This window comes from Ixodes scapularis, unplaced genomic scaffold (assembly GCF_016920785.2).
Source record: "Ixodes scapularis isolate PalLabHiFi unplaced genomic scaffold, ASM1692078v2 PGA_scaffold3__209_contigs__length_174095766, whole genome shotgun sequence".
NCBI lineage: Eukaryota > Metazoa > Arthropoda > Arachnida > Ixodida > Ixodidae > Ixodes > Ixodes scapularis.
Genome location: NW_024609868.1, coordinates 44668599 through 44812777, shown reverse-complemented (window position 1 = coordinate 44812777; position 144179 = coordinate 44668599). Strand labels below are relative to the sequence as shown.

The window sequence follows — 144179 nt, the reverse complement described above, 5'->3', positions numbered from 1 at the left end:
ATTGAGGGTCGTGAGTGCGCATGCGCAGAACGCAATAAAAAGGCTAGCGTATTGCGTACGCACGCAACGCTGGGGATTTTGCGTTGCTGGCTAGCGGGCCTTGTGGGACGCTCTCGAGAGATCTCGGAACCAACGAAAGCGCCAGTTTCAAGATGGCGGTTGCCTCGACTGGCGCAGCAAGGGCGACGTGGTGTTTTCGAAGTTCTGTGTTACGTGAAATTGCGTGGTGTTTAACTCGGCGGTTCGTTCTGGGACCTACCGCGGTCGAATCAGATCGCCTGTGCAGCTGAAGGAGTGCACAGTGAAAATGTTCGCCTCTCGAATTGTGCGTCGACGCTGCGATTCTGCTCAACGCTAAGCCTATTCTCACAGTTCATCGCCGACGGACGAACGACTCTAAAAGAAATCGCCAAAGTTCTCGCTATACACTGGACATCAGGGTCATGAATTTCATTCCGCGATAGCATTGATAAATCCACGGCACGAGTGACGGAGGCTCCGTGATCGAATTTGGCTACGCACTCGTACTCGTAGCCTCTGTACCCCGCAGAAAAGCGCGCTCGACAAGGCAGCTGTGGCTTGGTTTAATTTGAAATAAAATGATTGGACACGTTTTCATTTTCAATATTTCTTTCCAGGAGCATGGTTGCGCTATAAGCACGTGAAATTCTACGGCTCTAGCAAATTGACCTAAGATCATGCGCGGTGTTCACTGGAAAACGTAACGAACAACTAAATTCGGTCCAAGCAGGTCATTTTTTAGCGTACGCTATACTATTGCGTATTGCGTACGTAAGGTCCAGCAACGCCATACTAAAACTGTCTAATATCTTATCATTCTCAGACTTATGAATGTACAGTTCACGTACATTTCTATTCATATTTATTTTTTCTCCCTCGATGGAAGTTGAAAATAGAACACTCGGATTGAAAAACCGCATCTCCACGGGGTGAATGATGTTGACTGGGGCGAAGCTCTGGCGGTGCTTGTCTGCGTAGACGCTGAGCCGCAGCATGCCGAGCCTTTCGTTCTTTTTCATCCATGTCACGCTGCGGTCAAACGCTCAAATGCGTATATAACCACGTTCCATACCACACATTCTCTTTCTGACATGGATGAATACGAAGGAAAGGCTCGGCATGCTGCGGCTCACCGCCTACGCAGACAAGCACCACCAGAGCTTCGCCCCAATCAACATCATTCACCCCGTGCAGATGCGGCTTCTTTTTTTGCCCTACACGAGCACGGGAGCACTTGCTCACGTGCTCGTGAGCACGTGAGCGCGTGAGCTCACGAGCAGGAGCACGTGCACCCGACGGCGGACGGACATACAGACATGGCTAGCCCGTAAGGAGCTTCGCCCCTAAAAGAGACAGTATACTTCTGCAACATAAATATACATCTTTGTACAACGGTGATGCTTTTGTGTGTTTTAGAAAAAAAATTACTCTGCCATTACGGAAATATATATATATTATTAGCGTTAGGCTTTGTAAATGAAGGCAAAATAAAGCGTCAGTGTCTGTTCTAGCGTTAGCATTGCAGATTTAATAGGCCCTTTCCGGAATTCAGTCTGGCCACTTTGGTCACTATCATCATCTGAAAAATGGCATATGTGCTGTACTAATGGCGGCCTTCTGTTTACTGAAGAATGAAGAAGTTGAAAGTGCCCCTAAGCAGAAGATTGCTTGCGATGCCTATACATTCTAGACGTTAGCGCGACGTGAAGAGGGAATCGGATGCAAGAGCTACATGAGTGTTCATTTCCAACTCGGGCCCAGTCAATCTGTTAGTAGCACATACTCGGCTTCAAAGCACCTTGATGTATAGAATTTTATCAAAGCGTCTATGTGGGCTTGTGGGCTGGCGCTTCGTTCTGACTGGTGGCCACTTTTTCGCCATCGAGACTGAAAGAGATTGAAAAAGAAGTGTACAGTGAAGCGCGCATTCCCGTGTAGTGTTAACTTGTTAAAGTTACGGTGCTCCATAAAATGCTCCAGACTACAGGTTCATTGCCGCCATTAGTACGGTAAAAGTTAAGCTGCCGTTTGAGTCACCAGATGGCACTGAATTCCGGAAAGGGTCTATTCAGTTAAAAAATAAATGAACAGTGTGAAAACCAATCGAGAATATGCTATAAGAGAGCCAAGTGGTAACGAAAAAACACTACCGCTGACCCTTTCACTTTTCTATTTTGGCTTTCTTTGTTGGCTTTTTCTTTTGCTTCCTTTATACTTTGCTGCCTCTTTTTGGCTTCGTCGCGAAGCCTATGGGAAACGCTAACATGTTAGCGTCTCCCAAAGAAGGACGTGTGTGGCGATTCCCAAAGGCCGTGCTAACGCACTTCCTCAGAATCCACCTTTGAATCTTTTAATATTTTTTGTCGCCCTCCTGGACCAGCGCTGGTACTTGGTTCACACTCTATTTTGTAGCACAGCCCAAGGCAAACGCGCTTCGCACACTTGCAAGTTCAGACTCGCCCCAGCATCCGCGCGCGCATTGGCTTCCGCCCTGTGACGTCGCCTCCTTCTCGCCTTTGTACTTCCCTGCTCTCCTCTCTACGCGACGCGCTTCCCTTTCCACTGTTTTGTCCACACACTGACGCCGTCAGATTTTTCGTGTCATGTGGGTACTAATGCCAATCTATCAATAAATAAGTTTTCTTGGATTCTTGGGTTTCTCGGAACTTGTTTTGAGCTGCTGCTGTCCGCAGCACCACTGATGACAGACGCCGTCAACAGGGCTGTCTGATGATATGCGTTGCTCGCTTGAAGCAGCGAGCGCATATCATAAACCGTAGCCAGATTCCAATCTTTTCAACCTTCGCTTAATTTGTTTCTTCCTTCGTTTGCCGGAACTTCCCTCACATCGCAATTTGACGTTTCTAATTTCTTCTCGCCCGTAAAAATTGTTTGCAATACAGATGTGCGCAAATTAAATTTTACCTTCGCATCTAGCTGTCTTTCATGGTGCACTGTTCGTCTTTTTTGTAGCTGACTAGAATTTGTCCACTAACCAGGGGAAAAACAGTAAACTAATGTGTGTTTTTCTGCTAGAAAGATATGTCTGAGAGTAGCTTCTTTCAACCCACAGCCGCAAAGTGAAACAGGCTTTCTTCAGAGACTTGTTGTTTTGTCCGTTTTTTTTTTTGTTTTTTCTTTAATTTTGCCGTGTCTCCTGTTTACGATGGAAGTTCTTCATCAGGTCGCCTGTGCTTTTACCCTTTCTTCGTTTCTTCAGAGCTTGCTAACCTCGACTTCCTAGAAAAGTATTGTCAGCGCACGGTCACTCCTCTCTAATGCGTCATATAGATAACTAACTCATCCATATCATTTGCATTCACAAATTTTGATTACTAGTCATTATTTAAACTTGCCCTTACCTAGTTATATCCTACTGATACTTTTGTACCTTGCTTTAAGCTACTGCACACTTACCAAGCTGTTCAATTGGTGTTTCTTTTCTGGCTGTGCTAGAAGTGCTCGAGTGTTGCCATGGCCTCTGTATACATGGCTTGCGTTTAAGGTCACAGTCATGTCTCGTTAATATCGACGCCTACCTTCCGCCCCCCCCCCCCCCCCCAAAAAAAAAAAAGAAAAAAAAAAGATCATCTATAATGAGAGTTTTTACTATTAATGGATCAAAGTAAAAACAAACATTTTTTTTTAACAACGGTAGCCGTACAAGTGCTTCACATTAACTTCTTGGGATATAAAGATTATAGTTTCAGAAGCAGGGGTACTCTATTACCTTGACGAGGTCTGTAGGCAGGTTGAAGATAGTGGGTATCGCACCTTTCCTTAGGCGTACAATTTTCCCCGTCCTATAGAAGCATTTTGCTTCAAAGTGATCCGAGCAGACCACGCTCGTCTCTGAAGGTTCCTGGTTCAACCTGCCGGCGTGTTCCACCCACAGCTGAAGGGTCGTGGGGCGACTTCGTAGAAACCTTGGGAACAAATAAATATTTTTTTACAGAACGTTCCTCTGCGCGCCAGGATAGCCACAAAAGACTCAATACTTACCAATGGTAAGTTCTTGTCTTTTCGCGATCGGGGCGATTTGAGCAGCGCGCCGCACAACAGGACGGCATAATCGGCCTTCCTCTGTCGCATCTAAATCGGAGGGCGATTCTCGCGTTTTCATTTGTACGATGACAGCTGGTTGCACAGGACACCAGCCGATACACTGCTCGGAAGTTCCCGCGTTTTACAATGCGCAATTACGATTGCTCAACACCTGATCAGTTGGTGTCGTGTTTCACACGACACCGGCTGACACACAGCTGATTTTGCACGACACTGACGAAGCCCTGTGTGCGCTCTCTCGGTCGAGCGGAGGACGCTCTGGGCCTCTGGCTTTGACCAGTACGATTGGGAAAAGACATCAATTCACTTGGTTTATATGCATTTTATTTAGAACGTAACAGGCGAATATATGGTACAAAAATATATATCAATAACTCACGGGCACATCGACACACAAGTCTGTGGAGAGACCCCGGTGCATATATACACCCGCGAGAATTCCCCAAATGATCGCGAGCACATCCACATCGTCTCTTGATCCGTATCCAAGCGTTCTGGAGCACAGGAAATCACCACCAACGAAATCGCACCACCACCTGTCAACAACGTCGAACAGCGGAGGGGCCCAATGCCGGTGCGGGGTCTGCTTTCGATACGAGCTGCACTGCTTTGCCCCGGTGCTGCGCTTTTGTAAAACTTTCGCCGGGTCCTCAAGGATGGGGCTACCGTTCACATAGGGTTTGAAGAATCTGCTTCGTCGAACAACTTCAATCAAGCACGAAATAGAACCCACGGTACAGTGTACTAAAACAAAACATACGGCTTTTCTTATATAGACCCACGGCCATTTTTATGGCAGCCTGCCGCCACAGCACTGTCCGCCATATTACTCTTATGGCTAAAGATAATATAACTATACCAAAAAGATGTCCGACCGTGGCCGCATTCCCGTCCATAGGCGGAGCCGGTGAAACGCGATCCAGCAAATAGACATAGAGGTCAGTGATTCTCCCCTACTAAGTTGGAAGCTGATTCAGTCGTCTTTGCTCCTTTTAATGCTTGCTATTGTTTTTTGGAGCTGGTAAGGCGCAGCAGGAACATTTGTGAAACTAATACAAGCTTGGGGCAGAAGGAAATGTATCACACTCAGAGCTTTCTAATGGTATACATTGCAGCTGCCGTTGACTCTGTTACTTAGGAAGTATTCACTGGACGCCATATTTGTGGGTGCTGTTTAAAGCGCATGCTCAGAACGAGCTCACGTCAATAGGCCGCTAAGGCCGTCACTCTTGATGGTGCGGAATGCACGTTGCAAAAGAACTGTGGAAGCTCGCCATCAGCACGCGCTCAGAATTTGCGCACACAGCTATGGCCGCCAGTGAATACTCCCTACAGGGGGTATTCACTAGACGCCATATTTGAGGGCGATGCTCAGAGCGCATGCTCAGAACGAGCTCACATTATTAGGCTGCTAAGACCGGCAATCTTAATGGTGTGTAATGTGCGCTGCAAAATGATTATGCAAGCTCGCCATCAGCACGCTCTGAGCAGTCGCGTACACGGCTATGACCGCCAGTGAACACTTTCTATAGACCTTACGCTAAATTACCCAAGGATCAAAGATAATGCCGGGAACATAGGTACACGCGCTGCACGCACTCGCCTTCCCTATAAAAAAGATTCGAAGTAAATAACCAAAAAGAAGCGCTTGTGGAACGCGCGTGCGAAGGGCCATTCGTTTTAGATGTTTGCTTTCGAACAGTTCCATCTGCAGACGCCAGCACGCGCAGCGCGTTTACCGACGTTCCCAGCATTCTTTTTTACGCTTGGGTGGTTCGGCAAAGGCTCTATTCAAGCTGTGAAGGGGTTGTCTGGACCCAACTTTGGCTGGAACCACATGAGAGAAAGGTAAAGACGACTACAAGCAAACTTCCCCTTACTATAATGAAGGACTACAGCGAAAACCATATGCGATAGCACGAGAAGCTTCGGCAGCGTGGACAACCTGAACACTGAATGCACACCCGCCAAAACCACCCGATGACGCTTGAATGCAGTCCCTGTCTGCTTAAAAGACCCTTTTCAAAAGTTCATCAAGCAACATTGTCGGTCGCCACTGCTTGGACTTTTTATACTTAGGCTAGGCGGCGGAAGTTACCGCCCGTTACAAAGAGTATAGCCATCAACAACCATCCATCCATCCATCCATTGGCCGCGAAGCACGTGATTGGATCAGAGCACTGCTCTCTGTTATAGTAGGCTGGATCGCGGACCGCGGCCTCGGCCAACGTTATTAGAACCAACTAAGTTCTGGAACTCCGCTCCGGAAGGGGGTCCCTTTGCGTGGCGCCTGTTAGAGGGCGCGCGCTCCGCATTAAAGGGATACTACAACGAAATTTTGGCGCTCATTTTTTGGTCTATATGTGTTCAAAAGAGCAGTATCACATGGAACATACCAATATCTTGTTGAAAAAGTCTCGAAAAGGAATTTTAAAACGAATTAAACGATTAGCAGAGAGCACCTGGTGGATGTCGCTAACGCCTCGTTTGTAATGCTCGTCTAGGAACCTTGACAGCTAGTGACGGAGGTTGTCTCGTCTCCGGCCACGACGAGAGAAGGGAGGAAGGAGGAACTCCCCTCGTCCCGAGAATCCCTTTTGTGTGTCGCAGAAGTCGCTATTGTCCCCCTAGAAGACTATAGAAGATTAACCCGTCACTCAAAATTCGTACAAAAGCAGCCGCTTCGGTGGCTGGAACGACTAGGCCATCCTCTCTACGTCAGCCTCGCCGTAGCTTTGCTCGTCTTGAGACGACCTACGTCACGATTGCGTTGGATGTCACGTGCTCTCAGCTGGGCCTTCTCCGAGCGCTTGCCAGAGTGGGCCGTTTATAACGAAAAATACAGCCACCAGGATCAAAATACAAACGTGCGATTGTCATTTGCGGATATTGTGGATCATATTCAACCTATTTTTGAACACGACGGGAATATTTCCAATTTCGTTGAAGTATCTCTTTAAGGCACCAATCCCTATTTGGATATGTCGCTCGCGTCTTCGCTTCATGTCAGCTGACATTATTTGTTGTTACTACTTTGTTGCCCAGAAAGACAGGACTATATGTATAGCTGGAAGAGCTATACATACTGTCCTACTGAGCTTACGGATGTTCGTGGCGTTTTTTCTGACAGTAGCAGACGACTTTCAGATTGTTTCTACTGCAGTTGATAGTCATCGGCACATCTACTATTACAGTATGTACAAACTTGCCCTGAGTGTAGCCACCGGATTGTGGCACCGACGGATTTGGGTTGTTCGAAACGCTTCGCGCTGTCAGCACAGCTAAGGCAGCAGCATTTTACAATAATGCAAAGCGTATGCCAAAACGGTCATAGCGCTTTTCATGCTCAAATTGTAATTTTTACTGGCGAGAGGGCAAAAATTAACCAAAAACCATGCTGAACTTCGAGAGGAGTCGGGACTCGCAAGCAGCCGCGGAGCAGGAGCAGACGAAAACGCGTGGAATAATGCGCCGGCAGCGCCACCTAGCTGCATAAAATCAGACATGGTTTCGGACCCCCTCCAATGTACAGTAGGGTGCCTCAATGTCCTTCTGTTTAGGGTGATGCCACCCTTTGTAGTACCCGATGCGGACAGCACGCGCTCACGGGTAAAATACAAAGAAATTGACGAAAACAAAGTGTCGCCATAGCACAGTCAGCGCAACAAACGCGCGCAGGGGCACGCTCTGTCACGCGCTTCTGAACAAAAGAGAAAAATAAAAGTGTGGGACAAAATGGCCAGATGTCTCCACCCTAAGCAAAGCGCACATGAAGGCACCCTAATGTACAGCGTCTATGGGAAGTTCCATAACTGAGTTGATCCAGTAACGGTGGCCTCGGCAGCTGGGGCCGAGTGTCGCCACCGGCGGCCATTGATTGACACCAGCCAATGCATGAGACTCTATGGGAAGAACGAGAAAAACTGCCGTTTCCTCCGTTTCTAAGCCGTTGTCGGCTCTGAAACTTTTTGGATGCTTTTCGATAAGCTTGTCAAATCGCTTGCGTATACAAACATTAAAACTGACAACCCTCGCAGTTCTTATAAATAAATATTTTGTGGTCGACAGTGACTCCGCTGTAATGCAGCTCAATGAGGCGAGAGTTACCTACAGTTACCGCGGAGTCGGTGGCGGTTTCGTTGAGTTGGGTTTAGCAGACGACAAGCTCGAAGGCTTTGCTACGCGAAATTCGATCGCTCCCGGAAAGCCGCTGTCGAGATGGAACTTCTTTGTGATTCATCAACTTCTGGGCTTCTCCGAGGACGGTCTACTTGACGGCAAGTTGCTTTGTTTACTCCACCACGAGAGCAAGCTTGCCAGTTCAGCCGTAGGTGCTCCGGTACGTTTGATTTTTTTAATCGGCGGTTGAACGTTTGACGAATGCCGGTTCGATCTCCAAACACCCGACACAAGGCTCGCAGCACACTATAAAATGCTGGTCTCCGAGCACAGCGAAAGTGCTTTAATATTCCTACTTTTGTGCATTTCTCCCATAGACTTGCGTGTATTGCCTGGTGTCAAGCAATGGCCGCCGGTGGCGACACCGACGGGCTCCCGATCCGCGATCCAGCCTACTACATTAGAGAGCAGTGGATCAGAGGCCTTGCCCGACGCTGAAGTGCCCAGGTGTCACTCAAAGTGTACGTGATCAAGCAATGGAGGACAGGCGTCGGCGCAGGCTTTTGAAAAGGCTCTATTAAGAAACGCGGTACTTTGCCGATAAAAACGGCGGTGAACGAAGCACGAAGCAAGAGGTTGAAGATATTAAGCCCCGCTCCGTGTTCCTTCATCTATCGGTGACCATAGCCTCTGCTTGAGTTCACCTCAATGTGATGCGGAGTATAGTCTGATAACAACTATTTTCATCGTAATCTAAATTCCTCACTGCATTTTTTTTTCTTTTTTTTTTTTTTTTTTGTTCTCGCGTCTTGCTTGACTCGATTGTATGAATGTGTATGTACTAATGGCATAAACACACTTAATAAAAAAAAAACCACCATAAAAAAGGTGATCTCATAGATAGAACGACGCGAAAGTCAAGAGCACACACGCGCGGAGAAGAGAAGCCGCACATGTTCGCATCTTGAGAGCCGGGATTCCCAATCGGATTTGGGAAGATGTTCTTTCGTCCCGGGATTCAAACCCCGCGACATAAACACGGGACACAAAAAAAAAAAGAAAAAAAAAAAAGACCTTGTATGCCTTTTCATGTCCGCGCCGGCGAGAAAAGGCGATGACTTATGCGCAAGCTTGTTCGTGCGTTTTGCTCAATGAAGGTCGCCGAACTCTGAACTTTCGTGACGGTCGCATCATGGAGATAAAGTCACGCGCGCGCGTAGAGAGCGGAAGAGCATCAGAAGGAAAGACAAAATATGGCGTTTAGGAGTCAACGGCTCGAGCCCTCAAGACATATGGCGATGTCGCCGTCAACCCGGCAGCTTTTTCGAGTTGTCGACGTGTCGGTCGTTAGCGGCCGTACGCTGAAAACGGGAATAGTTTTGACCTTCGTACTTCGCGAAATGCTTTCACTCGTATTCTTGTTGTTTTGGAACAGTTATTTTACTTTTTTTATACTCCGGCAAGAGTAGAGCAGAGATGACGAAAGGGGAGTTTGTAGATTCGCATCGTAAAACACCGCTCCGCGAAAATTTTCGATACACTGGTTGTAGAAAGAAGTATTCAGGCTTTCACATCCCAGAACACGCAAAATAAAAAAAAAAAAAAAAAATATTATAGAGGCTTGATGGACGTCAAATATTTTCCTTGTTTTATTGTTTTTATTCTTTATTCTATTTTTTATTTAACAATTTATTTTTGTAAGTTCTTGCGTTTAACTTCGATTTTTATTCCGTCATTTTTAAGTGTTTTCTCCGCGTATCTAGCATTCTTGTGTCTAGCCTCGATTGTTCTTGTAAACTAATACAACTTTTTTTGTCGACACTTTACTCTTTTTTGTGTGTGAACTTTTTAGCCCTTACATTGGATTTTTATTTTTATCATCCCACGGCTGCTGTGTGTGCGCACCCTACTATTGCCTATATATCAACGGAAGCATTTGTAAACCTTCGCCACTTTCATATATATATATATATATATATATATATATATATATATGTATCGCCACCTTTATTTGTTATCGTGGCAAAAAGCAATGGTGACACAAAATGTAAAATGGAATGCAGCGTCGACCTAGATGCGATCGCAACGCCGCCGTTTTTGGAGCCGCGGCATCTCCGGCACCCTAACCCCGAGATTGAGACATATGGATGCTTTACGCACGTTCCAAATTAAATCCGCCATTGCCTGACCTTCTTTTCTTTTACCAAGATGCCGAGCCACTGAAGCGGGCGTTGACGAGCTTCCACAAAGGCCCGTGGTAGGGAGGACACAGTAGAATGGAAAAGGCCAATGGCCTGTCCTGCCGTGGTTATGATGAATTGAGGTGAACCGAACAAAAGGAAACAAAAAAACGCCAGCTGTAGCAAGGTCGGGTAATGCCGGTGGAATGGTACCGTCACGTACCTGAGGACGGAGATGCGACGTGGTTAATTCTCATAGCCGTCGTCGTTGGCGCTGTGGATGCCACTGATGACCACCACCAGTGCTCGGTGACCCTTGGAGTAAGTGGGTAAGCGCGGTGGACGTTTCTAATACCATTCACCATTACGCGTAGCAACTGGATGCTGCCAAAGTGTGATTTCGTATAACAAGAGAAATGTTTAGAAACAACTGTTTTAAGCAGACGAGAGGAAGATTCTCCCTTTGTCGCGCCATTCTTAGCGGGACGCAAGGGCTGCCCTCTTCGCCCTCTTCGCGCGGCACGGCCGACGGGAAGCCCCGACTTCCGTCTCCTCGCGCCAAGAGGGGAGAAAATGGTTTTGTTTTGTTTTTAATAGAGGCGACGAAAGCTTGCGAACTCGAAATCTCTGCAAATTGTCGCCCGAAAAGCTATTGCTTTAAAACTGAAGGATGACAGCGCCCATACACAGCAAAGCTTAACGGAGAGGATAAAATGCTTCCGCCGCGGTGCGGCTTTAAGGTAAGTTGCGCTATCCAAAATGTGCGCTAAAATAAAATAAAGCAGAAGAAATGTAATGTATATCACGCAGTTGGCAAATGTTTGGAGCAGTCTATACTGAACTTCACCTCAAGAGCTGCAGAAAAAAAAATAGTCCGGCTCCTCGGAGCATTACTACTTTCCTTCTTTATGTGGACAATTAGGATATATGTAGGTGCAGTTTGGATTAGACATGTGTTATATTATCAATATGTACACGTTTCAAATGCCAAAAGCATCGCTTCTTCCTCCTACAACAAAATATTGTAGGAACTTCTCCGCGCGGCGTATGAACAATGTGCAAAACTTGCTTTTTTCTTTTTCTTGAGGTGAAAACGAGTATACTATACATGATAGACAGGTAGAGCGCGTCACTGGTCTCGTTCTATGTTTACCTCCGCGGGAGGAACTCGGATCTGCTCAACCAAGACGTCCGGCTGGCATTCGTCTCCAATCAGAGGAGACGCAAGTGCGGCGTCAGCGTTCGGCTGGCGCTCGTTTTCCTCCTTCCGTCACTAAAGTGATTACTGGAAACGATTGGGTGCCAGACATATATATATATATATATATATATATATATATATATATATATATATATATATATATATATATATATATATATATATATATATATATATATATATATATACAATCTGCGTTACAACAGAATCTCTAAAATAGTTCGCTGGGTTAAAAAAAATACAAATGAAATCGACATAAAATAGACAGAGTCCCGGCCCTTTCAAAAACTACACAACATTTAGCCGGATATCAGCTTCCTTCGGATGACTTGTGTGCGAAAGCTGTATGAACAACCGATTGACTCCCGCCGCCATTATTCGGTCTAAGATATTTAAAGCGTTTGCTTTCCCGCAAGGCACTTCGGAGCGCCAATCGCTCCAATCTACGGAGTACATTGAATGGGCTGGTAACATGTTTAGAGCCGTCAAGAAAACGGTCTGCGCTGTGACACCGAGCATGGTGAATTGTCATGCTCAAATCAGGAGCAGAGAGATTTCTCTTCTCCTTTTTTTTTAAATATTTAGACGTATTATTAGCCCCGTCATCCGCCGAGAACCTTCCGTAGCTTGTAGCGATTGGCTTTTTCTAGTGCTTTGAGGGACAGCAGATTCTCTAGAACAAAGATCAAAGAGCATGTTGGTTAAAATACAAGAGTCAAAGAAAGAATAAAAACACTTAGGGACAAGGACAGACAGCACAGTTTTTTCATGAAAAAACTGTGCTGCCTGTCCTTGTCCCTAAGAGTTTTTATTCTTTCTTTGACTCTTGTGTCTCCAGAAGAAGCAGTAGTGCCACTCAGGCACTGATCCGATTCGCTCAAAGCGTTGTGCCATATAGACTGTAATATTAGAGAGTTTTAGTCGACCTTTACGCGGTGGAAAGCGCGCCCCGCGGGCACGTGCTCAATCCATGCTCCGAAGTGGAGGCACAAACCTCAAGAGTACGGTCTACTAAAAGTCCCTATTGACTTGACCCTTTACGTAGAGCACGAAACATGAGTTCCCATAAATAGGAAGGGTGCTATATAGATTTCGATAAAAACCCAATAAAATTTCCACTTTTAGGAACGTTCACTTTTTGTTTTAAGTGTAATAGGTACAGTTCGCGAGTCTATGCCTTACATTAAATACGACGATCATCCTCCTCCAATGGGAGACATTTAACTCAAACATCAGATGGTCGGGGTGGTGAATAACGCTGCAGTTAAAGAATGTAGTTAGCAGCTTATCATCCTTCATCTCGCCTGTGGCTCAACTACCACTTTTAATGCAAATTTCCATCGCAAGAAATTTTACGTTTGCGTATAGCTTTTAGGTTGCTGTCCTTAAGAATGACGACGTCAGCCTCAGGTTGGCTTACGCACCAGAGGACAACTATTCAACAAGAAAGGCGTGTCAATGTCGCTTTCTGAATCGGCACTATTATCTACCATTCAGCTGGAAACCCCTCTGTGGATTTAAACCAGAACTGCAGGAACAGGTTTACTCGAAAGAGTGAATTGTTTTTGAATGTTTGGTCAAAGTATTGGGTCTGGCTGTCTGGCACATGGATATGTTAGATCATACAAATAAATTCCGTAAAGTAATGCTTTACAACATCAAATGAAATGAGAGCAGTTTATTATTATTTTGGTATTCACACGTTGTTGTGATTAACAATTTAGAGTTCAATTCCTTTCCTCAGTAATTTATCAATTTGACGAAAGAAAAGCCTAAATCAAAGGTTTGCTAAAGTGCTTGTGTCTGTATGCGTGTTTGTCGCCGGTGGCAAGTACTTCCCTAGTATCAGCAGAAATCAAACAAGTGCGAATGACAACCTTACAAAAGCGCCACCTATCGAGTCATTGCCGGCAGTTATAGAGCGAGTGATTCTTTCTAAGAGTAGAAAAAGCGAACTATTCAAGTTTATACTGTTTCCCGTTAGTTTTGTTTGTTACTTCACAAAGGAACTAGCGGCTAGAAATGTAGGATTGCTTCTGCAACTTCCATCTCCTTTCAGGTACTGTCTGCTCATCTCAACACGTCCCGGGTACAAGTTATATCGCACTACTCTTGTTCTTTTTTTTTTTTTTTTTTTTGTGCACTCATGTCTGCTTTCATCCATACATTCTCCCAAACTGACTCGCGAAGTAAGGAAACAAAAACTTGGAATAAAAAAAAAAATGTTCCAAGTATCCCAAATTCGGTCCCATTTTCAAAAGTTTCAACATGCAGACACCTCACGATATAAAAAGTGGATTGTGCCACGAAACGCTTCGTGATTTCCGCATGAGTGTATGCATAGCGTTTCGCTTCGTTGGAGCTTAATGCGAGGAGGCTGTTTGCCCGAGAGAAGATGCCAAACTTTATAGCGCCCATAAAGCGTGCAGGCCCCGCGCGTTTTCCGAAAGTCTATTTGGAAGAGACCGCGACGTGTTTTGGATCATTCCAGAGGCATATCACTAATACCAAAGCTACGATATAGATGCGGCGCACGTGTGCCTAACTTGGCATTTAGAAAAGTTCAGTAAACATAAACGTGCGTGCGTGCGTGCGTGCGTGCGTGCGTGCGTGCGTGCGTGCGTGCGTGCGTGCGTGCGTGCGTGTGTGCGTGCGTGCTTGCGTGTGTGTGTGTGTGTGTGTGTGTGTGTTCCTAGATTGTTAAAGGCAGAATTCTGTTGGTGATATGGTAAATTAAGAAACAGAAGAGAGTTTTAGGGAACCGTTTTTGAACATCCCATACGGTACAATATGCCCTCCGGTACGCACTGCGCATGCGCTACAGGAAGACTCCCAGATGCGCAGTTCGTACCAGAGGGCCCAACCTACCGTATGGGATGTGCAAAAACGGTTCCCGAAAACTCTCTATTCTGAGTAACTGCGCAACCGTTACACATCATGCCGAAGGTTCCGCATTTTCGGTGTTGCTACTTTCAAAATCGGCGGGTGGTTTTCGACATTTCTTCCTTTATTTTTATTCGTATATTTTGCATTTTTTTGAGCGACATACTTTGCTGAAAATATGTATCATTCTGTCGATTTTTCGGCACCTACAGAACAAGCGCGTCGCTGAATAAAATATAAATAAAAAGAAAACACTTAAACGATTTTCATTACGTACGTCACTCAAGTTTGATCTACTATCACGCAAATTTGGAACCTAAAAAAAAGAAGATAAATTGTCACTTTCACGATCGCAGGGAGTGATTTATTGTTGTTCACGCCTCTTGCTTCCTGATTGGTTTTTTGGCGTTCTTATCGGCTAAAGCCGCCATCGCATTGGCAGCAAAGAATAAGAAGATGGCGGGACTTGCCAGGCCCTGCCTTTCTTAAAACTATAAAAAAAAAAAAAAACGCGTTGGGTCTCTCCACATTGTCGTAAGAGGATGCATTGCCGGGTATGCTTTCTATCATTTTCGCCCCTCAACTGATTTGCGCTTCTTTTTGGTATAAATGAAACAACTCGGCAGCGCTCTTCTACTTTTCTTTTTTTTTTTTTTTTTCAAGAAATGTATTTAGGCCGTTGTCACGTTGCTGATCACGATGCTACTAGTGTAACTGTCACGGCCCCTATAGTAGCTACAAATGTTGGGTCTAGGAGGACTCGTCACAAGCCAACTCGTCACAGCCAACTCGTCATAGGTAAACTCGTCAAATAGGGCAAGTCTTCATAGGGAATCTCGTACACGGGGAAGTCGTAGCAGAGGGCAACTGGGCACTTCTCCATTTTGTCACAATTTATCTCTTTCTCCGATCTTGCGTTTGCGATTCGGCTTCGATAACTGATGACAAATAGTAATTTACAACTAAAAAATAAAAGCACAACATGGTCTTGTATAGATTTTTCTCAAAAAAAGCTTCTGCTGCCATCTCGAAGAGTTTGTGCGTATGGCGCGTGCTTTGCTCGCTTTCCGAAGCGACAAACACGCACGTTCTGGGCTGTAAATATCGCACGCTGGACCGTACCTGAGAATAATATATTGTCGGGGACAAGTAAAGAGCGCGCACGTTAGCTTCCGCGTGCTTTGGTTGGGCGTGAGCGCTCGTGCTATCAAGGGAAGCAAACTCATTAGCCCATGACCGACTGTAACAGCCACTCTGAAACATGAAAATATTGGGTCTAGGAGAACTGATCACAAGCCAACTCATCATAAGTAAACTCATCAAGTAGGGCAAATCGTCATGGTGCATCTGAGGGTAATGGCTTTGGCCTTTGCAATGCTTTATATCTCTACAGACCCAGTACACAGCGTCGGGGTCTTTCCGGCTAAGCGTATAAGAATACCCTTCGCACAGCATGGGAGCGTCACGCTGGGTTTTAATTCGGTCCATCATACGAAATGCGGCCGTGCTCTTTGAAGGTCCGCCCATTTCGCCCTTATATATATACGTATTCGAAGCCACTTCGAATGAAAAACCTTTTTGGGGCAGATATAGAGAAAAGAGAAGACGCCCCTAAAGACGAAACCTAACTGCTACACTTCCTAGCATCCAAGTGCGGAGGTCTGCATACCGCACCCCTATTTTGTCATTCCACAATACGTTCCAACCTAGTAAAACTTCCGAAAAGGGTTTAATAATAAAGGGACGTCGTAAGTAAAGATAACACCGAAAAGCCGACCACAGCCGCCCATTGCAAACAAGCAAAAGGAGAGGCCAAGTTTGAAACTGCGACAAGTTCGATGCGACCCCTTTCCAAAATAAAGCCCCCCGTCCCCGCCACTTCGCCTCCCGTCTCTAAAAAAAAGAATTCTGTGACGAACTTTCCAAGAACGAGAAGGTCACTGCGACCGCTTTCCCTACTACGAGTTCACCTAGAACGAGATGCCCTCTTTGACCAGTTCACCTATGACCAGTTTCCCTATGACGACTTGGCTGTGACGAGTGGGCCTGTTCCCACAAATGTTCTACCTCTCTTTTGAACTGTAGAACCCTGCACAGCTCGAGTTGTCTCCACCCGCGTACCCAATTTGTGTTTATCTTGCACAGTGAGAACTATAAAGTTGGTAGCCTACGTGCCTCCCATTCGAGCGTTTCTTTTTGGCATTCGCAGGAAACGAAGGAAGGAAGAACGTCGAACGACCCTCTACGCGATTTTGCGAAAACAATGAAAACAGTTCTTCCCTGAGATAATCCCGGAGAGCGAGTTTTCACACAAAATAGATCATCTGCTTAAGGTGGGAAATATCACAGTCGCGTCCGTTAATTTACTTTGGAGCTGGTGCTGTGACAAAAAAAAAAAAATTAAGCTAGCCCTAAAGCGTGCTCCAAGACGACGTCCTTTTCTGCACCATCCGATCGTCGTGATCTGACTGTCCTCGACACTGTTGGCTGGATGTGACGAGCTATTTGAGATACTTCTCAAATAAAACATTTTTGGAGAACGTGGTACCGCGTGGTACGTGCAGTATATTGTTCAAATGTTGACGCAACCTGATCTTCGTGTGCAAATCATGTTGCATACATCGGTAATCACGTTATAAATGCGCGGGGAATATGCATGCACTTCGGCTATCTTATTCTGTACACTATTTTCGACAGCTAAGCGCTTTGTGAATTGACACGACTGAGGGGGTGGTGCGTTGTAAAATGAAAAAAAAAAAAGCTTTCTAATCGGGTTTGTTCTGTAACGCGCGTACTGAACAAAAATACCTTAAAGTTGTTTGTTTCTAATTCCAAATGTGGTGCAGTGTTTTCTCGGTGGTATCAGAAAATACGCCGTGAAACGCAAAAAGTACTAGAAACTATAAACGTTTACCCGCCAGCAGTGACGGAAATCGTGCCTACGCAGGCTACGCTTATCCAAATCAACAGTCCACTCGGTCAGGGTTAGAAGCATGGAGAATAGAAGGGTAGGAGAGGGCATGACGTCAACCGCGTAGTCTCCACAAGCCATGCTCCCTTGACGCCTCGCCTCTTTCGCATTTCCCTCCTTACCATCACCACATCACGTGACCGTAGCTAGCCTTCGTCTAGCTATGGTGTACTAGAATGCACCACAGCCTAGCCTTCGATCTGATAAAACCTACCGGACGGAGAGCGCGCAAGCCTGCAAGAAATCCTCCTACAATCAACCATCCATCTCGCACGTGCCATATCACGCGCACCAATCGCCAGACAGATCTGCGGTCACGCTGGGCACAAAATCGTTTAAACTTTTTATGACTAGGCTTCACCAATTTTGCAACGTGCCCCCTCCTAGTACTTCTAACCTCCTTGGTTAGAAGGGACGCCAGTGCGAGAGCAGCCTCTAACTCAGTGAGTGTGGTTCAAAAAAGGTTCTCTTGCCCTTGGGTCCGAGGTTTTTTTGGAAATGCGCAGTTGAACAGGTGATACTATTCTTGAAGGCCATTACGTTGACTATCTATTTTAGTAGAGCATATGCTGAACAAAGTGAATCTAAACGACAAAAGCGTTACAATGACGCACTAAAAAAAAGAAAGGAGACAAGGAAGACAATTTTGAACGCGTTGAAATCCCGCGAAATCTCGAGGTTTGAGGTCGGGTTCTTATAGTGCGGGCCCGAAATAATAAAAGAAAAAGAAAAAGATCGAATTTATTTTAAAGTGCGCCTTTAACGTCAAGTTTTCAGGTGGAGAACCATTTTTAAAACGACCTTTTTCTTTTCCCGAGAAAAACAAACAAATTGCTATATCACGTTGTGACTGATCTGTTCAAGATTCTGCTGTCTTCAAAAAAAAAAAGAGACAAGTGAAATTTGAAGAAGAAAAAAAAGGAAGTAAAGCAAGGGGAGGAAGCGGAGGAATACCTTTATTGCGGCTGGGGGTGACTGCTTGAGGCTTGCTGCTTGCAACCCCCATCGATCGCTTTCTCGGCGACCCTCTTATTTCCCTTTCCGTCCCTATGCTCCGTTCACCCCTAAGCAGACAGTGCGGTGGAAGCTAGGAGCTCGTTGTACCCAATCATACGCCTATCTTTCATCATGTGATCCCACTCCCAACCTTTGTCCACGCCAATGGATCGTGTAGCTTCAGGGGATTGAGGCGGGTTGACTGGTCCGGCTAGCACGTAGCCACCCTACCGCGCCGTCAGCTTCGGGATGAACGGAACATGGCTCTCCTTCTTCCCTGAGGGGCCACCGTCCACCCTCTTTTTCGCGGGCGCAGCATCGGCCGAGATCGATGTGTTTCTCTCTCCCGGCTTTGTGTACTCGTCTCCCTGCTCGTTAGCCGGCCGCGAGGTGCGGAGATGGACCTCCCTAAGGGAGAAAGCAAAATAAGAAGAGGGAAAAATAAGAGGGAAGAGGGAAGCAATGAAACCGGGGACCAACGACGCCTCGTCGCACGTCCGTCCAGACTCCAGAGAGCAAAGTCTGGGCCGACGACGAGATGGCCACTCCATCGCTCTTTCCCGTCGGCGCTGATCTTTCGCCGGCGGGGTTTCCTTCCGAAACAGCTCCTCGACGGTTATCACACACGGTCCCTCTTGATTTTGCTCGTTCGTTTTGGTTCTCTTTTGAATCTGGGTGGCTCCTTCGTCTCGTAAAAAAAGAAAAAAAATTTTCGCGCTTGTATTTTTTTGTTGATTAAATATTCCAGGGGGATTTGGCACCGGTTCTTCTTTTTCTTTCGCAGCGCGTCGGAATTTAACCCGAAATTACGTTTTAAATTTCGAGTCGTTCATCACATCGTCTTTCGTGTTAGCTTAAACGCTTTCGAAAAAGACAGCCTCTCGGTACCGGTTTTGCCACCGGGCTGACTCCCATCGTCGTAGATCATTCCTCGGCTTTCACTGAGGTGAGGGCGGTAGTAGCGTCTTCGATCCAAGTTATCTTTGTTCTCTCAACCGAAACATGAGCTACCGATTTCTACGGACATTTAATGTTGGAGCCGCTATCTTCCCTCGCCGGCCACCAAAATGTGTATACTTGACCGAACTACCTTTTTTTTTTCGTTCCGAACAAAAGCGGTTTTAAGCCAAATCGATTGTTTCTCAAAGCTGCCGATCAGGGCTTGTTTGTTGGTAGCTCACGAGTTTTCTATGCATACTTGAGCCTACTCGTTTATCAGACTTTTTACAACAAAGGCACCCCAAGGCTATGGTCACTGAGAGGTTTACAAACGCGGGGCCCGTCTTCATATTTTCACCCTGGCATGTACATGGAGGTTGATAAAAAGAAACCGCTCCAACTGCAAATTTTTAGGGAAAATGATGCACCTGAGCAAACATTAACGGTTGATATAAATATAAGTGTTGTGTGCGTGTGTGTGTGTGTGTGCGTATGCGCGTGTGCGTGTGCGTGTGTCTGTGTGTATGTGTGTGTTTCCCCTTTTAGTACGAGTGAGAGCGCGTGTGAGGAGGACGTTCGGAACTTATCATTCCCTATTGGCAGTAAGCGGCACCAAAAAAAGGGTCATTCCGTTCCGACTTGGTATATAGCTGCTGATTGGCAATGCTACCCACGACAGCGTCCGCGTAGTGTCGCATAACGAAGCGTTGAAAGCTCAGGTCTCTTTTAATCCGGCCACGGCGTCTTGGCCGCCAAGCCATCGTTTTTCTCGATCTAACTCTGAAATAAATGTTTCGCACCTTGACTTTCGTAAACCGAACCGCTTTCACCGCCTCTCTGTGTGTGCTCTCACGTCATTCGGCACGCGGGAGTCGCTCGGAGTTCGGGTTCAATCAGTGGCGCCCGCAGTTGTAAGAAACAACGACGGCAACACGCCGCCATATTTTATTTTATTCTTTTATCTGCGACAGTGCACTCCTCAACAAAGAGCTCGCGTGTTCGGTGGTTCAGAAATTTCTACGGGACAACATTAGACAGTGCTAGTAATGGATCAAATCTACGTGACAAGTATATTTTGCTCCTCTTAATATCAAATTGCTCTTCGCTCGCAGCTGGATTGAGAGACGTACTGAGATTGAGATGATCGAACGTGTTTTCGACAGTGTACGGAGTGAATCTGAGTGCTCCATTTCAAGATCTTGCATTAAAAAAAAGAAGAAGAAAAAAAAGTTAGCTTGCACTGTGTCTCCAAACGCTTTGTAAAGCGCTGTGCTCAGGTGAGCCGACATAGATAAGAAACCAAGGTCGGTTGCTACACACAATGTTTCTGCGAAATTCTTCTGCTAGAAGCCGCAATGGGGCGCCACTATATCCTGTTGCACGCTTCCAATAAGACCAACGCAGGTTTCTATGCAACCTTTCGTTGAACGACTAATTTGACTGCTGCATATGGAGCGATGCTCAGCGCACGTGCCAGTATTGGCCACGTGCGCGATCGAAAGCGTCGCTGGGGTCGGCTTGCCACGATTGGCCGAATGCTGACTATGACGTCTGCAAAGGATTTCTTATCAGCGGAAATAAGAGGAATACGAGAACTTTAATTTTGAAACTGTTGGCAGCGCTGCTTCGACAGCGCAATGATTTCAAGCTTCCACCATGCAAGTTACAAACACCATCGAGCTTTTCTTTTTTTTTTGCAAGGTAATGACGTTACGAGAGGGAACCATAAGAGGGCGCCACCAAAACACCTCGCCGCTAATAGCAACCGCGGAGGCGCTTGCTAAGGCCGCCTTGCATTCAAAACAACAACACTGCTACCTTGCACGTCTGTTCGATTTCTCTTTATCATGAAAAAACCATAGTGCAGCGGCGCTCTAGAAGACACAGCGCGGCTTATTCAGATCTAATGCGCTCAACCAGCGTGAGCCGGTTCACCATCACGCGAAACTACATATTTATATCCGCCTTTACGCTCGGAAACGCTGCATCACTACAACGATGTAGCGGATCCTAAATCCTAAACCGCGACAGCGACGCAACCTTTTTTTTTCTACACGCGCATCTTCACACTTTTCCGCGGACCTCTAGGCCAACACCTGCTAGGTAGGAAGGACATGGCGCTAGATTTTCAACGTCATCAAGTGGAGGCCACCGCGCAGATTGTATACACCACGAGTGCTGCGTCAGTGTTCGGTATAGAACTCGTATTCTCACTCACTGAACACAAGTCCCTGCCAAAGGCCTACGCAGCCCTTGTCTCCAATCTGCATACAGCGATGGCCTCTGTTTGATGACGTGAAAAATCTATCGTTATGGCCTTACTAGGTGGTGTCTGGTGTCGGTCACAACGCTTCTGGCACGCTTCTATTGCTACTCTGGTTGTCTTCTAATACACTTCTAGTCCACTCCTAATACACTTCTTGAACTTGTACCTTCATAAAAATAATTATCCCACTGTAATTGTTTTTTTTTTTCGCTTTTCCTTTTCTTTGTTTGGGAGTTACAGTAGCGTTTCTAATAATCAGAAAAGCTTTGGCACTTTTTTATCGTTAGTGTCGTAACTGGGGAATTCGAAAATACATATACACAAATATCCGCGCTCCTTTGATCAAAAAATTATCCCCCCCCCCTTTCCCTCACTTCTGCATGCCAGGCAGACATTGCGGGAGTATGGAATTGAATCAATCAACGCCCAGTTGTCCCATACTCGGCTCTTCTGGACCAATTCTAGTGGAGGGCGGCATTCAGAGAGTTCCGTCGCGTCTTTCGAAAGACAGTCACGAACAAAGAAAAAAACGTCTGGTGAATACTAATCACCTGCTTCTTTTCTTTCTTTTCGGTGGTCTTATTTTCTTTGGTGTTATTTATACGCGACAGTCTTTCGAAACAGCAATTGCGAATAAGGAGGGAACTTGTGGAACTTTTTTAATATATACGCCGGATCCTCCAGGCGAAACTTAATGAAAATAAGTTTATATCTCTCTTCAAAAGCAGACTCGTGCGTTCGCTAAATTTCATTATGTGCACGTCATCGGTGTTTTTATGTATTTCCAATATGCAAGATGGGGTCCGTCAATAAGTAAAAGTGTTCGATGGGTACCAAAGAAATGTTTTTTATTAAACATATATATATATACATATACACGCGCGTTTTCACGATTGTATGCGTGTCAGCTGTAAGTGGCTGGTAAGTTTCCTTTCTTTCTTTCAGTTTCCCAAGTTAGACCAGGGACTACATTATTTATGGCGCAGAGTGCGAGGAACACTAAGAGAAAAAAAGACCTACACAAACTTTCTCATGCTGACGAAGACTGGTAAGCACATAATGTGTGATAGGCCTCCATGGGAAGAAGGGAAAAACGTCTGAACGGCACAGCCTACCAAAGATTCGGTACCATTTCTGACACACGCCGTGAGACGACGCAGCATGACAGGAAAAGCCGCGAAGCGCTCTATCGCACCTTCGCGCAAATAGGTTCGCTTTTATGTGGTAGCAGACACCGACCCGGCATAGCTCAGTCGGCAAAGCGCCTGACTCACAATTTCGAGGTGGTGAGTTCAAATCCTGCGGGTTATGTATGTAACGCCATTCCGTGTCGTTACAACGGGATACACGATAATTCATATTCAGATATCTTGCAATTTTGTTTAACTAAAAAAAATTAAATTTTTTTGGTTGTCTCGTTTTATTTTTAATGTAATCATGAGCCCCTTAATTCGAATGTTGTTTTCGTGTAATTCACTTTCCGTTCTCGCGGCCCCGTTGAGTGCGCTTCTTTCCGAGCACTGGTGCACTGCAGCGAAGCTTGCTTTTGCGGGTCCTGCTTCTCCGCAGTTCACAGGTGCTCGGTGAGAAGCGCACTCGGCGGGGCTCAATCAGGGCGCTATGCGCTATGAAAACGAGCACCACGCGGAAATTTCCATAGCAGGTTGCGCGGACGCTGTGACGTGGCGACACAGCAGAGGTCCACGTCACAGCGTCCGTGCAAGCTGCTCTGGAAACTGTCGCGCGGTGCCCGTTTTCGTCGGTGATGTTCACATTGGACAATGTCTTGGCCCGATGATCAAACTTTATTTTGTTTTGAGTTGTCCTCTGCAGTCTACACATTTCATGATAAACAACATTTTTGAGAGATAAATAAAATTATGTCACACATTGCACAAATGTTTCTTGTGTGGCATACCTGCTTATGATCAATATCGGCCTATGTAGAGGAAATCATCAAACATCTTTTTATGTGTAGCCATTCGTATGCTAAATCATAATTGTATCTTGCATCATATTTGGATAAATGTCTGACAATCCAAACTTCAGTTAATTTGAACAAAATTTGCGACTTCCTGGAGTTTGAATTAGTGGGTCTACATCATTTCCTGAAAATAACTGGCCGGAAGAATCGGTGGCTGTCTTCCAAAGTCACCAGGTCGACACGAAACGTGTGAAGAACCCTGAGGTCGAAATCTGTAAAATCTAGAAAGTCGGTGACACTTCAGCGTCCCAAGAAATGAGGTATACACCTGCTATGAATGACTACCATTCGTATGTTTAATTTTGCGGTCGGGTAAAATTGGGTAAAACAAACTAATCTCCTGAATTTGGAGGGGGCAAAACCGACAATTTAGGAAGTTATGAAAATTTCTGCTTTCTTTTCGAGCAGAAGTCGCGATGGGACAAATTTATTTGCCGCGTGTTCGATGCGGGAGGATCTAAGCGTCGTGCTGCTTACGAGGAAAGTGTCGTCTGCGACTCTCGAGTCACACTTGCATAGAAGTTAGCGTCGGTATTGGCAAGCTCAATGTAGCTAAAACAAGTGTTGGGCGCTTTTGAGCAAAACTGTACACGCGTACACAGCTAAGATGACAGCGCGTCATCTGCTCTGGTAAATGAGGAATCTTTTCCTAAAGGAGAGGCCCCTGTAGGAAAAGTTTTGTAATCCCAAAAGTAAATGATAAAAAAAAACGTTTACAAATCTCTGTAATGCAAAACTAGAGCGCAGATCTTGAGGAGGAGGGGAGGGGAGGGTACGGAGGGAGGGTATTTTCCTCCTCCTCCTCCCGTCTTTCTCCTCCCCTTCCCCTCCTCTCCCCTCCTCCTTCTCCTCCTTCCTCCTGCTTTCCTCCTGCCGCTAAATTTGGTCATGGGTGACGTGACACGAAGCCGTGACATCATTTTCCCCGCTAAATTTAGCGGGGAAACTGAATTGGTGTTGAGGTCACTTGACGTCAATGTCCCCACTACATTTAGCGGGGAAACTTAATCCGCTAAAGTTAGCGGGTAGGTTTTCCCGCTAACTTTATTGCATTTTGTATTCAATATTTCTAAATGTTATAAATCAAAGAAAAAAAAGAGAATATACAACTATGGCAGAGCTGACTTGAATGTAATTAATAATTAAATGTGTCCTTTTTTAAATGAATCCATGCGAGGCTCTTGTGAACACTCTGTTAAAAAAACTGGTGCCTATTTAAAACAAATGTTGCGTCACTTATGAGTAACGATGTGCCCCTTCATACAATATCATCCTGATCTCATTCGGCTTGGCATAGCGTTACTTTAAAAGAAAAAAGCTAAATTAATTATATATATATGTGTGTGTGTGTGTGTGTGTGTGTGTGTGTGTGTGTGTGTGTGTGTGTGTGTGTGTGTGTGTGTGTGTGTGTGTGTGTGTGTGTGTGTGTGTGTGTGTGTGTGTGTGTGTGTGTGTGTGTGTGTGTGTGTGCGCGCGTGTGCGTGTGTGTGTGTGTTTCGTGCTGGTAAACGGTCGGACGGCAATTAGCGCTGGGCAGCATTTAATCTTGCTGCCGACCTCTATAAGAAAGCAGACAAAGAAGCGGAAGCTACTTTTTCAATTATGCATTACCATCAATGCTAATAACTAATGTCGTCAATTTTGAAAAGTTATTAGTCCCACTACTCGTGCCGATGTAACGCTCTTGGATAGTGATAGAGTGGATGCACCAGATGACGTGCGCCCTTCTATATTCAATTATGTGTTTGTTATTAGTCAACGCCCCTTAGCTCGAGTTATTCAGTCCTTTTAAAGTTTTATGATATTCTGCAAATGTTTCCAGTTATTGAGATGACCGAGTGGGCCAGCGCACACCAGCTCGGAGCACGTGGAGCGAAAGCTCGCGCTGCAAATCCCAGGAACCCTGGGCTCAATCCCCACCTTTGCCCGTTTCGATCTGGATGAGCACCGTACCACCGTGCGGTAGTGTATCCCTACTGCGTAATGCGCGTTAAAGAGCCCAGGCTAGCTGTTGTACTGTTGTGGTTAAATTTCTTATCTACAGCTGAGAGACAAGTCGCCCGTTGAGACAGGCTAATAGGTTCAGGCTGCATAAACATAAACATGCCCCTATTTCAAGTTATTGTGAACTACAAAGGTGTTTGGAACATTGTTTGAAACCTTAAAGCATCAACTGCCGCAGGCGTCGATAACATTAAGGCGAGGTTTCTGAAGAATGCTAAAATGTATTCTAGCATCATCTTGTCGAGGCTATTTACCCCAGTCACTTCAAAAACATATGCTACCAATAGACTGGAAGATGGTGAAGGTGTATCCGCTGCCCAAAGGCGATGATAAACATAATCTTTTAGATATTCGTTTAATATCATTGACTAGCACTCCATGCAAAATCTTTGAGCATTTAATTTATTCTAATCTTGTTGACTTTTTGGATAAAAACTTTTTTTTTTCACCTCTGCACAGCACGGCTTCCGTAAATTGTATTTATGTGAAACCCAATTTCCAATTTTCACTCATGACCTTCACGCCACTCTGAACCGGGGTTCCAGGACTGACTGCATTATTCTAGACTTTTCAAAAGCTTTGGACAAGGTTCCTCACGTGCTTCTGCTTCATAAACTTTGTAACATAAATATGGATTATGATGTACTCGCTCGGACAAAATCTCGTGTAACAAACCACACCCAATTTCTTCAGGCTAACGGAACCGGTTCATCATTCTCGCTCGCCAGCTCCGGTGTTCCACAAGGTTCCGTACTCGTATATAAGGTTGAGAGCTGGGCTAATTGTTAGTGGTGAAACGCAAATGAATGCAACAGCGCAAAAAGGTAAAAAAAGGTGCAAAAAGGTAAACATGATTCAATAAAACAGCGCTCTCTCCTGTCCGGTTTGTCGCTTGCTTGTGTGCCTTTTTGCGCTATTTTATTTCATTATGTTCTGTACTCGGTCCACTATTATTTCTTAGTTATATTAACGACTTTCCTACGCGAGTATCCTCTTTCGTAAGCGTGTATGCTGACCATTGTGTTATTTATAAAGAAATTCTTAACGATTCTGACATCTCTATCCTTCGAACTGATATTATTAATGTCACTCATTGGTGTGCATATAGGCTACCTCAACAGAAACTCTTTGCTAACTCCTGTGTCTTTAAACCTTTTTCTTATATATAAAAAACTTTAGCTATCTCTAATCTAGAATATGCAGCCTCTATCTAGGCCCTCACATCGGCTGCTGAAGCCATTCAGAATAGTTCCAAATTCTTTCAAACTATCGTCTCATAGCCAACGTCACCTCTATGAAAGCATCTCTATCCTTACGTAACGTCTCTCTTCGTAGGAAATTATCACGTTTGTCTTCTTCACAAGATTTATCGCTCAAATCCCACACTTTGTGAAACATTATTTATAGAACCATCTTGCATATCCTCCCGAACGAATCACTAGTTGAGGGGGTAGGCATCCCCCATTGCAACGCCTCCTCCTTTAATGTATCTCGTCTTCCCCAAACCTCAATAGATTGGAATCACCTTCTCACGGGCATACGCTCAATAAGTGATGCTGCTGATTTAAAAATGACGATTACAACTTTTTTTGTTGTTCCTTAACCATTATTCCTATTTTTGCCTTGTTTGTTGTTATATTCATATCTGTTTTGTGTTAAAGGCCGATATACAGATCATCTTCTGCCGGGCGGACCCACTCCCATTACAAATATTTAAATTACCATTACGGAATACGAGAGCTGCAACAAATAATCTGTTTAATTTGCTATCTTGTCGAAATGTTTATGGAGAAAGGCTTATTGAATTCAACGGTGCCCTGGTATGGAATGATATCCCTACCGACATCAAATGTAAACCCAATATATTGCCATCCTTAAAAAAGTATTTAATTAAATTGCGAGCCAATGAATAAGTTCAATATCATGCCCTATACATTTTTTTCAATTAGTATGTATGTTGTTTTGTGAATACTTTGATGTGTGCGTACATTTGTTTTGTCTGCCTGCCGCATTGTAAAGGTTATTTCTAATGTTGGACCCGCGACTAGCCTCCACGGCTATGGGTCCAAGCAACGATTGTGTATTTAAAAAAAGAATAACAAAGGAATAATACAGGAAAGAAGGAAAGAAACCCGGTTTCCAGTTTCCTTCTCTCCCCTCTTCCTCGCACTCTTCTCTCCCTCTCTCCCCACAGGAGCGCGTCTCTGAGCTACTTCCCGCAGAAAGGAGGAGCGTGTATACCTCTTTCTCCCATGGAAAGGAGGAATTTAGAAAGACTATCCTCCTTTCTGCTGGTTCGTCAGCCTTAAAACACGCTCCTCTTTGTAGTAACTTCGGGCCCTGAAAGAAAATAAATTAAATTAAATTAAAGCATCGTTCAGGTGATGAACCAGTGCATCGTGAATAAGTATCTTCTCCAAAACCAACACACTTGAGTGTCTTACTGCCTCAGAGGTGAACTATCCTGCTGCGTAGGTCAGAGAATGAGTCTCGGGCGAACAGAGCTGCTAAACCATAGTCAGTGATGTCAAATGAAAAAGCTAGAACACAAAGCAAAATAGTCTGCGCAGGTGACTCGCTTGCTAAAACCAACAAAATATTTCGAAACACATCGGAAGTGGTAACTCATTCTAAAGATACCTACAATGCCACCGGCAGACTACAGAAAATAAAGGAGTTGTTTTGCTTTAATATCATCCTTCCGAACATAATGACATTTCTTAAGTGCAAGAGTACAAGGATGAAAAAAAATCTTCCAAATCGAAACACCTTGAAGAGTTCGAAGTTAAACTTTTTTCTCCTGAATTGCCTTAATTCTTCGGATAGGCCGTTGCTCGTCGGTAGGGAAGGAGAATATGTGGACCTTCAGTCCTCCGGCATAATTCTCCTAACACCACGGCACACTACACTTATAAGGCGTTGATCCTTACCTGTGCACACAAGAAAACAATGGAGATTCTGGTCGCTGACGACAGCAGTGAATACACAGGCGTCTTGTTTCCGTATTTCGAATGGTTTTCTACGTTGCCAGATTGGGCACCTAATATCTTGCTTTGCATCGCTTGCCAGACGCATGCAGTCTTATAAATTGGCGTCGTCACGTCGCGTAATCTTCTTTTTTTATTTCCTATTATATTTAGTCGGTACAGCCTAAAACACACTTCCGCCTTTCGCGGCCAGACGTAACGCATCGGGAATGACGACGCATAAAAACAAGAAAAACAAATATTTTTTTCTGGATCATCCGGAGTGCTTCGTCAGCATCGTCGCAGATATTTGGCGGTGAAAACTCTCCACTGGCCCTCCTCGCTTGGTCTAAGATCTGTGACGTAGCTGACATAACAAAACGAAGCGCGCAGGCTTTAGTTTTCAGAGGATGTTAGCTAGAGGCACTAAATGAGCTACGCTTAGAGCAGAATCGTGTATAGAGAGAGTTTGGTCAATGGGAGGAACGGGCAGAGACAGGGCGTGCACCAGACGCAGAAAGAGGGCTTGACATGGTCTTTTGGCCAACCCGAAGCCGAAAAGAATCCCCTAGCAATGTTAGAGAGACGCACAATTAATCATATATATGTGGTTTTAATAAGCGCGTAAGAGTTAAATGTAGTAACCCTTCATGAGTGAAAATAGGGTGCACGCGAGTTTTTGATTATGATCATGCAGAAAGATGCAAGAAACGAATGTGCAACTCAAACTCTGTTCTGCTCGAACAGAGTGACCGCTCGGACGGCAGTCCCGGCAGCCGGCGCGTGGCGTACGGATTATGTCGATCGTTCCGCTAGCCGCGCTCTTCCACCATGATTTTGGATGACCGTGATTGAAACGTCAGGTGCCCCATATCTTCAGCCACCGAGAGTTACTCCGACGCACTTAATAATTTCGTTTCTCGCGACCACCGCCAGGGTATTACTTCCGGCTTCTGGTTGGCTACGTTCGAATTTGTGAAGGTGCCCTTGAACACACCCAGCACGCTTTTGGCCAATGACATCTTCTCATTTGACTCCTGTACTTTCAAATGAATGGCCAAACTCGCTCTGTATACGGCTCTGGCTTAGAGTATCGGCACTCCGTTCCCAGATCTGCTAGGGTCGCCGCCATCTTGGTGCTTAGTGCAGAGCAGACGCAAGTGTCAATTGTAACAATTAAAGGTGCGACTTCCTCAACTTTAGACATGGTGTTGGGAAGCTCATGTGATATTGTTTTGCTCTGTCGTGAACTGTTTTTAACATTTCTGGAGGACGAAAAACGTTTCATGCGATTTCAGATAAAGGTTCAAATAACTGGCAACCATGATTTCAAGCACCAAGATGGCCAAAGTGTCGTTACTCTGAGGCTTAGCTTTTTTTCAGTGTCTAGTGTTTTAAGAATCGCACTGGACCATAACGCGAGAGTGCGCGGCTTTCTCCTGTGAGCGATCGAGTGGTAACATTCGCGGCAACTAATCTAGTCTAGTGGTGCAACATGGAATAACCCGCACGAGAGGTGTCCTGCCCGCTCTATCGGGAGCGTCGAACAGGAATTATATCACACTCTTCATAAACGTCGTAAAACGCTATCTATAAAAAAAAATGAAAAATGAAAGCCGTTTACAACTCCCTGTAGCACCGAATTAGAGCGCAGCTCTTGAGGAGGAGGAGGGAAGGGTACTGAGGGGAGCGTATACCCCTCCTCCCTCCTCCTCATTCTGCCTGCTACTCCTCCCTCCGAGCGGCGTCGGCGTCGTCCTCGCCGTCGGTGTAACCCTGAAATCACGTGAACCTTGTGACGTCACGTGACCTCACAGGGGTCACGCGACCTCACGGTTACGCCGACGGCGACGGGGACGGCGACGCCGCTCAAGCCGGAAACGGGTGCCTACGAGCTGCGCTCTAAAAAAAATAAACTAGAGCGAGCAGTTGATATGCGGATTAAAGCAGGCGCGAAACGTGACTGCAGCCTCCCGCGTTTGGTGGCCCCCGATGGGGGACACCCATCGAGCGGGTTGCTCCATGTTGTCCCACGTGACTAGATTAGTTGCGGCGAATGCCACTAGGGGGGAACTGGCCGGAGAAAGCCGTGCGCACCAGCGTTATGGGCAACTGTGCTTTGCACTATGCATACTTACTCTATATAGATTCTAAATTCTCTGCCACATAAAATTAAAGTAGCACTTCTAAAGAGGCTACGCCTCCCCCGTTTGGTTATAAGAAAAGTTTTATATTTATCTTTTCTGTTGAACTTATGTGAAGGGGCCTTTCTTTATGCGTATAATATGGTCGCGGTTGCACCGCAGTACCCAGACTGTTTTTCTGCTAAAAGCACTGACTCCGGAGTACTTACTACAATTTCAAGGACTTGTTCTTTTGCTTGTTAGCCACGTAGAGTGTAACTTTGGTTAACAGGCTTGAGGTAACAGTCGTAGAAACCAACTCAGATTATCCAAACACAGCTAAACCAAAGGCACGGCAAAGCCGCGGTATAGAGAACCTCCCAATTCGCAACACAAATACTTCACCGTCTTCCCAAGCGCACAGGGAAGGACAAGCATCGAATAACTGTTGTTTAGCAGCGGTGTGGAAATATAACCAAAGCAACATAATCCCCGCTCCACACCCCAGGCGTAAAAGCTCCGCGATCTTTACTCGGCTTATCAGTGCCCTTGGGCTGTTAGCATAAACTCTATTTTATAGAGTGTTTGTGCTCCAGTCTCCGTAATTCTTCCTAAAACACAAAGCAAAACACGCAAAAAAAAAAGTAAGCTGGCGCTTAAAGAGTTTTGTGAGCGCGAAAGCGGAGAACGATATTCAAATTCGTTTTTTGGCATTTGCTTCTGGAGTCTCCTCCCTTTCTTCTTTTTTCTTTACCATTTTCTCGTGCTTTGTGTATCGTTGTAAGTTTGCGCTCGTTCTCCTTTTTCTTTGAGGCTTCTGAACCGTGGAGCCTAAACAAGCGTAATCGCATTATTTCTGGAGCTCTGGGGGGCCATACAAGAGGATATGTGCGGGCACGAAAACGCCGGGAGCGCCCGTCCAATATCCTTTCCCTGTAATCTTCTCCCGCGGGAGCGTAAGCAGCACCGCTATGCTATCCCACTCGTACCTCGGTGTCGGGACTCCTAGAGCAACGGCTTTGGTGGCTTACACCTTTCGACGACGCTGCGCCATGCCGATAAATAGCGGACTGGCTCATTGTTCGAAGGCTAGCCGTCGCGGTCTGCATCGTGTGTTCGCATTTCGCGCGGGCGTTTAAGCGCCGTTCACACACTTGCAACCGAGTAGGACCGAGAGAGACAAGGCCGGTTTTCGAGCCTCTTGCGACGGTGTAGGACCTGCTCCGCAGCAGCGCATCCGGTCCTCCGCCGTCGCAAGATGCTTAAAACCGGTCTTGTCTATCTCGGTCCTACTTGGTTGCAAGTATGTGAACGGCGCTTTAAGTCCCGTTCACACACTTGTAACCGAGTACGACCGAGGGAGACAGGACCGGTTTTTAAGTCTCTTGCGACGGCATAAGACCAGATGCGCTGCTGCGGATCAGGTCCTATTAAGCCGTCCCAAAAGGCTTGAAAGCCGGTCTCGTCTCAACCGGTCTACTCGGTTGCAAGGGTGTGAACGAGCCTTAATTCGTCGCGTGTCCCGCAAATTACCGACAGTAAAAGCGGTAAGCTCGACCTTCTCACAATAACTTCCGCAGAGGGGAGGGGGGGGGGGGGGGGGGTTAGGGAACCAAAGATTTGTTAATTAAAGCTTCCTCGCGCGGTGGTGTACACAAAAACAACCAAGTGCGTCTAGTTTCTCGCAAAGCACTTGAGAGAGCCAATCACTGTATTTCATAGAGTGCATAGGGACCGTGCGACATCTGAAGGGGGCGCGCCGATACGCGTTGGCTGATGGTGCCTGGAAAGCATCTCCCACTGGTGTGTTTACCGCGTCAAAAAAAGGGTCCCTCGATTTCCGCCTGGTGAGGTCATGGAAGTGTTACGTTGTCGTCGGTCGCGATCCTGGCGGTGCCCCAGCAGCATTGGTGGATATGGCAGACGCCTGTTCTGCTGCAGGTCGATCTTCATTGTGGCAATCCAAGGAAGCTTCGGCGGCCAGAAGTTGGGACGCCGCGACGACAGCGACACTCGCGTTCGCTGATGCTCTTCGCTAGCATTTCTACGACCAACCACCAGGATCGCGACATCCAACAGCAAGAGACGCCGGTTTCTGTAACGTCATATGTTGCCACTTCGGGACCACTTTTGATGTATGGGGGAAATGAAACTATAAACAAAAAAACGTCGAAGACACACTTCAGGCACACAATAGCGAACGCGGCGTAGCGCAGAACGTGCGCCTTTCATTGGCCGGTGAGCAGCAACTTGATATCTGCGACCAATCAGTGCCTGTGTGCGCTGCCGTATACGCCACGTTTGCAACAATCAACGTCGAAGTGTAACACTGCCTTTATCAAGCTATGGACAGCGTCCGCGGTACGTCGCGTGAGCGCTGCCCGCTCAGAATGTACCCGCAGCGCTTCAGACGCGTCTGCGTATTGACATTCGAAAACGTAACCACGCCCAAAGTTGTTGCGTGTCTGTATTCTCACACCACTCGACCCGCAGAAGTTGCTCGGAGCTAAAATTCAACCGTGTCCCTCCGCATTTGTTAGCGGCAACGACGGCCACACACCTCCACGTTTTATCGTTTTTCTGCATTGGACTATACCTCTACGGAGAGTTTGTGTGTTCGACGGTCCGGAAATCACTACGGGACGACATTCACCAGTGCCTCTAAGCGATTAAATCTCCGTGAGAAGTAATCTTCGCTCCTTTTATTATCAGATTTCCCTTTGCTCGCTGGCGTGGATCAAATTGACGTACCGGGATTCGGATGACTGTGGCTGTTTTCACCAGCTCGTGGAGGGAATCTCTTTTTAATTTCCGGGTCTTGCGTAAAATACAAAAAAAGAATTGATAGTGGGGACTGCGGCTCCAAGCGTTTTGCATAGCCCTGCGCTCAGGCAAGCTGACATTGATTAGAAACTATAAGGTCGGCTGCTACACGCGATGTCTATGCGAAATGCTTCTGCTAGGAGTCGCACCGTGACGCTACTGTCTCGTTGCACGCTTCCAAAAATGACAAAAATTAAACAGCGAAAATAAAAAAAAACTTTCTGGTAAAGAGGGCGCTGTTCAATCTTCCTAACCATGTTAGGAAGACTGACCATGCCTTCGAGCCCTGAGAGACATAATAAATGAAATGAAACCATGTTCAACCAACACGACCAACTTTCCACCGTAACGCAGTGTATAATCACCGAGAGCTTAAGAAACGATGAGCGAGGCTTAGTGATAGATCTTACGACATTTTTATCAGCGAATGCCGCAACCTCATTGGCTGCCGAGCGATAATATAATGCAGTTAACTCGCCACGAACTTTGTGTCTTAAAACTCTCAGCGACTATAAAAACTAAAGTAAAAATATATATATATTTTGTGCGTGCACTATACTTTGCCCAAGAAAAAAAAAATCATCTGCTCAAGGCCCGTTGCGCCGATGCACATTGGGCCTGAGGGTCAGTCTTCTTTGTGTTGTTGCGAGTCAAGAAAAAAGGGGCTCTAACGGATACTGAACATTTTTCGTGACGTCACCAAATGGTGCGTTCTTTATTAGTGGCATAGCGACGCCAGTACATTCCACTCTGAAAGAGAAGAGGCGGAGCCTCCTTCGAAGTTCCCATGTTAGAACGGACGATAGATGTTTCAATTATGGCACAATGCGAGGGAGTGTGTCGGCAAATATTCGGATATTCGTGCTTCTTTGTTCAGATGCTCAGTTCAGTATTGAGCATACTGCGCATGTGCTTTTTCCAACAAAACATTTTTGCGAGACACCTACTTGTTAGAAACCTATAAGTCGAACAGTCGATGTACATCTTTAGAAATGATTATAGTCAGAAGTCGGTCAGCTTTAAACTATTTTTTTTTTCTATTTCCCTCTTTATTACAAAGAACGGCTGACACTGAGACTCCCCCTTTTCCCTCGGCCTGGTTTTGATAAAGTCGATATTGTCCTATCCAGGAAGACGTATTACTTATACTCCGTGAATATGTAGGGTGTTCTTATAGCAAATGCTTTTGACAAATTCATTCTGAGTAACTTCTCCCCTACAAGTGTAAAATACGAGGTTAAGTTTCCTGTACCGGGAAATATGTTTTTATACGTATTTACTTAGCGTAAATATTTAGGTGGTAATTTCAAAGATTTGCTGTCTGGCTCATGTACTGATTGTTTTTCTGCGTGCACGTGGCCTCTTTACATATCCAGTCTTTCCATAAGATGCATTCCAATATTTCTGGCATTAAAACACACACACACACGTTTTGTGATTATGACGAGATGGCACTTGTATCCCTTTATTTATTTGTGCCTTCCCTTCCACATAATAACTGTGTGCACTGACCAAAAACTACCTTTTATTTCCTCACTGCAGGCACTTGCAGAACCGGGTCCAGTGCTGGCCAACAATGCCAACATCTCCCGAATCGGTTCCCGCATGCCTCAGCTGATCGCCTCTGCCCAGTGAGGAACATCTAACCGGCACCCTGTGGCCCAAGCTTCTCGTCAAGCTCGCAAGCCCCCAGAATGACGTGTGCTCCTGCGGAGACCACCTAGTGGCCGTTGCGCATCGCGCCATGGCCGCCGTGAGGCAGATGTCCATTCCACAACCAGCCACGACTGGCACCGAACCGGGAGACCGAGCGCGTTCTCCCTCCAGGGACGAGCGCCGTGGCTCCTCTAGTCCGCGGAGATCTGCAACAACCGTTGAGACCACGGTCGTCGTCGCCGAGCCCTTGAGCAAGAGTGCTTCGCACCCATCAAGCTTCAAAGTCAAGCTGACACGACGGGACACCTCCAACAAGCTAGTTCCTGAACCTACCTCCACCAAAGCATCCGGCAGCTCTTCCGACGGCGAAAAGTCAAAGGGGAAAGCCCACAAGGCGGCCGGTTGGAAAACTTCCAAGTTCTTCAGCAAGACCATGTCTTCCACAGAGTTACTAAAAGGACTGAAGAAGCTCTCGGTAACCGCTACTTCGTCAGGCAGCCCCGATGATCCGGATGGAAAATCGTCTTCTGGCGGTGGCGGTGGAAAAGTTAAATTCACGATCAAGAAACGCAACTCGTCCAGCGACTCGGCCGTAAACAAAGATCGCTCGCCAGAAGGAATGCGCAGCGGGGAAGGGTCGAGGAAGTCTTCACGGGAGTCTTCGGACGGATCCCCGAACGTGTCTCCACGGACAAGCATCGATGAGGGGATCGTCTGCAAGAAAGAAGACATCCTTTCTCTGATCCACCACAACACCAAAAAGAAGTCATCCTCGACGTCCTCGTCTGTGACATCGACGACAGTCGGCGTAACGTCACCCAAGAAAATTGCCCTCCGCACCACACGGTCAGCCACAATTGACCCGTCAGGAATGGCGACGGATACGTACGAACCAGCGGCAGAAAATATCCCCAGGATCGTGTCAACACCACCTGCACCACGGCGCGGCTCCACCACGCTAGAGCGAAGTACGAGCGAAGAGGTAAAACCAAGCAAGTCGAAAAGAAACAGCCTCTCGGGCAAGACACCGCCCCAGCAGAAATCTCAAGAGGAACCGCCAGCAGTCGAGGAGCTCATCACCAAAAAACCCAAGCGAAAACACTCGGGGGATGCTACTCGTGAAGTCAAGAAAGAAGCTCCTGCAGAAGAGATTCCAAAGGAAGGCAAACCTAAAGACGAGTCTCAGGTGAAGTGGGACGAAGGTAACGTTGTGGATGCTATGCTGTTGGGTGATGCCATCGAAGCCTTCCTCCGGGGTTCCATGGGCGGACCCGCTCCAGCCATGCCATCTACGCCAAAGAGAGTGTCCTTCAAGAAAACGTGAGGTTATAGAGATCACATCCACGCCCATGGTGACAGTGACTGAGATTTTCATTCCGGCAGCAACGGATGTGTTAAGTGTTATGAGCATGGCGACGGCAGAGAGTGTGATGGTGAAGTGGCCAAACACGTTATTTGTTTTGTGTCTTATTCTGGAAGAAGAGAATGGTGCGAGTTGCATGTTGCGTGTAGCGGAACTCTGAGGAAAGTGAAAGACGTATGTTGTGGTGTTTTTGTCAAAGTGTTGAAAACGAAACGTCTCAGACATGCATCCACACTCACCAAAGTCAGCGTTAATGGCCAAATGAAAGACCGGAGGAAGATTTTGCTCACCGCATTTAAAATTACATTATTTTTTGTTTCGTCGTTGTGAAGATGTGCATGCTTCGCGCGTCAAAGTTCCGAATTGGGGGCACGACTCCAAAATCTTGACGCCACACGTCTGCGATTACACAAATGCGAGAGTGGGAAATTAAACTAAGAGAGGACAGGTGAAGTTGGCAGGAATGCAAGCAAAACAAAGTTCAGAATATTTGTTCTTACTGAAGGTTCGGCTCTATTTCATATTTCAAAATCAGTGTAAACTTAACCCGCCTAATCCAAGTTACAAAAATATTTCTTTGTTTGTTCCTTACCAAGTTGCATTGTGATACAATGTGAACCCTTCTACCAGACAAGGCCGGAAATGTAAAACACGGTATACTACATTTCCAGCGGAACAGGAGACTTTTGTGTTCGTACGCGTTATAGCTCTAGACCTCACACGTTGTAACAAGCATTTTTGTGTGTCAAAGTGCCGCCTCGCATGACTGCAAACAATCTGAATTGTTGTCCCAAATATCTGTAAAACTGGACATCCGGTTTTACAAATATTTGTATCTTTCTCTGTGGATAGTTTTGAGTGCTTTTTCGCAATTGACACAAGAATGACTGTCTTTTGGGACACTGCTCAGATACAAGCTTTTACTTTTTCTTCGTGCCTCTTTCATTCAACTGCCTGTTGACTATTACGTCTATAAGGGAGAACTTTTTTTATATATACCACTAAGAAACTGTACATATACGTTTTTTTAGGTTCATATGCGACATCACCGATGGGTTTTTTTTTTTTTTTTTCCCGTGTGTTTCAGCGGAAAAACTTAAACAATTTCCTAGGTTCCGGCAACTGCCTTGTAAAATACAAGTGTTCAGGGAAAGACAGTGACGTTACAAAATAAATGTTTCTGCAGAGTTTCATGAAATAATTGTCACATTCAATTGTTTTATTTATTTATTTATTTAGGTTGTGCTGCAGCGCCCAAAGGGCCTTACCGCGGGAGAGTAATAAAATCATATGTTCACTTGGTAGAATATACATTTTGCAGATATACGAAAATACGTATACAAGCATTATGCCCCAAATCCAAACCAACGTCGTGCAGCATTACGCTCTGTAGCCTGCACACAATATACTTTGAGACCCGTGCTTGCGGTTACCTTTACAGAACGCCACCAGCCCACCTATATTTGTTCTACTTGACAAAATAACAGATATATTGTGATATACATGTCATATATTCACTATTTATTGAATAAGCATGCAGAACTGTCCACGTTTATGATAGTCAATGTACTACAAAAACAGTATTAGCCGAAAAGCTGAAAATTGCTGTACACTAACTTATGCCGAGAGCAAGTTGTCTGCTTCTTGCGTAGGAGTTGCAGTGACGTCGAAACAACGCCGAGCTTTAATGGGCTCTGATTAAGTGGATAGTGGTTAGCCCCCAATGCTACGTGCCTTAAGGTCTACCCACTATTTTTTTTTAATCAACCAATAAGAGGTCGGCCTTGTGACATCATGACAACCCCTGTGCAAAAAGCAGACGAGCTTGCGCTCCGCACAAACCCTATTCCCTGCTTAAGTGGCGAGGTTTCTCCCAGTAAATCTTTAGACATAAAAACAAGATCCGTCGCCTGTTTCGCTTACAATCTTTCGTAACATGTATAAATGCGACAAAAATATCGCCGTGGGGTGTGTGCAAACCTAACATTTGGAAAAGCGTGCACCGAAACAACTGCCTCTTAAATTTAATTATACTCACAATTGTCTACCTTAAAAATGTAATACATTTACTGTTCGAATTAATACCGCAGAGTAATCGCGAAATAGGCTTTGAAGAATGTCGAATTACCACGATTATACTGGCCGACAACGTTATATTTCCCATAACATTATATTTAAGTATAAAGATTAGGCAAAGAGGATAACTTAAATTATACTAGTCATCCAATATTCTTCTTTTATGTGTTCACGTGACTTTTGCACTTTATTTTTCTAGTCACCAAACTATAACAACAACGCTTTCCCCGTCTCAGAGGTACAAAACGGGGAACAAAATATCTATAAATGATATCGATCTGAAACATTACACTTCATGAGGATGCTTCCTCTCCTAGTGAAAAACAACGGAGTTCACTGACGAAGCTAAGCTTTTGTTGCGAGCCAACAATATGTTTCTCTACAGCTATACACGGCAGATCATTTTCAGTTTCATTGCCGTCTTCCTTGGACCAATTTGTACACACAGTCGCATGCTTTCGAGACATTTATTAGTTCAATCAGATCATACCCAAGATCGTCTGGAGGTCTATCTGTAACTACAGTCAATAACAACGTAAGAAATCCATGGATCGTCTTATTACGTTAAATGTTTTTATTTCTTTGCTTTGTGTTGTTGTTGCTTTCTTCGTGTGGGACCCTTATTGGCTAACGACTCAATCTCATTGGCTGTGGGACGATAATAAGATGACTCGCCACGTTTTGCGTTGTTTAAGTGGTCGATGACTGTAATGTGCTTGTACTAATGGTTAATTTACGTAGATCAGAAACAAAACAGTACTAAAACTAAACAGCACTCTGTTCAGTCTGTCTACCTGCCCAACGTTGTTTAGCGCTGTTTTGAGTTGAAGCCTGAAGGCATCACATACAGAATCCCGTACGTTTCCCTATTTGTCTTCATAATTTACAATATAAAAAAAATGATCGATTAAAGTTTGGAGACTTGTGAGCAGAATATGAACAATATTCGTGCGAATGAAAAGTTGTGGTAATAGACACGAGCGGTTGATTTGCAAGTACTAATATGAATTTAAGTTCAAGTTTTATTAGCTGAAAAACTCGCTCGTATTCTGCGTTTCACCTTACGTTTAGAGCCAGTCCAGTAACGCGCGAGCGTCACGTGACATGGATGGTCACGTGTTACATAGACACGTGTTACTTTCGCGGCGACCGATTGTCTGGTGTGGATCGTAGCGTCTCCTGTGGTTCGTAGTAAAGTGAAACGGGCTATTGCGTCTTTTCACTCTGTTCTTTTTTTTTTTTTTTTTTCGGAGTCGAATATGGCACATTAGAGACAGGCCTTTTCGCACAGGGTTCAAGCACCTATATGGAGCACTTTACACTCGCACACCACGTACTTATTACGTTTTGTTTTGTTTTTTTTTCGTTTTTGTTGTTGTCAGGTTTGGCACTTTTTCTTTTTTTTTTTTGCATTAGGTCGAAAGAGGCACCGACTCACCTATTCAATCTACGCTCGATAGTCCCCTGAAATTAGGTACCTCTGCTTTTCCGCAAGTCACATGTGAAGGCAGTCTACGGAGGGAGCTTGGCGAATTACAGAAATCATGCTTAAATGTAAACATGATGATTACGTAATGGCCAGTGTCACAGCGCAGGCTGTCTTTTGTAGGTCTAAGCATATTCCAGCCTCGTCACTCACTGAGCATACTGTTCGTCGATAGCAGCAATTGGTTCTTCCAACTGTTTTAGGGTAAAGTACAGCCGCACTACATTTTCCTCCTTTTTTTTAAGATTGCATTCTAAGAAATGCTTGCGCGTCTACTTACCCGTAAAACACTCAAAGAGATAATCTCTGCGATCTACGAAATCAGCTCAGCGAATGATGAGGCAGAACATCCGTTTAGACCTAAAAGGAAGTCTGCGCTGTGGCATTACGCAATGTAAAGCGTCATGCTTGCATTGCGTAATGCCACAGCGAAGACTTAGTTTTGAGCTCGAAACAGATGTTTCGCCTGATCAATCGCTGAGCTCATTTCGTAGAACGCAGAGATTGGCTCTTTGAGTGATTTGCGGGTAAGCAGACGCGCGGGCATTCCTTAGAGTGTGTATATGTCCGGTGAAACCGCCCTACACCGTGCTTCCTCTCACGTCAACCGGATCACTGCAAATCCCTTCGAGTGGGCACCACTCCAGCTGAAACATGTATTTGGTGGTCGGCTGGAGGTTTTGGTAGGTGTACGACAACTGCTCGGTGTACTGAAACGCCGTGGTGTTCCCGACTGCGACGATGCGTATCCTGTACGACGATATCGAAGGACAGCTGGGCTTGGGGCCCCACAGGACGATGATGGACGTTTGGCTCAGCGGAAGGGCGACTGGGCCTGGAGGGGCTGCAGGCAAGTGGAGAGATGTTCAGATGGAGGAGGAGAGTTAAGAAGACACTCAGTCTTCAGGGACAGTTTAAAAAAAACAAAAAAACATTGGGCGTGGATGATTATGTCCAGGCTTGTTTTTGTTTCGTGATTTTAAGCTCTCAATAGGCTCTCAGTAAGCACTCAGCAAAAAAAAAAAAGAAATACTGAGTTTTTGACACCGACGTACACAATTTGGTATTTTTTGTTTTTTTTTCTTCTTAGTGCAAAAAGAGCTTTTTTTGTACTTTAGGTGCTTTATAAATCTCTAGCTTGTTTTTGTTTTTTGTTTTTCTTTTTCAATGTCCAGCGATCTAGATTATACTGACAAAAACAGTGAAAAATTCGTATCCGGGGGATAATTCTGTAATCCCAGTAAAGGTCTCGAGTTTGATGATCAATTACTTGATGTTGATGAGTCAGCACATTTGTTTTTCGACGTGTTTATTAATTGCAAATTTAGAGGGGTCTTCTGGGACCCAAGCAGGAGAATATTTCTAGTACAAAATGCATGTGGGCACAGCGCATGGGTGCTCAGCCTCCGCCAACATGAAAGATTTATTCGGAGCGGGTGGCCGAGACGGCTCCTGGTGGACGGCTGCCCGCGCTTCGGGTCATTATTCCATGTCGCTCTCAGAGAAGAGTAGGCGAGTCGATTCAGTTTGACTCTGTTATCAAGTTCGCTTATTCCGGAGCGATGTAGAAGTTGCGCCACGCCCCCACAAACCACCGCCCTGGGCCACGTGCTTCAGTGGGTTTTTCGCATTGGTAGAGACTGTACGATTGTACGAGATTGTGTCACACGACGGTCCGCAAATTTGGTCACGTGGGTACTTTTAAAGTAGGTTTGGACTCCTTCAGAGCCAATCGAGCAGAGTCAAAAGTGCATTGCCATGGCGCTCATGTGCGGATCGCAAGTTCGTCTGCTACTTTTGCTGGCGTTGTGGTGCCGTCAAAACTCCGAGCTCTGATTGGTTATGATTGAAGGATAGTGGGTAGACCTCAAGGCAGCCTTCTCTGAGGTCTACCCCCTATCCTTCAATCAAGGCCAATCATAGCTCAGCGTTCTAACGTCGCCACAACCCCAGTAAAAGAAGCAGACGAACTTGCTCTCCACGTAGCCTTCGTGCGTTTGCCATAAAAACTAAAGCAGTCACGCGCAGTGAACGCACCGCCATCTTGCGCTTTTGTGTGATAGGCTTAGCCGGTAATGGAAAACGCAAAAAGATAGCAAGCACCATGACGGGGCACCCTTTGACCTCGCCTGTTTGGCCGCTTCAGATTCGTGAGTCGGCAACGGTTAGACCTAAAGTAAAACGGAGTGTAGGATATTTGCTGAAGCAACAGTCTACGTTACCGAAATTTCTCGCATGTTGAAGCAATTAACAAGGGAAAGATGTAGGACTGCGGAGGCACCAACGAGAAACGTGAGTTTAGATATCCAATGTCTAGCCATCTTCATTTTCTCGAGACAATTCATCTCGATTAAAGGGATGCTCAACCAAACATTCCAGTTTCCATAATAAATGGCGTAACATCTTTGCACGAGCCAGCAGTTGCCGGTGTGCGCGAGCACACGCAACGAGAATGATATCATAGTCTCCGGTTCAGGCTTAAGATGACAGTGAAATGTTTGGGCTACGGGGAAGAGAAGAATAAAGACAGGTTTTTCATGTCCACAGTTTGGACTGGCGGAAAAGATAGGCGATAAATTGGTATAGCAAGCACGTAGCTTTCACTCGTGGGGATGAAAAGCTTGTTTTTATCCTCCTTTTTCTCCGGATACAATACATTTCACTGTCATCTTAAGCGCTCGTCGTGCGCAATATCGTCGAATATATATGACCGAAAGTGTTGTTCTTGTATCTCACATTCCATGATTCCCTTTTGTAGTCTTTCTTCCTCTATACCGGGTGTTTCCTTTTTATTCTTGCAGGTTTGTTTTAAAGAAAGCCATGGAAAGCTACACGTATGCAGTTTGTGCGAGTGAGTTATACGGCCAGGGGTACATGATGTGGGTGGCTAATCTTTGCGGTAAGTCGGCTTATTAATTAAAATTCACCAATTAACTTCCTAATTAGTGAAAATAGTCATATGGTTCCAATTAGAAACTTGCTGAGCCTCGTCCAAAATTTCTAAATCAGTCATTTTCAGAAAGTCTTTAAGCGCGTGAGAAGCGTAGTAATGCATTAAAGTTACCACACGTGGAGCAGGTACAAGGCTAGCGGTTTCGGTAAGGCGTAAGGCGCCCACGCAATTTTTCCGTCTCTTATCTAGCCCCAGCCTTGTACCTGCTCCACGAGTGGTAACTTCAGCGCACTACTGTGCTTCTCACGCGCTCAAAGTCTTTCTAAAAATTACTGATTGAGGAGTTCTGGACGACGCTCAGCAAGTTTCTAATTGGAATCACGTCTATTTTCACTAATTAAAAAGTTAATTCGTGAATTTTAATTAATTAGCCGACTAATCGCAAAGATTAGCCACCCACATAATGTCCCCCTGGGCGTATAACTCACTCGCACAAACCGCATAGGTGTAGATTTCATGACTTTTTTAAAACCAAATCTGTAAGAGTAAAAAAAAAAAAAACTCCCGGTATATAACCTCTCGCTACAATATACTTGCAGTCATCTGGGGATGCTTCTTGATCGGAGTCGAACAACACTCGATTATGACCGGAGCCCCTTCGGTGAGCCAAGATAGGACGCAGAAACGACAGACCGTCTTTCCGAGTCTACCTGCGACCCTCCCAGTGCAAACAAGCAATTACGCTCCTGACCCGCATCTAAAATGTACAGAAGCTCGATCATGCTGACAGAGACCGGGAAGCGCAAAGTGTGTAGAGTGCAAACCATACATTATTTGAGATGTTTGCGTGCTCCGTTCACACAAGCCTCACCCGAAAACTGTGCATTAAGTGTGTAGTTTTCCTTAGACACATTCTGTGCCGTTTGTCAGCTTGCATACATTTTTTCGTGGCATATGACGCAACGCTCGCTCTCCCAGACAGTTACGCTCTGCGCAGCTGTTCCTCGTGCCCTTTCCGCAGTCGCTCTCAATCCACCTGCGCCGCTAAGCTCAGAAAGCAAGATGGCGGTGCGGCATGCATGCAGATGTCGGTGTCCGCACCGTCCGAGAATATACTTGTAAGCCAGCGTCCGAAATCCTAACCCGTAGCGATAAAAATGGGAAATAATAATCTCAAACGCAGGCTCTCATGAAGAGGGAGCTGCGCATGAAATAAGATTTTTCCTTTTTACAGCACTCTGGGCATCGCTGTAGTTGTTGGAGCAACGTGACTATGCATTTCAGACGTTCTTGCACTACGATATGTGCGAATGATTCTAAAAAAAACACTGAGTTTTGCAAAAAGCGCGGCCCCCATACTGTGTCGTGGCGTCAGCATAAACAAACATGGCGGCGCCCATAGAACTGAGCAGGCGCTGTTCTAGAGTGTGAAGCGCCTCGGGGAATGCTATATAAAGATTAACAGTGACATAGAGTGGTTGCCAGTTCTATAGACCCCATCCATTATGGCTCTCAGCCAAAAGACAAGCTGGTCGTCTTTAAGCCTTATGGCTGCTTGTCGGTGCTGAGTCACCATGTTTGCCTTTTGCTGCTCTTTTATTTTTCTTTCTTTTGTACATATCAAAGTCTGCATTTTTTCCATGTAAATGACCGGCGACTTTAAAAAAAAATATGCGCCGCTTCTTAGTTGCTAGGACATCTGAATTACAAGCACTTTGCTGCGAGTCCGATTCCCATTAGTGTTGTTCTTAATAGGCACTTAATAGTGTCAGGCTTTAAAGGTTGTGTACTAACCGAACGTTTCAGTAACGCCAGAATCTTGCAGTCTTTTTAGTGATATTCAACTGCTAAAACACATTCGCTGTTAAATATATATGCGTATTATTTTGCGTTAAAATATTTTCAAGTGACACTCGTATGTTGCGTGTGTTTGCCTAAAACCAAGAAGGTATACGTAACGAAAGGGACTCAAACAAAAGTGGCTTACGTGCCGGCCGTGTCCTGACTGTGACGTTGACGCAGGGCCCCACGAAAGTCTTGTACTGCTGGTCCTGGTAGGTGCACACGAAGATGGTGTAATTGGTGAAGTCCTGCAGGTACTGGATCACCTTGAACGTTTGTGCCGTGATGTCGTTTAGCTTCGCGGGGCACGAAGTGGTGACGCACCATGACACTTGGAAGCCATCGACGCCATCAGTGTCTTCGAGGATCCAACTGACGTTGACTGATGATGTCGTGATCGAAGACAGTGTCACATTTGTCACCGCAGGGAGTACTGTAAGGGCAAAATTACACTTCGCGTGAGACAATAAACCGAAAACTTCCCAAATAAAAAATAAAAAAAATCATTTTTTTTTTATAAAGGAAAAAAAAAAAGCCGTGAAAGCTATACAAATGCGGTCTGCGCGAGTGAGCAATAAGCTACGTTAGCGGCCGCGACAAGTTGCTTTGATTTGCTGTCTAATATAACAAAAAAAAATTTTTTTTGTGAGTGTGTTTTTTTTATTCGATTTGATAAGGCAAGTACTGCGTGAGTCGCGGCCGCTAAAGTGGCTAATCGCTTTAGTTCCCTAGCCACAGAACACCCACTGCAATCAGCTCCGCGGCGCGCTGTGACGCAAAAGTGACAAATTTCGTCATTAGCTCTGGCATCAAACGCGCTATGCCTGCCGGAAGGACGACCCGTCCTTCCGGCAGGCATAGCGCGTTTGGTTTCGGTATCGGCAGATTTCCAGAACGAAATTTGGCAATGAATAATTCCAACTGCGTACAGGATCCAGGATTTAAAAAGAAAAGAAAAAAAAAAGCTGGGCTGACCGTCAGCATTGATTGTTTTCATTTCTTTAATATAAACATGTGTCCTGAAGCGACTGATTAAAAATAATTGGTGCATATTCGTTAATTAGTTCTCTTTTAGATGCATTCTTTTTTAAACATAACGCCCGCCCGGCCGTATAAATGACGTTAGCAGACCTCATCTGTGGAGCTTTCATGGCTTTTTTTTGTATTTTAATCTGTATTAAATTTAAAAAAAATATATAGTAATCCGTACAGATGGCAGCTTTACATTACAAGGGTGCGAACGTAAGGAAAGAGCATAGCAAGTGTAGAATAGAAATCGACAAAAAAACATGGCGCTGTAAAATGTGTAAGTACATACTTGATAAACACTTCGATGCGCGCGAGAAATGCATTGATTTTTTTAAGAAGTAAAATATAAAAGTGGTGAGTGTTTTGCGTTGTTTGACTTTCCTGAAGAATGCAATATCGCTTCACGCTTTACAATATAAAAAAAAAGTGTTTCATGGCACTCTACCCCAAGAGATATATATAACTTACGCTGCGAAATTTTCGTCCTAAACTACCAATAAGATAAAAATATGTAAAGTTTATTGACTAAAAAAAAGTCTTGGTGCACTTTTTTTTAGACCTTTAAAAAGGAGCTTTCAGCACCTTTTTTGCGGTATTTGAGTGTCGTAGGTGACGCAGATTGATCGATGACGCGAATGGAAACTCGTTTTTATTACATACTTAACGACATCGTTTAAAGTACTAAAACACATTCTAAAAAAGTGAATGAAAGAAGCCAAGTTTATACTGGAACGGCTAAGGACTCACCAAGACGTGACACCAGAACAACTCACGTGATTTCTGCTACGCATGCGGGCCGGCATAACTTATAGCTTATCTTTCTTTCTTTCTTTTTTTTTTTATATCGGTAGATTTATCGGCGTTTCGACTTTCATAATCTCGAGGTTTCGGAGAAATATTTTCCTACTTTTCTTGTAATTTGTTAGTACTGCTTTCAGTTCATGTACCAACAGTCTTTGTACTTTAATGGACGATCAAAGTCTGATTATTTTACTTTTTAAAAATGAAATGCTGCGTCTTCTTTCTTTTTTTTTCTCTCTTTTTTTTCTGCGCGCGGGGTGTTTTCGTTTTTTTTTTTTTATATATTGTAACATTTACCTAAAACATGGGTATGCGCACAGGGGCGGATTTAGGAGGGGGGGGGGGGGGTCAGGTGGAAAAGGGTGGTAGGGCGATTGTCCCTCTTGAGCTACTCGTAGTCAACTTTTTTCATGAAAATTTATATGCATTCGGCAAAAGTTTAGTTTTTGGGGAGGTATAGCAAATATTGGGTCAACAATATAGATCTGGGTAACCTTTCGTCGTTCGTAACGTTAGCTGTAACCCCCCCCCCCTCCCCCAAAAGAAAAAAAAGAAGGAAAAAAAAAGGCTGACCGATAAATCCGCCTTTTTATATGAGCAAGCAGTGTCATATTTCGAAATGTCGTGCACTTTGTTTTGCCATAAGTCGGAGTGAACTCAAAGACAAACACAAGGACAAACGCGCCAACTAAAAGCTGAAGTTGGAACGTACGGCTGAATGACGAACCCCGCCGTGACATTGCGCTTTTGGTGCTGTGTGAATTGCCCTATCGGTTCATGCAGCGTCGGTGCCTTTCAGACTCCAACAGAAACGAAGCATAGAATATGAATTCCGGTAACATAACTAATGTTGGGATAATTAGATTGATTATACGGGAAATAATTATGTCGAGCTGCCTATACGACGCACGATTGCTTTTGCGCTTCTTGCGCCGAAATGGATTCAGAGATCAATCAATAGTTGCCAAATGCGCCGGTCTGCTGCTTCGTGTCGTTTTAATCGAACGAAAGCGGGAAAAACACGGACCGCCTTAACCATGTTGACTGAACATCAAAGCTAACGCCGCTTTGATGTTTCGCATTAGAAAGACGCAAAATGGACGGGAACTTGCGGGCAAGGTTTCCTAACGGTAATTTCTGATCATTAGGCAATGTATTCAACCTCGGCTCCAACGGCTAGCAATATAAGCAGGCCGTATTCAGTTATCTAGAAACCAAATATTTGGAGAATATTTGGAGATTAAAACACACACAGCCCATAACCATATATTTTCTTCTACTACTGAGTTTAAAATTTGGCGACACGCAGGCAGTTATTGTTCTTGTTAGAGTTCCTGCTGTCGTTTACCGTTCCAGCACGCACTTGAAAAAAATGTTGCCTCATTGTGCGTTTCGCAAGAATATTTCCTTAGTCGCATATGTATCTCTACGTTTTTATTACGTGAACGTCTCGTCTTCGTGTACTGAATTTTTTTTTTAAACTCCTACTTTGTTAAACCGTAGTTACGCAGGCGGTCCAACAGCGGAACGATTTTGTTGGCAGCGAAAAACTCTAAGATACGCACAACATCGCTCTCGGAAAATTCCTTAAAAAAACATTATAAAATGTTCTCTTTCCAAGATAAAAAAAAAAATTGATGAACAGCCAGCACGCCCTAAATAACAATAGCACTGGGTTTTTTTATGTCAGCTTCTGAATGCCAACGCAGGGCACAGATCGGAGATAAGTGCTGCCTCCGCGTTCAGCTGGAGTTCGTGCTCAGAGGTGAGAACAGACTCAGTCGAACTACGTATATAGGTGCCTAAAACCCTTTTCTACCTGTTTTTTTTTTTTTTTTTTTTTTTTTTTTACTGCGACTAAAAATGTGGTTTCTCGATTTCTCTAAGATGACGTCATATAAGTGTCACGCTGTCGCCAGCCGCGACCCCTCGCGATGTCACAGCGGTAGTGGCGTATATGGCAGACGCCTGTTCTGCTGTATGTCGCTCTCCAGTTTGACAGCCCACGGAAGCTTCGGCAGCCAGGAGTTGGGACGCTGCGCGGACAGTGACACTCGCGTTCGCTCGTGCTTTTCGCCAGCATGTCTACGATCAGCCTCCCGGATTGCGACGTCCGAGACGACAGCATGACACTTTGGCTTCTGCGACGTCATTTGTTGCGACTTGGAAACCACTTTCGGACGCATGGGCTGAATTAGGACGCTAAACACGCCAGTCGGAGACATGCGTTCAGAGCACAGCGTTGTCGAACGCTGACGCCGCACTTGCGTGAGATATATGCCCCGCGTTGGCCTTTCATTGCTGACGTAAAAAATCCCGTATTACAGCCTTATGTTCTAGGAGGCGTTAACTCAACCAACACCACCTAAAATAGTCACATCTTGGAATCAGCCTCACCTACCTGAACGTAACGTATAGTCGCGCTCCGATGAGGCACCAACTCAGCAACTGGGTTCGGGTCATCGATTTATTGTAATGTACGCTACAGGTTCAAGTGGCGATATAGTCGGTGCCAGGTCAAGAAGGAAGCGGAAGCTCCTCCATCTCTTTCCACTACAGCAGAGCGAACGTTAAAGAGGAGGCGACCTCCTCTCCAGCGTTCGCTCTGCTAAAGTGGAAAGAGGTGGGAGGAGCTTCCACTTTCTTCTTGGCCTGTAACCGACAACAGTGTGTGCCGTGGCAAATTAAAGCAGAGAGCAACCAGTCGGAAACTGACTTCAGGTAATGGATTTCTATGAAAAATGCGAGTGCATTTTTTTCCTGCACTCGATTGTCACAGCAAATGTCACGAATAATTCGAACGTGCGTAGGTTGAAACATTTCCCAGTCACGCAGACAAAATAATTGGTCACTTACGGCGTTTTTTTTTATTTTTGTTTTTGTTTTTTTAATTTCAAATTTATGGCATTAAACACGGTGCTAAAACGGCTTCATACATCTGTTTATGTGAACTGTCGGACACTGTTAGCACGAACACGGTGTCGGCGCTTGCCAGCACGGAGGATACTTATGGCAAACAAACGAGGGGAACGTGGAAAACCAAGAGAGACGGCAGGAACTACGCATTTACACTGGACCAGTAACTAACTCCTCGTGCATGCAGACGACCAAAATAAATTGAAGGCCACGTAATATAGTTTGATTTGCAATAAATAAGTACCGTCTTATTCTTTCTGCTCACGAATATGCATGTCCGAAGATGCTTGTTCCGCGTTCAAAACCACTCGCACCCTCGAAATATTTGAGAAAAGGGAGAAGCTGTAGAGAACAGGTGCCCGATAAAAGCTGCGCGACATAGGAAATAATAAAAAGACAGAGCTTCATAGCCGACGCACTTTATTTTTTTGCGTTTCGAATCTTTTCAACCGCGTGTAAAGATGCACGGCGGCGTCATTCTAATATGGTTTCAGGGCGGGCATATTAGCAATATATAGACCTTTGCAAAAGCACCTTCTGCGCGCTGCCATTTTTGTCTGCTGGGCTGTGGAAGGACTTCTGAGCATGCACTGTTGCTCTGCTGTGCGGTATATCAGACGCTGCGCATGCTTCCAAAGCTCAGTGACTCAGCATTTTTCGCCCAGCTGACAAGCAATGGAGGGGTCTCTTTGCCCCATCGGAATGCTGGCAAACCTTCAAAACACTCTACATGCCTTTCCATTCTTATTTTGCTTACAATCGTCGCTCGTTTTTACATACCTGCTACGAAACAGGGCTTCAATTGGGCCCATATAATAAGCGAAGTTTAAGATCGTTCAGTGGTACAAAAAGAAGTGCCGTAACTAAAGCAATTACACTATTACGAGGTTAATTGAGGCAGTGTACATGCTATTCGGTACGATTCTAATAACAAAAGTGTTCCGCGTTATTTTCCTGCGAAGAGACAAAATGCACAGGCGTTTTCCCAGAGGAATGCACAGGAGTACCGCAAAAATAGACTGGTTGCTGTCTGCTTCAATTGGCATCCCGGAAGTCGCATAGACCAGAGGAGGCTATGCATAGACACTAGCGCCACTTAAACCTCTAGCGCACATTATAATAAATATATGGTTCGGGCCTCACACCAAGCGTCTTTCTATACACATTAGCTTCATTCGATTTACCTGCACACGCTGCACCGGCGCAGAAAAGTGTAGAGATGTGTACTTCCGGTCGTATCTCAAAACAGATACCGGAAGTACACTAACCTACACTTTTCTGCAGCGGTGAAAGAGGTGCAAGTATACACCCTAAAAAATGTGTGCGTCTACTTTCCCGCGCAACACTCCGAGAGCCAATCACCGCAACTTACGGAGGCAGCTCGGCGAATGACGATGCCGGAACATATGCTTGGACCAAAAAATGCAGTCTGAGTGGTGACATTAAGCAATGCAAAACGTCACGCTTGCATTGCTTAATGTCACAACTCAGATTGCATTTTTTGGTCTAAACATATGTTTCGGCACTGTCATTCGCTGAGCTGCATCCGCAAGTTTCGGTGATTGGCTCTCTGAGTGTTGTGCGGGAAAGCAGACGCACGGACTTTCTTCTTTTTTTAGAGTGTAAATCTAACGAAGCGGATGATTGAGCACGAGGCCCAGCCGAACGCTGACACTGCGCTCGTGTTCAATCTGTGCCTGTTGTTGACTACCCCGTGATTATGTCAAAATTTAGATGCGCGGAATTCGATTATCTTATAATCACTGAGAGAGGTCAGGAACGCCGTGTGCGGCCAATTATCTTCATTTTTTTCTTTTCTAATTATTTATTCCTTTTCCGGCGGTCTTATTGGTTAATGTCGCAGTCGGATTGGTTGCAGAGGTATAATTAGATGTTATGGACTCGCCGCGCCCTTCGCTTCTTGATCTATCGGTGAGGATACAAGGAATTGCCGCCTCGGCGTGCATCTTGGCGCAGGCTTACTCGGTGCCGTGGCGAGCTGAAAGGAGGTCGTAGACGCGCTGCAGGTGCTGCGCGTGGTACACCACTGCACTTCGAAGGTCTTGTTCTGCGTCGCGTCCAGGTTGGAGAAGATGTACGACAGGGCCAGACCCACGTACACGAAAGCGCCCGTGGAGTTGCCGCTGGAGACGCGCACCCGGTACTCGCCTCCCGGCACGTACTGGAGCACGGGACTCCAGAGGAGCAGGACCGACGTGTCCGACAGCGGAAGCACGAGCAGCTGGCTCGGACCTGAACGCAAAGTGTGGACGCTGAGGCCTTAGTACGGCCCTACCTCGATTCCCTAAAGCGTCCGTGAATTCATCACTTTTTTTTCTTTTTTTGCAGAACACGGGGACAGCCGTTCCCGGCGAAGAATTACGAAGACCCCAGCGAGGTACGATGCTGTGTATACGATTAGACAAAAACTGAAATGCGAGGTGCTCAGGGACAAGAAACTTTTACTTCTCCCTTGCTCCTGCGGGGCCACCGCATTTTTCTAGTATGATTATATTTCGAGCTTTCACCTTTCCTGGTGTCCTTTTATTGTTCACCGTGATTGGCTGTTTTCGGGTTCAGCAGTAGTGTGAACTATACTTTGTTTCAGCTCAAGTTCAGACCAGAGTGGTCCAGACGCAGCCGACTCTACGAGGTATTGGGATAAATTATGTAAAAAAAAACAAGTCACAAGGGTTTTTTTTTTTTTTTTTTGTTTTTGGATTGGTACAGTGATAATAGAACACGCACAGAAACATGACACGAACACCATGACGATGCGCTTTCGACGCTGTTTGATTGGTCCCATTAGCCCGTAGCGTCGGCTGCGCCTGGACTTATAAGATGAAACAAACTATAGCAGACTAGTTTTAGCGTTTGGAAACTGTGATAGGGCCACTCTAGCTTTTTTTTCCTGGCGACGCACAAGTAACTACAGTAACGTTTCGTTAATATCGACACCTTTGTTCTCAATAAACATTGTCAATACTGCAAATCGTTCATAATAGCAAATCAAGGTCAAGATCGAAAAAAATAAACATATGTGGTCAAAAAAGCCTCGACGCCATAGTCTTCAGTCGCTTCCGCTTCAGGCTTGACATACAGTCTTGATTACTTGCTTCTAAGTGGAGAGGGAAGTGGCCTTCTTTAACTTTGATGCACAAGGAGTACGCATGACCTATGACGGGCTCACACGATACAGGATTGAACACACCTACCGGTAATGTTTGAAGCCATTGGGGTTGTAGGCGTGCTTGGAGTCGGCGATTGAGTAACCGGGACTGCAAACACGAGAAAAGAAAGAAGTACATTTTATTCATTTTGTTGTGTTTTCAGCACGTATTTGCGGTGAACCTCAATTCTCATAAGCTCAGAGGTTCAAAGTACCCCCTTTTCGGACTATAAGCCCTCCGGGCCGTACAAAATCATTAAAAGTTTCAAATTTTACGTTGTGCGGACTATCTACAAGTGCAAACTATAACAAAGGGATTTCTTCTTTCTGTTTCTTTTTTTTTTCTCTCCAAGATTAATTATTATGATATATAAAATAGCGCAACTGGAACAAGGACAAGAAGTAAACAGGACAGGCGCTAAATTTCTAAGAAATTTAGCGCCTGTCCTGTTTACTTCTTGTCCTTGTTCCAGTTGCGCTATTTTATATGTTTTACTAAGATGAACCAACTAGCCCAACAACGTACCTTACTAATTATTATGACGAGACGTGACATATGTTGTGAATGATTGATCATGTTAATGAAAATTTCTGTCTGGTAGAATTTTTCTCTTGTTCTAAATGCCGCCTCGGTGGCACCGAGACGAAGCGCCGGCCTATGGATCCAAAGGTGGCGGGTTCGAAACCCTGCCGAGGTGCCCGCAATATGACGCAGGCTTATTGCGAAGAAGGCGCCATGTAACCGAGCTTACGGTTGCACGTCAAAAGATGCCCAGGTGGTCGAAATTATTCTTCAGTCCTCCGCTAGGGCGTGCCAGATCCCGTCGTTGGTTTGGCACGTAAAACCCCCAAATTTGATTTGATTTTTTTTTTAATAAAGCAGGAATTTTTCAAAACGGTGTATGTATGATTTTCTTTTTTTTTTTTTTGCGTGCGGTTTGTTTAGGGATGTATATTTTTTAGCAAAAATTTGTCCCTACATACTGTGCATAGGGTGCGGACTTACGCCCGGAAACTACGGTACGTATAATTATGCTGACATTAATATTTGCTTCATCAAGTTCCTTTCAGACATTCCCCACCTTCCTGAGATTTCGCGCTTATCAATCAGTTGCCCATTCCCCCCTTTATGACAAGACATGAAGCTAATATCACTTTCCCATCGTTTATTCAATCCATATAGGGGGCCCATATGCTGTGCGAGCCACTGTGCAGCTTTCTGATGAACAAACACAGAAAGCATCAGGTACTGCGCTGTGCCCAACACTTTTATTTCCTTAGATAGCAGTAAATAATAAATAGAAACATTTAACAGATACGCTACCTGCTAAAATTTTCTATACATCATCTACCGTACTTTACATAATCTAGGTGTTGTTGGCTTGACACGGTTGTATGTCATTTTGACGCCGTCTTTACTTCCATCGCAGGTTTGGTTGAAACATACGAATTACTAAAAATTAATTTGCGATATCGAAGGGCTTTGTAATATGCTCAGCTGATGAACAAGTTTCCCATATCACGTTGTAGGTAGCATTTTACCGTTTCCATTTGTCTGTCGACACGGCCGAGACTATGTTTCTTTTGTACTAAAAGGCTTCGTTCTAATATTGTGTTGAAAAGGCAATCTTAAACAACCTTAGATTAAGCGACGTGAAACAATCCCAGACACGAAAAGAGATCAAGTCGAAGCGACAGACAGATATGTGTCGTTTTTCTGCCCTTTCAACGCCTTCACTTCTATTTTCTTTGGTGTTTAATTGAAGGGGTAGCACAAACTTGCCGCGAAAGCACGATACTGCCCTTGAGGAGGAGGCCGGTTCGTTTATGTTACAATAAAACACCCAAAATAGAGAGATTAAAATGTATGCTTAACCTTGGTCATGGTCACGTAAACTTAGACAAATAATTATGCAGCATGTACCAAAAAAAAAAAAAAAGATTGCACACTCAAAAGAGCATTTTAAAATCATACTTGACGTATCAAGCTCTAACTTTTCTCAAATATGTATTTTACTGGTTCAATTAACGTACTGAAATTTAAATTCTCTACTACCAGTAAAACTGAAATTATAATTAAAAATACATTATGGTGGAGCGGCAGTTGCCGGAGGGAGGGGGGGGGGGGGGGGGGGGGGATCGAACGACGGGCAGTGTTTGCGCAGTTTATTCAGAGATGGCGCGACAAATCCCGGCAACCGCATGTGAGCGAAGGCATTGGAGGCACTTGCCGTCACCAATGCCGGCTAACTTACGCCTCTCGTGTCTCTTGAGACAAGCCAAACTGCGAAAGCAGATGCAGAAAGCTGGAAGCAATTGTTAATAAGGGTAAGTGAGTTCTAAAGCAGAATTAAGGCTTCTATATTTATCACTACCTATTGCGTAGCTCTCGCCGTGCTGAGAACGCGAGCTGAGAATCGAATATCCATCTTGTGTTTTCGCGGATATCGAAAACGCGAACTGAAACTCGCGCATAAAAGAGAGTTTTCCCTCACCGTGCGCCCACTGCGCGTCTTGCCGGCACTGGTGGCGCCATCTCTGAATACGTTGGCCAAACATGGCCATTCGCCTTCCAACAGCTACCGCTCCACCATTGCAAAAGTCAGACCCGTATATTTAGAGTTCGGTTATTGGTAAGAATAGGGCGGCAAATAAGGGCACGTCATTGGCCAAAATTATTTTAGTGGCCTTGGGCGCTTCGATTGACAGCTTTGTGACCAACCACTAATCACGAATATTTCCCCTAGCGGAGGTAACGAGCTTAACTTGATGATAATGCAATTAATGCAAAGGTGCAAGCGAGCTGTACAAGAATGACGAAAATAATCCCTGGACAGAGGAACAAGGGGGACAAAAGACAAACGTAAATCTCTCAACTTTTTTTTCTTTTCAGCACGCTAGAGTTGAAGTTTCCGACCCTTCGTAATTGAAAGTGCAAAGCACGTGACCTTGTCGTCTCGGCGACATTCACAATCCACGCCATCCAATGTTGACTCCATCTTTCTTTTGATTTCATTCGCAGCCGCAGCCACGACCGAGTGGGCGGTGAAAACCGTAGCCCCCAGTGGTGTGGGGTTGCCACTCCGGAGTTTGAATGATTCCGGAATCATTCTGCACTTTCGCGACCCCGGAATAGGTTGGGCTCGGTTCTTATGCGAGCTGTGTCGGTTCCGGAGCCTACGGGCTGATGGCGCAATTCGGTAGCGCATAATAAGTGGCTCCTAAAATAGTACCACTGCACTGGAGGTGACTGACGGCTCGATTGTCTTACTGGCTTATGCTCCTTCGAGGATGAAAATGCCTCGCCCTCAGTGAAGCAACCAAAACTGAATAGTTGTAGACGGACAATGTGTCGTTCCTGGCGCCGCGAGAAGCGACAAAGCGGTTGTTGCAATCATCATCGATTTGCATGTAGCTTTTAACCAGGGTGTCAAACTGAACCGGAACCGAAAACCGGACCAAAATCGTTATTTTTAGCTGAACCGGGACAAAACTCTAACCGAAATCAAACATTTGATATTGAACCCAACCGGAATGGAACCGGAATCTCATGTAGCGGTAACCGGCTCATTGGAAATGGTTCGGCGTAATAAAATGTGAGCCGCGTCTTCTCGCGTGAGGCGATGCGAAATAAATAAATATTCACGACGATGGCGTCAGCGGCTCAGTTTTGACTAAACTAGCGGCAGCGACGTCATAGAGACAGTTCAATAATAATTAAACAAATAAGTATATTTCACGTGTATGTGCAGCGAACAAATATCAAAATAAAAACAAAAAGTTGACGGCTGTCGGCGCGTTTGTTAGGCAGTGGCGAAATCTGCAGGCGCCAAGAGGCGAAGCCGCGACGAGCACGACACTTCGCCCAGAGCCCTGGAAGCGGCTTGAAGAAAAATGTTTTGTGTACGGTATGCGATTTTCTAGAAACAACAAGTCGCCCTTTGTCTTTTTATGTTTTTCTTTATCGTCTTTTGACCAGCTTTTGCAGTTTTTCTCCTCTTAAACTTAGTCGTTTGAGCAAATCACTCGGGCGCGCAGTGTGAGTAGTATGCTATTTCCATCTGAATGAGCATCGTACCTGCGTGCGGTCGTGTATCAGTACTGCGTGACGCACGTTAAAGACCCCAGGCTATAGCAGTGCTGGCTAAATTTATTAACAGTCATAAAGCCATACTCGCGAATTTATATGCGTGCCACACGGGAAACTCGAATGCCATTTACAACGAATTACATTTGAGCGGGCGACCAATCAGCGCGCGACACACCGGGCGTAGCGCACTCCACGCGCAACAAATTGCGAGCTGATCCGCCGATCACACAAATGTCATTCGTTGTAAATGGCATTCGAGTCGCCCGTGCCGCACGGGTATTAGTCGCCATACTCTGGCAGACTAAACTCCATGCGGTCTGAACAAGTAACGACTATAGTTTGTTTTTATGTGTAGTTTGCGAGTACGGTGCGTGCTACCGTCACGGTATCACTGTGTGTGCTGGATGATTGACTTCACATGCGAGTACTGTACTTTGGTGCTTTTTGGAAGCCCCTGTATAACCAACTAGGCGATTTCGATAGAACGGTACAACGCCGTGTTGAACTCACCTTTTCTTCTTAACGACTGGGAGCTGTGGACCTTTTTTTTAAGAACCGGTTGGAACTGGTTTGCGCTTCATGGAGCCGGTAACCAAACCGTTATTTCAAAAGCGTCGCTGAACCAAAACCGAACCGGAACGAAGCGCAAAAGCGTCGTTGAACCCGAACCGAACCGGAATAATGACCCGTTCGACTCCCTGTTTTTAACCAGCCGGTCCTCTGGTGTTTGCGTGAAACAAAAACAAAAAAAAAAGAATTGGGTTGAATATGTTACAAATCACAAGGATCGTACCGCAAACCTAAAAGTTTACGTCTTAAGGCAGGCTTCATAATATGATTCTACAGTCTCTTGTGCTGGCGCTGTATAGCGATTGCTTTTTGTAAGCGGTCTTCTCTTCTTGCCGCAGCGGATAGAGATTTAGGGCTGGTATATGTGGCGTCGCTTCTAACAGCGCAGTTGTGGTGCTGTTCTGCAACTATTAGAAGAGCAAGATAGCTTCTTCTTGTGTTACGCACGTACTAGACATTTTGGAGCGAGGGAACAACAAATGGACCGACACACATAAAACTCTGAGTTTCGCGTCTGTCCGTTCCTTTTTTTTTTCTTTTTTTTTTTTCCTTGGTCCAGGGTTATTATGTCTATCCTTAACCAGCTCACCTGCCTACTTGCTTTAGACATTTTTGAGGCTTTATGAAACAAACAACAAATTAACCATGTATCTGTGAAGGGTATGCGGTCTGTTTCCGAAGAAAATTTGTTTTAATTTTTGGCGTCTGTTCGGCGCTCGCGAGCTTTTTACGCTTGATCGCGCGATCGATGTCTGCAGTGGCTTTGTACGACCATTGTTCGACTTAGTAGAATGGGTGCTTTAGGAGGCTATATCATTTTTTTGCAGCTGTCTCCGCGTTTGATAACGTCAGCAACTTTATGCAGCTTTTTCCTAGTAACACAATATGCCTTTCAGTGGCCATTTTTTTTCACATTTAGGAAGTAGGGGAATGGAATGGGGGAGTTTAGTCGTTCCAAGAGTGGGAATGGGCCCAGTCTCTCCATTCCGAGGAGTTGAAAGGAACGTAATTTACGGAGCGTTTATTTCCCCAAAATGAAATTAGGATGAAATGGGAGTGCCCATTCAGCAACACTGGTAGACACAGCACCGTGGGTATTTCGACTCTAACACCGAACGCGCACCCGACGTTCGCCGTTTTGCCTCAAGTATCAGGAAACATTTCTCGTCGGTGTCACCTTTTCCGGCTCAGTAAACGCACTCGGCGCCTACTCCGTATGTCCATCAATCTCTTACAATTATCCATTCAAGTACGTTCAGCCTCATACAAAAACAAAACTATACCTGCGCCGTGGAACGTGACACCTACCTTCAAGGTCATCTGATATTTTTACGTCGCAGTATCATCACGGGGGGAATATGCGGTGCCGGCGGCGCTTTCGCCGCTCCACCCATGCATCCGCCGGCTCCTCCCATTGATCAAACTCTATATACGACTCTGGGAAAGGCCTTTTTTAGAATTATCGTTTTAGTGCTATTGACCCTTCTAAAAAGGGGCTTCAGAGCGGTTTCATATTCAGTGTTCGTGCGCATTGCGCGTGATTTGCTCGCGAACATACGCGTGTTGGGCTGAAGAGATGCCGCGCTGGGCCAACACCACCTAGACAGAAGGCCTCCGCACGCGTCATCACAATCAGATGTATCGAAGCTTGAGATTGGGCACGAGTGCTGTGTCAGTGTTCGGCCGGGGCTCGTGTCCAATCAGCGCTTCGAAGGTCGGGCTCGGACCCAATAGCCGAGTTAGCGCGATCCGACTCTGATGACGTCTCATAGAGGGAGAGGAGACCATGTGGAGGCCTTCTGTCTAGGTGGTGTTGGCTGGGCTGAGGACTTGTGAATATTGGAATGGTGTATACGGCGCGCAAATTAGTTTGCTCTTGGTGCAACTTGTGCGTTTGTTTACCCTCCAGATGCACCCGCGCTCTTTTGCCCCCCCCCCCCCCCCCCTTTCCCGACTTCAACAAACGACGACGCGTGTTTGGCAGCCTCGTCATCGCGCATGCATTCTTTAGATGTTTTTCGTATGTTTGCCCTTTGATTACCATGCTCTTCCTTGCATTCCGGTGTGCGGAAGACGCATTTTGGAATACTTGCTGGTCGTATTGGGAGCAGCGAATTTAAAGTTTAGCATAATAATTGGACCAGGAAAAGACGTCTTTGAGAAAAGTTACAGCGTGACACGCCAAGTCACTGATGTTTGTGAACCATTTTGGTGCGTAATTGTTTTGGGGGAACACGCTGTACATTACATCACTCGGTGTTCCAAATACCCGTCCAGTCATCGCAACAGGAAGGCTTTCGCTGAATATATATATTCAGGATATGCACTTTTAAAGTATTCATATTAAATGAAAAAAAACAATGATCCGTGAACGGAATGTGTTAGCAGAAAAATAGTTGAATCAAATAATTCACCCGATTTTCTTAAAGGGCAACTCCGCTTAATTTCAAAAATTTCGAGATAGTGGCCGATTTTGCTTTTTGAAGCACTCAAAAACAATTCCCAATCTTTTGTTTCGCGAAAAATAAAATATTTTTCGTGTAATTTTAGTCTATCCATGATCACAAACTGAAACCGAAACGGTGGCAAAGCCGGACAACATTGTATATTCGGCATCACTAAGCATGTACACCCACGTGATATACAAGGCGAAGAAAGAACTCTCCTCTTATCAGGATCCTCCTTTGTGCCTCCTGGATTAGCACAGGCGTCGCTATTCTCCTCCCAGAAGATTATAGAAGATTAACCTGTCACTCAAAATTCTTACAAAGGCAGCTTCCCTCTCCTCCTTTTACTTGGCGTTCAAAAGTATGCGATGTAACACAAGCCGCGCTCAACGAGGCGATCGGCTTATCAGTAGTATCAATAGTCGAGCGCCGGGCCGGCCGAGCGCGTCACTTACGTCTTTCACGGGGCTGGCGCCAGCCGTGCTCTCACCAAAAAAGAAAACAAAATTGAAAAAAAAAAAAAAAAAAAAGAAGAAGAAGCTGTACATGTTTGATGACGTCGCGGACGTGCCGGGAGAAGGAATTTGGAGGAAGCGGAAATGCAGCCGGGCAGTGTTGTCTGGCCCGCACGTCTCATCCAAAACCAGCAGATTCGTGCTTGTCAAACTTTGACAGCGATTTTAATGAACTTCTAGGCGGAATTCCGTCGTAATATTTGCCATGGGGGTTTTGTAGATGATAACAAAGAGAACTGTATAGTTTTGAACTACTGGAAAAGAAGCGGAGTTGCCCTTTAATTGTCTGAATAAGTACTTGTTACTCTTCTCGATAGCTGTGTTTGTTTTGGGGTTTTTTTTTACATTTGTTCATACTTGCGTTTTGGATCCCTATTGACGTAACTTTTGTGCGTCATTATCTACGTTGTTGCTTTCTGACATTTTGTGTTTTCGCTCTACCTGACGCGCTGTCGGATGTTGGGGAGTTGTGTGTCCTTTTTTTTTAAATTCCTATTATGTCATCGACTGGAGAATGTAGTATTTTAAAATAATAAGTAACAAGTGCAAATGTTCTACCATATTAACAATTATTATCCTAATCACAATATTTCTTCGTACCCTAGCTTATTTGCTTCACTGCCTGCTAGCCCCTGTATGTTTTCGTTTTCTGCCCTTATGTTTTAGAGCGCAGCTCTTAAGCGGCCGTTGCCGTCGGCGTAACCGCGCGGTGCATTATGGGATATTTCCCAAAATTCACCGCGCGGGGAGGAGGGGAGGAGGATGAGGGGGAAGGGGAGGAGGAGGAGGGTGAGGAAAAGGAAGCGGAAAAGGGAAGACGGGAGGAGGAGAGGTGGGAGGAGAAAAAGAGGAGAGGAAGAGCTTCAAGAAGGGGGAGGAGGAGGAGGATGGAGGAGGAGTAGCAGGTAGGATGAGGAGGTGAGGAGGAGGGAGGAGGGGTATACCCTCCCCTCTCTACCCTTCCCTCCTCCTCCTAAAGAGCTGCGCTCTAATTCGGCGTTACAGGGTGTTGTAAATGTCTTTCATTTTTATTTCGTCCGTCAGAATGCGCACAGGGTCTTGCAAATGAAATCACTAACAGTAGATCCTTCGGAAAACATACATCCTTTCACAATCGCTTTGAAGCGCAAGAGTTGAGTACTCAAATTTTTGATTCACAATATACAAAACAAAAAAAAACTAGGACTGGGCGTTGATTAAAAATTTCAACCCGACTAATCGACACCATTTCATCAGTTAATTAATCTATTAATCGCTTTCGTTTATTCTCATGCATAAAAATATTAAGAAAATCAGAACTAAAATGTTTGCCTCTGCTGAATATGCAATAAACGGCGCAATGTACAATTTCAAAATTTACACCATTTTGATGTGCAGTTGAGAAGAGTCAAAATACACCCCCATTCAGAAAGTATTACTTCAGCCGCAGAGGCAGAGGTTCGTTGATAGCGAACTTCTTTGATCACAATAGTCACAGCTGCGCTAAACGGACACTCGGACGGCGTTGGAAGTGGCCGGGGCACGTATAACCTTCTCCACTTGTTTAGAGCTACATAGGTCGCCTATACAGTTAGCTCAAAACTTCACCTAAAGTTTGCCTTCGAACAGCTGTCGTAGTCCACGTCTGCGTGGTGAAAGCGTAAAGTTTTTTACTTTCGTTTTGTTGGTCAAAATATAACGGATTAACCGGTTGAAGAATTAAACGCAATTAAAGCAATATTCTTTTTATTTTTTTATTTGTTCTCTTAGGACGATGAGATAAAAATATATGACCGATAAAAAAGTATACACTTTCTGTATAATATACACAAAAGTATACACAGTTTTGTGTATAGTAGAGACAAAACTGAGATACATGCCGCAGCTGCCTCTGCCTCTCTACTTATTCCCCGTACGGATCTAGGGATATACTAAGACGTCGCACAGGTGTTTTGATGTCCTCCTCCAGAAAAGGTAGGTTACCGCCTGTCTTCTCACACGTTCTTGGTCATTCCGTCACGCGTTCAATAAGACCGTCGGCCGCTACAGACGTTTCTTCGCCAATGCCTATCATCATAGCTGGCCGTCCGTTCGTATTCTCCGACACTTTATGCGGTTTTCTTCATACACATTACGCGTGAGAACATAAGCGGCAACGTTCCTGGAGAAGGACAGTCAAAACCCTGTCCCGTGTCGTGATAATCGCCGAGATTGGCATGTCGATTACGTAAAGAGAGAATGCATATAGATTTTATGCATCCTGCTATGGCAAAACATTTTTCTTTGTCCCTTCGCTATTTTTTAGCCTGTTTACATCGGAGGTTAAAAAGGGGATTGGTGACCGAGTGAGCTAGCGCACACTAGAGTTGTTTTCAGTGTCACAATATTCAGCGACACTAGCGCACACCAGCTCGGAGCACCTGCAGCGAAAGCTCGTGCTGCAGAACTCAGGTGTCCTGGGTTCAATTCTCACCCCAGCCCGTTTCGATCTGCGTGACCATCGTACCGGCGGGAGGCCGTGTATCACTTGTGCGTGTTGCATGTTAAAGACCCCAGGCTAGCGGTTGTACCGCACTGGTTAAATTGTTCATCTACAGCTGAGACACCAGACGCCCACTAAGGCAGATTAAGTTCCGGCTGTTTACACATACACCCAACATTATCTTCAGCTCTAAAAAAAAATTATCAGCTTTTTTATATTGTAAGTGTCTCACACGATCCACACCCCTGCCCATTTCGATCTGGATGAGCATCGTAGCGGCGTGCGGTCGTGTATCGCTACTGCGTGGTGCACGTTAAAGACCCCAGGCTAACGGCTGTACTGCACTGGCTAAATTTCTCAATTCCCGTTGAGGCAGACCAAGTTTTAGGCTGCATAAAATGCGCACAACCCTTTTTTTTTTAAGTGTCTCGCACTCGCTTATTAACTAACGCCCGCGTCGGCTAGTGCAATAAAACTGTGCAGTCTCGGGCTGCATGTTTATTGAGCTGTCACCCATTGTTTGGCGTCGAAATCGATTACACTCGTGGGCGATATTGAGGAGCGTGTGCGTCCATACTGACGCGAGGTGTGGCAGCCGTCCGTGACGACGTACACAGCGCGAGCTGCAAGGCCGGTTGGTGACACGTGTGTGTGTGTGTGTGTGTGTGTGTGCGTGTGCGTCGGCGACGACTCTTCCGGAATAATGCACACCGCTCGCGATGTTCCAGACGCACATCCGCAGTAGATAAGGAAGCGCCAAAGGTCATTTCCACCACGCAAACCAGCAACACTGAGTTTGGCTTTGTTTGTAATGTTTTGCTCCGTTGGTTTTCTTCCGTGGAAGAGCGACGCATGGCAGAATGGCGCAATGGTTAAACATAAAGTGACCGAGGACAAGGCGTGCGCAGAAAAGAAGATAAAAATACCGACGATTGCGGAATATCGTTTTATCCGTGAGCGGTGCAGTTAGCGTGAAGGTTCGATCGACGCTTCATTGCATTACGTCCACGTACTCAAGGATACCGGTCGCATTGGTGCCCTCGAAGCGAGTCGGCATCGGTGCATGCATTGATTCGTATTTTGTCGTCTGACGCCAGTCAGCCTCGGTGAACACTGTTGTGCAAGCATTTACGCAGCGAGATTCGAACTTAAAATCAGGCGTCTCATCTCATTGCTAAAGTTGGCCAGTGGAATAAACGAATAAAACCGTGGTTGAAGTTCACTCGCGTCGCGCAGTTAGTATTTCGCTACGACCTCGAAGTACTTATCCATGCGTCCAATATTAGGACATGCTCCTTGCCGACGTGCGTTATTGGAAATGCCTATTTCTTTATAACATATCCTTATAGTTATATATACAGGGTGTTTTTTTTTTTTTTAATTTTAACAGATTTGTTTAAAAAACCATGAACGTTACACCTTTGGGGTTTGTGCAGGTGAGTTATACGGCCAGGGAACATAGTATAGAGGGGTAATTGTAACAATCAGTTGGCTAATTAATTAAAATGTGTTAATTATTTTAATTAATAAAAATAGACATATGCTTCCAATTAGAAACCTGCAGCGTCATCGAAAACCACTAAATCAGTAATTTTAAGAAAGACCTTGGGCGCGTGAGAAGCGTAGTATTGCACTATAGTCGCCACTCGTGGAGCAGGAACAAGGCTAGCGGTTCTGGTACGCGGATGATTAGATTATCATCGCGTTCCGCAACCGCTGGCCTTGTACCTGCTCCACGAGTGGTAACTTTAGCACACCAGAACGCTTTTCACGCGCTCAAAGCCTTTCTGAAAATTAGTGATTTAGTGGTTTTCGATGACGCTGAGCAAGTTTCTAATTGGAAGCATATGTCTATTTTATTAATTAAAAAGTTAATTAAATTTTTTTAAATTAATTAGCCGACTGATCGTTACGATTATCACCCATAGTTTGTACCCCCGGCCGAATAACTCACCTGCACAAACCGCATAAGTGTAACTTTACGCAACTTCTTACACATATATGTTAACTAAAAAAATGTGTGTGTGTGTGTGTGTGTGTGTGTGCGCGCGTGCGTGCGTGTGTGTGTGTGTGCGCGCGTGCGTGCGTGTGTGTGTGTGTGCGCGTGCGTGCGTGCGTGCGTGTGTGCACGTGTGTGTGTGCGTGTGTGTGTGTGGGTGTGTGTGTGTGTGTTTCTACATATCAAAAGGGAAATAAAAATAATTAAATCTTTGGAAGGTGTACTTTATCCTCCATCTTTTTGGACGCAAAATAAAAGTAGCAAGAGCTGATGGCGTAATCGGTACATCCTTAAAGATTCCATGAGCCGAGTTTCCTGTAGAGCTCTTGGTGAGACGACGAGTGCATATCATATCATATAATATCAAAACATGCTTAACCAACTAGCCCGTCAGATGATCTTGAGACAGTGACCGCAGCCTCTGGAAGAAGCTCGGCGAAGGACCGGGTCGAGACTCCAAAAGATGTTAGTACGAAAAATAAGTCCGCGATCTCCAGTCATACCCAGTGTCACATCCAGAGTGTCGAACAAGAACCGAACCGAACTGAAAACCGGAACCGAACAGTTACTTTTTGCTGAACCGGAACTGAACCGAACCGAAATCTTCGCAGCCCTCTTGCAACTGAACCGGAATTGAACCGGAAAAAATATAACGGTAACCGGTTCAAAACGGTTCACGGTAATATTTTTTTTATCACTGCGAAATAAGTTTTTGATAAGTAAATATTGACAGTTGCATTTCTATGTAGTCATCAAAGTGTCATATATCAATTTGCAATGCAGGAGAAATTGTGAGTTTTCGTGGCGCTTTCGTATTTTCACTACGATTAATCACGTGTCACGTGGTCACGTGACGTCATAGTGTCAAGACATGCTTTCAAATAACGTCACGTCACGTCACCCCGTGATGTGGTCGCGTTACTCACCGCGTCAATCTACTTAAATTGAGAACGTTATTATAGTCGGTTGCAACCTAAGAACGAAGGGCGAGGGTAGGACGGGCCGGGGAGGAAGAAGCAGACGGAACGCTGGAGAAGAGAGAAAAAACCTCCTTCTCTCTTTAGCGTTCCGTCTGCTTCCTCCTCCCCGGCCCGTCTTACCCTCGCCCTTCGTTCTTAGGTTGCAACGGACTATAAATGTATTAGATTTGTTGATTCCGTGACGTCACATAGCATCACTTCTTACTGCGAGTCACGTGACACCGTATCGTACTCAATTGTCTTAAGCCCGAGTCGAGTGCTGGGAATCTTGACAATCAGCATCGCCAAACATTCGTGTTGGCTCACTTTCAGTCAAAGATGGGAGTAGCCAAACCCTAATAAGTCAAAAGCTCAACCCCTGATTTAGTCCTTGCCAACCCTAGTGCATGATTATGATGAACACAGGCGTTATAGGTACAATTAGCGTCAGACCACATCGCCGCTTGTTTTAATAGCGAGTCACGGAGTGGAAAGCTGTTTTTTTTTGTTTTTTTTGCGTCTGCCACTGAGAGGAGAAGAAGACTAATTAGTGTTTTTGCAAGTTATGAAAGTAAGGAATTAGCTTTTAGTGGCATTCACTGAAAGCGAAAGCTTGCTGCACGACCCATTTACATGTACACAACATTGAGGCTGTTTCTTTATTTTGTCTGCGTCTGCCATTGAGCGGCGAGGGAGACTAATGGGTGTTTTTGTAAATTATGAACGTCAGGGAATAGCTTTTGGTGGCATTCTCTGAAAGCGAAAACGTTTTTGCACGACCCATTTACATGTACATATCATTGAGGCACCAAAACATGTTTTCTTTGTTGCTTAACTGTCTTAGAAAGTTGTCTCCTAATATAAAAGTGTTGAAATAACTAAATATGACTTATTAATCTGATGATAAATATAACTACAAGTGTGTACGGCAGGGATTCCTGAAAAGAAAGGTGCTATTGTGGCCTCAGAGGGACAGCCGAACGTTGGCAGCTGCTCAAATTTTTGCAGTTTTGTTTAAACTTCACAGTTTCTGGGAGCAAAATAAAAGAGATGGAGCTGTACTGTTAACAAATGGCACAAATATATGTGTCCAACTGGAACCCCCGAACGGAGGAGGGAGTCCCTTAGGAATAAAAAGTACTCGCTGGTGGAGCATCGTACAAAGAAAAAGAAGGGAGAGGGGGCGGGGGGGGGGGGGGGAGGTAAAAACACACTGTGTTGTAAAGGTTCCTCTACTCCGCACCTTCGGCACAGACCAGACAGCGTGATACCGCAAAACGACTTCGTTTACAAAATCACTCCTGCCAGAAAGCGCGTTTTCGTGGTGCCAGCCTCTCGCGCCATTCTTCACGACGCTGAACCAAGCAAAAATAATTTTTGTTTCTGAATACATGAGTTGCACTGAGCGCGAACCTTTTGCAGCGTGTATTTTGCACTACGAGGTTTGATTTTATCATCGAAAAGTAATCTCGATGACCAGTAGCATATACTGCAATGATGTCACGTTCAAACCATGTTAAACAGTTCAGTTTTCTGGTGAAATGTGACGTTCTGGACCACTGATCTCCACTGTAGGGGGCTCGATTGCGCATTGAGCAGACAGGTATAAAGCCAAAGGAAGCAAGCGGCTTGTGTCAGGCTTTCCAACTCTTCCGAGTGCTGAATCGAACAGAGTTCAGGGCGCTGGATTTTTTCTTGTCATCCCAAGGGAGCCAACAGCGCATGCGGACCCGAGAAGTCCCCTGGGAAGCCATTCAATGTGAAAATTCTGAGATCTTCGTTGGTCAAGTATGTGTATGTCCCACGTTCAGATACCTTATTCTCAGGATTTAATTCAGAACGGGAGTATTAAAACCCAATCAGAGACACAAAAAGCATGGACCAAAATAACGAGTGACGAAAATAATTCCTGGAGAAGGAGAACAAGAGGGACAAAGGACAAACACAAATCTCCAAACACAGCTAGGTGATTGGTGCGTGACTGAAGAAATCCACCTGGTCTAGGAATCGAACCCGGGACCTCTCCATTACAGGTGGAGCGCTCTACCAGTCGAGCTAACCAGGGGTCAGTCGTCAGCAGAGCAAACGGGTTTTATCAGCTTCAACGATTCCAACACCAACAAGGGTGAAGCTTGCAATTTAAGGTTATGCTTATAATGCAATTCAATGCAAAGGTGCGAGCGAGCTGGACAAGAATGACGAAATAATCCCTGGAGAAGGAGAACAAGAGGGACGAAGGACAAACACACAATCACGCACCAGTCACCTAGCTGTGTTTGGAGATTTGTGCTTGTCCTTTGTCCCTCTTGTTCCCCTTCTCCAGGGATTATTTTCGCCATTCTTGTTCAGCTCGCTTGCACCTTTGCATTGAATTGCATTATAATCATGACCAAAATATCGACTGAATGCACTAGGAAGCCCTGCACACGCCCGACTTTATGACAAGCATCGAACTTCCGGCGGCTTCACTTGCGCCAGGCTCGGAGAGCAGCTATTCGCCATCCAGCCCCCTAGAGTGGAGATCAGTGTCCTCAACACAATTCTCCGTTTCACTTTAAGTGTGAGCGTAGCAGAAGCTACAAGAGCGAGCTCCGGGCTTTCAACCTCCTTGCGAAGCACGCGCGCTCGTACAGTGAAAGCACTGTTCCGAACCACATGCTCGCGCTTGTTGCATCGGCTGCGTCTACTTAAAAGGGGTCTGCAAAGCGTTTCTGGCCGTTTTCTAGTTTGCATTGCGTTCGTTCGCTCCGACTAGTGAATGGGACTCTAGCAACAAGTTAAACTCATTGTATGGAACATAGCAACACATTCAGAATTTGAGCACATTCTCTTTTTGTTGATGACGTCCTTGGTCTGTACCAATAAAGAACCGAAAAGACAAGAGCGTGCAACAACCGTGCGCGATATTCCTAAGTGTTGGAAATTAACATCCAATTAGGAAGATGTGAACGCCCCACCAATTTACGGTTGTTCCAAGCAAAACTTTGAGTGAGAGTCACGCGCTTGAAAGGAGCTGAGGGGTCACTTACGCCTATTCACCCGTCCTACCTCTAGAATTCTATGTCGTCATTATCCGATGCTCTAGACCAGTGTCGTCACTGAACGCTCTTATCTGACACTGATAGGCACGCCTTTCGAAGCAGCATTTGGTTTTCTTCGTCCCTTTGCAGTGCCCTTTTAAGCTGAAACGCAGTATAGCAAAAAGGGATGTTCATCAGCAATCTCGCGATGATATGGGGCAGCCTAATAAAAACTTACAGGAGGACACTTAAGACTGCTTACGTGTAGGAATGCGAAAGCATTTGTATGCGTAGCGTATTCCTACAAGCTGCTGCGGCGGCGGCGCACAGGAGCAGCACCAGGGGTGTGGGGTGGCGTTCCTTGGAAGTGCCCGGCGCGACGGCCGCTTGGCCGCGTCGCGGCTGTTTTAAGAGCCGTTACGGTGCTGCGGGAATTTTTCTTCCGTTTTTCGCGGTTACGGACAACGTCTGCTCCGTTCCATGCGACAGTTATCACTTCCGCATTAAAATGTTAGAGCGTGCACGACTGATAAAGCACAGAGTTGCAAAATGAGGCCCCAAATCAAGTGCACGTAAATCCAAATATAACTTCAGCCTCCCGAGACAGTATTCTGCGAAGTTTCAAGCTCGTGCAAGCCGATGTCCAAATGTGATTTAAATTAGAAATATATTGTCTGTTCTTCGCTGTATTTATGTGTAATTAGGTACATCATTACAGGCATCTCTATTAGTTAAATACCAAGCACGTCCTAAACAGCTAGGAGTGCGACGTTTCAAAGCCGATTCGATTTTTTTTTATCAGGGCGACTTTTCGCACGTGGAGAGCAGCAGCTTCTTTTCCATCTACGGTGTGTCGTTTACTTCACTCACTTTTTCTTCAAGTGACCTTGTCCGTTAGCATACGCCGATGGTCAAGTGCCTGTCCACCTGTTTAGCCCGACCTATTGAAACGTCGGGCTTCTAACTGTTTAGGACTTGGTTGGTTAAGGTCTGCATTTCTCAAATTTTTGGCCCAACCAGACGGATTTCTGTCAAACGTGTTTACGCCTAAACCATGCATCTTTACATACTTCCCTTTGCAGTAAGGCGTCGTGTATGAGATTCTTTAGAAGAATACAAATTATTATCTCTTTTTCTGCACATTTCATGTATTGGCCTTCAGTTCTATGTGAGCACACAGTCCTTTTTGGCATACCCCGCGACTCGGTGTTTCACACTGCCAAAAAGCGAACAGAAAAGCACGTTTCCGCAGACTCAATCGATGGCGCATTTTCGAGTATCGTCCTCCCATGTCGGTCTCAAGCGGTTATGCGAACTTCGTACAGTCAACTTTAGTGATGACGATAAAGAAACAAATATTTTATTACTGCCTGAAGACTTGACAACATAAATAAAGGGCCGATCATTCTCAAGATATGCATCATAAGTAAATGCGCCCCCATATTATCTGAAATATGCATTGCAAATCTTTCCCGGCGCTTTTTTCCTTGATAGGCGCGTCGTTAAGTGATTTGTGAGAATCTCAAACTTTTTGTTTTTTAGTTTCAAGCTGATTTAAATAATATATGTGTTCCTGACGCGTACTCAGCTTCTCAAACGTAAAGAAGTATGTTGTCTTTTTTATGTGAGGAACAACAAATTCATGTGTCTTTGGGCAGGACGAAAACAAAATACAAGGTGGCGCGTGGCGGAAATACGACGCTTGCGCACGCAGACCGTCAGAAAGTAACAAATTTAGTAGCTGCAATGTCGAGTAGAGTATGAAATACTACTTTGCTTTATTTAACAAAAAAGCTAAAAAATTAACAAAAGTAATGATTATTTGCAAATTGAATTGATCGGCATCTTGTTAAGAACAAACTTCAAACGCCAAGCTCTGTCAAAAATGTTCACTTCAGTGCGCGCTATTTTAGTCGAGATATGATCGGTGTACGAAGGTCACTGTTTTCTGCATGATTATTCGACTGCATCGCGGTGTGGCGTGTAAACAATATAGGTCAGGAAAACAAGTGTTGTGATCCCCGCTGAGTGTTTCTATAAAAGGTAGACTGAAAGAGTTTGTCCTAAAACTTTCCTGAAATATTGCTTTTAGCTCAGTTGCGTAGTGATCGCATATAATTTGAAACGCATTTTGCGAACTAAATTTCAGGCTTTATATGGCGAAGAAGTGCCCATTTCATGATTTGATGCACTGTAATTAATTCCTAAGTTCAAGAGCACAACAGTATTCGACTTTTAATACTGCGACGCAAAGTTGTAACACTCACGGGTATTTTCGGAGACGCTCAGCAAGTTTTAATTGGAACTATGTGTCTAGCTTTGTTGATTAGAAAGTTAGTAACGAATTTTAACTAATTAGCCGACTGATCGTTACAATTATCCCCCTATACACCAACTCATGTTTACAAACAAACCGGAGCGCCCCTAGCGGACGCCACCGGCGCCGCGCATGCGCGGTGGATGGTGGGCAAGAACCCCGCCGTCGCCCATAAACAAACCATTGAATTGCGTTGTTGTCGGCGTCGGTGGGAGTCCCCGTGCTCTTTTCGCGTTGGAATTGTTGATTCTACGTCCTCCTAACAATGTCTGACTACTTGAGCGGCTTCAGCAAAACTAACGAAGCGAAACTTTGCGTGAATAATGTGACGTGCGGCGATTCATTTCACGTGGACGCCGCAGAATGGGCGCTAAAGCCTGACTCCCATGATGAGATTCTGCTCGCTATTTTCAGTCGCGACGTCACTCGGACTGCAAAAGCGTGGACCATAGCTGAGATGGTGGACGTCGATACTGAAAACCGCAAGTAGAATCGGGCCTTACAAGTCGGAGATGGCCACTGGTAACAATAATGATCAACATCTTCTTGTATCTGTTTACACTTAGCCTACTTACCCCCACCAACCTTCAAAAGTGTTTTGAGGCCTGCACTTAATTCTTGTTAAAACGGAGGTTCGGGCGAGTTGGTTGTTCATGACTGACAAGGAAACAGCGCACCCTCAAAACAAGCACTCTAAGCTTTCCTGCACAGAAAAGAAAGAACCACTTACACAGCGCTGACTGACAACTCTATTTTATATTTACAATTTTCGTTTTTGTAAATTGTAAATTGTAAATTGTAAATACAACATAGAGTTGTCAGTCAGCGCTGTGTAAGTGGTTCTTTTTTTTCTGTGTATGAAAGCTTAGAGTGCTTGTTTTGAGGGTGCGCTGTTTCCTTGTCAGACTTAATTCTTATCGCAATTACCGGGTCAACATCTGGTTTACGGGCCGCTGTCGTTTGAACGAGCTGACGACAGAAAGCAGCCAAGTTTGAAAGAGCAGACGACAGTTCGAACGCATGCGCAATGGAGTACGGGCAAGAAGCACCGCGTCTCGCGTCAACAAACCATTCGAATGTCATGTTGTCGGCGTCTGTGTGAGTCTGCATACTCTTTTTCGCGTTGGAATTGTCGATTCTACGTCCTCATCGCAATGTCTTGTCACTTTAATCGCCTGAGCGAAATTATCAAGGCTCGTTACGCCGCTACACTTTCCGTAAATAATTTGACGTGCGGCGATTCATTCGCATGAACGCCGCAGAATGGACGCCAAAACCATGATGAGATTCTTCTAGCTATTTTCGGTCGTGACGTCACTCATGCTGCAAAAGTGTAGAAGGTAGCGGCGAGGATCGACGTCGATACTGAAAATTGTAAGCGGGAACAGACCAAGCGTAACAAGTCGGTGATGCCCCCGGTACCAATGATCAACATCTTGCGTCTACTGTTTATACCGAGCCTACTTAAGTCTTTTGAGGCCTGCAATTTATTTATTATTTATTTATTGTACCCTCAGGGCCCGAGGGCATTACAGAGGGGAGTGGGTTACAAAGTAAAATCACTAAAGAACAAAATGACAACCTAAGAATAGAAACACGAACATAAGAATTTTTAACTTAGAAAAGTGGTTAAACAACGCTTAAACCACCTGTTACAGACACAACTGACGATGGAAGGTGGTTCCACGTGATTGTTGTTTTGGGGATGAATGAATTATAAAAAGTAGTGGTTTTACAAACAGGTAGACCGATTTTGTGTTGGTGATCGACGCGTGGCGAGACATATGAGGGAGGAGTTAGTAATTTTTGATGCAAGGAAGAATTGTGATGATAAATTTTATGAAACAGACAAAGACGGGATAACTCACGACGTGAAGAAAGGTTAGGTAGGTTTAAAAACGTTTTCATGGATGTTACGCTTGCACTACGGTGATAGTTAGTAAGAATGAAGCGAACAGATCTATTTTGAATAGCTTCGACTGCTGTTGTAAGTAAGTAAGTACCGGGATCCCATATAGGGGAGGCGTATTCCAATTTTGAGCGGACAAGGGTTTTGTATAGTAGTAGCTTGAGAGATACAGGGACAGATGGAAAATTACGTTTGAGAAAGCCAAGCATGCGGTTAGCATTGTTAGTTATGTAGCGAATATGAGGCTCCCAAGACAGGTTCGATGAAATATGGATCCCCAAGTACTTATACGATGATACACCTTCCAACAAAACACTGTATAGATAGTAGAAAGTAGAGTGCGAGTTAAGACGAGAAACAGTCATTACTTTACATTTGTTAGTGTTGAGCTGCATGTTCCATTTGTTACACCAAGTAGAAACACAATCAAGGTCAGACTGAAGGATAGCAACATCAGAGGTGTTAGTTATTTCTCGGTAAAGAACGCAATCATCTGCAAATAAGCTAATAGAGGACGAAACGCAGGAAGGCAAGTCGTTGATAAAAATAAGAAAGAGCAGGGGACCTAACACTGAGCCTTGAGGTACGCCTGATGTCACGGGAGCTGGACTTGAAGAGGTATTATTCACAGACACAAATTGAGATCGGTTATTAAGGAAAGCGCGAATCCATGAAAGTACATCCTGATCAATGTTAAGTTTGCTAAGCTTATGAAGTAGTAGATCATGTGACACCTTATCGAAAGCTTTGGCGAAATCAAGGAAAATACAATCCACCTGGGAACCATGATCAAGAATAAGGTGAAGGTCATGAGTGAAGGTGAGTAGCTGAGCTTCACACGAAAATGATTTACGGAAGCCATGTTGTGCAGGAGCAAAGAATGAATTGGTTTCTAGGTGTTGAACGAGATGAGAAAAAATAATATGCTCAAGAATTTTGCACGGAATGCTTGTTATGGAAATGGGACGGTAATTGAGAGGAGAATGATGATCACCGGTTTTATGCACGGGCACCACTTTACCCACCTTCCAATCGTCAGGTAAACAGCCTAGAGTAAGGGATTGCTCAAATAATTTAGACAGTATTATAGAAGAATACTCTTTTGTTCTTAGCAAAAATTTAGAATTAATTCCGTCAACTCCCGCGGAGCAGGATATTTTTAGCTGTTCAATTATCTTTATAATTCCACTTGTTTGAATTAAGATGGGATACATGGGCAGAAAAGCGCGTTGTTGAAGTTGAGGTAAAGTTGAAGAAATACAGTTTGAAAATGATTCAACAAAAGTAGAATTGAAAACATTTGCACAGTCATCGGTGGAAACAGGTTCACCTGATAAAGTAAACAGAGACAGTGTGGTGTTTTTATTGCCGTTAATCGCCTTCCAAAACTGTTTGACGTTGTTGGTTAGTAGGGATGGCAGGGTGATAGAGAAATAAACTGACTTTGCGTCCGCGATTGCACTTTTATAAGCATTGGCAGCCTCATGATACTTTTTTTTACTTCTTATTTCAATCACCGGGTCAAAGTTTGGTATACGGGCCGCTTTTATTTGAACGAGCAGACGACAAAAGCAGACAAGTTTGAAAGAGCAGACGAAAGTTCGAACGATTAGGCGGCCGTGTGATTTTGAAGACGCACTGAACCAGTGGGTGGTCCGGACAACTTGGGGGGTTTCTCTCGTTCATGTTGGAACAAAGCAAATACATCTGGCGACCACAAAGTGTAGCCCTCACACGCAATCGTAGTTCGACAGCGTCTGGTTTGCCCTTTTCACGGCTACTATCCACGTTCTCGGACGAACGGAGGGGGCAAAAGCACATGAAAACTGATCTTCAAACCTTTCCAGACTCTCTTGGTACAGCCCCCATCGCAGCATTTTGACAAGAAGGCAGGTTTTTTGTCTCGTTTCTTCCAAAGGAACACAGGAATGCATGTCTGGCACGGCGACTTCTGCCCACCGCCCCAGACCGGAAGTGTGTCCGGCGCGCCACCACCGCGGCGTGACGTAGAAGAGTTGAGTTGGTGATACTATGTCCCCCTGGCCGTATAACTCAACGGCAAAAACCGCATAAGTGTAACTCACGGCTTTTTTAAACAGATCTGTAAATATTAAAAAAAAAACTATGCGTGTGTGTGTGTGTTATTCTACATATAACAGCAAAATTTAAAAAAAAGTAAATCTTTGGAAGGTGTGCTTTATCCTCACTTTTTTTTTTTGGACGCAAAATAAAACTAGCAAGAACTGATAACGTAATCGGTACATCCTTAAAGATGCCATGAGCCGAGTTTCCTGTAGAGCTCTTGGTGAGACAACGAGTGCCATATTATATCATATAATCATATAATATAATAATATGTTTTACCAACTAGCCCGCCAGATGATCTTGAGACAATGAGTGCAGCCTGCGGAGGAAGCTCGGCGAAGGACCGGGTCGAGACTCGGAAATATGTTTAGTACAAAAACTAAGTCCGCGATCTCCAGTTACGCCCAGTGTCACATCACAGTCTTCATTTCTAGCTTTATGGGTAGAAATTGAGGGAGAAGACAAGACGAGAGCGCGCGGGGGCGTCAGAACACCGAGTTCTGGTTCGACTGATCTGTCGGTAGACGCGAAGCTTTGTTTACACTGCACTGTCCGAACGGGTTCGAACGTCGAACGCCAGACGCCTGACCTCTTTCGTTCAATATTCCTCACACTATCAGTATTGCTTTCGTAGACCTTGCGTTGAACTGCACAGAACTATTTTGGGGGGGGGGGGGGGGGGGGGGGGGGAAATATATAGAATAAAGCCTCACGTAACTGAAACGCTCAGCGCTCTGCTTTACATGTAAAAGGATGTCTTGCGAATTTAGAGAACTCAATAATACACCGGTTACACGGGCACCCTCAACCGCAGTTAAGTCACCCTTAACCGCAGTCAGGCTTCACTTTACAGTTACAACATTAAAGTCTCGGACAGCTATTTCAGAACAAGTGGAGGGTGGGCGTGCACAACTTTGATGAGCGCTCTAGATGCATACCTTTGACTGCATATAGCCACAGAAAGTGCTAAACATGCGGTTGGGCGTAACTGCATCACGCCTCGCGACCATGGCTAGACTGTATACGTATCGAGGCAAATGTCACAATATGGGTTGGCAAAACCATGTATAGTATTAACACCTCTCCGGCGTATAAAAGACCTTCGTATTATGCGTCGCCTTCAGCGTTTGTTCCGCCAATGTGTTGTAACAAAATGCGTTGCAGGTTTGCAGGATGCGAACGCTCGTTTGCGTGGCTCTCACTGCTGTTGTTGCGAATTGCATCTTCTTCTTCTTGCCAAACTTATTGGAGCAAATTTGTAAAAACAATTAAGAGTATCCACAGTCACTGACGCCCGAAGAAACTCAGGGCGGGGCCTATTATTATAATCGCGCTTCTTGCTTCGTGACTAGTTCTTAGGCATTCTTATAGGGAGGCTAATGCCGCATGCTGATTGGCTGCAGAGCGATAATGAGATGTCCGAGACTACGCCCTGCCTTTCTTAAAGGGAAGCTGAAGATCTCCTTGAATTTGAACAAACGGTAAAAGTTGTAATGTAGACACCTTAGAAATTAATTCTAAAGTTTTTCTCTTGATCTTATTAGTAGGAGCGTCGTGACGGCCAAGTGAAATTCCGACGTAGATTCGCCCGTTTTTGCGGCGCGCCGAGGGGTTCGGAAATTGCGAGAGCGGGAAGAAAAAGCTTGCACACTCTAAAAAAAAAAAAAAGCCCGCGCGTCTACTTTCCCGCAAAACACCCGGCGAGCCAATCACCGCAACCTATAGAGGCAGCTCAGCGAATGACGATGCCGAAACATATGTTTAGACCAAAAAACTCAGTTTGAGTTGTGACATTAGGCAATGCAAAACGTCACGCTTGCATTGCTTACCTCACAACTCAGACTGCGTTTTTTAAACTAAACATATGTTTCGGTGTCGTCATTCGCTGAACTACCTCCGTAAGTTGCGGTGATTGGCTATCCAAGTGTTTTGCGGGAAAGTAGACCCACGGGCCTTTTTAAGAGTGCAACAGTCACGTCATCAGCGGGGTCAGATATGGCCCTTGCTCGACACTAAGTTGGTTCGGCGATGCAGCCGCATATGCCCGGCACAATCGCCGCACGCATTCTTTTTTTTTTTTTTTTAAGTAAATTCGATTACGTTTACTTTTACCCAATTGATAAGTGCGATAACTCAATTTACGAGAAAAAGTTATACGCTGCTCAAGTTCGTCTGCTTCATGTACACGGGTTGCGATGATGTCAGAACACAGAGCTCTTATTGGCTGATTGAAAAAACCAAAATAGTGGGTACACCTCAAGGGATCTAGCATTGAGGTCTACCCACTATCCTTTCAATCAAAGCGAATCAGACGTCGGCGTCCTTCCGACGTGACCGCAACTTCTGCGCAAGAAGTTGCGGTTAATCGATTAAATGCCCAACCCTAACAAAAACTGCTTTTTTTACGACAAATTTTTTACGAGTAAAAATTATGAGATGTGAAAAATTATTTAGTATAGACAAAACTGAGATACATTCCGTAGCTGCATCTAGACTTAATCATCGTACGGATCTAGAGATATGCAAGGACTTGGCACAAGTGTTTTAATGTCCTCCCCAAGAAAATGTTACCGCCTGTGTTGTCACACGTTCTTAGTCATTCCATCACGCGTTCAACAAGACCATCAGTCACCACAGACGTTTCTTTCCCGACACCTATCGTCATAACTATAATGCAATTAAATGCAAAGGTGCAAGCGAGCTGGACCAGAATGACGAAAATAATTCCTGGAGAAGGGGAACAAGAGGGACAAAGGACAAACATAAATCTCCAAACACAGCTAGGTGACTGGTGAGCGACCGAAAAAATTCGCCTGGTCCGGGTTTCGAACCCGGGACCTCTCCATTACAGGTGGAGCGCTCTACCAACTGAGCTAACCAGGGGTTAGACGTCAGTAGAGCAAACGGGTTTTATCAGCTGCCACCATTCTACCACCAACAAGGGTGAAGCTTGCAAATTTAAGGTTATAATTATAATGCAATTAAATGCAAAGGTGCAAGCGAGCTGGACCAGAATGACGAAAATAATCCCTTCTCCAGGGATTATTTTCGTCAACCTATCGTCATGGCCGTCAGTTCGTTGTCTCCGAAAGTTCGTGCAGTTTACTTTGAACACACAACACGTGAGAGCCTGGGCAGCAACGTTTCCTTAGAAGGACAGTCAAAACCTTGTCCCGCGTCCTGATAATTGCCGAAATCTGCGAGTCGATTACTTAGAAAAGTAGCTAGAGTATGCATATAAATTTTATGCATCCTACTACAGCGAAAGATTTCTTTTATCGAGCAAAAGCCCGTGCTGCCGAACCCAGAGATTCTGGGTTCAATCCCCAACCCTGCCCGTTTCGATCTGGATGACCATTGTACCGGCGTGCGGTCGTGTATCACTATCAGAATCAGAAAGAGTTTATTAGGGCCGAAGCTCCTTAAGGGGTATTCGCACGAGGGAGAAATCCCGGGGATTTCTCCCCGGCACGCGCGCATCACGAGATGAAAACGCGAGGCTTTTGCATATCGCAAAGCCTGTCGTTTTGGTTGTGGAATGCACGTGCCGGGGAGAAATCCCCGGGATTTCTCCCTCGTGTGAATACCGCTTTAGGGTCTAGCCTTGTCCGTCCGACGTCCGTGCTCACATCGATCTTGCTGGTGCTCGTGCTCATGATCATGCTCGTGATCGTGCTCATGAGCATGTGCTCACGTACTCGTGAGCACGTGCTCACGAGCTCGATCACGAGAATGATCTAGCTCACGTGCTCACGAGTACGTGAGCACATGCTCACGTGCTCGTGTAGGGGAAACAAATGATGAAAAAAAATGTTTGCGCAGTCGACAGGATTCAAACCTGTGCGGGGAGACCCCAATGGATTTCTAGTCCATCACCTTAACCACTCGGCCACGACTGCGGGACGAGTAGGGGGCTCTGAGATGTGGTAGTAACTCAAGAGTTGGGGTTTCTGTCATGGATGAAGCGTTGCAGGTAGCCACTCAACGTCTATACAGGAGAAGACGCTGCGGTCAAATGCGTATATAATCGCGTTAAACTTTGCATGCATTGGCTCAACGTTTATAGACGAGAGGGAGCTGCGGTCAAATGCTCAAATGCGCATATAACCACGTTCCATGCCACACATTTTCTTTCTGACATGGATGAAAACGAACGAAAGGTTCGGCATGCTGCGGCTCATACGTATACGCAGACAGGCACCACCAGAGCTTCGCCCCAATCAACATCATTCACCACATGAAGATGCGGTCATTTTTTTGTCACAGCGCTTTTAAACACATGTGACAAGGGGGGCCATGGCCCCCCTTGTCACATGTGTTTAAACGTGCAGATTTTTTTTCCTGCAGGAAAAAAAATCTGCACGTTTGCAGCTTGACCGGTTCCTGCCCCCCAAACCACAGGTAAGACGGGCCCTGTCATCAAAAACACACAAAAAAACTGAAAATAACTTACGTAGCATGACATTTAGCAATACAATAAGTATCATCTCAGTACACATTGAAATAGATAGATATAACAAACATAAAACAAACATTCTATTTATTACAGGAAATTTTAATTTTTACGGATATTTAACGAAAGTTTATCAATACTGACTTCCTGTCACGAAAGAAAAACACACTAAAGATAACTTATATAAGATGTTTTATAAAATAAGTGTCATTGAAAATAGGTTGTGTTTCAAAACAGACTGAAGTAGAAGATATAATAAACATAAGGCAAACATTTTCACTCAATATAAGAAAGTGAGTTGTATGGGCATTCAATCAAGGTGAATCAACTTCTTGGGAATGTAAGGTGTTTAACAGTGACGGTAATCTGATACTCAACCTCTGGAAGCCAAAATTAGTTCTAGATGATAGGATTCGCCATGGATGCCAATTACTACTACGTGGTGCACGTTAAAAAACCCAGGGTAGCGGCGGTACCCATGGCTAAATTGCTCATATACAACCGGGACACTAGACGCTCACTTAGGCAGGCTAACGTCCGGCTGTTTAAACATACACGCAATATAATCTTCAGATCTAAAAACAAATAGCCTCCGTATACTAAAAGTGTGTAAATATTCGGTAATTCTTTCATGTGCAAAACAATGCCGCAGAAACAACACAAAAAATATAGATGTTGCGTGTGTTTTAGTTTTCTTCGCCTAATTTAGTTTTTTGCCTTTAATATTCAATTTGTGCTCATGAACTATAAAGAGGCGGAGTTCAATCAGTGTAATATGAGGTCTAAAGCGATAACTTTATACGGGAACCCTGCATGAACATTACTTGCTCCTGTTGGTCGCACCGTAGCAAAGGAATAGTAGAGATTGTCCTCGTTAAAGCAAAGCTGTTGGTTTGATGTCATAGCACGCACGGCGAACAGTGTTCGATACTGCGTGATTGAAGGGGGGATTCTGATGGTGACTTACTCTGATGAAAAAAATGCACTGTATGGTCGTTTTCTCTCTTTCGGGTTGTGACTGAATCTCAATCATTGACTGTCACTGTGGTGCCCTGTATTGTTTTTTCTCTCTTCCTTCTTTTTTCATGTCAATCTATTCTGTTCTGAAAGAAAACGACAGTCGTTAGTCAGCGCTGTGTTTGTCCCTTCGACTTGTCCTTGTGTTTATTTATGGGCTGTTTTTATTTCTTTAATCATGCACCCGCTCGCCCATCTTCACACCTTGAAAGGGCTGCCAGCGCTTTCCTCTTTGCTGGTTAGTTAGGAACGAGAGAAAGATCCCGATGAACGCCTTAGACGCGTGTGTTGCTCCAGGTTCTCGTTCTTTCTTCGCAATTTCCTCTAGCTTTTTATTATTTTTTTTTACTAATTTAGTTAGAGCGATCGGATTCAATGAAAACAATACCCTGGCCATCGGGACCTCCATTGTTCGGTAATAGTCTCCACGAATAACAACGAAAAGATCAGACTATTATCGGAGGGCACTGCCATCGCTTTCCAAATGACCAAGATCTCCGGCGGCAGTGGGTTGCGTCCATAAACCGAAATACTTTTCCCCGACGCCATTATCTGGCGCTAGTTGAGTGCAAGGTTTATCGTGGGAATCGCTGTTTCGGCTTGTAATTTTTTAGTTGCTATTATTTGCGGGTTGTAGTCCCGCGACAAGACTCGCAAAGAGTTGACTACGTGCTGCCACTCAAAATAGAGGTAAACTGCCGAAGTTTGCGTGACGTTCGACAAATAGTAAAATTTTTTTTTCAGGAAGTCGGACACGATTTGGGTCTCGGACCTTTTTATGTGACTTCGTCATATGTCTTCGGTTCCTCCGACAACAACGTAGCGTGTAATTTGTAAGTCCTTTGTTATATTCTCTCCGGACCAAACGCTACAGGGCACCCGATCAGCGCTTTGCTAGATCTCGTGCGGGGGTTTCGTGTATTAAAGACATTAAAATTAGCTTTCGATCACAGCCAATGCTTTGTACAGTGTAGCTGTGCCAATACTTTAAGGAAAAGCATAAAGCAAGAATGATCATGCTGAAGAGGTAAAATTACAAAAAACAATTTCAAAGGCTCATGCAGACTCCTGTGGCTATTTCATCGGAAATTACTGTTTGTGTAATGTTCATTGTGACATTTGAACAAAGTGTGCTTTGTCTGGCTAAGGGTATATAAGATAGAGCGGGTTATCTTGTGGGAAAAATGACTGAGTCAAAGCAACAACCAAAATATTTATAAATCTCAGCCAGCAGTCATTCCTCGTTTTTCTGCTCAACAAACTGTCTAAACTAATTTCAGCGACACCAAGATTCGAAAATGGGCTCATCTCGACTTTTCTCTTTTCAGTGGTGCTACAGTATTCAAATTGGCGCTACCCACAATAAAACGGTGTATCTATACTATAGGCTAGTAAATGCGTATTATTACTATCGTGCCTTCAGTGGATGTCAGAGAAGATCTAATACAGGCAATTCTTAATGCCTATCACGGAGCTCTCAAGATGTGATGCCAAGCGAGATATTTTATTTGGTACTATTTTATTATATGCAGCTGTTCTGAAAACGTACTTTTAGGGGGTATCAATTGGTTCGCGCAATTTTCGCCTGAATTTTGGAGCATGCATGAAATAATTTCAGGAGCGAATGAACAATATTACTGTACCATTTATTTGTGATACTGGCAAATATCTTAACCGAGTCGCCCGCTTAACCTAGTACGGGTATAAAATCCGGGCAAATAAGTACGACTCTTTTACCGCGTACCAGTAAGCAGGTTATCTCTCTTGGTGCGTATAAAACCCTCCGCTTAAGCGTTCTTCAGGATCGCCTTAGCTTAGCCATGCAACTGAAAGATTTTGTTCACAAACAACGCTTCTACAGAGATCACTTACGTATTTGTTTATTTAACGTCATGATTTCTCCCTAACTGATGGGTCGCTTATGAGGTCAGATTGGAATTAAAGGAAACAAGCAATTGTTTACGTAATTTTTATAGCAAGGAGGTGGGACGGGACTTACCGTCCCAAAACACCGCGAAACCTGGTTTAAAATATTGCTCCGCTGACGTTAAAGCTAAAAAAGAAAACAAAAAATATGCATTGGAGGGGCAGGTGACCTCCACCTTCATGGTCGTACGAACTGGACGTTCATCTACCATTATGTGTGTACGAGGGGACACCCAAAAGCAACCAATCTTATAGTTCAACGCACAATCGCTTTCTGGTTACAAATCATAACCTACCAATAGCGTAAAGTTTTCCGCGTCAGGTTACCCAATGTCGTGATTATAGACAAATAGATAATCCATTTCACTGCCTCGTTTCTACACGTACAAGTAACATTCGGTGATTTTACGATGGCTGACCACAAAGAGCAGAAGGTGCAATAAATTTTGCAGGCTTTTTCTTTCCTTTTTCTTTAAAAAAAAACAGTTGATACTATTGATAAGCTCGGGCGAGCCTTTAAAGATAGTGCATTGGACAAAACAAATACTTCCCACGGAACTTATACTGTTCTCTGCTCATTACCTTTAGACAGCGCGCTTACAACTCCGAATCCTCCACTACTGTTGTGGACAGACCGCGTCCAAGAGAACCCGTGCGCACCGCGTTGAGCTCACAGTCACGCTTGGTCGCACTTCCGTGCTGCGCCGACGCACTAAGATACTTGATCCGTCAAGACCGCGAAAACGGCTGTCTCCGCTGCCTCAGAGGCTGTCCATCACGACAGATGGCGGCACCCACCCCTGCCACTTCAAAAGGTAAAATCCCGAGGCTGTGTGCGTCCAGCCGTTCTAACTACGCAAAAGCAGGCTCCTCCTCGAAGGCCATTGGATCTTCGCGGAGTAGGATGTATATTCCAGTGAAGTATTTGGGCAAAACACAGGTATATGAGCGGCTTTATCGTTTCCACAATGGCGACATTATATAACAACCATCTTTTCTATACATTCGACGATCTAGAATGGTGAAAACGTCGGAAGAGTTCTTGTAATTAAACAAAATCGTCAAGACACCATATCAAATAATAAGGCAGCTCAGCGAATGACAATGCAGAAACATATGTTTAGACAAAAAACTCAGACTGAGTTGTGACATTAAGCAATGCAAGCCTGGCGTTTTGCATTGCTTAATGTCACAACTCAGACTGCGTTCTTTTCGTATATATATATATATATATATATATATATATATATATATATATATATATATATATATATATATCTATATATATATATATATACCTTTTTCTTTTATCATATAAGCCCGAATTCTCGCAGAGAACATTTTCCCCCTAAATCTGACGGTAGAAAAAAATTGCTGTATAAACATGGACCGTGCAGTTTAGTTTCTCCTGCTAAACTCAAACTCGAGAAATTACGTGTTGCACTTGCGTCAGATATTTCCGATCTTTTTTTCATGCGAAAGCATTAATTCTCTTATGGAGCGAAGCCGGCGTCGTCTGCAGCCGTTGTCTGCAACCGTTGTCTGTGACAGCGAAAACGGCACCTGAATTCCCATTGGCCAAAAGCACGGCAACGCAGATGCTGTGTCACTGAAGCCTGCGGGACGCTCAAGGTCAAAGCGGACGCGCCTCAGAAATAAAACACAAAGAAACGCACAGCAACGCAGATGCATCGTCACGGAAGCCGTGGAACCGGCGGGGGTGCCGCGCCTGCGCAGTGGAAGACCGACGGAGCGCCGTGTGAGAAAGGAAGACGTGGCGCACTGCTTGTAGGAAAGCGCTGCGTGCAGGAATGCTTTCGCATTCCTACACGGAAGCAGTCTGAAATGTCTTCGTTTTTTTTTTTTACTCAACCTCGTTCAATATGTGTTTAAACTACGATGCACTTCGTATATCATGAACGTCTGCAATTTATTTTAGAAAGGTATTTATTAAAAGTCGCGATATCGGTTCATCATTTTACGGAGCGCGAGCTCCAATTTCACCGCCCACAATATGCTTGTTCTGGTGGTTTCGTTTCCCAGCTTCGCAACAAGGCTTCGTAAGAAGCGCACACATGCGGGGATGCATAAACTGTCCAAACAAACTTCGAAAAGTTGAAAATATTTAAACCACTCGGTATTTCTTATGCCGTTGTAAAAAGAATTCATATAATTCACGATTTCGTGAAGAGTTCTTTTTGGTTCCTAATACTTTCGAAACATACGACTTTTAGCGATTCAAGATAAACTAATCAATTAAGCCAATTTATAGCTCCAATTAAATTATGCAAGGAATCGCATTCCTGTGATTTCATTTTTTTGCGATTTAGTTCCTTTCGCTGAGTCTTAAGCCACCGCTTGATACGAGCAATTTCCGGCGGTTAAAAGTATTTGACTTCAGCCTGTTCTAATCAATATTCAAAACCTTTCGAGACCGGCTTAATTCCAACACAACAACCCAGCAATTATTTGAGACCCGCGTAATTAGTTCCGCATTTGAGAGGAAAAAAGGTATTATGACGCCAGGCTAGCCCATAATGCGTATATTTAGAAAATAAAAAACAAATATAGTAGAACGTAGCCAGACGAGCATCGTAACGCACTTTGGAGCATATGGCACTACAATCACAATAGTGAGATCTGCACTGTGTAAATTATTCACTTCAATTTTGTCTTGTTTTTGAAAAAAAAAAACTTACGTGTTGTGAACAGGACGCTGACGAAGGATCCTGTTTGAGAACCAGCGATTGCAGCCACCGAGAAGTTGTACGTGACGCCCGGCATAAGACTCTCCAACCCGTAAAAGAGCGTCGTTCTGTTCTTGTCTGCTGCCGACAGCTCGAAGCGCGAAACGAACACGAGGCTTGAGCCTCTGGACAATCGCACTTCGTAGCCATCTACTTGAGTTGAGGGCTGGTTCCAGCTCAACACCACTGAGTTCGAAGTTACTGTCACTGGACTCAAGGCGGTCACGGTTCCTGGACCTAAGCCGCACACAGGAGGGGGCGAACGAAAAAAAAAAAAAAAAGAAGGAAGAAAAAGGGCCGTCAGACACTGCACCCATTGCGTTCGTTTTGCACATTGCCAAATATTTCTAAATCATCGACATCCGTCAAAACCCTGAGACTGGGAAGATGGCACAAAACGGATAGTGCAACAGAAATTATTCCATGTTTGTGAGCTTATTAAGTTTGGTATTGAAATTTCGTCTGCACATCGAAAAGGAAAAACAAAACAGACAGAGATGGAACCGGAAAGAGGCAAGACCACGCACCCATAAACCTCGAAGTCTAGTCTGCGTAGAGGGTAGTCATACATGTCCTTTACAGCGGCATAAGTATTCTTTCGTGCATCGTGTGGAGGAAACTGTGCGCGAAGTTAATCGGGCATGTGGGCAAGGCAGGTCAAATGTGTCAGCACGGAAATGTAATTCAGGCTTTCTCCTACCTCTAAACTTGGAAAACACATGGACTTGCGCAACTTGTGTCAACGAATAGAGAATAAACTTTCAATTATGTGTAAAAAAGAAATAAAAAGATGTGCGCATTATTAAAGATACATCTGAAAAAAAAGGAACCGCTTGGCACGTGCTGTGGACAACTCATCTTTTATGCGCCTGTGTCTGCTGTGCCCGCTTTACGCAACTTAGGATCTACTAAAACTATCTTGATATCTCACTAGCCGCGCTCAGCGTTACCATACGCAAAGGGGTGAGAGCGTACCGTTAGCAGCAGAAGAATGAAGAAACCTCTCTCTTCACCTCTTTCGTGCGTCCTGCAGACGTATATAGCTTTTCACCACTTCGGAAATTCTGTCAACATTCGTACAAAAGCGGCTTTCCTCTCTCTCCGATCCGTGGCTTTGCCAGCACTGCGCACAACTAGTGAGATAGAGTATTGTTGTTTGTTTGTTTCTGTTTGTATTTGTTCGGAGCAATAATGACCACCGGCGTGCTGATTTTTTTTTTTAATAGCGTACGGTTGTGACAGCCGTTCATAACTAATACTACATTATCACGTGAAGACGTTTCTTGAGTTGTAGGCTTTATTTTCTTTTTCTAAAACTTGAAATGTTGTTGTTGTTGTTGTTGTTGTTTTTTTTAACGGAACTTTTAATCTCTAAATTACTAAATTATGTCCATCCGTCAGTCCATCCGGGCATTTCCCGCTAAATTTAGCGGTGAAACTGAATTGGTGCTTAGGCCATATGACGCCAATTGATGTCAGGTGACCTGACGTCACGTGATCTATGCTGCTTTCCATTTAGGTGCACCAGCCTGCACCGGTGCGAAAAAGTGCAGCGCGGTGCAGAAAAGTGCAGGGCCGTGTACTTCCGGTTGTGTTTTGGATAGGCTGCTCTCATAGATAAAGTACGGAGGTGTGAAGCGAGTGCGGCTGGTGCGGGAGGAGCAAGGAAACCGAACGCAACTGCGTTCGATTTCCTACTCACTATTTATGTTGCCACTTCCAAAGTCGGCAGGGAAACGGATGTCACGTTACCTGACGTCACGTGACTTATGCACCAATTCACTTTTCCCGCTAAACTTTGCGGAAACTTTATGTCATGTTTTATGCTCTCAGTTACTTTTCAGTTCCTCTTACCTTGTCTGGTTGTTTCTTTTTCGTCCATGACTGCTAGTTTCTTTGATGGCGTGTATCCTTGTTGGTGTTTGGCCCATCCCTGCATGTTGGCGGTCTTGCTTCTTTGCGGTTTTGTCTCTACCTTTCTCTCTCTTCTCTCTCTCTCTCTCACTCTCTTTTTATTTTGCCATCTTTTTAACATTTTTCCTCAAAGATTTGTTTTCAGTAGCATTGTTCTGAAACTTCTTGTTGCTGTGTGAGCTCGTTTACGCACTGCCATTTCCATAAATTAGCCTTCCCGGACTTCATATCTCCAATGAGGTGGTACGCACGGCAGGTGCAGTGTCCGCCCTCATTTCGCTCGCTCCTTCTCGAGTTTCTAGTTTAAATATCCGGAACCAAATTGGATGGCCCCGAGCCGCTTAGCCGAACGGTGTTGGGGCCGAACTCCGTCAAATATATGACCCAAAATAAAATTTAAAAAAATACCTCCTACTTTTAATGATGAGAATAAGTTCCTCTCGCGGCAATTCAGCTTGACAACCCGTGACCCAGAAGCTCTTGAGAAGCCATGCCTTTAAGTTGAACCGCGCCTCTGCCCAAAACGACCAATGGATGACAAATAACGGTAATATCCAAAGAAACACCCAATCCTGTATCACTACGTTTGGTATGTCGTGTAAACTCATGAACTATGCCAGCCCATAAAAGAGACTCTTCGCCTTATCGCTAGCGCTTGATCTAATATTGCCGCCCGCGGGGCTGAGAAAGCAACGCTCGGTCACGGACTTCTAGAAGATTCGCGTTGAGTCTGGTTCCGGTTGTAACTTTCGTCATGCTTTCTTATTCTCGAAAGTGCCAGTTCATCCTCGCCCCGAGCACCCGACGCTCGAACCTTCTTTGCCGAATTTCCGAGATAGGGCGCGACGCCGACGCACTGTAGATAAGTCGCTGCCTGCGACCTTGTCGAGTCAGTCCTGCTCTCGTTCTCTGTTACGCTGCCGAATGGCCACCTGCTTTTCTGCTGCCTCGACGCTCTTTCTTCACCTTTTTTGTTTGGCACAAGTTCGCCGATTAAACCTTTATTTTTCAGTTCTCTGTTCGTCCTCTCGTCAGCTTCATTCGTGACAATATTTCCCTCTTTCATCTTCTTTCCTTCCCGATAGGAATTCGACTCTGAGAGCACAAACACATGGTCTGCATAAAAAGGAATACAGAGAATGCTGTCTCAAATCCTATCGGACGACTCGGTGGCCTGCGTGACTAACGCTGACGCGCTCAAAATACTTATAGCTCAATTAAACTGTCGCGGAAACAATGGCAACTGATATTGTTTGCCGTTCATATTTGGAAGCTCGCAAAAGGTGCGGTGGTAAAAGCTAGTTTTAAAGACAAAAGGGCCGTCTTGTCGAGCTTAGAGCAATACGTCCTATAATTCTTACCGGTAAAAATCTACTTACTACTTGGAGTAAATTAGGGTTCGTATTTGCCGCTGCCACGATTGGCTTTTAGGACCAAAGGAAGTACCTAATGGTTTTATCACCCTGTAGATTTTCGGCATGCCGTTAGCACACCAGGCTTTAGACACCCTTAAGGAATATTTGTTTTTCCAGTTTTCGATAGGGCCAAGTTTTGAACAATGGCTAAGGGTTTCCTAAACCAAGTACATTAACTAAAAGCTGCTTGTCCCCGAGCAGAACGACATGTCAGGCTATGAGAAAATATAGGCAAGTAAACATCGAAGATAATGTAACTATAAGCGCAATATCAGGTATTAGATGAGTCTTAACTTTCAAATGTCTGTTATCACTGATAGTTTAAGAAATGCAGGGTGCTTCTTACGTTGTCACTTAACCTATTCATGCTACTTGCTTCTTGATTCGTTCTTCGGCGCAGAGACTCGCCACACTCTGTTTTTCTTTAGTTAGCAGTGACTATAATATACAGTGTGCGGAGGTAAAATAAAACGAATAGTGCCTTGCGAATGGGTATGTTACTTCCGGTTAAATATTTTGTTTGCTCGTTGTTGGTGTTGTTTTAAACCCGCAGTGAGTAGCGAGTGTTTTAGAAGTCTCGCCATCGGGCGCTAACTGCGACAAATCCTATAATTTGCTTATACGGGATTGACACGCCTGCCTGATCCCTTCGATGAGAAGAAAGAGCTCTTCTTCCTCACAGAAATGAAAAACTGGACGAAGGTATCGGGCGCACCTTGAGGACTACCTGTTCGACTAGCCTGGTCCATATACCTAACAACGCCTTAAAACCTATAAATCCCTAAACGCGTTAAACCACTTCGTGGAGGACAAGGCATCGGCGCGGTGGGCACCTTATTCATCCAGGCGCCGAATATAACCTCTGGGCTTCCCCGTAGGGGTCGCCAAGCTGGTTCTTGGTTTTAGCAGATGATCATCCGACAGTTCTTTTCTTACGCTTCCTTTGGCGCGAAGCGAGTGTCTGTAGGGCACAATTTTCGAGTGTTTTTGACTATCTTGCTTCGGTATTCAGGGTTGCTTTCCCAGATCACCGTGCACACCGCCTTTGTACGTGCCGCAATGGCGCATCGTGTAACTTCCACGGAGACTACCGGTCGAGGCGCCGCATTCTCGCGTTTGCCGAGTTGTGCCATCTATTGGCAGCACATCGAAGTAGGCCAGCACCATCACGGACTTGGCACCGCCTGCCAATGCCGTTATCTCGCGATTATTCAGGTTCGGCGGTGTCGATAGCGTCCCTCGTCTCGATACAATCGAAATAACTTCACTTGTGACTTTTTTTTTTTTTCGTGCCAGTACGCATTGGCAACTTAGATGCACGACACTGGGGCATTTTCAGAGCGTAGCTCTCGCGGCTTTTCTCGCTGGTAAACCAAGAGTCCTCGGGCACCCACCAAAACACAAGGTAGATAGAGGAAAACCGGAAGTATTTTTTTCCCTGTCATGGCACCCGGAAGTGGCGCGCACACCCTGTGTTCGATGTTAAGATAAAAATAAAATAGCAAGTTAAACGTAGAAGTTTAGACACTGTAAGGTCGATCCGCCTTTGAGACCGGCGACACTGGTTCCCACTGTAGATTTAGCCAGTGCACTACTATTGCAAACCTGGTGTCTTTACCGTGTGTCGCGCAGTAGTCATCACACTAGCGCACGCTGGTACATTGCTCATCCGGATCGAAATGGGCAGGGGCAAAAACCGATCACTTAAATCGTAACTATTTTATTTGAGTTGAACCACAGATTGAACGGACGAAATATTCAACATGAAACTTCGATATTAAAAAAAAAACAATGAAAGTGTCACTCACCCGTTTGGGCAAAGGACAAACGGAAAGCCTAGAAAGTAAAAAGAAAGAGACAACTGTTTATTTCTGTCAATGTATGCACGATATTGTAGTAATTCAAGGTCAATTGTCTCCAAGAAAATAATCTGTCCATTTTTTATTATTTTTTTTTTTAATGTGCCTGATTTGTAAGTGTGCACTTTCGCGTTGTGGCAATGCCACCGTGTGCCAAAGGATCGGAAACTAGTTTTCAGGAACGTGTAAAACGCAGCAGATATTATTTGACTTACCTCGATCAAGATGCATACGGCGCACGTCACGCAAGCTGGGCTGCACCATCTTTTCCGGGTCATTGTCTGTAAATGGTTAAAAAAAAAGAAAACAAAAACTTATGCTACACTTTTTTTCTAGAGCAGAAGCTTGCTTGTATAGAACTCAGTAACGCTCGGATGCTCAAGCTTATAAGACCTTATAAGCCGTCAGCTCGCGTCCGTTGCAAATATTGAGCTTCGCCTAACGTAATTTGGAGAATGGGCGTAAAACAAATAGAGAAAGATGAAAAAAAAACATGCGTGCATCATTCTTTTTTATAATGAACAGAAAGACCGGCTTGTAGCATAATCCGACAATAAAGCCAAAATACTAATTTATGATAGTGGATTGAGCAATAAGTTCGAACAATTCCGATAAAAAAACATTAACAGCCACTGGCGGCTGAAATACCAACCCGCGAAGGAAGGTGTCCTATAATGGCGATTCGCATCCTATGGTCTCTGGCCAATTTGAATAATAATTTATTGTATTTTATTACTTACCCAATCAGGAGTCGCTTTACAACGCTGTACTCATTCATCGCATTTAACTGTTTGAAAATTGCCTTTAAGGATAAACAATTATATTTTTCACGGAACATCAATGCACACATCAGAGGTTTAGAAGTCTAAAAGTATAAGCTCACAAACACCCTAGCGCGCGCTCACTACTTTTGGCAACCGAGAAATCCAGTGAGCAAAGCGTCGTAACACTTTAAATCCGTTCACACGCAGGTTCTTGTGTTTTTTGTTAGAGTATTAATCTGGAAGTATCGAGAGTATGCAGGCGGACTGACTAGGAAACATCGTAATCTGAATTCTGAGAGCCGGTTATGATGGAACTAATCTGGCGCAGTTACTCATTTTTTGTCCCCATCCCTTATTTGTTAGACACGTATAGGCAGCAAGTCTAGTAAACTACCAAAATACGTAATCGGATGACATGAACGCTAACTCTCGTAAGAAAACAAAACGTTTAAAAAAACAGACAATGATATTTTCGAACAAAAATCCTTTCTAGCGAAAGGTAAGGTCCGAATAAACATACCTAAGAGCTCGAGTCCATACTATCCTATGTTTTCATGCGCACGGTGCGCGACCGATTGATTGTGCGTGACGACCAAGCACGGTCGCCCTTCGTTGCAGTTTTGCACGTGGCCTCCCGGAATACAATGCGACCGCTTTATAGGCCCGTGGCACGACAAGCCCCATGTGAGCAATTAACGTGACGCAGTCGGCGACTCGCCCTCGTCCCCCCCTTATAATGAGACAGCATCCTCTTGCGCCACACACCGTGGTGTAGGGCCTTCGTACTCCTCATCGCCCGCGATCATAATGCGCTATCCAACGGCTTGGCGAGGTTGAGATGGGGTGTTTTTTTTCACGTCAACAGCCATGAAAAGGCGGATGGCAGGTCTTGTTTCCCATCGTGTTCGGAGCAGGAAAGCAGCAGCGACAGTTCGTTTCTTTATGGATGCCTACGAAAAAAAAAAAAAAAAAGACCGCGCCCCGTTTTTGGGGGAAGTCGTTCTCGCCGAGCGCGACATTGACCGACATATCGCGAGGGGTGGGGGGGAGGGATTGTTGCCTAAACTTAATTCGGCCGAAACTGCTGTCGCCCTCGATTGGCGAATAATGAGACACTTTCAGGGATTTTCCGCTGAGTACAATTATAGCCAATGAAGGGGTAAGGAACGCAGGGCGTAGTTTATGCGTTGTTTATTATATTCGAGCGTCTAGTACTTGGTTATTCGATCTGTTGCGTTCTCATCGGTGAATGCCACTCTCTTGTGGGCAACGCGTCTACCCTCTAATCATTCCAACCAGAGCTCGGCGTTCGGACGTCACCGCGCCTTCCCTCTGCCTTCTCCTCTCTCTCAGTTTCTGCCCGCATAGCTTGAGCAGACATTTTGTTGGTGCTCTTCGCCCTAGTCTCTAGTCGTTCAGTCGATAAGAAAATACAGCTTAAATTATATATTAGCACTCTGTCTGCTGAATTGTTTTTGTGGATGTTCAAAAATATGTCGATGTTTGCTATTGACCCCGCTGAGCGCGGACCTCATTTTGAATGTAACGACCAAAAAGTTATATTTTCACCTGCGATAGCGCTGAGCATGAACCAGTAAGGCTCATAATTCACGCAGAGCGTTCTAGTTTGCGCCGAGCTCAATTAAAAAAAAAAAAAAAAAAAACTTATGAGCAGTAAGCAGTAAACAGGCAGTGAATAAGAAACAGTCTTAAATAAAGTTTGTATCTAAATCTGAGCTTAAATAACTAAAAATTAAACAAAAAAAATCAAAATATAAGAGCGTTCAGAACGTGAATGTTCTCAAACCACTTAGAGGAGAAACAAAGGGGAAAAAAAAAGAGTATTGTTTTAAATACAATAAAAAGCTTCCATTCCTGAAAGCACGTTAACCCAGGAAGGCAACAAGTTTACTCTGCGACAATTTAGATTTTGCCTTACCATTAAACACCACCTCTTCCGAAAACAATGTTAACCAAGGTAGTCTCCAAACTAAACTTCCCAAAACTGCTCTTCATAAAAAGGCAATTTCAGAGGTCGTTATTAACGATCCACCAGAAAAGAAAAAAAAAAGGAACGAAAGCAAGCGGTGACAAAATAAGAAAGGAAAATTACTCTTTTCTCCCCTTTACCTTCGCGAGTATAGCAGTTGCGAAACACTCATTAAATCTAACGAACCACCAAGTGGAAAACGGACGTCGCCATAATTGTTGATCTTCGTACTGGAGGAAAGGACTTCAAAGTTCGCAGAACCGTGCCTAACATTTCACTAATGAGCTTGCTTCGGTTTAGAACGTAAAGAAAGTAAAGCCTCCCAGCGCGGCTACGGTCGCTTTATTGTGAATTAGAAGAGCTCCTTTTCAAAAGCCCCCTCGAGTCTTCCTCGCCTTAATTCGTCGTAATTTTGTAATAAATTGTATCCTGTGCGTTCGAGTAAAACAATTGGTTGTGCTTATTATATTTTTCTTTGTTTATCGTAACGATTTTTTTTTTTGTATTGTACGAGTAGTTTAATGAGAGGAAAGTAAGACAGCATATTGTTTGTGCTTCTTTTATTTTTAGTTATTTTATCCTACCATCGAAACCGCGGAAAGTAGCATTGATCAACTTCTGCAGTTAATGGGTTGATTTAAGATAACCAGAGATCACGTTGCTGAGGAGATGCATAGCCATCTCATCCTTGCGACTTTTAGGACAATTTCAAGTAATCTTACTCACTTGCAGTGTTGCGCACGTTCCTCGTTCCTTCCGATTTTTGGAACGCGTACTCGTTACGAGTCCCATATGTGAAAAAGGAACTCGTTCCCGTTACAGGTAAAAAAATGTGACGTATCGTTACGTATAAGTTACATATGTATTTTGCTGATAACCATACTTTGTTATATCGAGAAAAGTTTTCTTTTTTTTATCTGTCGTATCAAATGGCAAATAACAAATTTTAATGCCGGGACGAAGAAGGGGACAAAGACGAAGCGCACTCTCAACTGAAGGTTTATTGAAACAAACACTGACTATTAATACCGTCTATCTAAGAAAGAAAAACTCTTTATCTGTTAAGTGCAGTGACGGCGCACTAATACACAAACTCCCCCCTTGCTCTCTTACGCGGAATGTCCCATGTATTTCTCGCGTGTTTTGTTTCCGTATCTGCCCAGAACTGATGTTTTTGTTGTTGTTGTTGTTGTTTTTTTTCAATTCCGAGCCACAGTGCACCGAAAGATTGCCCGACGGGGACTGTTTCACTGACCAGACATGTTCCCTGGCCCTCTCATTTATGCAACGCCCCGTTTGGTCCACATACGATTTCCCGCAATTCGTTGGTATGTTATATACCACTGGACGTTGCACACTCCACGTATTGCTTAGCGTGTTTCTTTTGAACCATTTTACCCTCTCCCTTTTCGCTGTTTATTTTTGAACATAGATGAGACAGCTTCTGTGGCGCTGAAAACACCACTGGCACTTTAATATGAGCCGCCATTTTGTTTTTAGAATGTGAGATCGATTGTGAATGTAAGGAATCATCGCCGGTCTAGTTAGTTGTCTGGAAGGAATATGATCGTCATCTTTTTTCTTCATCTTGGAAACAAGGTTATCCGCTACTTCTCTTTTCTTTTTGAGCCAACACCCAGATAGACGGTATTAATAGTCAATGTTTATCTCAATAAACCTTCAGTTGAGAGTGCGCTTCGTATCTGTCCCCTCCTTCGTCCTTGTTTATTCGGTGCTTTCCATTCAGTGATATACAAGCTAGCTTATATTTTTATTCTACTACGATTCAGAAGAGCCAGATGTACTGTTGCCCCATATTGCATGAGCGTTTTACAACAGCCTCACACGTTTCAATCTAACAGAATCCCTTGTTCGAACTTAACAACAGTTGCTTCTCAATGTTGTTGTCCACAAGACGAGCAAGTGAACATAATGGCAGGGCTTTCGTAACGTCTGTCTTGAAACCTACCAGTCCTTTTTTGGGAAGGTTGGATCCGCTGCTCAGTTTGAGGTCGGGGGACAAGGGGAGAAGGACAAAAGATTAATTTTTGTGTATATTTTAAGTAACCTAGGTTCGGGATGCAAAGGTGCATTCGATGTTTAATAACCTGTTCTTTTGTTGTAACTGTAGGTCTCTTTGTGGAAGTTCAGCGATGGCTGTAGTCGGCCTTAGATTTGAGGGTATATGAGGATTTTTGGAAACAAAGAAAGTAGCTGAGTTTGAAACGTCCATCTTACCGTGTCTTTTCCTTTGACTAAACGTTTTGCTTTTTGTACCGCAGCCTCAGGCACTGAGGAAATAATCAATGCCCACTAGCTCTCCTGCACCCGACTGCTACCAAGCGAGGTCCACACAAAATAAACCCTAAGATAAGTAACCGAAAAGTTAAAGAGATCCTGTTCTTCGTAAAAATCTTGTTGTTGTTGTTGTTGTTTTTTTGTTGTTGTTTTTGTTTTGATTTTACTGATAATGCAATTAATGCAAACGTCTAACTTCTGGTTAGCTAAGTTGGTAGAGGGCTCCACTGGAAATTGAGAGGTTCCTGGTTTGATACCAGGACCAGGCGAATTTTTTCGGTTGTGCACCAATCACCTAGCTGTGTTTTGAGATTTGTCTGTCTTTATCCCCCTTGTTTTCTTTCTCTAGGAATTATTATCGTCGTCGTTGTTTTTTATAATTTTAGAATTTCCCTCTTCGAAATAAAATAAAAATTTCCCTACTATACAAAAAATAGGAACCCCGTTCCTTTTTCACTTCCAATAAAAATTTAATGAGTCCCGGTTCCAGTTAAACCGAAGCAAAATGGAACGACGGCGTTCCTTCATTTCTCTCAAAAGGAACGCGTTCCAGGAACGCCGTTCCTTGGAACGCCGTTCCGTACCACGCTGCTCACTTCCTCCTTTTATTAATTTTTTTTTTAATGCATATAATTTTGACCACTGCTGCCCAACTAATTTGCATAAACCCTTCACCCTTCGCCTTGATTGCTACGATACCAGACCCTCATTTTTATAATAATAAAAAAAAGGCTGGAGGGTTCTATGTAGCTTTCTTTCAATGTGCTGTTGTAAGTACTACCCTGTCAGAGTTTAAAACTTGCCCCGAACTGCGCTGATTGTGTGAGTCACGGTTTGCGTGGTTAAAAGCCACTTATTCTCGGTTCAACGAGATTGAGATTGTCTCAAGTGTACTATGATGTAGCGTCGAACGGTCTCCAAGATAAATACGTCTTGGAGTTCGAATGAAGATTTTGTTTGCAGATTTTTGTTTCCTTATTGAATCAAGCAGAATGTTAGTATACAGTAGGCATATTCGATATGAGACTTATTAAGCAGGCACTTTATCATGGCTGAAATTTCCCAAGCTACCACCGGCATATCACAAAATTAAAAAAGTGCAGTTTAACGTTTTATGTAATACAACTGCAGTTGGAAAAGACCGTATGAATTTTAATTTTGTTCGTCAATGTGCTATGTTTTGTGTTCGTGCAGTGCAGCAATGCGCTTTTTATTTTAAAATCAATTTTATTTTACAACGTCATGAAGTTTCTAAGTGTAGTTATCTGAATCCTCAAAACCTCCAGTAAAACACAGCTAGTTGAGAGCACATTTATACAACAATCGGCATATCAGAGCTATCCTTGCCCCGGTGGCAATTTTTTTTTTGTTGTTGTTGTTTATGGTATTGTGGATAGAACATTGCATTGTTATTGAATCTTGGCCGAAATTAATGAGAAAATAAATATGCACAGGATCATCACGTAAAAAACTAGAGGTATCAGTTAACTTAACTGATACCTCTATTTTTTTACGGGATGATCCTGTGTATATTAAGCCATAACATGAGCACGTCTTATGATGTGATCCCACCATCTTCAGCGAGAGATACATAAAGTCATAGTGTCTATCAGAAAACCACAGCACCTGTCTTAGGCTAGTTTGGGTAATTTACCAATGTGGGCCTAACCAGATGATTAACATTTACAGCTGCCAAAGAAATTTAAGTAACAATACACGTGTTATTTCTCCACAAAATATGTACGTAACAATACACGTGTTATTTCTCCATAAAACATTGCGTATACACAATCTTATTTATTCTATTTTGTCAGTTTATAACATATTGAGGAATCAGATAATCCATCAGAAGGTGGACAACGTGAGACAACTTAAACTAAAAAACAACCCATATACACATCAGAATCTCGGTGGATAACTGCAGCGAAGTATGAATAGCATTATTTGTATGGGGGCGTCAAACTGTTGCTAGAGAACCGCATGCGGGTTTTTTCGGGCCCACTTGAGGCTTACTCAAAAGGCGATGCTTGGCCATATATCAAAGATGTTAAAAAACGTTTTTCGCTTCAGCAACAATGTCGACCAATGGCTGCAAGACATATGAAACCGCGGTCCACGTTTATGCGAAATATAACGAAGAACAAACCTGTGGTCGTTTTCTCGCTGCTTGTTGTACTTGAACCTGTCGAATGAAAGGTCGAACTCTCGTCGCTTGCTAGCTGAAAAAGAAGCCATGGCAAAAGATCCAGCCGCGACCCCTAAGCGAAAGGCAGGAAAAGGAACTAAAGCACCTACTAGAACCCGAGACACAGCACGTCGGCAACACAAATAACTAAATTTATTATCCTAACCGGTTCTCTATGTGAAACTCCCCGCTGTCTTACTCCTTCCCTGTACAGGATGAAAATATTGTCACCATAAGCCTCTTACAAGTTAAGTAAAAAAGTGAAAGCCGTTTACAAATCCCTGTAACGCCGAATTGGAGCGCAGCTCTTGAGGAGGAGGAGTGAAGGGTACTGAGGGGAGGGTAGACCCCTCCCCCTTCTCCTCCTCCTCCCCTCATTCTTTAATATGCTCCGGGGGGGGGGGGTGTCACGTGACTTCGGGGAGGGGGTCACGTGACCTCGGGGAGGCGTGACCTGGGGGTGACCTCAAGGCCACGTGACCCCAAAGGTGACCCCCACGTGACCTTGGGGTCACGTGACCTGGAGGGGTCACGTGACCTCGGGGGGTCACGTGACCTCAGAGGGGTCACGTGACCTGGGGGTCACGTGGGGTCACGTGACCTTGAGATGACCTTGGAAGGGGTCACGTGACCTTGGGGGTCACGTGACCTCGGGGGTCACGTGACCTTGGGGAGGCGACCACGTGACCTCGGGGGTCACGTGACCTCAGAGGGGTCACGTGACTTGGGGGTCACATGACCTTCAAAGGGTCACGTGGGGTCATCTTGGGGTCACGTGACCTTTAGATGACCTTGGAAGGGGTCACGTGACCTCGAGGGGTCACGTGACCTTCAGGGGGTCACGTGGGGTCACGTGACCTTGAGAGGGGTCACGTGACGGGGGTCACGTGACCTTCAAAGGGTCACGTGGGGTCATCTTGGGGTCACGTGACCTTGAGATGACCTTGGAAGGGGTCACGTGACCTTGGGGAGGCGACCACGTGACCTCGGGGGTCACGTGACCTCAGAGGGGTCACGTGACTTGGGGGTCACGTGACCTTCACAGGGTCACGTGGGGTCATCTTGGGGTCACGTGACCTTGAGATGACCTTGGAAGGGGTCACGTGACCTCGAGGGGTCACGTGACCTTCAGGGGGTCACGTGGGGTCACGTGACCTTGAGAGGGGTCACGTGACGGGGGTCACGTGACCTTCAAAGGGTCACGTGGGGTCATCTTGGGGTCACGTGACCTTGAGATGACCTTGGAAGGGGTCACGTGACCTCGAGGAGTCACGTGACCTTCAGGGGGTCACGTGGGGTCACGTGACCTTGAGATGACCTTGGGAGGGGTCACGTGACCCCCAAGGTCACGTGACCCCCAAGGTCACGTGACCTTGGGATGACCTTGGTTACGCCGACGCCGACGGCGACGGCGACGGCGACGCCGACGCCGACGCCGACGCCGACGCCGACGGCGACGCCGCTCAAGCCGGGAACGGGCCCCTAAGAGCTGCGCTCTAAAAAATCTCCAACACAAAACAACGAACAAAGTTAAGCTCCTTCAGTTGACGTAGGTACACAACACAAAAGCAAAATAAACAAAAAAAAGTCTCGAGTACTTTTGTAAAAGCTGAAAACGCAGCATTACTAAACAACGGTTATTCTAAAGTGGATACAAGCGTATCTATCATCACGTTATCAATCAATATGTTGTTTTAAATGGTAAAACTTCAAATTCTGCTGAGGTAACAACCGGTGTACCGCAAGACTCTATTTTCGGCACCCTTGTTATTTTAAATATTCGTTAATGACGTTAATGACTGTGTAAATTCACGGGTGCGTTTGTTCACGGTTGATTGTGTTGTTTACACGGGAATAACAGATGAGGAGGGTTCCATGACAGCTGCAGTTTTGAAGGGAAGCTAGTTCTGCCGTTTTACAGATCTGTTCAGTTTTGAGCACGTCAGGTTTCTCTCCTCGAGCATCGTTTCGCGCAATCTTGAATTTTTCGTAACGAATACAATCTGGTCGCGAATCATGGAGTCGTTCAGCTGTGCGAAGTTGCAGCTGCGGGCTTGTTTCTGCAGGTCCCGCAGGAAATGTTCAAACGGTTCTCCTTCTGCTTTGGTTCTTGACCGAAAAAGGTACCTCTCGTAAACTTCGTTTTGCCGTTTTTGACAGTATTCCTTGAATTTTTTTGCAACTGTCGTGTAATCTTCACTGCCTTCGCTCTCCGAAGTGAAATTGTTAAATACTATGATGAAATATTAAGTGAAATTGTTAAATACCTCGAGGTAAAATTGTTAAATACCTTGAGTGCGTCATACCCGGCAACAGTCAGTAGTAGTGCCGTCTTGGCAGACTTCGACATTGGTTCTTTAAGCGATGCTGGTGCTTCCAGAAACAGATCGAACTTCCGTTTGAAGTGGTCTCAGTATGTTGCCGGACGGAAGCAAGTGTTCCCGTGCATTGAGTAATTTTATTGTGTTGCTGCACTGCGACGTTTCTTCGTGCTTGTTTGCAGCAGCCAGAACGGAAAGCGATTCCACTTCATCTGTATTTCGCAAGTGTGAACGAGCTATAAGTCCAGACGCAGCCAACGCTACGCAGCCAATGCTACGCTACATCACTCGGCTTTTTCGGTTTATGATTGATTCAGTAATGACAGAACACGTACGAGAACATGACGAACACCATGATGGTGCGCTTTTGACACTGTCTGATTGGTCCCATCAGCTCGTAGCGTCTGCTTCATTTGGACTTAAGGTAAAACGAAGTGTGCGGAGCGCAAGTTCGTCTGCTTCTTTTGCTGGAGTTGTGGTGAGGTCAGAACGCCCAGCTCTCATTGGCTCTAATTGAAAGATAGTGGGTAGACCTCAAGGCAGCTTGCTTTGAAGCACTATGCTTCATTTAGAGCCAAACAGAGTTTGGCGTTCTGACGTCACCGAAACATCTGCAAAAGAAGCAGACAAACTTGCACCGCGCATAGTTTCTTTCACAGTACGAAAATAGATAAAGGTAATGACTATTTCAACGTCAGTGATCAAAGTACCTTCAAAATTAATATTGACACCTCCGCGACGTCAATCCCGCGAAACGTGGAAATAGTTCTTAAGCCGCGAGCTGAGCCTCAATTTAGAGAAACGCCGTTTATCGAAAAAGAAACGCTGTTTAAAGGAAGGCTAGCTCACTGATTACGCAAGCCTTGTACCCCCCCCCCCCCCCCCCTCTTTATCTCCTCTTTGTCCCCCCGTAAACCAGGCGAGACGCAAAAAGTTTTCCGTCGCCCAATCCTGAATCGTGTTTCTAGAAAAACGAATTCGCTAGGAGGAGGCTCGTCGCCATTTCTTCTACTTTGGGTTTCCCCATAAAGGTGTTATATAAACGGGGGTCTCCACCGGCGTTCGCTAAAATGAGCTTCAGTAAAATGAATGCCTCCGGCCAAACTACGGTTGATCGAAAGCCATTCAATCGAAGCACATTTTAGAGAACGGGTAAGTTTTATCGAAACTCGGTTTAGGGAAAGCGGAGCATCAATTTAGAGAACCGCTGTTTATTGAAAAAAGGACGCTGTTTGGCGAACCCGTTGGGTCGGCGCAAGGAAATCTTGGAGCTGCTAAAGCTCCAAGATTTCTCATGATTGAATGAGGCGTGTTTACTTCAGCCTTGGACCACCCGTGTCCCCCCCCCCCCCCCCCCCCCCCCCCCCGTAAACCAGGCGAGACGCAAAAATCCGAATTCTGTTTGTGTTTCTATATAAACGCATTTGTTTAAAGGAGGCTTGTCGTCATTTTCTCTAAACTGGGTTTCTCTATAAAGGGATTCTATAAACGGGGGTCTCTCAACCGGCGTTCGCTATAATGAGCTTCGTTGAAATGGATCGTGTTGTTTCAACTGCGAGATGCATTTCGCGAGGTACGAATTAGACTGTAGTGTCGTTTAGTAATGACAAGGAAGGTGCAATGAAAACTTTATACCTTTATTTCTTATAACACAGGGTAGGAGGCCTATGTCCGTTCCACGCGTCCGCCATTTCTCTTCTCCCTTCTCCCCTGTTCGCAGTTTCGCTCTCGCCCCCTGCCTGCCCTGCCTTAGTTCACAACAGGGAGAGATCGGGTATGTGGCGCCATCTCGGTTACACAGAACACACCACATTTTCCCTCCTGCCTTTAAAACGTTTTCTCTATACCCGTTTTACCATAAGAACCATAGTAAAAAAAGTCCGGCTCCTCGCAGAGGATTACTAATTTCCCTCTTTATATTGATAATTAAGATATCTGTAGGTGATTTTTAGATTAGATATCTGTTATCTTATCAAGACGTGCACGTTCCAAACGCCAAAAGCATCGTTTTTTCCTCCGACAACAAAATCTCGTAAGAACTATTTCGCACCGCGCATGAACAATGAGCGAAACTTCCTTTTTCTTGAGGTGAAAACGGGTATAGGTGGTCTGACCAGCAGCTGTCTTCGCGTCACCTGAGAGGTTGCTTGTTTGGCTTCAGGCGGCTCTGTGGAGCAGCCAGGAGCATCCGTGTCTGCGTGTTGATCGTCTTGATCTGTAGGTGCAGTCGTTGATTGAATCATCAAAGTCATTATCAGGACAGGTGTCAGCCTAATTATATTTGAGCTTCTGACCCATTTATGTCACTACCTTATTAGGTTCCGGCTACTCGGGCATCAACTAGTAGAACGAAATATTAGCGCATCCTATTTTAATTCGATAAGCCAAAAACAGCCCAACGTCCGGTGGTGGTACATTGTGTTGAAAACCCGCGACCAATGGCATCAACGGTAAGCCTTCTGTGATTGGCAGTCGGCAAAAGCCGACAGAATTTTTTTTTAATTTAGGTTAAATAACGTGTATTGCCCCGCCACACCATCCTTATTCTTTAAAAAAATCGTTTTTATTGAAAGGGGAAGTGGAGCTCCGCAGGAGTTCTGGAGCTCCGCACGTTCAGTGTTCTAGAGTGGACAATCGGAAACGACACAGTGTGGGTGGCGCATGCGTGGTTGAGTGTGCCTTTTATGTTTTCCGGTGTCTGTTTGCACTAGTAAGAATTTAGTTGCGAGTCAGCGCTCGCCCTGTGTTGTGCGTTCCTTCCCTTAGTCCTCGTTGTTACGTGCTGTTGCACCTACACCATGTTAACTTCCACCAACTTGCTCAGCTCTCTACTTTGTTGCGCTTTAGTCAACTTCTCATCACGAGTCCTCTTTAAAGGAGCGCAAACGAGCGCAAAGTCTGTTTGGGTGCGCACGCAATTTCTGAGAAATAGCGTACGCTAAAATAGCGCACGGGAAGCGCAGTTAGCGTTCGACGCATGCGCAGTGGCGACGACGCTATTCTTGGCGTACGCAAAGCTTTACCGTAGTAGAGCTGTTTTCATCATCTGATTTAGCACCATCATTGGAATCTTCTTATCTATCCCAGTGACCCCGCAGCTTTGTAGTTTCACTGCAATCTTTGTCATTATATATTTTGATGGGCTATTGTTATAACTTTGTGATTTACTAAAATTTGATTAACGTAGGTATATTTTGTGTGTCTTGTGTTTCTGTGCAGTAGTTTTTCCCCCTTTTTTATCTTGTCTTATGTGGAACCATTGTTTTGTGTAGCGTTATTTATTTTTTCGCCAACCCTGCTCGGACCTTGAAGATCCGCAGTACGAGGGGCGTTCATAAAGTTCGTAATATCGGCACAAAAAAAAAAAAAAAAAAAAAATTAAAAAGCGGAACAAAACAAGCATCAACAAGAGCGCTCGTCACTCTAGTTGCGGCACAGTGCTATAGGAGTGTGGGACGCCGCTAGGGAGTCGAAACCAAAATGGCACCCCCGTCGGTTCCAAGCACAAGCGATAATCCGTTTTTCTTTTCTGTTCTTTTTTTTTTTTATTATCATTATTTGAAGGGAAGCAATGCCAAGGATATTCATTCCAATTTGGGAACGTTGTGCTGGAACAACGCCCAAGTTTATGAAACTGTGGTTAAATAGTGCTGACACTTCCAGCGTGGCCAAAAAAGAGGAAAGCATTTCAAGGACGACGACCAAGTGATTGCTGAAGTGGAGCGACTCCTAAACAACTCAAAACGAGGCGTTCAAAAACAATGGCCTCCGGTAGGTGGTCCATCGCTGGCAAAAGTGGGTAACGTTTGGTGGCGAACATAGAGAGAACGTCTCAACTCCTTATCGAATTTGATTGCTCAATATCTATTCCTTTGTGACAATAATACGAACTTTATGAACGCCCCTCGTATATGTACTAAATAAAAATAAATAAATAAAATATTCTAAAACTGTCTACTGTCGCAAATATCGTTAGGGAAAAAATTGTAGTTTTGCAGGTTTTATCGCTAAAGCCTCTCTGCCACGCCTGTATTTTCAAGTACTGCTGAAATGCTCTTCGGGGCCTTGCGCTGGATACATAGCGACAGCAAGCGGCCTAAGATTGATTATATGCTCATGTCGTTAGTGTGGTGACTTGGCATGGAATTCTGAAGCTCCGCACGTTCAGTGGTGTAGAGTGAACAACCGGAAATGATATCTTGCATCCTTTCTGGTATATTACATGCACTACCGTTTTGTTGCATATAGACGCTTTGCAGCAGCTGTGTATGGACGCCGCCATAACTGACCTTCAGTTTTTGTTTCCTCTTATTTCGTTTACTTCACTTCATCTTTACCATAGCAGGCCAGGTTATTGCCACATTAGATTAAACTGTGTTCTTTTCTAAAGCATCGGCCTTTGTAGAGGATCGTCAACTACCGTTTCAGTTGCTCGGCATCTCGGTAAGACAAGAGAAGGTCAGCAATGGCGGCTGTCATTTGGCGCGTGTGTAAAGCGTCTATAAAGGCCCGTTCACACGATGCATTTTTCTCGCGCATCTAGTGTCGCGAAACGTAGTTTCGCGAAATGGTTGCGCCGTCTGAACGAGTCCGAAAAGGACGCGCGTATCTAAAAAAAGTTGCGCGCACGGCTCGCTTCTGGAGCGAGCTTTTGCCGAAACTTTGGCAAGTCCTGTCAATCACTTTGAGGGCGCCGCCAATGGCCGCTCAGAAACGCTCTCACGTGGCCTTTGAGGGGGGAGCGAGCTGTTTGAGAAGACCACTTCGCTGCCGGTGTTGTAGCCGAGCCAAATCCGAAAAAAAAAACCGAAACCACGAAAGCACGTCAAGCACCACTAAAGGAAAAGTGAGTAGCGTATCGGAAAAAAAAATCCAGGGATGGACGAAGACGTAATTGGTGATGATGATAATTCGCGTCTATTTTTAGTCATAATTAAGAAATAAAACCTTGAGACAAGGAAACAAAAAGGAACGTACACAGTACCGTCTCAAAACCAGCACAGCGTACAGCTCTCGTTTACTTCCACAACAGTCTTCTTTTTCGTCAACCCCCATCCAAATTATACATATTCAACAGTAAATAAAGTAAATGGCAGTAAATGACAATTCAACAACTAGTAAATGACAATTTAAGAGTAAATTAAGTAAATTGAAGTAAATGACAGCTGTATGCTGTGCTGGTTTTAAGACGGTGGTGTGTATGTCCCTTTCTGTTTCGTTGTCTTAAGGTTTTATTTCTTAATTATGATTGTTCACCAGCTCGCCTGCGTTTTGACTCTTAGAATGTGGCGGGAGATGGAGAACACGACGCTGAATGGCTAATGGTGATGATGATGATGTTGGCTTTCAACTGAAGCGCGCCACTTTATGATCAACACCCAAACTATTTTCGCGAGTCTAAACGTCATCGTTGTTGCACGTGAAGCGGTACGTGTGAACGAGCCCATTTCGCGAAACTTGAGCGTCGCGAAACTGCTGCGCGCATAAAAGATGCATCGTGTTAACAGACCTTAAATCCCAATTTGTATTTGTGTCCCTTGTGTAGGCTACACTAAAGGTCTGTTCACACGAGGCATCTTTTTGGCGCGCAACAGTTTCGCGACACTCAAGTTTCGCGAAATGTGCTCGTTCACACGTACCCCTTCACGTGCAACAACGATGACGTTCAGACTCGCGAAAATAGTTTGGGTGTTGACCATAAAGTGGCGCTTCAGCTGAAAGCCAACATCATCATCATCACCATTAGCCATTCAGCGTCGTGTCATTTACTTTCATTTACTTAATTTACTCTTAAATTGTCATTTACTAGTTCAATTGTCATTTACTGCCATTTACGTTATTTACTGTTGAATATGTATAATTTGGGTGGAGGTTGACAAAGAAGAAGACTGTTGTGGAAGTAAATGAGAGCTGTACGCTGTGCTGGTTTTGAGACGGTACTGTGTACGTCCCTTTTTGTTTCCTTGTCTCAAGGTGTTATTTCTTAATTACGACTAAAATACACGCGAATTATCATCCTCACCAATTACGTCTTCGTCCATCGCTGGATTTTTTTCCGATACGCTACTCACTTTTCCTTCAGTGGTTCTTGACGTGCTTGCGGAAGCGCCGGCAGTATCCATCGTTCGTGGTTTCAGTTTTTTCCGATTTGGCTCGGCTACAACACCGGCAGTGAAGTTGTCTTTTCAAACAGCTCGCTCCCCCCTCAGAGGCCACGTGAGAGCGTTTCTGAGTGGCCATTGGCGGCGCCCTAGGAGTGATTGACATAAAGCCCCTCGATATGTTTGCGTTTGTCGTGCAAGTAGCGTCAAATGCGCGAGTGCACGAGACCCGCGTCTCGAGATGCTCTTGGAAGCGAATGGCGGCGGAGCACTGAAATGAGCGGCCCTAGGAAGCGAATGGCGGCGGAGCACCAGCTTGTGGCACGTGTCTCGCGCGGTTCCACAACAATGGTTGGCGGGTACTTGTAAAAAGCGCCTTTATCAAGGGGCTTTAGATTGACAGGACTCGGCAAAGTTTCAGCAAAAGCTCGCTCCAGAAGCGAGGTTTTTTTAGATGCGCGCGTCCTTTTCCGACTCGTTCAGACGGCGCAACCATTTCGCGAAACTACGTTTCGCGACACTAGATGCGCGAGAAAAATGCATCGTGTGAACGGGCCTTAAGTCTTCGACGATAAAGGGTGTCTATATCTCTTGGCAGCCTTCTTTCTCTCCTTCCCCCAATCTGGCTGCGTCACTGGTTGATACCATATGGGGGAACATCCTACATTCACAGGCTGCCATGAGCACATGCATAGCCACTGAGCTTGCAGACACGATCATGGGCCTACCAACCGGGGGGGCAAGGGGGCGCTTGCCTCCCCCCCCCACCCCCCCTCCCAAGTTTTCACAGGGGGGAGGGAAGGGGGGCAAGGCATCTGTTTTGCTTCGTTCCCTGAAACAGCCGCCACTGGACAGGGCAAAAACTGGCCGGCGGCGCCCAAGGGATACCATGGGCGCCGCTCCCCGGACCTGGGGGAGGGGGGGGGGGGAGGGGAGGGGAGGGGGGGGGTGAGGGGAGGGGGAGGTTTGCCTTTTTACTCAAAAACAAGTTGGTACGCCACTGAATACGATTCACGTCAAGTACACAGTGCGTAATGTGAAGCACGTTACGTATGCAGTAGTGTTTTCTTTAGTACATATGCTCACTTTTCCCCCCTTCTCCTATCTACTCTGCTCCCGCTTGTCGTCTGTGCTTGATGGTGATAGGCAAACACTGCCTATTCGCATTGAACATACGTGTGTTGGAACTAGGACTTTTTTTTTTTTTTGGTCAAAGAGATGACAACTATTTACAAGAATGCACTGTCTAAATTTATCGTCGACAGTCAATGTTTCCATGCTTTGGCAGACTAAGCTCCTGCTATCTATAGAACTAACGACTAATTTTAGGACCCACCTGTTCTGACAGTTCACTGCAGAGTGTCGAACAGCGTTTCTTAGTCCAATGACTGGCATGAAACTGCAGAAGCTTGGCGTGAAAAGCTAAATATATAATTGATACAATAAAATGCCATCAGCAACCCATTCAGACTTTATTGTGTGAATGACAGTAGCTAAAAATCGCAACAAATGGTCAACTGTAGACATAGGTAATAAACATGCACTAACTTGGAAGCGGTTAAAAACTGTAGTTTTAACGTCAACTTACCACCACGATGTTAACGGCAAAGTGGTATTTGCGGCAAAATGTAGGAGGCCTTCAGAACGGTGACGGTCTCCTTCAGACCGATGATGGCGACAAAGGTTCATTTAGATTCTAGGTTCAGTCAACGTACCCCATCCCAAGTGAAAATATGTGCAAGTGGTACCACTTGCAAGTGGTTTATTGAACAGGTGCCACTAGGAAGTGGTACAACTCGCAAGTGGTACCACTTGTTAGTGGTACCACTTGCAAATGGTACCCGTTTAATAACCCACTTGCAAGTGGTACAACTTTCCAGTGGTACCACTTGCTAGTGGTACCATTTGCCAGTGGTACCACTTGCGAGGGGTACCATTGTAATATAGATGCACAAAAACAAAGCCAGATGTTAGTCTTTCTTACTTTTATTTTACAGTTGAAAGTGCTTGTAGAGCAGAAGTACTTGGGCTGATGAAGATTAAAAATCCTCAAAACCCAGGTGCCTCAGAGCTTTTCAGGAGTCCTGGATCTTTTGTGACAGGACTGTCGACATGTTACTGATGACTTGCTGAATAATAATAATTGGGTTGTGTGTGTGTTTATACAGCCTAGAACTTGGTCTGCCTCACAGGGGCGACGAGTCTCCCAGCTGTAGATGAGAAATTTAGCCAGTGCGGTACAGCCGCTAGCCTGGGGTCTTTAACGTGCATCACGCAGTAGTGATACACGACCGCACGCCGGTACGATGCTCATCCAGATCGAAACGGGCAGGGGTGGGGCTCGAACCCAGGATCCCTGGGTTCTGCAGCGCGAGCTTTCGCTCCACGTGCTCCGAGCTGGTGTGCGCTAGACCACTCGGCCACCGATCCCCCCTGACTTGCTGAACAGGCACCTTGTTCTAGTGTCTCCAATGTTATACTGTTTCTGCAAGGACAGCAGAAAGATACTAATCTAATAACAGCTCATGGGGATACAGTCATATGATTGAACAGATTGAACTCACTTATATATGACTTTGAAGGGACTCAGTTCCTTCCGGACCACCACATTTTGTTTTTGTTTGTCCTTCGGTGCCACCTTGCCCCCATAAGTTGTTCCGGCAAGTCCCACGCGACCCCAAAAAGCTGGCGCCATGTATTTTGCTACCATGGTTGGTTTGGTCTGCTTCATTATTTTTTTGCTTGATAGGAGCCAATGGTGGTGCCCCGATTGGTCGGAACGACACGAACTGTGAAGTCCCGTAGGGTAGTCTAATAATCCGACAATGGTTCTTCGGGCTGTTGATAACGCTGGCGGAACCGATGACGCTCCAGGTCCATGTTGCACGACTTTTCATAGTGCGCGCTGAGGGTGTCGACGTCTCTTGTCGGAGTTTTAGAAGCGGCTGCCGCTGACGTCGTTGCTGGCGACGGCACAGTGACAGCGCGGGATGACGGCAATGCGTCGAAGACCGGTTGACCCTCCGCTCCCAGGCATTGGCGCAGAAGGTATCGACGACATTCCGAGGGCAGCGCGTGAGCACCACATGCCCCCATGAAACATTCGAAGAGCGAAATCCATCGCTCCCAGAGAATTTCTGACTGCCCTGGTTCACTCAAAACGTCTTGAGGGGGTTTGATGTCGGATCCGCCGTCCACCCATCGTCAAAAGAATGTAGAGTCCTAGGTGGACCCGGCGGATCGGGAAGGAACGTCCAGTCACCTGTGCTGCTCTCATGAGACTCTTTATTCAAAAATGATGATGATGATGAAGAAGAAGTAAGTACCGAATACATAGCATAGAAGAGTACGAAGTTATCCGAATATATGAAAATATAACAATGAAGAAAACACCCCCAGAGGGTACACGCAGTGCACGTGGCAAATGACGGCTTAAGAAACGCTGGGCGTGGCTCGTTATCTTCCTGATTCGTGATTGTTCTCCGGCGGTCGTGTCGGATAATGTCGCATAGACCTATAACACACTGTATACAGTATGAAATCTTGTCAAAATATTTGAATTTGGCTTTTTGTAACAACCACTTATTTAGGACACCTGAAACTTTTCTTCAGATTGAGCAACAGCTTTCACTTATTTTATTAGCGCTATGTGTGATTTTGCAAACTGGTGCCATTTGCAACCGAGCGGTACCACTTGAAGCTCATTTGGCACCATTTGCAAGCTCAGCGGTACCACTTGAGGCCCAAGTGGCACCACTTGAGGCCCAAGTGGTACTACTTAGTTTGCAAGTGGTACCACTTGAAAGCAAGAAGTACCACTTAAAATACCACTTCATATTTTCACCTGGAATGACGTCGGTGAGCTTGCCGTGCATGGTGGCCATGAAAGCCCTCTTTCGCAGATGCCTTGGCTGCCTTGGTCCGGAGTTTTGTCCACCCAGCCGCCTCCTCCCAGCCGGTTGACAACGACACTCGTGTCGTCCGTCGCGGCTCAGATCATCATCGACTGAACATTAGCGATGTGGTCATCGGTGGCGACCATGCCCATGTAGATCCCAGCTGCGAAGAATCTCAGTCCGACTCTATTAGTAGCTGCTGCTCGGCGGTCATCATGGTCGCCGTCTCTCGTCGCGCAGCTGGGGGGCTATGTTGCACGTTTTGGACTCCCAGGCGACTAGAGAGCAGGAAGTGACGTAGGTGTGAATGAACGTATCTTAGCAGCACCACGCAACGCGTCATCAGCGAATCCACCAATCAACATTCAAAGAGCGTTGTTGACGTCACTTCCTTCTCCCTAGTCTCCTGGGAATCCAAAACGTGCAACATAGCCCCCCAGGTCACACTGCCGTCTCACTGTGGTTTTCGACAAGCAGTATTGTCGTCGAAAGCAATCGTCGCGTATCGCGAAGGCATCCGCGTGCTCGCGGAAAACCCGTCGTTGTGCGCGTTGTTCGAGCCATCGTTTCACAACAAGCATCGCCGCCGTTTTTTACAGCGAAGCTGTCTATGGCTATTGGCGACGTGTCCGATCGAAAGGGTCGCTGTGGTGGGCTTTCCACGATTGGCCGAATGCTGACTACGACGTCAGCAAAGGATGTCTCATTGAGGGAAATTGGAGTAATGCAAGGAGTTCAATGTTGGCGGTGTTGCTTTCAGAGCGCAATGATTTGAAGCTTCCATCATGTTCATTGCAAATAACATCGAACTTGTTCGCAAGGTAATGACGTCACGAGAGGTAACAATAGGAGGGCGCCACCAAAATATCTCTTGTACCGCAGGGAAGGATACGAGCGCGAGCTCCTCACTCTAGGGCACATCTCGGCGGCATAAGCTTTCGTGCATTAAGGGCAGCTGCCAAGGATTGAGCTCGCGCTTCTAGCCTTCGCTGCGGTACAACGTAAGGTGAAACGGAGTATAGGTTCTGAAATTTTTTTCGTGCGCGGACAGAGTGTGTAGATCGAGAATTCGCGGCGTCATAGTGTTAAATGCATCAAGATCTTTACTGGAATGGAACGGACAGGACTGGCATGGCGCCTAGGTCAGTCTCGGATGGTCGCGCCGCCGCGCGTATATGCACCCGCTCAAGATCATGGCTCGCGCTGTTTGGTTGTTCTGGACGGCAACTTGGTTGCTTGCTACATAACACTTCTTCCCCCTTAGATTGACTGTTGATATCTTGAAGGTGGATGCTTAGCCCGAGGAGGGTTGGTGCGTCGATACACTTGAGCCGGGTCCACTGCCTCCGCACGCACACCGGTAGAGTAGCCGGTGGACCAACTTGGACGGGGTCTACTGCTACAGTTCCTTCCGGATGCTGTAACGGTAAACTCGGAGGCAGCTTCTCAGTAGTAAGAGTTGGAGTGACGGTTTCAGCCTCCGCGGCTGTGAACCACGCTGCTGGCGCCGACGATTCGCACGAGCCGCCTGTGAGGGACTCAGGGGAACCCGAGATGCGTGTGACGTAGAACCCGACAATCGTCTACGTATGTGGTCCACGTGCCTGCGAATTTCTCCAAATCTCGTTTGAAGGAGCCAAGACCTTAGACCAAGGTGCTTGAGAAGCATTCCCTCTATCCCCCTTGGCTTCCAGCGAAAATTCAGGGCAAACACTGGTTGTCCTTCAACAAAGCGGCGTGAAGAGGTTGCCACTTCCTTTCCTTCCTCGCCTTTTTTTCTGGTTGCTTGTCTGCTCTGGTGTCAGTCGGCTAATGCTAGATGCAAGTTCGCGACCGAGCATAAGCAGTTCAGGCGTTTTGTCTGTCGAAGTTGTAACGGTGGTGTGCTGCATGTAGAGGAATCTTGCAGTCTCACCAACAAGCTACCAACTTTATCTTTCTGAAGCGCTTGTTGCAGTTCATAGACCATGCGCTCAGCATGGCTGTTGGTAGCAGGATGATATAGGATGCGCTTGTCACCGCTTTTATTCCATTTCGGTTGTAAAAGTCGAGCACTTCTCTTGATACAAAAACGCTCACATTGTCTGACAGTTTTCTGTGGCAGGCCAAAAGTCACGAAAATAGCACGCAGTTCCCGAATAACAGCTGTGGAGGTTGCCGAAGTCATTGCTCTCATTTCCAGCCATTTGGTGGACGCATCCACAACAACGAGGGGCATCTGTCCTTCCATCGCTCCTGCAAAATCAATGTGCATCGTATGCCATGGCTGAGATGGGTGCTCCCAGATAGGAACTGGTGCCTTCACCGGTGTACGCCAGGATTCCTGGCAGGTCATGCATTTTTTGAGGGCGCACTTGATGTCCTTGTCGATCGCAGGCCACCATAAATAGCTCCTGGCTGTTGCTTTCATTGACACTATGCCCTTGTGCCCAGCGTTTAGTAATTTCATGGCTTCCGAACGTGCTGATGATGGAATGACCACCCGTGAGTGCCATATGACACAGCCTTGTTGAGTCGAGAGTTCAGTAAGTTTATTTTTGTATGGGAAGAACCGTCCCCCTTAAGGTGGTCAGAGTTCCCTTGCTGTAACGCTTTGGAAATCTGGGAGAGGATACGGTCTTGAAGCGTCATGCTTGTAATCCTTTTTGCCGTGAGCGGTGATGCCGGAAGCGCTTCTATGATCAGCACGCCTCCAGGCGGGCATAGTTCGTCCTCACTGTCCACTAAGGGAAGTCGACTCGATGCATCAGCATCCTGGTGCCTCTTTCCCGGACGGTACACGAGCTCGTAAGCTGCGAGCTTGACACACAAACGCATCATGCGCGGAGACAGCACTTGCGGCATTGGCTTGTGTGGTCCCAGAATGCCGAGCAGTGGTTGGTGGTTCGATCGTGACGATAACAACATGTCGTCCGGCAATGTGCTGGTGAAAATGTATTGCGCCGTAAATAATTGCGAGGCCCTTTCTATCTAGTTGAGAATAATTCTTCTCAACGTTTCCTAATGTCCTAGAAGCAAACGCTATCGGCGCTTCACGGCCTGCGCTGTCCAACCGGGCCAAGACGGCACCGACGCCGTAGGGTAGGGGTCCCAAACACGCGGCCTGCGGGTCGCATGCGGCCCACGACTCGCTGGGACGCAGCCCGCAGGCAACCGGCTACGCGTCCCGGTCCCAATGTCTAGAGCGCTATAAATGGCATGCGCCAGCGTGATCACCTCTCGCCGATTCATTTTCGCTCAAAAGGTAGCCCTGCTCTTTTAACGTATTCGCATAGTTTATGCTTATCTGTGTTCATTTGCCCTTTCTTTCACTTTATACTTTGCTTCCCAGATTTGTGTAATGTACTATAATTCCGCGGCTAGACTGCAAGCGCAAACTGTTCGTTGAAGGATGCATTTCGTCTGCGCGAACAATCAGCAGGAGCAACTGGCAAAGATAAAGCTACGAGCTCGGGATTCTCGCCTTCAAAAAGCTATTACCATTAAAATGCAAGTATTTGTTCGAGTGTTGTAGTAAAAGTCGTCAGGAAAACAACAACTGTCACATTAACTGATTGTTTTTCGAGACATCTTGAGCTTGGTTAATTCCTGGGTGAATTGAGCAAACGGGAATGACGGTGTACTTGTTCTATTAAAAATGCCGGCACGTTGGCGGAGCGGTGTCATTTTGATTCTTATCACATCAGGTCAAGGCCAAAAATAGGCTTAAGAGCAAATCAAATGTAAAGATGTCACTAACAAAACTTTGAGATTACAAAAAAAAAACATGAAGCACAAGGTCCCTCCCCTCCCTCGTCTTACGTTGGAACTCGACCTTTCAGGTGTGGGATACCTGGCCCCACACTCAAATGAGTTTGAAGCCACTGCGGTAGGGGGACGCGTCGCAGGAGGGCATGAGGGGCTTAGATTCATCGTCGTGAATCAGAGTGGTTCTTTGCAGGATGAGCTCCTTTAGCTTCCTGAACGCTATCTTGTGGGCGCTGCCCCAGCTCTATGGAGCGTTTATTCATGATGTCCATGTTCATGATAGATGAGAGTTGTCACTTCCCATTCCATCCTCGTCGCCAATTGTTAAATACATCAAGATCTTTCCTGGTACGAAACGGACAGGACTGGCATGGCGCCTAGGCCTAGGTCAGTCTCGGATGCTTGCGCCGCCGCGCGCATGCACCCGCTCGAGATCATGCCTCACGCTGTTCGGTTGTTCTGGGCGGCAGCTTAGTTGCTTGATACATAACACATAGTCTATCCACCAATCGTAGTGCCTCGTTTTCTTCTGACGTAGTCATCGCCCTAGCGACGTTATCAGCAGTTGTACTTTGGACTTGCTATGGGCATTACGCGCGCAGTTCGCTCTGAGTTAAGGTGCAACCCCATCCTTGGTTAGTGTGGTTCTGAACCAACAGATGGCGGTGGAATCGCCTTCCAGGTAGGGTGCCTACATGTCTGTCTGTCTCAGGGTGAAGACATCCATTGTTGCCCTGAATGTGCCAGCGCGTGACGCTCTCGCGCACTTGGTGCGTGACTTGGGTGGTAAAATGGCGTTTATGCATTAGCCAAAGCTACGCGCTCGAGCTGAGCGACACCGGATTGCGCGCACTTCAACACGCATAAAACAACGATTGGGCGGAAAAATGGCTGAGATGTCACCACTCAAGCAAAAGAGCGCGTGTGTATGAAGGCACTCTACTTCCAGGCCTATACATCAATGCGAGAAATCGTGTGTGGTGGCGCTTCGATAGAGTGGGGTATTTTTATTTATCCTGAATTTGACATCCCTGGTCCTTTGCGTGTTTTTCTCTGCACAAGCTTTCTTTGGAACGCGCACGGCTGCGCCAGTTCTCGTGCAAGGGGGCCAGTTGCCGCTCCGAGTTTCCGTGTGCAGCAAATGTGGGCAGAACAAAACGCGAAAATCTTCCTGAGCCAAATGGCGAGACACATGCACAACAAAACCACTGACGCGTTGAAAAATATAAAATTGCCTGTGCGCCGTTATCGGAGATTTCAAAGGCCAATTACACATAGTTCAATGTGATCAGATTTATATTGACACAAATGAAGGTGACGAGAGAGAGAGAGAAATACTTTATTTTAAAACAACTCTTACCGCTCATTCACACTGGAAGCGGATCCGCGTTCGCAAAGCGGTTGCGAACGCGGTTGTATAAAGATCCAGTGCAATTGCACGCGCACTTCATATCAGCGAGTGCGCGTGCAATTGTACTGGATCTTTATACAACCGCGTTCGCAACCGCTTTGCGAACGCGGATCCGCTTCCAGTGTGAATGAGCGGTTAGTCCGAGTCGTCGCTATCTAAGGAGCCTGGCTGGACCCCGCTGCTGGGTCCGGTTGACAGGACCCCGTTATGTGTTTGATGTGGGCCACCAGCAATGGCCACAGGGTCGGGCGGAGTTCCTGGGGTGGAACGGTCCAGCTCTCCCAGGAATATGGGATGGTGTAATGATGTGATCAATACGGCGACAAGAAGAGGAAGAAAATAGAAGGAGACAAGTGAAAAAGGGGAAGAAAAGAAGTAGAGGAGAACGATGAGATCCAGGGTGAAGAGCGGACGGATTCGAAAAAGCTTGGCTCCGGAATACACCGGCGAAGCTGTCATTCACAGGAGTCTGCCGACCTGTCTTCACCGTCGACTTTGAACGGCAAGCCTGGCTCAAGAGCGAACCGGCAAAGCCCTCCGCCATCGGAGAACGAGCTTGTAGTCCCGATCAAACCAGTAATCAAGAAAAGGAAAAGTATCGTATTAAAAAAAAAAAAGATATCTGGCTCACTTTCAAAATGTTTTTTTTTTTTTTTTTTCTAACACGTTTTGAACGCGGTAGCCTACTTTGAGGCCGTTTCTATGCCGAAGGCGCAAGCACGCGGCGGACAAACACCTCGAAGAGATAAATTCACTGACCGGCGCCGAAGTCATGTATGCAGATGCTGCCAGAGACGACGCGGGCCGCTCAGCGATTGCATGGCACTCTGTCTCCAGGAACACCACATGGAGTGGCATCACGCACAAAACCAGCAGCCCGAAAACGGCAGAGTTATTAGCGCTGCTTCACGCCATCCAAGAAGCGGCACATACGCTACCTCGAACAGTCACTGAAGCACGCATCTTCACCGATTCCCGTGAAGCTCTGCAAGAATGCGGCCGGGGCAACAGCACAAATCCGGTGGTAAAACAAATCAAGAGCATCATTGTTGGATCTCGTCCGCGAGTCAACATCGTACTTTCGTGGGTCCCCGGACACGAAGGTGTCCCGGGGAACGAGAGGGCGAACGAGGCCGCGAGGGCGCAGCTACATGCAGGTTTTATGCCCTCACCTGGCCACGGTCCCCCCCCTCGTGGAAGAAGACCCGGGCTTCCCACCCGACATTGAAGAGATCAAAAAAGAGGAGAGGGCTGCCAGGAAGCTCAGACTCGGCGCCCTTCTCCCACCTGATGAAGACCCTGTCCCTCCTGGTTACAGCAGGTGGGAACGGGTCTGCATACGCAGGCTTCAAACGAAGACGGCAATTACCCTCATGTGGCTGGCGAGGTTTCACCGCCCGTCCACACCCGAAGACGTCGGCCCTGATCCGCTCTGCATGCACTGCGGGATTCCAGCCACGTGCACCCATCTCGTCTGGACGTGCGAGGGGGTCGCAGAGCATCGGAACGACGCCATTAACTCACTCCCTGAAGAGGCAAGACCAGCTACGTACGAGGACTGGACCCGCCCCAGGCTCGAGCACCCGCACCGCAAACACATTCTCGATTCCCTGATTAGTTTCGTCCGCTCATCGGGGATCGCCTGTTACATTTAGCCTCCTCCCCCTACCCTTCCCATAATCCCCTTCTCCCGTCACGATTGGATGACTTTATCAAAAAATCGTGATGTATCCCATTCCTTTAATAAATACGTTTTCTCACTCACTCACTCCTAACAACCGGTTCACTGGGGTGCTATGTTGCGCTTTTTGCACTCCCATGAGACTTGGAAGAGGGAAGTGACGTCAACGACTAGAGCAAATGCAGATTGGATGTTGACAGAAGAAAACAAAATCAACATCCAATCTGCATTTGCTGCGTTGTTGACGTCACTTCCCTCTCCCTAGTCGCCTGGGAGTGCAAAAAGCGCAACATAGCCCCCCTGGTCACCATCGGTACGCTGGCAGCTGGAGCCAAACGAGACCGGCTTCTACCACCAGCGTAAACCAGTGCCAACCTCGGCAAGTCGAACTTTGGACGTACGCCCTTTTCTTTTATTTATTTGCTAATAATTTTCCCTTTTTTTACGTGGATTCGGAAAGTAGAATAACTGGGTGCAAATATATTTTTTTGACATCAAAAATCAGACGGACCTCTCAGTTTCCTATCTTTTTTCCATAAAGAACCTGACAATAACTGGCGTCCGCGACAGGACTCTGACGATCATCCGTCTGGTTTTTGGTGAAAACATATAAGTTATGGATTTAAAGGAGTTGATGACCCTGGGTGAAAAGCTGGGGATCACAGGAACAGAATTGCGAACATGGGTTGATCAGGAACGAGCTCGGCAAAGAGAGGACAGAGTGGCCGAACGAGAAGCTCTCCGACAGAAAGCGGAACTGGAGGAAAGAACGGAGAGAACGCACCAGCTTAAGCTTAGGGTGATTGAGGCCGAGGGGTCGGCAAGTGACAGGCGTGGTGCAGGCGGTGGTGAAGGACCCCAAGGGGTTACGGCACCACAGTACCTCAGTCCTCATAAGCTAATGCCGTCGTTTGATGACCAAAGAGACGACTTGGATGCATACCTGAAAAGATTTGAGGTCCTAGCCATGGGACAGTAGTGGCCAAGAGGAAAATGGGCCACTGCATTAAGCCTCTGCTTGGTGGGTGAGGCCCTAAATGTATTCGGAAGGATGTCCCCGGACGACTCCTTAGATTATTAGAAAGTAAAGATGGCACTTTTACAGCGGTTTCGCTTTACAACCGAAGGATATCGCGAAAGATTCCGAGGAAGCTCTCCAAATAACGGCGAGACAGGCAGCCAGTACGCCGCGAGGCTAGAGGGATTATTCGATCGCTGGGTGGAGGTGGGCCTTCGTCCCAAAACGTACGGCGATCTGCGGGACCTGGTGATCGCTGAACAGTTCATCAAGGGCTGTCATTTGAAGCTGGCTGTGTTCCTCAAGGAGCGGAGTTGCAATACACTTCCCTTGATGGCTGCGGCAGCGGATAAGTTCATGGAAGCACACAGGCAAGACAATCTGGCTCACTTCAAGGAGGACCATAGCCAGTGTGATAATGATTTAAAGAATGACCTGCCAAGTATCAAGCAAGAAACAAAAATCAGGTGTTTCTTGTGCGGCAGAGTTGGTCACCGAGCGACAGATTGCGTGTCCAGACCTGAACAGCGACTCCTAGTATGTCAAATTTGTCAGAGATCGGGACACGATGCCAAAGCTTGCTTTCAGCGGAAGGGCGGGAAAACTCAGCTCTCATGCTTTATAGTACCTGAATCTGGAAGTACAGCATGTGAGTTTGAAGAAAGCCATATGCATAACGAAGAAACGCACGGTGTGGAGCAAACCAACGAAGCACTCGTGAGTGTTGTGTGCGATAAAAAGGACCACCAACCAAAGAGACGCATGCCAGTAGAACGTGGACTACTAGACGGACAGCCCGCTAAGGTGTTACGAGATACTGGCTGCAACACCGCTATCGTGCGCAGAAAGTTGGTTGGTCCTCAGCACCTGACGGGCAAACAACGTCAGGTGGTCCTAGTAGACGGAACATGCAAATTGTTACCAGAAGCAATCGTTAGAATAGCTTCTTCATACTTTACTGGAGAGGTTGTCGCAAAATGTATGGACGAGCCACTTTATGACGTAATTATTGGCAACGTTCAGGGAGCCAAGGAGGTACTAGACCTCGAGCCAAATGGGAGAAGTGGGGAGGAGGCTGAAGCAACAGAGAGTTTGCAACTGGACAGGAACATACTCGCCGCATTGAAAAGCCATGTTCCTGCTACTCCAAATCCCACACCCAACCTCGGCTTTGAAGATGTTACAAAGGACGTCTTTCAAAGAGAACAGTTGAAAGACACGTCATTGGATATCTGCCGCGGAAGGATCGCCAACACTCACGTGACAAAAGGGGGCAACACCTACAGTTTTTATTTAAGCAAGGGAGTTCTCTTCCGCAGATGCCTCCTCGCAAACGGGAAGGAGTTCCGCCAAGTGGTTGTCCCCAGAATGGTACGCCACAATATCCTCAGTCTGGCTCATGATATCGCAATGGCAGGCCACCAGGGTGCCAAGCGCGCGAGTGACAGAGTCCTAGAATCTTTTTATTGGCCTGGAGTCTTAGCGGATGTTAAGCGGTTTGTGCGGTCGTGTGACCTGTGCCAGAGAACGATTCCTAAAGGAATGTTGTCGAAAGCACCTTTGGGGCGCATGCCCATCATTGAGACACCTTTCGAACGAGTGGCTATCGATCTGATAGGACCGCTGTCACCCACCTCTAAGAAGGGGAATCGGTTCATACTCACCCTAGTGGATTTTGCGACTCGATACCCAGATGCCGTCGCTCTACCATCCACTGACTCGCGAACAGTAGCGGAGGGTTTAATCGAAATGTTCTCCAGAGTGGGTCTGCCACGCGAAATTCTTTCAGACAGGGGTACGAGCTTTACCTCGGAGTTGATGAATGAGGTAATGGAGCTTCTCTCGATCAAGCACTTATTGTCTTCCCCGTACCACCCCATGTGCAATGGTCTGGTCGGAAAATTTAAAGGTACGCTCAAGCAAATGCTGAAAAGGATGTGCGAAGAGAAACCTCAGTCTTGGGACGAGTACTTGGCGCCAGTGCTCTTCGCCTACCGCGAAGCGCCACAGGCGAGTTTAGGGTTTTCTCCTTTCGAGTTGATTTATGGACGACACATACGAGGCCCATTGTCGGTGCTGAAAGAAATCTGGACTGAAGATACAATCAGTGATGAGCTGAAGACGACTTATAGCTACGTGTTAGAGCTTCGGAGTCGGTTAGAACAAACAATGGAACTAGAGCATAGTTGTAACCCGAGACTGGGGATACGGACAAGGGACAAAACACAGAACGACAGGGACGAAGTCTCAAACGCAGCTACAAACTTTATTTCACAGGACAAACATATATGTCACTCGCCACCCTCGTCCCCCTCTTTTCCCTTCCTTTTCCCAAAACTCCACCCCTTCCCTCTTCCTTTTCCCAAGCCCCCGTACATTCCAGTCAAAAACAATTTTGATGGCGCCAACTCCAAGTTGCCGACAGATCCCGTGTCAACAGCCCACACCGCGACATCCCGAGGTCACTCCGGCTCTCCCAAACACAGTCGCAAAGACGCCGACAGAACCCTTGTCCCCCCACACACACCGTGAAACCCCGAGGTCATCCCGGTTCTCTCAAACCAGTCAGCCGCAAAAATTTTTCGGCTTCCGAACTTAAGTGGACGGACGTGTGACTGATGCATTCGGGAGACGTCTTTATTCTAATGGTCTCTCTCACTAATCTTTTCATGTCGTTGTTTTCTTTTTCTACAATCTTTACGTCTCCCCAGGCTGGAGTGCAGTCGGCACATTCATTCAAATGTTTAGCTATTTCCGAATTCGTATAATTGTTTTTTACATTTCTTTTATGTTCCGATAATCTGTCATTCACACATCTTTTGGTTTGACCTACATAAATGACACCACATTTCATTGGTATCTCGTACACTACACCGATCGCGCATACTGTAGACTTCTCTCTGTGCGCCCTTTTACACTGGTTGGGTGTTCTCAAAAATGGGGTCAACCGGTCCAATCTGAAATCCCTCTCAAAAACTACGTCGGCGCCGAACTTCTTTGCGCACGCCTTTAAGTTGTGTGAGATGTCATGGTGGTACGGGATAACCGCCCAACGACCCCGCCGGGGCTCTAGACTTCCTTTATTTCCCGAAACTATCTTTTTTATCTGTCCAATTATGCTATCACCCGAAAACCCAGCATTCCTCAGTCGACACATCTGCTTCTCCACTGCCTTACTAACGTAGTGTGTGCAAGATCGGTTTAAGGCATTGCCTAATAATGATCTAATAATGCCGCATTTAACTGTCCTGGAGTGGCAACTCGAGCGCGGCAGGATAGGTTTCGGCATGAGTTTTCCGTACTCCCAGCATATACCATTTTTCACGTGAATCTGCAAATCCAGAAACTGCAAGCTCCCAGCTTTCTCTCTTTCTAGCGTAAATTCCAATTCTGGTGCGGACTTCCTGACTATTCTTTCCAAATCTCTTCCCAGCTTTTCTTCTGCCGTACACACTAAAATATCATCGACGTAACGTCGGACAAAACCTACGTTCTCTGGCGTTCCTCCTAGAAAACTCAACACACTGGAATCTAGACTGTTTAAATAAATCTCCGACAGAATCGGCGCCACCGCTGACCCGATACATACACCCTCTTTTTGAATATATTTTCGTCCACTGTACTCAACCACTGTTGATTGCAAGTAATACTCTAAAATACGTAAAAAACTGTCAACCGAAATTCCTGCTCCAGACTGAAATCTTACAAGATTTAGCTCCAGGTGGTCTTTGACCCGTTCCATCAGGAGATTTTTCTCCAAGGAATAGTATAAGTTTTTTATGTCCATTGAAAAAACAAACCGACGCTCATGGTGATGTTCCCCCAAAATTTCGATTAGTTCCGCAGTGTTCCTGAGCGATAACGCGTTCGCCAACGGCACAAAAGAAAACCCCTTCTGGATGAACCCCGATACAACTTTCTGCCACGTTCCATTTTCATTGATTACAGCCGAAAAATTTTTGCGGCTGACTGGTTTGAGAGAACCGGGATGACCTCGGGGTTTCACGGTGTGTGTGGGGGGACAAGGGTTCTTTCGGCGTCTTTGCGACTGTGTTTGGGAGAGCCGGAGTGACCTCGGGATGTCGCGGTGTGGGCTGTTGACACGGGATCTGTCGGCAACTTGGAGTTGGCGCCATCAAAATTGTTTTTGACTGGAATGTACGGGGGCTTGGGAAAAGGAAGAGGGAAGGGGTGGAGTTTTGGGAAAAGGAAGGGAAAAGAGGGGGACGAGGGTGGCGAGTGACATATATGTTTGTCCTATGAAATAAAGTTTGTAGCTGCGTTTGAGACTTCGTCCCTGTCGTTCTGTGTTTTGTCCCTTGTCCGTATCCCCAGTCTCGGGTTACAACTATGCTCAATTTACACCAGCTAGCCTGCACCCTCACCATTGCTTCATTAATGGAACTAGCTCACCAAAAACTGGACGAAGCAAGACAGACTCAAAAGCGATATTATGACCGAAGAGCGAGAGGCCGACAGTTGAAGGTATGAGATCGGGCTCTGATCTTACTGCCCACCAGCCACAACAAATTGCTCATGCAATGGAAAGGTCCTTTTCCCGTGGTCGAAAAGAAAAACGAAGTCGACTACAAGCTAAATTTGGGTCATGCTCACAAAGTTTTTCATATCAACATGTTAAAGCGGTACGAAGAGCGCGAGGCACCATTTTCTGTCGCGGAACATGTGGGTTCTTTCATAGCGAAAGGAGATGAAGAAGACGTAAATGAACTTCCTTCTATAGGCGTCCAGAGAAGCCAGGGGCCAGAAGATGTGCTTCTGTCTAAAACGTTAACTGATGGACAACTTACGGAAGTGAAGAAGCTCCTGTACAACTATGACGACGTCTTCTCTGATGTACCGGGGAAAACGGATCTTCTACATTGCCATTTGGAACTCAGTACGTCGGCACCCGTCAGAACCCAACAGTACCCAATTCCATTCGCAATGAAGGAAACGATTGAAAGGGAGGTATAGGAGATGCTGAAGCTGGGAATAGTTGAGAGATCCACTTCTCCATACAACTCCCCGCTGGTCTTAGTGAAAAAATCAGATGGTGCAGTAAGGCTTTGTATTGACTTTCGACCACTCAACAGTGTCTTAACGCCAGACGCCAAACCTATCCCGCGAATTGACGTCGTGCTCACTGAGGTAGGACCAAAGAAATTGTTTTCCAAATTGGATTTGGCAAAGGGATATTGGGAAATTCCACTCACAAATGATTCCAAAACAAAAACAGCCTTCTCAACTGATTCTGGTTTGTATCAGTTCGCATATATGCCATTTGGAATCAAGACAGCCTCAGCTGTGTTTACGCGATTGATGAGGCAGCTCCTGACCAACGTTCCAAATGTCCACCATTATATAGATGATGTCCTGATCGCCACCGACACCTGGGACGAACATATGGAACCACTGCAACGGGTGATGGAGAAAATACGGCAGGCGGGAATCACGGTGAAGCCAAAAAAGTGTGAGATCGGAATGGAGAGAATATCTTTCCTCGGTCACGAACTAGGAAACACAGAGATAGGACCACTGTCCTCATCACTCGAGAAAATAAAGAAAGCAGAGAAACCGAAGACAAAGAAACAAGTTCGATCTTTCTTAGGTTTAACGGGATACTATAGATCGTTCATCCCTAACTATGCAGAAATTGCGGGTCCTTTGGTGGAACTAACAAAGAAGCGCGAACGAAACGACGAGGAGTGGACGACCGCGCGCGAGAGAGCCTTCAACGAGCTGAAGCGGGCACTTGCGGAATCACCTATTCTTAAAAGCGCAGACCTCTCGAAAGAGTTAATTCTAAGAACCGATTTTTCTGAACACAGCTTGGGGGCGGTGCTTATGCAGGAACACGAGGGGATACTGCATCCTTTAGCGTATGCCAGTAAGCAGCTCCTTCCGAGAGAGAACTTTTCTACGATTGAGAGAGAGTGCCTCGCACTCGTATGGGCAGTGGATAAGTTTCATCTGTACTTATACGGTAGGCATTTCGTGGTGCAAACAGACCATCAGCCACTACAGTACTTAAACAAAGCAAAGCAGCTGAAGAGTCGGGTGCTCCGCTGGAGTTTGTTATTGCAAGAATATTCATTTCGAATAGAACACATTAAAGGCAACGAAAATGTCGGAGCGGATTACCTTAGTCGGTTGTGAATTTGTACTTAGCAAAAGGACACATCATTATGAATATTTTATTTTGTTTTTTTCGTGGACTAAAAAGGAAAAAAAACTTAAAGGGGGGGTCATTGTAGTGATGTGATCAATACGGCGACAAGAAGAGGAAGAAAATAGAAGGAGACTAGTGAAAAAGGGGAAGAAAAGAAGTAGAGGAGAGCGAGGAGATTCAGGGCGAAGAGCGGACGGATTCGAAGCTGTCATTCACAGGAGTCTGCCGACCTTTCTTCACCGTCGACTTTGAACGGCAAGCCTGGCTCAAGAGCGAACCGGCAAAGCCCTCCTAACAACCGGTTGACTGGTCACCATCGGTACGCTGGCAGCTACGAGACCGGCTTCTACCACCAGCGTAAACCAGTGCCGGCAAGTCGAACTTTGGACGTACGCCCTTTTCTTTTATTTATTTGCTAATAAGTTTCCCTTTTTTTTACGTGGATTCGGTAAGTAGAATAACTGGGTGCAAATATATTTTTTTTAGATCAAAAATCAGACGGACCTCTCAGTTTCCTTTCTTTTTTCCATAAAGAACCTGACAGATGGAAGGTGGGATGTGAGATCGGGTAAGAATATGGGGGGAAGAGAGGGCTCTAGGACATTCCCAGTAAGTGTGAAAGGCGTTGGGGTAACCGCCGCATACTTGACACGCCGGTTCGCCCGACCTGTTTTCAATGTGGTGCTGTATGGCGTCGTTGGGTAGCGTGAGTGTCTGTGCCTGACGGATCAGGGCTGCGTCCTCTCTCGTGTGTGTGTGGGATGGTGAAGGACGAAGAAGCCTGTTAGCTTTGGCTTCTTTGAGCCGGGCGCGGCGTTGTTTCCGGTGTTCGGCTCCGGCCTCTCTGGGACAGTAGGTCTCTGGCCACCTAGTGGGATTGCTCGGTGTTAAATGGTCGCGAGCTAGGGCATGAGCTCGTTCATTGCCCTCTATTTCCTGGTGACCCGGGATCCACTCGAGGAGGACCTGAAGTGTAGGATGTTTGTGCATGTTTTTAGTATGTTGTCCGAATGTGATCTGGGAGTATGTTTTGTGTGAAAGCTCGTAGCGCTCCCTGACAATCTGTGCGTATTGTGATGGTGTCAGTAGGGAGTTTTAGAATAGCGCACGCTAAAGCTTTGCGCACGCAAAGAATAGCGTCGTCGCCACTGCGCATGCTCCGAACGCAAACCAGGTTTTGCGCTTTGCGTGCGCTATTTTAGCGTGCGCTATTTTTCAGAAATAGCGTGCGTACGCAAAGAGCCTTTGCGCTTCTCCAAGGAGGATTCATGATGAGAAGTTGGCTAAAGCCAAGACGAGCATAGTTAAGCAAAAATGGCGGCTTCCAGGGGATTATGTCGGCGGCTGCTTTGGCAGCGTCGTGAGTGCGACGTTGGCGGCATCCTCGCAACTGCGATTTTCAATACGAGACGAAATTGTACTCGGTTTTGCAACGATCACCGGCAACATGATGCTTGCGACGCGCGAACACTTCTCGGCGAAGGTACGATGTGCGAAGGTTAGTACACGAGACCTCTCTTGCCGAGGCGACGCAAGCGGGCACGACCGGTCCACCGCTCGCGTCGCATTCTCGTGTTTAAACAAATCTAAAGTGGTACTCTGGACCAAAAAAACTTGTTTCTTTCTAAAGTTACAGCATTTCGTGTGTGAAATAAAAATTGTGACTATCTTGGTGGCGTCGCAAGCCCGAGATGCTTGGGCTTTTGCGTCGCGACGGAGAAACGCTATTCTAAAACTCTCTCGCGTTGCGAGCGCTAATACAAGCGCTAAATTTAGCGCTAGCGTGCGCTAAAATTGCGTACGTTATTCTAAAACTCCCTAGTGTTGTGTGTATGTAGGCAAACGGCTTCTGTAATGGCCTGTATCTCGGCGTCAATAGGAGAAGGTACTGCTGCGTGACTGCGGATAGTCTCGTACCTCGGTCCCACAACAGCTGTGGTGGTCTTCTCTGGAGTATGTGCGGCGTCCACATAGTACGTGTCGTTGTCAGGCGTAGCTATAGATGGTTAGCACGTGCTTGTCGTCTGCCTGGGTGACTGTCCGCATTCATAGTCTTGGGAACAGGTGAAACCTTTATGTTAGGGATAGAATCCCAGGGCGGGGGTGCTGGCGGGATGTCTGGTAGGTGCTTAATGTCATATCCCAGATCTTGTAGAATGGCCCGGCCTTGAGTAGACGTTGTTAATCGATGGTGTTGAGCTTCGTTATGGGCGGTAGTCTTTTCGTCTAGCGTGTTGTGCATCGCGGCTGCTTATATCTGTGTTTTTGGCATACGGTGGGACTCTGAGCTGTACTCGCTGGCATCTACGTACCATGGCTTCGAGTTTCTTCTGCTGCGTTTTGTTGAGGCGAATGTAGGGGTATGCGTACATGATTCTCGAGTAAATAGTTGCCTCCATGATTTTGCCGATTTCGTGTTCTTTAAGGCCCGACTTGCGCTTAGTGATTCTGTTTATCATGTGTACGATATGGTGTACCTGCTGCGTAGTGCGCTTCATCCATTCTGTACTGCCTCCATCTTGTTGCCAATAAAAACCTAGAATTTTTATGACACGTCTCCGTGGGATGTGAAGTCCGTCAAGATGTAGCTTGATGAGGTTTCTGGTGGATTCAGCCATCTTGTGGTAGGAGTTGAGGACTACAACGCATTCGGATTTCTCCGGGGAGCAATGTAGGCCAATACTTCGTGCATGTGCTGAAATGATGTCGAGGCCCTCTTGCACAGTCGATTCTTGTTCTCCGGCGTTTCCTTTGGTACACCAGAGAGTGATGTCGTCCGCGTAGATGGCATGGTGAAGGTTTGAGATGTGATTGAGCTTGTGAGGAAGGTTCTTCATTGCGAGATTAAAGAGCGTCGGCGAGAGTACCGCACCCTGGGGTGTCCCGCGATGTACTGGAAACGCATCGGATGGTTGGTTGTCCGGCCCCAGAATGCGGATAGTTCTGTCAGAGAGAAAATTTTTGATGTAATGAAGCATTCGTAATCCGGGGTTAGTCTCTGCCAAATTTTGTAAGATGGCATTGTGAAGAACGTTGTCGAAGGCCTTTTTGATATCTACCCCTACTATGGTCCGGAGTTGTACTGCGCTGGGTGTAGCATAGACTTCTTCGTGTATCATCAGGGCCACGTCCTGGGTACTGACGTGTTTCCGAAAGCCTATGAGAGTGTGAGCCAGTTGATATGTGTTCTCGAGATGCCATTCTAGTCTTGTGAGGACCATTTTCTCCATGAGTTTGCCTACGCATGACGTCATGGAGATGGGGCGTAAGTTCCCTGGGTTGTTGAGCGTTTTTCCCGGCTTGGGCAGCATGGTTACATGCGCTTCCTTCCATGCAAGCGGTATTTGGCCAGTCTCCCATACTCGGTTGATGATCTTTAGAATTTCTGTCTGGTAGATTGCGTAGGATGCCATATGTGATTTTGTCAGGTCCCGGGGCAGTGTTGCGCCGTAGAAGCTGTAGGGCCATTTGAAATTCCGCTTGGGTAAATGAAGAATTTATGCCCGCGTCCCCTGAAGTATTCGCAGCTGGAATGTCGATGGGCTGTGGGTCAAAAGCTGGATAGAAAGTGTCCCGGATCTCCTTGATCAAATCTTTCATCGTACAGCCTGTTTGTAGCTGGTAGCGTTGCAGGGGGTGTCGTGGCTTCGGTTGGCCAAGCAATGCTCGAAACATGTGCCACACCCTTGCGGTGTGCAGTTGCCCGTTCATTTCGTCACATAATTGGTTCCAATATTGCATTGCTAAGTGCTCTGCGTATTGTTGACTTTCTTGTGTAATCTCGTATATTCTTTGCTGTATGTTTTTGTTAGGCTTGTTCTTTTTCCAACGTTGGATTAAGCATCGTCGTTACGTCCAAAGGGCTAGAAGATAGTTGTCGACATGGGGGTGGTCTTCAGTTTTGCATATCGTCTTCGTGTGCTTCTGGATAGTAGTGTGGATAAGTCGCGTCCATTCCTCCGGGTCGTCGAAGGGATCATTGCAGTCCTCAAGTTCCCTGCGGGCTTTGGGCCAGTTCACGATTTTTGTCCGGTTGTAGTTGGCGCTCGGTGCTCCGCGTTTCTTACGCAGTTGGATTTGGATCTCCAGGATATAATGGTCACTTCCCAGAGAATCTTGGGTGTTTTCCCATGTCGCCTGGAGATGGCTCCTGATCCACGTGAGATTGGGTATTGTATCTTGTTCTTGTTCCGTGCCGATTCTTGTAGCTTGGGTAGTATCGTTCAGTAGCGTGAAGTGCTGATTGCATGTGAGGCTGTCTAATTTGCGGCCTAGTGAAGTTGTTTGAGCATATCCCCATGCGACGTGGTGGCTGTTAAAGTCCCCCAACAGAAGTGTAAAACGCTGCCTGCTGGGCCTTGCTTGTATAGATCTGAGTTGTGCCACGGTGAAGTCCTGTTGATTTGGAATCCAGTAACAGTTGACAATATCGAGCGTGTGTTGACCGATGTCTGACCGTGTAGCAACGTGCTCAGCGGTGTGGGTATTGGTGTGCGCCGTCTCTGTTTGGATGGTTGGAATGGATTTTCTCACGTATCTGGTTGTCATGGTTGGGATGTTGGGTACGATTGTGCCTCTTTGCTTTTGACGGATACTTGGTTCCACAAAGTGGTTGTAGCCACGTATTGGGAAAATTCACTTAGTTTCCTGGAGTACGATGATATCAGGCTCAGTCGCCGTGAGAATCATGTGTTGCAGCAAGTGCTCCTTCTTTTGACGCAAGAATCTGCAGTTCCATCGCCAGATTATGAGTGTCTGTGGTACTGTTGTGTGCTGAGGTGGTGTCGCTTGTGTAGGGTTAGTTGTCATTCTGGTGTTCTACGGGCTGTATCGCGGGGCGTTTGTGTGGTTGCGCCTTCTCTTCTAGGGCCTGTATACGAGTTTGAAGTGCCTCAAATTGTTGTGTGTAAGGGGCAAGTGTTGTGCTTATGACGTGTGTAAGCTGCTCCCTGATTATGCGTTCAAGAGTCTGCTCTACTGTTTGCTGGATTATCTGTTTGAGCTGGGCGGTGAAAGTTTCAGAGTAGAGAAGAGATGGAGGTGGGCGGGAGGGAGTGGGTATTGGGTTGAGAGGTGGGAGAGCCGGACCACTCACAGGATCTGTCGCTGTTGACTGCGACGAATGGGGTTCGATGACCGGCAGGGGTGGCCATTCCTTCCGCAAAGTTTTAAATAGTCTCCGTTACTGATTCTTGAGAGTTGTTGCGGGTACGCCGGAATGGTGCCGACGCCACCCGGGCGGCTGATTTTTCCCATGATGGATTCATGGCTTCGGCGAACGTAACTTTAGGTTTTAAAAGTTGTGGTATCTTTTTCTTGGGGGTATGCCTGTCTTGCATGCCGCTGGTCCAGCTCTGGCTGCGATTGCGACTGAAGCTCCGACTCCTGCTTCTGCTTCGATGGTGAGATGCCAGCAGTGCGTAGCGATTGTTTGTGGGCAGGTCCGGCCAGTCTGTCAATGAGTCATGCTGGGGGGGTGGCCGGGGTGGCTGTAGTCGGCGTGGTTCAGTTCTTCGCCCCGCGTTATTGTTAATTTCTGTTCTGCGAGGGCATTGAGGGTCTGTGGCAGCGTGTTCACCCAGACAGTTTATGCACTTGGTGTCACACTCGTGGGGGGTCTCGGACGGGTTCTGGGAGGGCGGAAACTTTTGGCCGCAGTTGGCGCAGCACACATATTCAGTTCGGTTTGGGCACACATCTGAGCGATGTTTCAGGCTGAAGCAGTAAAGACATAGCCTGTTCAGTGGTTTTGGAGGGTGAAGCTTGTAGACGCCGGAGGAAAAGATGGCGTACCTCGGGATTGTAGGGCCTTCTACCGTGAGGAGAAGAGTGTACGTCGTGCCTAGCCGCCGGAAGTTGATGATCCGTCGGCCCTGGATGTAGAGTTCCTCTTTGATGGTAGCATCGGTGACGTCCAGAGGAATGCCGTGAATGACTGCCCGGGCATTGTTGGGGTCCTTAGCTATGTATTTTGATAGCGGATGAAGTTTATCTTGAATTGCAATGTGCTGGAGAGCCATGATCTTTTCCGCAGCGGTGGGGCGGTAGGTGTCGATGGCTATAAAGTTTTGCGGGGCCCGAAGCTTTATGTAAGTGTCCAGCCGTTCTTGTTTGGTGAGTTGGGCAGTCGTACGTATCTGATTACTAATCGTAATGAGTGGGATAGTAGAAAGGTTGAAATTGTCGGTGGTTTTCATTATGATAGTCATTGCGGTGGTTTGTCGAGGCGCCAATGCAACTGTTTTCTGCGAAGTCGTGCCTTCGGAGGTTTCCATGCTTTGAGGTGACGAGGCAATGGCAGCTGGATCGGTGACAGACATAGCGGTGGCGATAGCGGCGCTGATGGTATGCGGTGCGGTGCGAGCTTTTATCGCAGCTGGTGAGTCGTTGGCGCTGGCTGCCGTATTCCTCGCGAGGCTTAGGGCGGTGGCACCGGCTGCAAGGGGTTCACGGTACCTTTTACGGTTTTTCCGAGGTCCGGAGCCTTGAAGAAATGGATTCCTGGGTTGCCGAAGACGGTGTTTGACCCTGTTATCTATTTGGAGTTAATCCTAGGATCAGGACCGGGAATTTACGAAGTTTTTCCGGGGGCATAAGATTCAGCGTTCTACAGCTAGGGCACTTCGTCTTCCTTTCGTGACGAGAGGACGAACAGTGAACTGAAAAATAAAGGTTTAATAAGTTAACTTGCGCCAAACAAAAAAAAAAAAAAAAGGAAAAGCGCCGACGCAGCAGAAAAGCAGGCGGCGATTCGGCAGCGTAACAGACAGCGAGAGCGAGACTCACTCGACAAGGTCGCTGGCAGCTGCTTATCTACAGTGCGTCACCATCTCGAAGGGTCGGCAGAGAAGGTTCGAGCGTTGCGTGCTCGGGGCGAGGATGAACTGGCCCCCTTGAGAACAAAAAAGCAGGGAGAAAGTTACGTCTGGTGCAAGGGTGCAAGAATGAGTGATGAGCATTAGCCGACGTGTAGTTTATTTTTGAGGTAAAAAAAAAAACTGTACATTTTTTTTTTTTTGTGGCATCCTGCACCAGTCTTAACTTGGTGATCTATGCGCGCAAGTATTTGTGTGGAAAAATGAAAAAGAATCAAACGGGTAGAGTTTGACGTTGTATAAAATATAGTGCAAGCACGCACATTGTACGCTGATTAGGAATGAAACAGTCCTACATTTTACACTAATGTTGAGCGTATCGAAAGTTAAGGGTGCATCAAATGCCTAGAACTTGTACGCATATACTCCTCAGGCCGTTATGTTTGAATGCTCATAGTATTTTACTACCCTCAGATTTGGTGTAAGTTGTCTCCTGATTGCTGACAACAGAGAGAAGGAAACATTCTAGCTCTGGGTCAATAGAAAAACTCCACCTGCTAACAGCTACCAATCATCTCGGCGCCGATTATGAGTATTCACTGCATGCCAACGGTCGCGTGCTTAGAACTCAATTTGGAAGTGTCTGCCTTTCTCACTTTTTTTTTTTTAATTACGAAAAGAAATACTGGTGATAAAAGAAACTCAAATATTAATGAGAGAGTATCGTAAAGTAAGTCGATCGGTCGTTGAACTGTATACCTTATTTTCTTCAAAGTCTCGAGACACTGCGGACGCACTTTCCTGCCCTAAAGGTGCCCTGAGGAGGTTTCGAAGATCACCTAAATATGGCGATGACACACTCTGCGGGCTCTAAGCATCCTGGAAATCTATGAATCATAACGATGCCCGGCCGATTTCCTTGTTTCTGCATGAGTGGGTCCTCTTCATAAGCTTTCTCCACTTCGCCATTGTCGTCGCTTTTGGCACAGAACGTATTCTTGAGTAACTCTGCTTTCTTTGAACTCTGCTTTAAAAAATATATATATATTTTTAAGATAAGTTATTTTCAAGCATAGTCGTATTTGAGAATTGCGTTCATGAGGCCGAGGTTTAGCAAGTTGTAATCATTAACTTTTATATCATGTTGTACCGCTTTTAATTTTATTTGCACACTTTTCGTTCTAATTTAGCATCACAATCTCCATTGAAAGAATAACATAACGTTACCGCAGGCTACCAAGTGGAGTGGTATTGCTACCGTGAGCTTGTGCTATGACTTCCAGGCATGCTTCTCGGCGCGCGCCAAGGACCGTGACGCGCTTATACGGCAGCCTGCAGTAACGCTAAACCAGTGATTTCCCTACACCCCCCCCCCCCCTAAAAATTTAGATCACCCCTTCCCTGATTTCAATTTCTGGGGATTGAAATTTAATTCGCAACGACTCCTCTATTCTCTATATCCTCCCTAAAAAATTTGACAGCCCCCCCCCCCCCCCTAATTTTTCCTGGGGAAACCCCTGCGCTAAACTCAAACTTTATGAATACTGCGAACTCGATCGAGTTCGCAGTATTCATTAAGAAATGTTTTTAAAAATATTGCAGGCCTTAATAGAGGTTTCACATCTCAAAGCCCCTAAAGAAAAGCTCGTACGCAACTGAAAAAAAAAAAAAAGAAAAAGAAGCTCGAGGTACACCTAAGTACTTCTTACGAGTTGTGAATGCGAAAGCATGCAAGCCGCTCGTCCGCTCCCTTTGTCGTCTGCTGCGTACTTTTCGTTGTCGGTCAGCACGCTGACCTTGGCCGCTCCGTGTCAACGGAGCGCTGATGGACACGCAGCGCCATGGGGTGAGTGGTCGTGGAAACTGACGAGCGCAGCGCAGCGGCTAGACTACGGGAGCCAGAGTTGCGCATTTGTTTTCCCCGCGCCGCCACGCCGCTATTCGCCGAGATCCATCACGTGAGGAGCAAAGCATCCGTTGGCGTGCAAGAAAGCCACCTTTGCGATCGCTCCGCCGACGTTTCTCTTGCCCCGGCGTATGTTTCCCTGCTTTCCGCCTCCTTTTAATCCTCTCCAGTTTTCCATGCGCGGCGGCGCGCGCGGCGCCGCTATTCGCCAAATTTAGTCACGTGAGGAGCAAAGCATTTAGCTCTTGCGGGAAAGCCGGCGCTACGGCCACGCGCCGAGGCTGAATGCGCAACTCTGCTACCGTAGGTAGCATATACAGGAACTCTAGCAGCGGCCGTCGACGCGCGGCAGCCAATGGAACCGAGGGAGCGAGGAAGGACGACCGAATCATCAGGCATTCTTGGTTTTAAAGAAATAGATTCCCGAAGGAGCGAGGAAGGACGACGGGTTTTTGACAGTTGTCGTTTGTGCCATATTTGAAGCTATTTTTGGTAGAGATGTTAAACGTTCTACCCCGAGAAGTTCGCGTGGCGCCCCCTTACGGTGAACCGGGGTGACGTCACGGCGAGGAGAGAATTTTTCCCCGACTCGCCCCGCTCGCCCCGTGGAGGCTGTGACGACGCTAGCTGACGGGGTGCTCGTTTCTATTTATTTTTTTTTTGCGTGTTTTGCGTAGGAAGTGCAAATTTTCATATGTGCCTTTATTGAGGTATGGCCTGTAGCTACAGGCGAAACTTCAACCAACATTTTAAGCATGGTTGACAGGGCAGGCAACGCATGAATCACAGCTGGTATATGAAAATGAAGAAATATGGCCACAATTGCAGGAGCATCACTATAAATTTACATATCGCAGAATAGATGCTGCTGATGGTCTGAATGAATTGGCAGGTTATGTATACTATTTTTTTTTTTTTGTATCTCTATTTTAACAAAAAAAAAGATCGCCGAAGCAGAAAAGATGCATGCTGCTCGAGCAACGCGTTAAATACAGTCTGGGCCATGAGGAAAGAATCACAAGTAAGATAGCCCAAGTACAGGGGCAAAGTAAACAAACAAGGAACATTTATTATATACATTGCTGGCATTTGACCTTTGCTGGATTCGGATAGTATTTCAATGGACTACACAAGTGGTATCTGTGGACTTGTTTATATCAACCCTCAAGTAATGTATAACAAACGTAAGCGAAGGTGTCTAGCTCGTTACTAGTCCCTTAAGCCCCAAAATTGAGATTTTACTTAAATCGAATTGTCCTGAAGCTAAAATACCAGAAGCTTTTCTCACGCAGACTGTCGCCCTTCACAGGTTCCACATTTTCTGCTACTAGTGCTGCATCTACCACTGGACAGACGTTCGAATGCTTGCTTTTACTCCAGTTTTCCTCTGTTGTCAGAGAGCCCAGCTATAGCGAGTTTGGAAGCTGAGGAAACTTTTGAGGTCCTGCAGCAGTGTCTCTTTTAATTGGAAATGACAATTCAGACTAAATGGTATATTTTTCTAAAACCCAAGGCTGTAATAAAGAATTTCAAGAAAAAGTATAAACATTTCAAATTACGGCACTATTGCTGTGCATATTTTGGGCAGTTCAATACATATCATACAGGCAACTGGGGGCAATTTGGCCGTTTTTGCTGCATACAAACTAATTTCCAGAATTGTGCATCTTCAAAGAAATATGCCTACATACGTGTAAAAACTATATAATTAATTCACGAAGAAGCTTCATTTATGTAAAAGAACCCTGTTCCACATGCACTTCAAAGATCATCAGACGCAGTGCCTTTAAAACATCTGAGAACCAGCGCATGCAGAGTGGTAGCGCAGAGTCAGGGTCGCGAGCTAATTTGACGAGCACCCTAAGGCCCATGATATAAATACCACTTCAAATGCCTTGAAAGCGGGATGTAATATCGTCCTAAATCATGAACATGCAAGGAACAGAATTCCAGCGTCTGAAACACTCGCGCCACCGCTTCACCGACCCCTCGCAAGATTGCCTTGTGTCGTGTGGACGGACGGTGAGGTTCATAGGCGGAATTGCCTCCGCCGATAGCTTTCGGGATTTGTAACGCAATTTTAGAAATAAATGGACAAGCAGGCTTATAAAACGTACGGAAGCGCGTCAATATCGGCCTAACTCAAAGTCTTGTACACCGAGTAAACGAAGCCCAGCACCTCGAAGAGCTTGCGGCACACAACGCCAAACCGGGAATTCGGTGCTGGGAAGCGAGCCGATGCGAGATCGCGGAGCGGAGTCCTCCCCCTGACGTCACGGTACACCTCACCCAATCAGGGCGCGGCGACCGCAGCGACGCTTGTGTTCGCTCTCGGGGCTAATAGGTTCCGTTTTCGCGCTTCAGACTGATGACGTCATCTCGCTCCATGGGACAGTTAATGCTTTCGCATTAAAAAAAAAATATAATACAGTCGGACCCCGTTAACCTGGATACTCCGCTATGGACACCATTTTCGGGGACAAACTGGAGAAATACATGCATTTTTGTCTCCTTATTATGGACAACTCACATTAGCGAGTTTTCGTAGATCGTGTTTCCATTTCCGCTAAGCCCCTCCGCTACCCGGAACTCTACAGCCAAGGCCATCGGCGCGCAGGCGCAGTAGCGGCTTCTTCGTTGCGGAGGGCTTAGCGAAAAGGAAAACCCGGTTTACGAAAACTCCCTAATTTTCGTCGCATCGTTCCCGCTGTTTTCTCCTTTGTCGGCTGATTGTTATTTTAATTCCCTTAATTTGGTTGACTAGCTAGCAGACGCTCATGCGTACGGGCCCCTGCCTCAATACGTCTAGCCTTGCAAACCACCCAAAGTACCACTACTGACGCCAATGAAAAATATATTATTTGTAAAATTAAAAAGAAAATTAAAAATCGAAAATGTATAGGTTTTTGCAAAAGGAGCTCTGGCCGCCGCCATTTGGCGAATCGAGCGACCCCTATCAGCCAGAAATTTCTGCCATCCGCCTGAGCTGTGGAAACCCGGTCAGCGTGACTCCCCCACCTACAATGTGGATTCGGAGTTCGCCGGCTTTTCTTGGAAGTTTTTACTTTATTTGCCTGTTTAGGATGCTTATCCTTTGTGGGTTATCTTCCACAGTGAGAACCAGGGAATACCAGGGCTGTTAGCCTACTCTGCCTTCGCAGGAAACGGACGAAGAGAGCGAACGTCAAGCAGCCCGCGACGCAGGCAGTTCGACGTTCTTGGAGGGTTATTTCCGTTAAGATAATCTCCAAAAAGCCTTCCCAGATATGTTCAGGGTCTTCGCAAAAAATAGCTGATAGGGTCGGGTTCGGGGTTTGGAAACAAAAAAAGCACGTTTTTTTCTTTTTTTTTTTTTTTTTTTTGAAGCTGTGCAAAAAAGCAGCTCTCTTCTACATGTGCCCCAAAACACGCCGGATTCCGTCCGATCGTCGTGAAGTGTCCATCGTCGACACTGTATATTGGATATGCTGTGTTATTCGAGACCTTTCTGAAGTCCTCTTCCGATGACGCATCACCGTGGGTCTGGGGTACGTATGATACGTTGTTCGATTGATGAGACTCGTTGAATTTCGTGTTGTAAGCGGGGAATGTCCATGCAGTTCGGGTATCTTGTGTGGTCAAACATTTTCGACAGTTAAGACCTTTGTGGATTGACAGGGCTGAGTGTATGGTGCCGTAAAAAGATCAAAATAATATGAAACAAACATTCCAGTTGCATTTGTTCTGTCGCGCACATACTCACCAAAACTATCATTCTTAAAAACCTTAATAAATTCTACTCGCCAAAGAGCACAAACGTCATTCGATCAAGTGAGTGCTTCCCGTCTGGACATAAGCTGAGCCACATAAGCTGTGACCAGTCAGCCTTGTCTTCGTCTGCAACGGCAACAAAGCTAATTCATCGAAACGATCTCACAACAAAAAAGGTGCATACGACGGAGCTTCAAATCTGTACTCGCGAAGAAAAATTATCCTAAGTTCTGCGCAAGTTAGATGAAATCCACTTACGCGTTTTTACGATCACATCCACATGACCGTCAACATCGCGCGCTTATGTTGTCGCAATGACCAATGGCATTTCTACGTGCTTTCCGCCTGCGTCCCGACTAAGGACTAGCTAGGAACCAGTGGCATAGCCAGCAACTTTTTTCGAGGGGGGGGGGGGGGGGGGGGGGGGGGGGGACGTGGCTGAATGTCCACGACTTGGGGTGTGGAAAGGGGGAGGGGGGGGGGTCGTAATGCACGTGTATATTATAGGGTTGGCTGGATTTCGGGGAGGGGGGGGGGGGGGGGGGCTGAAGCCTCATAAGCTCCACCCCTCTGCCTAGCCCCTGTTGGGAACGCTAGGCCTAGAACATCTGCCCACGAGCGGATGGCTTGGGGTACACTGTTCGTCGATCGACGTTTGAGTGAACGTCGACGTTTTATCAAGACAATTTAGTGAATAGTCGGCCGCCGCGAAGCAGCGTTTACGGGTGGGCTAAGCTAGAGTTCCTGTATAGGCTCCCCGCGGGAGCCAGAGTTGCACGTCTGTTTTCCACGTGCCGCTGCGCCGAGATCCGATCACGTGAGAAACAGATTCAAAAGCCGTGCAGGAAAGTATACGTTTCAAGCGCCCCAGCGTACGTTCCCCTGCTTTTGAGCACACCGCACGCCTCGAATGCGCAGCGCCGCTATTTGCCGAATTCAGTCACGTGAGGATAGAGTGACCACCTTCCAGCTTGTGAAATGCGGGGCAGGGCGGTGGGATTTATTATCATGCACTCAACGAACCGAGGCTCTGTTAAGAGATTAATTATCCTGTACTGCTTATACGCCAGCTAATTGTATTGCAGCAATTAAGCTTAAATAATTTTCACACACAGTGATAATATTGTTTTAATGTCAAAGATGTTATTAAATGTGTCGAAGGTGAAGAAAAAAGAAATCGACTGTGTACGAACTCAATGCATGAAATGAAAATAGGAAACAATATATCTTTTTTCGGGTAATTGTTTCCTGTCAACGCTTACATTTATCAACATGGTCCTACGCAAATGTTTAGAGCCCTGCGCGGACAGCAGTTGGAGTATCCGCATCCGAACCGCATCCACAAAATGTGGAACCTTGTCGATGTTCTTGCTAACCACCAGAGGTTACGATTATATTTAGACTAGCAAAATCAGCAGAAATCACGCCGACCGCGTTCTTCCCAGCCGCACGCGTAATCGGAAATCTGAAAGCCTAAAAAAAAAAAGTGATAAAAAATTTTAAAAAGTTCGCAAAGGGAGGAGGAGAAGCAGTGGTAGGAAGACAAAATACTTTCTGTGATGTTACCGAGCGTATGCGGCCGCCTCGAGTCTCAAGGCCCGTTCACACTCTTGCGACCTCTTAAACCTGGGTTCCTTAAAACTTGTTAAACCAGAAAACACACTGGCGCCATCTATTGGGAAGCAGTGTAAACTCGGCGGTCCGGCATATTTTTTTTTAGTTCTCGAGCATTATCCTTTCTTTCTTGGCTCGAAAAACTTTTGACAATGTGATAAGCGAGCCTTTCTATGGGTATTACGCACATTTGACCTCGAAAATCCCGCAAAACCTTCGCTCTTGTGAAATGCAGTTCCAGGGTCACCGCATAGATGGCGCCACCCGTTCACACTCTTGCGACCGAGTACGACTGAGAGAGACGAGATTTCGTGTCAGCCAGCGGGCGGATGTACCGCTAAGTCAGTGTCCAAGGCCTGATCGGATCGACTAACGTGCTGTTCGAGAAAGATCGCGGCCTGCAGAGGCCCAAATATATATACATATTTAAAAAAGCTTCTTTTTTTTTTTTTCGGGCGGTTACGGAGGTTGCGCGCGGCAGCCGCTGGCATTGCTGGCGCCCTGGCGTCGTAACCGGACGAATATAAACCACCAGACTTGGCTAGAACTCTAAGCATACAAAAAAGAAACAGGCAATTTAAAGGGACACTGACAGGGTATTTATGCTCGCCGAGGTTTTTAGTTGTACGTGACATATGAGAGCTCAACTACCCAGAACAGAATTTGCGGCTCGAAATTCGGTTTCTTTCCGCCCGAAAACCGCCGATCAAGAACTGGCCGGTTCGAGTCTCGCTCACTCTCTTTTTCGAGGTCACGGGCCGTTTTCTAAGGTATCGATGCGGCCACCAAATTTAATCAAAGTCGTGGGTCACTGAAGGCACACACTCAATATTAAAAATAGAAAAAAATATGAAACCCATTTTTTGTGGCTTCTAAAAGGCTGTAAATACGTTGATTGAAAAAAAAAGTTCCACAGACAACCGGAAGCATTCTGTGCGTTCGTCGTTTCGCGTATCGTGGGACTCGCGGGGACGGCGATGGCAGCGGACGACGTGCGTGGGGCCTCTATTTCAGAACTGTCGTTCGCGGTACCGGCGAATTCTGTCTACCTTTAAAAGAGAAATTTGGGACTGATCAAAAGAATTGGTATTCATCCCGTACGACACGCCCGGCCACCAAGCCGATTTGCACGAAGACGTCGCCGAGCCGTCGCTCCCTTCTCGTGGCTGAAGACATCGCTCGCGTAAACGTCAAGCACGACGTGTCTACTTCGAGTTGAATATGCACGCGTACGATTTCTTTACTAGGTGCGAATGTCCCCAAAGCGTGGTGCTTCCCGACTTCGACTCGAGAGTGCTTTTGCTAGAGAAAAATCGACAGCAAACTTTCCAACTTACAGTTTACCGGCTTAATTATTACAAAGGAAAGAGACCCACCAGAAAAGAGATCCCCCAGTAGCGCAGTGGGAAAGACCGCCGGTTCACATGCGGTAGGACCGGGTTCGATCCCCCGTAAGACTTAAAGGGCAACTCCACTGCATTTTTACAATTTTCGGGTTATGATCTATTTAGTCGAAGTCGGCGACCCTGAATCACGAGATATAATTTGTTTTTCGGTAGCGAATCCAAGTATCGCTACGGCGGCACGGCGAAACCGAAACTACCGGCTGAAGCAGCCTGGCAACATTGATAGTTGTGGCGCGTCGTCGGCCTGACCTAGTTTTGGTCCCGCGCTTCCGAGCCGACGCACCGTCAATGTCGGCTCAGTCGCACGTGGAGTTTCAAAACAGAAGGTAAGTTGCACATTTTCTTTTTTATCGCTTCACTTTGTTAATATGCACCAATGGTAGTAAGTTTTAGTGTGCATTTATAAATTTGCCAGCCAAAAAGCGAATCCGAATATGACGCGGTCAGTGCCGGCGCAGCGTAACTGTATTTTTTTCTTGCTCGCGGACCGAGAGAAAAAGGAATAATGGGAGATATAGGGACATATGTATCCACAAGCGGTCTAAGTTGCTAAGCTTTATGTGCACGCAAGTTAGATCAGCCGCGACCTGCTGCGTCCGGCCGATCGTGCTGGAGCAGCCGGCGGACGGTACGCGAACAGCGACGGCACTGCATCGTTCTTCAAAGACGCGTTTTTCGTGGAGAAACACGCAACAGTCAGCAGCCGCAGATCCCGTGTGTAGGTGTCTGCCGTAAAGTGCCGGGAGCAGAGCTTCGCGTTGGAGCTCGGAGTCGAAGGTCTTCCGAAGTCTATCCGGCGAACGGCACCGACCCACACCTTGTGCCTCTTCCGGTCTCTTGGGAACCTGTGGAACCGCAGCTCCGGGTTGCGCACTAGGTTGCTGGTGCAACGCACTGCACTACAAGTCGTGCTCGACATTGCCCAACGCGAGCCCGGCGAGTCTCTCCGGCTCCACGACACGCGCGTGAGCGAGCAGCACCATTTCGCTCTCTTCCGTGCTGTCGCGGAAGCAATGCTGGAGTTAAATGAACTGCCTGGGCGCTCATAAAAATAGGAGAACACAGAATAACGTGGTAGACACCTCTTGCCGTCAGCAGAATCGCAGAATGCCACGGGAAACGAAGCGTCCGCTGCGTCCGCACGAGAGCGTAGGACTAGACCTACGTCATTGCCCAGTGTTGCTTCACTAGCTCACCCGGTGCCAGCGTTGCTTACCCGCTTTCGGGCCGCTAACCGAGCCGGGAGAACATTTTTAATATTGGTTTTAATCGGTAATGCGGCGTCGGTTTGACGTGATATTTTGGGTATGACCGTATTTTGCCCCCCTAAAGCGATATCTGTCATTTCAATAGGGTCGACATTTTGAGTGGAGTTGCCCTTTAATTTTTTTTTTTTTTTCAAACATTTCCCGATGTTGACGTATCTTTTTTCTTTTTTTACAATCATCACTGAAGAAACAAACAAAAAAATAACAAACAAATGTTGCGGACGATACTTCGCTGAATTAAATGGTATGTGATTTCCTTTTTGACACCTGCGAACTCAATGTAATCACTTTCCACAAAATGCAAGGAGCATATAAATCAGGTAGCGTCCGCTTTCCGAGGTGCCCGTATATGTTCTACAGGAATTGCAGCCAGCCAATGGTCCCGATCCCGTTGATCTTTCGGAAACTCTGTCGCACAATGCCACTTTTTTTTCGGACGCAGGACATGTGAGCCAGCTCTTCACGCAACATCGTGGGTGTATTCTTTTCGGAGCCGATCATGGAAATTCACCACGGGCACTCGCTACTCATCTCCGACTCCTCAATGTACAAAACAACTCATCTTGGAGTACAGAACAACGAGCGTAACAAACATAACTGCAAAAGAATCGCCCGGCGAGCAGTTCCCGCACGCCGTATCGCACGCCGCATGTCGTGTCGTCTGCTACGGAAAGGAGAAAAACAAACAAAAAAAAAAAGGCACGGTCGGGTGTAGCCACGTGACTTCCGCCACTCACTCTCTTCTCTCCACTTCTCCGACCTCCGTCGGGTTTCGGTTTCGGTTTCGAGCAGTTGCGTCTTTCGGCTTTATTAAAAAAATACGCTACTCTGTTGCAAAATATTAATTGGGTAGTCCTCCGACACCATAATAAAGCCCCTGGCAAAAAATGAAAAAAAAAAATTTTGGGGGGTGTCAGTGTCCCTTTAAGGGCTGCCTATGTGCGTGCGCCGCTGTTTCTGAAACTTTGCAAACCGTGGCGCCACAGGGTCGCGCTCGCTGTCGAAGCACTTCTGTTTTTGATATCATGACCACACCACTCTCTGCGGAGAGGGGGAGGTTTCTTCTACTTTCTTGTGATTTGTTCGTTTGAGGTTTTTTCTTTGCCCGAGAAAGTTTTCCGCTCCTTCCCTGCCAAGAAACTAGCTTTCTCGGGACGATTGATGGCCTGCATTCTTTACTTTTACTTTTTCTATAGATAGCATTTTTGACGAGATAAGATGCATGAACTGAAGCGATCTTCAGTAAGAATCAGACCTTTCTTAGGATCCCTGTCGTCTCTTAGAAACGTGCTTTGTGGAAATACGTATCGTGGACAACTTTTCACGGACATGCATTTCATGGACACACGGTTCGTCGACGCTGTACGTTTTGCGGGCACATGCCCCTGCAACGTTTTCTCGACAACGTATTTCTTCACGAAGCCGCTAAAAGCTAGCGCGCGATTCACTAAGGTTAACGAGTGTCGATGAAACGATCGTGTCGACAAAACGTGTGTCCGTGAAACGTGTGCCCATGAAAAGTTGTCTGCGATACGTAATTCCACGAAACGAGTTTCGACGAAATGAGAGGGTCCCGTACACCACTTCTGCCTGAAAAGTTACATTTGGTTTCTTATGTTTTTTTTTTTCTGGAGCCCCTGAATACCACCAGAAAGGGGGTTGACCTTTCTAATTTGTGCTGAGCTTTGAAAACTAAATTTACACCGAACCTATTTGCCACTGATATAAAGTTATGAGAGATTCCGTGGCAGTAAGGCACACACACACCATTCTTCACAACCGGTTTTTCCACAGGAGCCGGATTAAACCTTCAGCACCTTGAGCACAACTCTAACAATTACATCGTGGTGATGGCCCGCTTCCAGACGACGCATCTTTTGCAACTCAACTGCCTCACCAACCCAAAACATACGGGATTCTTTACAGGCGTTATCCATCGCAGACGCACTTACACCACTCTTAACTATTTTCAAGTTACAGCTCTCAGCTGCCAACACAGACGCTGCCAGCAGAGGCTTGGCTGATTCCTTGCCGTACCTCCAGCACAGGCCCTTTTCCGTGTGCAACAGTAGGTCTATAAGTACTTAATTCGACTGCTGCGATGGCAGGGTTCTGCAGTCCAATCAACAAGGACCGCACAACCGTGTCAACGTGTACATAAGTCTCGCTAAAAAAAAAAAAGAAAAATCTCGGACAACACTGAAGCAATTCACGACCCGATACGCACACCCTGTTTTTGAATAAAAAGAGAACCATCAAAGTCTACGGCAGTGGACTCTAAATGAAACTCCAGAATGCTGATAAAACTATCTACATCAATCCCAGTGGCAGACTGCAACTTCACTAGATTGTCATCACACCACCTCCTGACCCTCATTAACAGCTCCGACTTATCCATAAAGTAACATAAGTCCTTGATGTCTACAGTTGTCACATCGCACCTTCTCCCATGATGTGGATTCAATATTTCAATCAATTACTCAGAGTTTTTGAGTGACAATGGACTGTTGCTCCACTTCTGTCAGGCATTTCTAGATAAAGACAGACAATACCTTCTACCAAGCTCAATTTTCGTTCACTACCATTTTAACAATTACACCTGCAGGATGGGATTGTTACAGTTGTGCTGAAGGTGTAAGGAACGTACGTTCAATCCTCCTGTGGAAAAAACCGGTTGTAAAGAATGTGTGTGTGCCTTACTACCTTAATTGGAATCTCTCATAACTTTATATCAGTGGCAAAGAGGTTCGGTGTAAATTTATATAGTTTTCAAAGCTCAGCACAAATTAGAAAGGTTAACCTCCTTTTCGGGTGGTCCTCAGGGGTGCCAGAAAAAAACACATGCACAACACGTGCCGGAACTATTGATGGCGTCCGCCTCAGTTATCTCTCTAACAGTCTTATCTTTGTGCCTAGCGAGAACAGTGGAAGAAGCAAATAATGGTTTGCACCTGCAGTCATGCGTGGTTTCAATCGACTTTGCAGAAAAAGAGATAGTGTATTTGCGGTCCGCGGCGGGGCCACGGATTGGTTGAGATGTGGTGCGGTGACGCAGTGTGTATCTACGCTGAGGCTCTTGGATCAAATCAGTTGACTGTATCTTCCTCTGTCTAAGCCTTAAAGCGCAATCATGTTTGCTCACGCACAATACCAACTCGTTCAACAATCAGCAATGGTAGGAGAGTTCTGAGGGAGACCATGCGTATTTTGACCTCTGGTAATTGAGTAAGCACACCGTCCTTGGCACCGGACAGTGACATGAGGCGTTTTTTGTGTATGTTTTCTAAAAATTGTAAGGGCTGTGCTGGAGCTGGAGTTTCCTGTTATTGCATGTGGCTGGTCAGCC

At 45.9% G+C, this 144179-nt stretch overlaps 3 protein-coding genes across 3 annotated transcripts; 2 read left to right on the top strand and 1 right to left on the bottom strand.

Moving 5' to 3' along the window:
• The first annotated feature begins 35253 nt into the window (after positions 1-35253).
• On the top strand, positions 35254-36733 carry LOC121837379 (mediator of RNA polymerase II transcription subunit 1-like). Its single transcript, XM_042292998.1, has one exon. The coding sequence runs from the start codon at positions 35304-35306 to the stop codon at positions 36537-36539; it is 1236 nt and encodes a 411-aa protein (XP_042148932.1). The 5' UTR covers positions 35254-35303; the 3' UTR covers positions 36540-36733.
• A 3966-nt stretch (positions 36734-40699) lies between these two features.
• On the bottom strand, positions 40700-87244 carry LOC115327719 (fibronectin). The gene is made up of 4 exons (XM_042292718.1): positions 87160-87244; positions 51665-51874; positions 45021-45308; positions 40700-40984 (listed from the first exon to the last, which is right to left on the bottom strand). The coding sequence occupies exons 1-4, from the start codon at positions 87242-87244 to the stop codon at positions 40722-40724; spliced, it is 846 nt and encodes a 281-aa protein (XP_042148652.1). The 3' UTR covers positions 40700-40721.
• Positions 87245-117977: 30733 nt separating this feature from the next.
• On the top strand, positions 117978-122879 carry LOC120841353. Its single transcript, XM_040212229.1, has 2 exons — positions 117978-120061; positions 122426-122879. Exons 1-2 carry the CDS (start codon positions 117978-117980, stop codon positions 122877-122879), a joined length of 2538 nt encoding a protein of 845 aa, XP_040068163.1.
• Positions 122880-144179: the final 21300 nt, after the last annotated feature.

Bases quoted from the DNA above. Each gene is read 5' to 3' on its own strand.
- LOC121837379 (XM_042292998.1), top strand. From the start codon at position 35,304: ATGGCCGCCGTGAGGCAGATGTCCATTCCACAACCAGCCACGACTGGC.
- LOC115327719 (XM_042292718.1), bottom strand. From the start codon at position 87,244: ATGCAGGGATGGGCCAAACACCAACAAGGATACACGCCATCAAAGAAA. The intron at 51,875-87,159 runs GTAAGAGGAACT...CTTTGCGTTCAG, and splicing joins AAAAGAAACAACCAGACAAG to GTCCGAGCCAGCTGCTCGTG. The intron at 40,985-45,020 runs GTAAGCCACTTT...ACTTGCCTGCAG, and splicing joins AGTCAGGACACGGCCGGCAC to CCCCTCCAGGCCCAGTCGCC.
- LOC120841353 (XM_040212229.1), top strand. From the start codon at position 117,978: ATGGCACTTTTACAGCGGTTTCGCTTTACAACCGAAGGATATCGCGAA. The intron at 120,062-122,425 runs GTTAGAACAAAC...ACTGCCCACCAG, and splicing joins GTGTTAGAGCTTCGGAGTCG to CCACAACAAATTGCTCATGC.